The sequence below is a fragment of the Pseudorasbora parva genome, chromosome 13 (assembly GCF_024679245.1).
Source record: "Pseudorasbora parva isolate DD20220531a chromosome 13, ASM2467924v1, whole genome shotgun sequence".
Classification (NCBI taxonomy): domain Eukaryota; kingdom Metazoa; phylum Chordata; class Actinopteri; order Cypriniformes; family Gobionidae; genus Pseudorasbora; species Pseudorasbora parva.
This window is the reverse complement of record NC_090184.1, coordinates 20,913,343-21,057,521: the sequence shown is the minus strand read 5'-3', so window position 1 is coordinate 21,057,521 and position 144,179 is coordinate 20,913,343. Positions and strand designations below refer to the sequence as shown.

The following is a 144,179-nucleotide window of genomic DNA, read 5'->3' as shown; positions in this document are numbered from 1 at the left end:
TACTGTGAAAAATTAAATAAATTTAAGTGTAAGTGAAAAAGTAGCTCATGTCAAACCATTCAGCTGCTTGAGAAAATAATAATCTCTTTCATCTAAGAGTTTTAGGATTTTTGTCACTTCCAGAATACATCTTCACTGTCAATGTTTCTGCTTCTCTAAGCTTCAGAATATCTTGTCTTGTTTGGATTGAGGTGATTGTATGCACCCATCCAAAAGTTTAGGGTAGTAAGATTTAAAAAATAAAAAATACAACTTTTATACAGCAACAACATATTACCTTGATCAAAAGTGACAGTAAAGCATTTGTATTTGCCCAGTTGATGTTATTAAGTATAGCTTATACTCATGTACTAGACTAACTGTGACTAGCCACAGCATTTGCATTGTTGTCCTATTGTTGGTTTGATTCCTTCTATTGCTCTCCTCATTTGTAAGTCGCTTTAGATAAAAATGTCTGCTAAATCATGTAAACCCAAAAAATAGAAGTGAACACTGAGGCTTCTAGGATACAGTCAGAGCATACTCCAGGATTATGTCCGTAAGACTAAAACAATTGTTACCAAAGCATGCACCAATCCCTCAAAAAGAGAGAGAGGGAACATTACGTCTCGAGTTGGATGATGTGATGAGACAGTCTTCGTATGCCATTTTATCCCTGGACAGATGAAATGAGCCATTGACAGTTCAGCTCGGAGTTTCTGTATACCATGTCTTATTGGCTTCATTATACGATGATGAAATTAATTCCACATGCTGTCTCCAGCTCTCCGTTTCTGTTCATTTTTAAACTTGTGTTTTATGAACCCAGAGACCACGAGTAGATCTGGAAATAATATTACTATTATCTCTATTTCCAAACAGTCAATGGTTTTAAATTTCATTTGCTTGCTTTCTCTCTTTCCTATTGTCTCTGTGCTTTATCTAGGGCCCTTCTGGACACATGTGCTCTTCACATGGACCCAAACGGAGGGGTTAAAGGTCTACATTAACGGAACATTCAGCACCGGAGACCCCACAGGAAATGTTTCCCATAACTACGGTGATCCCTATGCCGATCTGGTCATTGGCACAGGAAACATCGGGAATTATGCCCACTATGCCACAGGTGCCTTCGATGAGTTTGTGATTTGGGAGAGGGCCCTGTCCCCGCAGGATATCTGGATGTACTACAAAGCAGCCATTGGTAGGTTATTGTGGAGCTCATTGTGATTAAAATCAGCTGTCATCATCTTTTCATGTATCTCTAAGTTTATTTTCTCTGGCAGCCTTCATTTGTCCCAACCATGTGCTTCTCTGCAGTTGTCAGCCATTGCCATTGTTGTAAGGGTTTCCCAAATTAGCTGCACTTGGTGTCTCCAGCTTGTCCCAACTTGCCTCTTAGCAGATGGTAGCTCTCCATGCTTTTCAATATCCAGAATATTCTTGGTTAATTATGTCTAACTATAATTATTCCTTTGAAGTAAAATATCAACTAAGCCGCTTTAATTGAACAATTAAGACATACTAAAAGATCATTGTAAATGATAAGAAATGTTTTTGAGCAGCAAATCAGTATATTAGAATGATTTCTGAAGGATCATGTGACACTGAGGACTGGAGTAATACTGAAGTACATTTTAAAATATTTAAACATATATAAGACAGTTATTTAAAATTAATAATGTTTCACAATATTACAGTGTTTACTGTTTGATCAAATAAATGCAGCCTTGGTGAGCATAAGAGACGTCTTAAAAAAAGAAATAAAAAAATGTCAGACCCCAAACTTTTGAACTGTATAATATAGCACCTTATATCAATGACACTTTACAATCGCCCAGATTAATACAGAGAAAAAAAGTGTAGTCATTGGTGGAGATCAAGAATGTTGGATTTCAGAAGGTTCTGTTTAACTGTTGACTGGAAACAGAAACAAGCTGCCGCTTTGCTTTTATGCCGTATCTCTGGAGTTAATACACTGCGTGCAGGTTTATTATAGAGAGGAAGAAGCATTTGAAGACAATTTCCTTCAGAGAAACCGGTCCACATTCCACCAGTCCTCAAACGAACCGCATTGAAACACACTGTTGAAATACCATTATATGTTTGTTCCCGAGTACGTGTCCTCGAAGACGTCTTGAAGAAGTTTTGTTGGCTTTGGTTATAACTGCGCATATCTTTACCTTATATGTATGTGGCGGCGGGACGAGTTTTATATCAGGGGTTTTGTTTTCTTTTAAACTGCAAGTGTTTGGAACCTCGTTTGGGCAGCTGGTTGATGTTTCTTGCAGGCAAGACGTCTTCACTGTGGCAAAGAATGGTTTCATCAGTAACAGAGACCAGACCAATAAGGTCTTTAACACCTGGAGGAAGCTATCATTTTGCATTCCTATTCATCTAAATGCAGATGGCGTTTGATTTTCAGGAAGTGCATGAACGTATAGACCTCTGTGGTATCTGACAAGAGTTAGTAAGCAGCAATAAAGCACATGAAACAGAAGTAGCGAACTTCATCCATCTTGTTTGCTCTATTCACTTCCGTTCTTGCACAATTTACGCTAGAATGCACCAGTTCAGACTTCCCGTTTCAAAATAGTAGTCAACACAATTCTACTTTTGAACACAACATATATCTTAAAGGGGTCATGAATTGAAAAATCAACTTCCTTTGTTCATCAATGGAACACAAATTAAGATCTTTTAGATTAAATCTGGGAGATTTTGATATATGAATAGGTATCTGAATGTCCTGTAAGTTTCAGAGCTGAAAACGTCCTTGTTATCCAAAGCTTTTATTGACAGCTGACTCAGAAAATGAGCGATCTGAGAATGTGCTTCCCCGTGACGTCAGCGTGCAGATGTCAAAATGCCGCCTCAAGATAAACACCTAATTCTGTAGCCCCACACACCAACTCGTGCCTGACATGTTAGATAAATAGCATAGGCCTGCTTGGAGCTAAACCCGATGGAACTTCTAAGCATGTTTCAAACATGCCATAAGCTTCTTTCGGATTTCCAATATTACCAATGCATGGTTGAACTTTATTCTTAATGAAGATCCAGCTCACGTGGCTTGGTAAGACATTGCATTTGTTCGCTTCATTTCACTGTGAATTAGTTTGTAAACAAGAGACTGGATTTGGCATGATGTGTATCTAAACATAGCTTCCAAGCTGTCACAGGCTGGAGTATCCTTTATTTGAAGTGTTGTTGGTTCATTGTGCTGAGTTTTGGGATCAGACATGCATGTACACATCTATCTTAAATAGTGAAATTCCTTTCTTGATGTGCATTGTTCACTCTTGACTGGTAATTTGAAGGAAAAATACATTTGCGGAAGTTGTGAACATGCTGATTTATCTACGGTGAAATTTTGCTAATGCACATATACTTGGCTTGTGTGTGTGTGTGTGTGTGTGTGTGTGTGTCCTTGTTTATATTACATTGTGGGGACCAAATGTTCCTATAAGGATAGTAAAACCTGAGATCACCTGCTTAAAAATCATACAGGATGATTTTTTTGAGAAAGTTAAAATGCAGAATGTCTCCTGTCATGGCTTTAGGGGCAGGGGCAGTGTAGGGGGATAGAATGTACCGTATAAAAACCATTGCGTCTATGAAGAGTTAGTGAACCAGACGTGTGTGTGTGTGTGTGTGTGTGTGTGTGTGTGTGTGTGTGTGCGTGTGCGTGTGCGTGTGTGTGTGTGTGTGTGTGTGTGTGTGTGTGTGTGTGTGTGTGTGTGTGTGTGTGTGTGTGTGTTTGTTTGTGTGCGCAAGTTATGCACGGTTTGCGATTATATCCGCCGATCGGCTGGATAAAAAAATTTCAAAAGCCAATTCATGACCCCTTTAAATACAATGTTAGTCCCTTTGAATAAAAGCACCTGCTAAATGCATAAATGTAAACTCATGTTTACCTCTTCTCTAAAACCCGGTAAAACAAAATTATAAAGCTTGTTCTTTACTGATATTTTGACTCGTGTGGATCCATGGCTCATTTAAACAGGGATGCTAGTTATTATTTAGGTCAGCTTTTGGCATATATCCTCTCTGCATGCTGATTGTTAGCTACTGTTAAGCATAAAGACCTTTTGTTAATGATAAAAAAACATGTTGTTGAAGAAGAGAAAACCTACTGTTGTTTTGCTCACGTCCAGCTATAATAGGCTCTAATGAGGTGCATAGTACATAGTCATTAAAGAGCTGCTTTGCCAGGGGCCCTATAAACCAGCCTCGCTGCAACTGACATGTGGATTCAGGGAAAAGCTTCACCTGTGCCTTTCCAGCAGGTGTGAAGTATTTGTTCCATGAGATTAAGTGTTTAACTTGTTTAGAGCTCTTTCTTCAGAATTGCCTTTCTTTGTTTAAAATGTCCTATTGAATTATAATATTCTATGTTTTGTCAAATAAATGTACATTTGAAAATGTATTTTTTATAATTACATTTAATTTATTTATTCATCTTATCACTTTTCTTTGCACTTTCATTTGTTTATTTTTTGCTACCACAGGTGAGAATGTGATGTCCATCTTCCCAACTGAAGCATCCATCAATGCCACTGCTGCGTCAGATACTCAGTTACAGGTACATTTTTCAGATCTTAGGCCAGCCGTTGCTCTTTCTGAATCTGTTTATATATATGTGTGTAGACTGTAGTCTCCCAAACTAGAGGAGAGTAGAAAGATAACAGAAGAAACAGCTTCATCACATAGAACTCTAAATTCCAGAGTTATCTAAGAGATTTCGCTGGGCAGTAGACTAATGTACGTAAATGCAAACACATCTGTAATGAGGGTAGGCATTAACCTGTCTTGCTTCTCTCTCAGCGAAAGTAATAAATAAAAAAAGTGTGGGGAATTCGCCAGTATCTCATTACCAAATATGTTTGTCTTTGGCAGTCTGATTAATTGAGTTCACTGAAAAGACCACAAGTACATGATGGAATTTCTCACTTATCAGCCTTAATCAAAGCTGTCCCAGCCTGGCTAGATTAACTGCAATCGGTAACTAAAACTAAGCCTGTTTGTGGAGTTCACATTCAGGAGTTTAAATAATAAATAAAAAAAATACAATTCATGACCAGTTAAGATTGTTATTTATTTATGCGTCAGCTAAATGCAATAATAATCATTATTTTCAAACTGTTATTTTAGTATCATTGATATACTATTATAGATTTTGTTTATATTTTGGATCATGTTTTATTTTATATTTTGTTCACACAAAAATGAAAATTCTGTTGTCATTTTACTCACCCTCATGTCGTTCCAAAAACATAAGACTTTAGTTCATCTAACACAAATTAAGTTCTTTTAGATTAAATCTGGGAACTTTCTGTCCCTCCATAGACAGCTACACAACTGACACTTCAAAAAGTTGATAAAGAGATTTTAAAACTAATCCATATGAATTGAGTGGTTTAGTCCAAATTTTCTGAATTAAACATTGATCATCAAAAATAAACAAGCTCAACGCTTGAGAATGAACCTCATTGGTTATTGCACGTCACGTGAACATACATGAGCTTATATTTGTCTCAACTGATGTGTGCGTTGATGAATGAATGTGAATAAAAGATTAAATTAAATCGGTTCATCATATAAAGCGATTGTGTCTCTTCAGAAAATTTGGACTAAACCGCTTAATTCAAATGGATTAGTCTTACGATCTCTTCATGCTTTTTCATGTTACCTTGACAACTAGCTGAAATAAAATAAAATAATAATAATAATAATAAAAAAATGTATAGATATAATTTCAGTTCATGTTTATTTTATTTAAAGATTTTTTTATGCTTTTAGTTTCAGCTAACAATAATAATGGCATTGGTCAGCCAAATAGAGATAGTCAAACAAACATTTTCATGTGGAATTAACCTACCTTAAGGGATTGTTCACCCAAGAATGAAAATGATCCCATAATTTACTCCCCCTCAAGACATCCTATATGTGTATATGACTTTATTCCTTTAAACGAATACAGTCAGAGTTAAATTAAAAAATGTCCTGGCTAAACCAAGCTAACAATTGCTGTTAACGGCAGCCCAAAATTTGAAGTCCAAAAAAGTGCAGCTATCCATTATAAAGGAACTCCACATGGCTGCTAAAAAAATCTCCATATTTAGTACTTTATAAAGTAAAATATCTAGCTTCCGGCAGACCGCCCTCTGTATTCAACATACGGAAAAAGTATAATTGGCGCGACGATGAAGCTGCGAGAGGCTATACACTTTTTTCATGAATACTGAAGGCATTATGGCGGAAGGATTTTACTTTTAAAAAATGTAAATATGGGTACCCATTGGTTTGCTTCAGAAGGCCTTTATTAACCCCACAGAGATGTTTAGATATGTGTTTTCTAAAAGCTGTGTTTTTAGAACTCTGTGTGATGCACAAGAGAGCGTAAAAGACGTGAGACTCAAGCGCAGTGGTCAATGACATTCGTCTAGTGTATGTTTACATAGAAAAACAAGTGAAAAGTAGTACAGTGGAATGCAAAAGGGCACTATAATTACACACCTTTAAGGTCTGCTGTGTAAATGTGAGCACATGGACTTAATTTGGATGATAGTAAATTAAGCCGGGCATTCAAGACACTGACATATCCTCTAAAGGCTCTCAGCGGTGTTTGATACACCTCCTTTTACAGGCCCTCAATCTGTAAATTCTTCAAGTCTGCTCGGACTTTTTCCCTATGCCGTTAATAAATGAAGTACACAGACAATCACACGCACACAACATGGCCTACCAGACAACATTTCACACACCCTTAGATGATTAGGTGTTATGAAGTCGATGCAGACGGCGCTCTGGGATTGTCCATGTGCGCACAGGCGCACACACCCTTGGCAGACGTACAAGAGCCCAGCATGAAATGACGTGGAGGCCGAAGCTGTAAACACAAACAAATTCAGCTCTTTTGGAACTATTGTGTCCCCCCAGACTCTGAGGAAATGGAAAGAAATCTGAGATTGAACACAAACACAAATGACAACACTGGCTGTTGTTGAGTAAGGAGATCAAGTAGAAGAGAAGTAGAAAAATGGGACAGATAGGAGATCCATGATTTTCCATAATGGCCTAAAAAATAAGACTTTAAACAATCAGTCTGGTGGTTCTTTCTTTAGACTTCATTGGAAAGTTTCAGTAAATGTGGCATTTAATTTAGCTGTTAACATTGACATTCTCAAATCCCATGAGAAAAAGATTTAATAAAATCATTTCAAAGGCAAGCGCCAGCTATTATGTTGAAATTATTAAATTAAATTATTGGAAACCAACGCTGTTATATTCTGAATCTCAGGTTCAAGCCACACAGAGTTGTTACATGTGATTGCGGGGAATTTTATAGAGTTTTGTTGACACATCCATCTTGTATGTGTGTGTTACAGAGAACAACAGAGATGCCCCGACCTGCCTCCACAAACCTGACAGACGAAGTTCAGAGACTTCAGGAACCCATGCAGTTACAAGCACTGGACTTCCTTCAGTCTCTATCGTTTAACCTTCCAAACAAGACTATACCTCAGGAAACAGCCAACAACCTTACACAGGTAAAGATTGGAGTAAAGAGAGTGTTTTAGGATTTTTTTTAAAGATAAAGAAAAGTTGAGGTAAAATAAATAAGAAATATTTCCGGTTCTGGACTATTTTTGGAACACTAATCAAATTAGTACATTCGTGACATTAATTGTGTGATTATTTGTACAGAAGGTCAGATGTTCTTGTTCACTGAGTACAATCTGCTCTTTGGTAAAATCTCTTCTTCAAATCTAATTTGCTTAAATCTAGTTTCTTTTTTCAATTCGCATTTCCCTCATTTGTCATACTGATACTATAATTGGTCATGAAAATATTGTATTAACCTGAAAAATACAGTTCCTACAGTTCAGAAGTTTAGGGTCAACGAGAGAATATGAAATAAATACTTTTTTTTAACAAGGATAAATTAGATTGATCAAAAGTTATGTCAATAAAAGGCATTTATATTTCTAATATAATATTTAAATAAATGGTGTTATTTTGATATTTCTATTCACCAAAGAATCTTGAAAATAATATGTTTGGGTTTCCACAAAAATATTAAGCAGCATGTTTTCAACATTGACAAGAATAAGAAAAGTTTCTTGAGCATCAAATCAGCACATTAGAATGATTTCTGAAGGATCATGTGACACTGAAGACTGGAGTAATGATGCTGAAAATTCTGCTTTGCCATCATAGAAATAAATTACATTTTAAAATATATTATTGTATTATATATATTATAGTTTTTTATTGTAATATTGTAATATAATATTTTTGTATTTTTGATTAAATATAAGCAGCCTTGGCAAGTATTAGAGACTTATTTTCAAAATCGTACCGACCCCAAACTCTTGAACAGTTGTGCACAAAGGTGTAATTTGCGGATGGGACCCAGTCTCCACCACTTTCTGCCAGGTCCAATATTGATCCCACCACTTTTTGAAACATCTCGCGGCAGGGATCTATCTGATACAGAGGAAGCAGTTGACTAGTAGAGTATTCATTTCTTTAGTTTGTTAAATACAAGGTGATCTGGTGCTGGAATGTTGTTTTTGAAATCAAGCTGAGTGTTCATTGCTGCTATTATCACTTGGTGCTTGTGTGCACTCTTTACAGAGACGAGAGCTTCAATCTATCGCATTAACGCTGTTCTGGAGGCTCTCTATTCATTCTGGTGAAATCACAAAACGAAAAGCAAACAAATGTGTCCCCACTCTTAATATGCAATCACTGATGAACATCTTTGGTTTTGATGAGAGAAAAATATACAAAGGCAGATTATAATGTCGGATCTCTGGCACACTTCTACCACTAGACCATTAGAGCAAACAAGAATTAGAGGGGATCGACATAATTATTCACTGACATAAGGATGTAAGGCTGATGCAGTCACATAAGAGCCCTGCACGGGCCTCAAATCTAGCCCCTAGCCCGGTCCTGGCCCGAGACACTCGAGGCCCTAGCCCGGCCCGACACCTTATCAAAATTCTCGGCCCGTGTTTTTAAAAAAAAAGTTTTTGCAGCCGTTTCATTTTTTCAGTTTTGTTTTTCATGTCAAATGAATAATATTTTGTTTTGTTTCATTATTAAGTTATTCTAGAAAAATGTTTTCAAAGCATTTTTTGTTTTGTTAAATTAAAGTTAAAAAAAATTTAAGTGACTACCAAGTGGCCAGGGGCCGACAGTGAGTTAACAACGTTTGATCAAGTTAGTCTCTCAAATCAACTATTGACTTGTCTTGCCTATAATAAACATTTTTTATTAGTTTAAACATTTAGCCTACTATTACTCTAGCAGCTGCGCCGAAGATACAGACTCTACTGTGCGAGACATGTCTTGACAGTCGCATAAGCTATCATGGTCTCATGTTGTTTCCACCAGTGCAGCACATATCATTGATTCTTTTAATTAATCAAATTAATTTAAAATGAAGGAGAAGCCTAAAAAAAGCCCGAAGCCCAGCCGGCATAAAAAAGTCAGGGCCCATCAGGCTCGGGCATAAATGCAGAGCTCAAGTCACATCAAACATGAGTTCTATGTCAATAAATTAAACTCAATGTATTATTGAAATTGATTTCTGGACATTGAAAATAAAAAATGTTGTATGCATTTGTTATTGTGCATTTCACACACACACACACACACACACAAACCCACCACTTTTTAAAACAAAGTTATGCCAATTCGAGTACAAAACAGAATCATCTTCAATGTTGCTTTTACAGATGTTTTAAAGTATCCTTTATTCTGCTGTGTGTGTTGTAGTCTCTACTGAAGAGTGTGGATGAGGTCATAACAACCAGCGACTGGAGAGAAAATGATGAGGTATGTTTAACGGATATAGTAATGATTTGGATAGATAGAGAGATTTCAGCACATTTTGGAATTTTTATAAAACCAAAAGGAGTTAATTTTGTAGAGATCTGCAGGTTCTTATTTTTGTAGCTCAGTGAGCTATAACATACTCTGCACTTGTCTTTTCTCGGGGTAAGCAGTGGAGTCCAGTGGTCAATGGGCTGGTGGAGACTGTGGATAAGGTGATGGTGCAAATGGCCGCCAAGCTTCGGTCCAGCCCAGACTCAGAGGCTCCTATGGCCATAGGGGGCAAGAGTTCTGTGGCAGGTCAGTACATACTCCAAAACACTTCTTCAAACTCCTGTTTCCAGAATATCTATTCTTAGAAATTCACTCTCCCTCCCTTCCTCTACATACATGGCTGGCTTGAAGTATGTGGAGTATGTCCAAGTATGCTCATAGGGGGATGCCTACCTAATATGCATGCATGAATTCTGCACAAAGGGTGAGCTTCACAATCAGTCCCTTAGTGAAGGAATTTGAGGCATGAAACATTTTTTCAATTATATTAGAGTGTTGAAATGTTACGTGTGTAAGAATTGTTCAGTTTGGGTCTGTCTCCTACCCAGACTTATTTATAATAATTTTCCTAAGAATTAAAAAAAAGAATTGTGACAAGCAGGGCGGGCGAAATCCATAAGAGAGCGGCGTGAGGCCGGTGCATGATTGAAGATGAGCGCCACACTGCGCGTCACACCAGTCTCGAATCCTCAAGGAGGAGCTCAGAAGCATAAAAGGAGGAGTGAAGACAGTGAAGGATGAGAGAGGGCCAAGCCTGTATTTTATGTTATGTAATACTCATGGAATGGAAGGGGTTGGGGTGGAGGGGAATCTTGGCCCTAAATCCAAACGGTGACAGCACTGTGCCTTCCAGAGGGTCATGTGACACGGCAGGAGCGTCACTCTCTCATGTCTCTCGCCCGGCCTGCTTGTCACAATCATTTAGTTAATTGACTGAAATGTATTCCAAGACATGATATATACACTACAGGTATATTCCAATAAATATTGGGACACACCTCCAAATAATTGAATTCAGGTGTTCCAATCTCTTCCATGGCCAAAGGTGTATAAAATCCAGCACTTAGGCATGTAGGCTTCTACAAGCATTTGTGAAAGAAGTGGTCGCTCTCAGGGAATCCAAGTGTAGAAATTTCTTTTCTACTATATATTCCATGGTCAACTGTTAGTGGTATTGTAACAAAGTGGAAGCAATTGCTGCAAAGTGGTAGGCCACATAAAATCACAGTGCACAGTGCAGGGCACACTGTATGCTGAGGCCAACAGCATGCAAAATTTGCCAACTTTATACAGAGTCAGTAGCTAGCTACAGACCTCCAACCTTTTTGGCCTTCCGATTAGCTCAAGAACAGTGCGTAGAGAGCTTCATGAAATGGGTTTCCATGGCTGAGCAACTGCATCCAAGCCATACATCACCAAGTGCAATGCAAAGTGTCAGATGCAGTAGTGCAAAGCACACAAACTCTGGACTCAAGAGCAGTGGAGACGTGTTCTCTAGAGTGACGAATTACACTTCTCTGTCTGGCAAATCGGATAGACGAGTCTGGGTTTGGTGGTTGCCAGGAAAACATTACTTGCCTGACTGCATTTTGCCAAGTGTAAAGTTTGGTGGATGGGGGATTGTGGGGTTGTTTTCAGGGGTTGGGCGTGGCCCCTTAGTTCCAGTGGAAAAAAAACTATTTGACTTTGTGGGAACAGTTTGGGGATGGCCCCTTCCTGTTCCAACATGACTGCAAACCAGTGCACAAAACAAGGTCCATAAAGACATGGATGAGTGAGTTTGGTGTGGAGGAACTTGACTGGCCTGCACAGCCTGACCTGAACCCGATAGAACACCTTTGGGATGAATTAGGGGGGAAACCGCAAGCCAGCCATGCTTTCTCGTCCAACATCAGTGCCTGACCTCACAAATGTGCTTCTAGAAGAATGGTCAAAATTCCCATAAACACACTCCTAAACGTAAGTTGAAGCTGCTATAGCTGCAAAGGGGAGGCCAACTCCATATTAAACCCTATGGATTAGGAATGGCATATCATTGAAATTCATGTGCATGGAAAGGCAAAATTTGCTAAATATTTCCTCAAAACTTTTGACAATATAGTGAATTTAACTTTTAACTTAACATAGATGAGAAACAGTTGGAAGTTTCTTTTTCAAGATTTCAAATGCAACTTGCATGTCTATAATGACTTGTGAAAATACGTAACTTGAAATGAATTAGACATGGGCCGTAACATCTCTTGATATGCTTTGTGCAGATTCAAAATTGAAGTCTCATTGAAGTCTCATTTCTGAATCGTGCCATCTTAAATTCCACGCTTCACAGTCAACTCTATTCTGTCTCTGATCCTCCCTTTGCTCTGATAAGACTGTTTGTGAGGGCCAGAAGTCACATGAGAAAACCTTCCAAGTTGCTTGAGCTATTATTGAACTTCATTGTTACATTCAGTGAATAAAGCAAAAATAAGCACAAGATCACAGATTAAACTGAGAGAAGGGTGATTCACCCAAAAACAAGAGATGTTGTTGAGAAAAGACTTCACATAGTTTCATTCGGGTAGCGCCTTACAATATTCACAATAAAGACGAAATACTCTATACTCTACCAATACTAGTGAATATGCTGTTTAACCTTTATTTTAAGTTACATTGTCATTCAGAATTTTGGAGACATCAAGATTTTGTTAATTTATTTTAATAAAGTATCTTATTGGGTTAATGTGCAGTAAAACAGTAACATTGTGAAGTATTTTATACAATTTATGTATTAAAATTAAAATGATGAAATGTTGAATTTTCATTTTAACCTTTACTCCAATCTTAAGTGTCACATAAGCCTTCAAAAATCATTCTAATACACTGTCACTTAAATGTAAACAGTTTTGATAAATAGTTTTTTTTAATAGTAACAAATTAAATTAAAACAATGCAGTGTAGCTTTTTGAGCATTTTTTCAATGAAGTAAAATCAGAAAATTATTCAAGACATGTAAACAGTCTGCAATAAAAATAAGCAACAAATGGCAAACAGCAGAACTAATATACAATTGAAGTAAACAGTGTCGACTGTGTTTACATTAATACCTCACAAAGAATTGTACCAAAAAGCGCAGCCGCTTGTCACAGATCATGCTTTCAAAATGCATGGGAAACCAGCTGCCTTTCAGATGGTGCACATGCAGGTACAGAATACACTCAGTACTTCTGTACTCTTTCACAGACTTGGTACCAAACTGTGGTTCTTTTGACCTTCTAGGAACTAATGCAGTAACAAAGCAACAGTATACTTACTATGGACAGTGACCCAACCTTTTTTCAAATGTGTCCAGATTACTCTCTGATGAAGATCCCTCAGAACTACAATCTGCCCAGCTACCGGTTCCCCACACAAGGGAAGAGTTACATCTCAGTACCAGGAGAGGCCCTTACAATGCTGTGTGAGTATGCCCACAAACGCACACACAAACTCTACAGTGTGGTGGTGATCCTTATCCTGATCATGCAGCTTTGTTAGTGAATGTATATTATTACAGAGAGTGCGCTTGATTTCAACAGAGTACAGTGCTCGTCTATGTCGCCTATGCTATGATCTGCCACTGACTAATGGGATAAATCGTGCTTAAAGAAACAAACTTTAATGATTTTCCACTTACTAAAACACACTTTAACCATAATGTGCATAATGGAACAAACAAAACCTGGACCGGAGCATTGACATATGAACTGGAATGGATTGCTAAACAAACTGCCAATCATTTTTTTCTTTTTGAATAGAAGGTTGTTGTTCTGAATCATTCCTACCCAATTTAGCCCCTGATTATGAGTAAATGTGCGCATACACATATCGTTGCATTTATACGCCTCAAGCTGCAGTGAAAGAACACATTGTTTTTACACAGGGAGGTGGAAGGACATGTATTTGTTGTCTGTCCTCTTTAGCCATAAACAACAAATAAACAATGCAATCAACTCTGATGACTTCCTGCTGCTCTCTAATGAAACCTGCCAATCACACAAACTCCTCTAGGAGAAAGCGTTATATAATTTGGAGTAGTTTATAGAAGCGTTACATGAAAAACAGGGAAAGTGTCTGCGCTTGCTTTTTTATGTATAAATGCGAGCAATAGTTGAAGTGCGAGTGTTGCAATGTTTCCCATGTGGCGGCAGTAATTATGAGGGCATTAAACGTTTTGTTTGTTTGACACTGTTTTGGGGTCAGCTCTCCTCAGCTCCTCTGGTGCGGTGCTGAACCTGAGCCCACGCTCTGTTCATTATAAACAGCTTTAATAAACTATTAAAGCTCTATTACAGAAATGGCACATAAACGCTAGCACTGGCATTAGCGTGCCATTGAACGGCTTCTCCAGTGCAGCCGGACATATGGTACACTTCATTACCAGAACCAAGCAGAGCTTTTATACGGCAATTAAAGAAAGCAAGAGAAGGAGCGCATTGAATCGCCGTGTATTCCTGTTGGGCCAAGTCTTAAATAAAACATTTGTAAAGAGATTTTGCCCCTTGGTTTGTGAGGTTATTGGCCCAGAGCTCATCTGAAGCCCAACTCAGAGGAGTTAGTTGGGACGTAGTGATATTGCTCATTTGGTCCATTAACACCTGTAAAAGCACTAATAAGTTGTAAAAGAATGTTTCACAGTAATATTAACTGTGAAACATACATAATCAACATTAATATCAAATAATACATATTAATGTATAAATATACAACATAAATATTAAATAACGTTTATTTAATGTTAAAATTAAATATTAAATATTTATGTTGTGCAGCTGCTTGCCCAATTATTATTTTAATTCATCCAGCAGCCATATCACCCTGTAGCCCAAGACTGGTTTCCCACTGAAGCTAAGCAGGGCTGAGCCAGGCCAGTACCTGGATGGGAGACCAACTGGGAAAACCAGGTAGCTGCTGGTAGAGGTGTTAGTGAGGCCAGCAGGGGGTGCTCACCCTGTGGTCTGTGTGGGTCCTAACACCCCAGTATAGTGATGGGGACACTATACTGACAAAGAGCACCTTCTTTCGGATGAGACGTTAAACCGAGGTCCTGACTCTCTGTGGTCATTAAAAATCCCAGGATGTCCTTCGATAAAGAGTAGGGGTGTAACCCCGGCATCCTGGCCAAATTTGCCCATTGTCCCCTCTCCATCATGGCCTCCTAATAATCCCCATATCCTGATTGGCTTAATCACTCTGTGTCCTCTCCACCAATCAGCTGGTGTGTGGTGAGCGTTCTGGCGCAATATGGCTGCCGTCGCATTATCCAGGTGGGTGCTGCACATTGGTGGTGGTTGAGGAGATTCCCCCCTTCAATGTAAAGCGCTTTGAGTGCCTTGAAAAACGCTATATAAATCGAACACATTATTATTATTATTATTATTTATTTATTTATTTTTTATGTAGGCTACACATCCAGTATAAGCTGAGAACTGAGCTGCTGAAACATTTCATAACTTTTTTTACATATCAGTTCTCAAGACATTTACACAAAAAAAAATAAACACTTGTGAGTGTCTGTGGGTTAGTTTGTTTCAAATATTATGTTGTAAGAATGTGGAGAAAACTTAAATGAAATACTCTAATAATGATACTTTCCATGATTAATCACAGCAACACCCATCTTAAAGAGTTAGTTCACCCAAAAATAAAATGTATGTCATTAATGACTCGACATCAAAAATAACATTCAAACCCATTTAACTGACGATTGTTGTCTTCTGTTATAAAGATGAATGAAAAAAATGCACATAATGCTGTAAAACATAAACAACTGTTCTGTCAGATGTTCTGCGTTTTGACAACTTTTTGAATTTTCTATAATTATATCTCTAGGTAATGAAGATATATATATATACCCTAATGTTGTTCCACACCCATAAGACCTCTGTTCATCTTCGGAACACAGTTTAAGATATTTTATATTTAGTCCGAGAGATTCTGCCTCTCCATTGAAAACGTGTGCACAGTATACTGTCCCTTTCCAGAAGGACCAGAAAGGTAATCATCAAAGTAGTCCATATGTGACATCTGTGGGTTAGTTAGAATCTCTTGAAGCATCGAAAATACAGACAGATATAGAGACATATCTATATGTCTCAAATATAGAGACAGATGTCACATATGGACTACTTTGGCTTTGGTGATGTTTTTATTACCTTTCTGGTCCTTCTGGCAACAGTATACTGTGCACACGTTTTCAATGGAGAGGCATAATCTCTATGACTAAATATAAAATATCTTAAACTGTGTTCCGAAGATTAACGAGGTCTTATGGGTGTGGAACGACATTAGGGTGAGTCATTAATGACATAAATAAAAATTTGGGGTGAACTAACCCTTTAATGTAAATGATTTATTTATTTAACTGTTATTTATATATAACAGTTATTTGTGTGGCCCTATTTCAGACCCTGATGAAATGATACTGCCACATCCAATGGCCCACAACAGTTATCAACAATAATTTACACGGTTATTTACACAAATTCTGCTGTCAAATTGTGATAGTAATAATTGTGTTTTCATTATAATAATGAAGTTGTTTTTAAACTCGAATGGAAATGACCCTGTCCATTTATTTTTTAATGGCCAAAACATTTTTTTAAGTGCAGTGTGACCCTCATCACACTCTTCCCGCGTGTGTGTGAACACACATCTTTCCCATTAGAGTTGCACTGAGAGGAGCGCATGCAGCGTCTGTGATAATGAGGCTATCCTCTCTGTGCATTTCAACGGCAGCCCAACACATTCTTCAAAACACCACATACATGCAGTATGTGTGATCGAATGGTAACAGTTATGTCTGTTTCCCCCTGCAGCTCAGACTACGATTGTGGGACTTTTCTACCACAAAATGCACAACTACTACAAAAAAATCAGTCCTCTGCAAACCAGGTAAAGTGTGTGCGTGTTTCCTGTTGTACATTGTGTTCTTCTGAGCATAGCTTTATCGCTGTGGTTCTCTCATCTGGGCCTCTGTGTCTGATACTCCCAGTCATTAAGTCGATTGATAACACTCTCTTCTCATCTTAACGCAGCCATGATCAGTACTTAACTTTATTTATTTATTTTAGCACAAATCTGGGTCTCAGTTGGCCTCTCTTTATGTAACTGCACTGGGCAAAGGAGCTGAGAGATGCTGCCGGCTGTATTCTCATTACCATCTGAATTTATCAGAACCCAAATATATGTAATGTGGTTGACACAAATTTGCTGTTGGTTATACAACATTCCAGACAGACAGACTGTCAGTCTGTGCATTAGTGGTGGGTTACATTATTAAGGTGCAGTCACATTTACCAATTCACTGTGAAATTTTGTGGGCAAAATCCAGTCAATTCAATCAAAATTGCCCCATGCATATTTTGCTCGTGTTCAAGTTGGTCATGGAAATTTGCTGTGCAGACCAACAGAAAGATGCTTGGTTTGAAAGTGACTGTTTAAGCTGTGCTTCATACATCGTTACACTATTGATAATAAAGTACTGCAGCCATGACGTCAAAACCTGGAAGACTTAATTCGCCAGTGGTTTCCTCAAGGTTTTCCTATGGGTTTTTATCATGTTTTTTTTTTTGAGTATTCTGTGGTTATGAGTAATGTGTTAAACATAACTTGTGCTACTTGGGACAATTTGCTCTACAACGTAAATTGAGTACACTCATGTTGTTATCTAGTTTCATTTTAGAAACATAAGTTTTTTTTACCTTCAAAATTAGCAAAGGGTATGTGTCATTTGCTTTACAAAGCAAAACTTCAAAGTGTCATCATATTATGTTTACCACAGACCATATTTCATTACATTGCAACTGTTAAAAAAAGGTAATTCTATATAGTATGAATGAAATCTGGAAGTACTACATTTGCATGTGCATATTCATATATTTATAAAAACGAAACAAACGGCAATACTGGGTTTATAAAAAACTAAATCGCAGTCGAGATCTTAATACCATTTTATTTGTTCTTATTTGTGTGATATTATGGCTTTTATTAGCGTCATTTTCTTTGCTCATTCTGGAATGTTATACCCAATGTAACTAACTGTCCATCTCTGCAGGATAAATGAGGCGGTGGATTTTAAAGATCATAAGATCCAGATGGCCAGTCACCTTATTTCTCTGAAAGTGGAGCCATCTCCTGCACTGTCACTAAACCTGTCTACTGAGCCGCTCATCCGGATCGTCCTTACACATCAGCTGGTAGGAAAACTTTAATCTAGATCTTCCTTTTGATCTTCATCGAGGAGTGTGGGTGCTTTGAGCATTTGCGTGTATAGCTAATTTTTAGTACGTTTGGAAGATTATCATATTTAAAGAATTTTATTTAGTTTGACAACTGTAACTGAAATAATTGTGTAAAATGACGACTTTAATCAAGCAGACAGTTCTATTTATCAACCATTTGATTTAGTCTCATTCGGAACGAACGCACTGCTTACGCTCATCAGCCAACATCTGGCTTTCTGCACATCAGGCTAGACTCAATACAATTAACATAAATTAATATTTATGAACCAGTCAGGTCACTGAGCCACTGGTAGAAAGTAAAGTTCCTGATGAGACGTCAATTGTGACAGCCTATTAACATTTTGTTCTGATACATAGATTTCTTCTGAAAGTTTTGTCTAACCAAAATCATTCCATTAAATGTAACAAAAATGATTCTTAATAGGTTGAAGGAAAACTTTCAAAGAACTTTTTTGCTGCTGTGTTTGTGGTTTTGTCTTTTGGTGAATCGTGTTATACAACAACTCCAGAGTTCAGACTTGTCAGGACTAACCATGGAAATCCATTTCAGTTTGCATCATCCCTCGCACTCTTTTTTTTAAAGTTTTGAAACAGCAAAAGTATTTTGCCAAAAGTAAAGTGGTTCTGAACGCTGGAACCATAAGCCTTGAGGTCTTTTGAGAAGGGAAAGATGATTTGGTTTAACAAGGAGCTTATTTGGCCTGTGTGCGCAGATGGTACGACTCAGTCGAGGATGCATCCGTCTGCCAAATTTCCATGGGAAACCCATCAAAAATGGATACAGATGGCATGTAGACAAGTTAACCAATACAGCATGTTTTGGGAGGGTATTTGCAGTTAAAAAAAACACTAAAAAAACTGTGAGGAGTTCAGCGTAGCATTAGATTTCACACACCACGTTATACACATTATCCATCAGCTAACCCACATTTGACAGCTCACTGTTCTCTTTACCATTACATAAGATCTGCTAAACTTTTTCAATAAATAACTAAACTCAAAAATAATAACATCAAAAATAACATTCAAACCCATTTAACTGAGCAGTCATTTCTTTTTTCATTGTTCTTTTTCAAGCGTTTTCAATGCGTTCCAAATCAAAGCCATGCTGGCGTGAATGTAGCTATAGAGACAAACATTTGTTTTGCTGGCTTTTTATGGTTTTGTGAGAGATGATTATTTCAGTGATGTTTGTTGGTGGAAATGTGTGTTTCTTTGTACAAAGACCATTATGTTAAATGAAAGGAACCTGCTAAAAGATTAAAGCCAGAAACACTACTCAAACACAGATGTGAATGCTTGTGCAGGTTCCCATCAAAATATATCCACGGCTTCCTAAAGACTGATCAGTTGAATAATCATTCCGAAATTACAATGACTAGTATTCATTGTAAAGATGTCATTTTTCACGTCCCTACTAGGAAAATTGATACCAGGCATTTTAATTTCATTAGGTCATAGTTTGAATGACTGTCTAATTAATCTTGGGACACTGGCTTTCTGTGTGTAGGACTGTCCAGAACAGAGGCAGTGTTTTGTGAGAAATGTGTGAGCTGAATCACTAGATCAATAATCTGTTACAGTGTCTGTGATGGATTACTGTGATAATACTGTTTTTAAGATAATGGTCAGTTTTGTGTTTTTAAAAGATAATGGTTTTTTTTGGAGGATGTCAGTGGTTCTCACGGTAAATTCTCCCTGTGATCTGAGCTGATTTATTGCGTCTAAACTACATAGAGATATGCAAAGCTTTTTGTTTTCAAAATCCAGTCAACCATTAGTCTTATGGAAATCCTTTACAATTAGGCTAATTTAGGGTCATCTTCGTTCAGGTGCATTTCTTTGCAAAAAAAAAAACACTTCCTTAAAAAAGTTTGGTATGTAAGAAATGTATTTCATAAAATGGCCCTGATATGTCACCAGACATTAAGAAATCATGTTAATTTCAAATACTTATATCACTGACAACAGTAGTCCGGCCAGGTTATTGTCATTTAAAAGTTGTTGTTGCAGCTCTCAACTGATGTTGATGTTGACATGTTGTGTTTTGGCCTGAAGCTCCTCCCTCCGCCTATCTACCAATCACGAAGTCAGTAGTGTTTCGGCATCCGGGTTGCCAGATCTGCTCTAGTTACCACAGCTGCAGCTACAAACGTTCCTGCTGAGTCATACAGCTTATCTGGCAACCTCGAGTCAGGGAGGAAGGGGAGAGGGGATACACCGCTCTACAGTAATTTGAAAGTGATTGTAGTACCAGTTTTGGCCACAATCTTACATACACTTCATTCAATAATTGTCTTTATTATTTAAGGTGGTGGATTTGCTATGAAACAGGTGCTTTGATGGCTGTAGCAAAGGGTTAAGTTACTCTTCTTATTGTTTAACAACTGACTTGTCAATTAGTTGTTTGTTGTTATTGTTTTTTAGGGTTTTTTTTGTTTTTGTTTTTTTGCTGTGGTGATTTAAGATGCAAGTTTCTGCAAAAGTTTTTCATCAATTATAAGCACCAATCCCATCATTACCTCATTTTTTACTTCTCCTTTTCTTCCTTCACCTGTCCCATCTCTCTCTGCTGGATCACGTGGCAAGAGGTGAACAAATGGAAAGAGTGATTTCATGAGGAATGCTGGCAATGCTCAGTGTCGAAATCATAAGGATTAAAAAAAGATTTCTGACAAGCTTTTGCTGCATTTACAATGTAATAAAGTTTCAGCGGAGCAGACACAAAACAGAGACGCCACGCATACTGAGCATGAGCGCACGTCTGTTGCGCTGTGTGCAATCTTGTACTTGCACTTGTATGTTTACATTAATCAAAGACATTACTAGAGGCTGTTTAGTCATTTTAATACGATGCACCTTCAAATCCAATGTGTATATAAAGCAGCCTGGATTGGATTGATATAATCATCCATTGTGCTCTGTATTTGTGTTCATGTGAATGTGGTTGTGTGCCCAGTAAAGATGTGTGTGGGTGAATTACTGAACCACAGGCAGTTTTGGTCCAGGAGTTATTTCCGCTGTGGTTCAGATTTAATAACAGATTCACACAGCCCTAATGTCATTACAACTTATAAAAAATCTCACCAAGTCTGACACGTATTTTGATGTATGACTGAGGACTTTTGTTTTCTACTTACAGTCATGGTTTTAAAAGGTACAATAATGAGTAGTGCTCACTGCCAGAAGCTTTTATAACTCACACAACCCGTTCCTTTCTGAACACACTCACTTTAAATGCCTGCTCACTCACTCAGTAGGTCACTCGTTCACACACTAATTTATTAATTACTAACTTAATCACTCTTCTCAGCCACTCATTAGCCACTGCCGGGGCAGTGTGATTCATGGCCACCAACAGGTTGTATGGGGCCAAGAGCCTTGGACCTCGAGTCGAGTTGGACCTCTGTCTGGGTTTCCACTTTCGGGCTAGTAGCCCCACAGTGCTACCCTAAACTTGCCCTAGTCATACTTCCTTGGAACACATATAACACCACCAGTCCACTAGCAAGGGGAAACTTCAGACCAGGACACACACGGCACATATTGATTTATTTGCATCTTCTTATGCATTTGTGATCACAGCGCTGCACAAAAGAACTATATTAGCGCTTTTAGTCCAGAAGTGTGCACATTTAGAAAAATAATCAGATATGTGCAAATTTGTCGCATTTTTGAAGAAGGAATGTTTATTTCCATTAATTTCACCCTGAATTATGAGATCTAAGGAGGTTTAAGCAATCTCTCTGTTGCTAAAGCCTGAGCAACAGAAAAAGCTCACTAAATGAATAGAGTTATGATGTAATTTATGACAAACACCAATGCAGTGCCAAATATGGGTATCAGGTAGTTCTCTAACAGAGACAGATGGAAGAGAAAGACGTATTAATTCTTTCCCCACCAGCGTTTCTTAAAAAAGTTGCCAGTCTGCACCAGCATTTTTGATCATTTTCACCAAGATTTCAATGCCCCCAGAATATTTTCAATATATTTCAGAATTGATATGCTGTTGAATGTTTAATGATCGCCTTACATATTTGTAAGCAATCTTCTATTTCTTGTTTCTGCTTCTGTTTTTAGATCTAATGAGTCTGTATTATTTCAGATAATGTGCAGCTGCTCCCCCTACCATATTACAGTGAAAACTTGTAGATCGTGGATTGCTGAAAAAAAACTGGTCAATAGCAGGGAAAGAGTTAACATGAAATATGAAACCAAATAAATACACAAGTATGATGTATTCGCTGGGCCAAATGCCCCTGGCCATTGGCACGAGAAAGCCCTGAACAGGCACAATCAAGCCCCGGAAGTGGCAGTGCAAATGTGACTGGCCCTGGCATGGACTATTCACTTGATTGATTCCTTTACTCGCTCAGTTACTTACACATTCACATACTCAAATTCACTTATTCATTCACCCACATACCTGCTCACCCATTCATTCATCCTCTCATTCAATCACTGCCTGATTTATTCAACGACTCATTCACTTACTGTTTGATTTTCATTCAACTACTCACTCACTCATTCACTCACTGACTGATTCCTTCAATCCCCCATTCACTCACTGACTGTTTTATTCAATCACTCATTCACTCGCTGGCTGATTCATTTAACCACTCTTTCACTCTCTGAATGGTTCACATAATCACTCATTTACTCACTGTTTGATTCATTCAACTACTCATCCACTCGCTGACTGATTCATTCACCCACTCATTCACTCGCTGGCTAATTAATTCAGCCACTCATTCACTCTTTGACTGAATCACATAATCACTTATCCACTCACTGATTGATTCATTCAAATACTCAGTCACTCTCTGACTGATTGATTCAACCACTCATTTACTCACTGACTGATTAATTCAGTCACTCATTCACTCACTCACTGACTGATTTATTCAACCACTCATTCACTCACTGACAGATTAATTTAGCCACTCATTCACTCTGACTGATTCACATAATCACTCATTCATTCACTTACTGACTGATTCATTTAGCCACTCATTCACTCTCTGACTGATTCACATAATCACTCATTCATTCACTCACCAACTGATTCATTTAGCCACTCATTCACTCACAGACTGATTTATTCAACCACTCATTCACTCACTGACAGATTAATTCAGCCACTCATTCACTCTCTGACTGATTCACATAATCACTCATTCATTCACTCACCGACTGATTCATTTAGCCACTCATTCACTCTCTGACTGATTCACATAATCACTCATTCATTCACTCACTGACTGATTCATTTAGCCACTCATTCACTCTCTGACTGATTCACATAATCACTCATTCATTCACTCACTGACTGATTCATTTAGCCACTCATTCACTCTCTGACTGATTCACATAATCACTCATTTATTCACTCACCGACTGATTCATTTAGCCACTCATTCACTCTCTGACTGATTCACATAATCACTCATTCATTCACTCACCGACTGATTCATTTTGCCACTCATTCACTCTCTGACTGATTCACTCAATCACTCATTTACTCATTGACTGATATATTCTGCCTCTCATTCATTCACATACTTATTCTATTATTTATTCTTGTTCATTCCTCCAGTATTTCTCTGAATATGTCTTTCAGTTGGTCTGACGTCCCCCTCTTTCTTTATTTCCTCTCCTTCTCTCACGCGTTCTCAGATGAATTGTTATAATCTATAGCAGATGGTCTGGCTGAAGTGATCCTGTTGTAGCTAATGGCTGCGGATTGTGTGGCCTCCTCCTTTTCTCCCTCTCCATATCTTTCTCTTTCTTTCCCTCTTCTACTCTTTTTCTCTGAACACCTGAAACATAACCTTCAAACTATAAGTTCTGCCTTGCCTTGTTACTCTTACTTTTATATTTTTAGAATTCTCTCATATTATGATTTACAACGAACAAATACTCCAAGATTGTGTTTTCATCGACATTATGATTGAAATACCATTAAGCTCTTAGAATGTCCCCACGCGATCACCTAAGCACGTTTCACTTCATTTTTAGCCTTGACTGGATCCAGGTTTTAGCGTTCCACAGAGACTTCAACCATTTCCTAGCTTTTTCCAGATCCGGAGGACGTCTGTCAACTGTCCGAACCCCTGAGACCCCTTCTCCTCACACCACGCACAGCTCCTATACAGATGTTTTACAGCCTCAGTCTCCTCTACAGACTCGTTCACTAACAAAACACGCTGTGTGTTGCTTGGAGACACAAAACACTTCTACTGTGGCTTCCGTTGGAACTCTTATTTCATTGCAAAATAGAGCAAACAATACAGTTTAAAACATACTTCACTTAATATTATCTTTGTGTTTATTTAACTGTTGCATATAATAAATGTCACATTTGCAATTGTGTGGATATTTGGAGAAAAAAATGCATTCTTTTTTAAAATAAGTTTTAAAATATATCTCTATGCACTGTCTGTGTGTATATTTGTGCTTAATGCTAGTAAGTGCAAAAACCCTAAATTTCCAAAGGTACATTTTTTTCCAAAGGTACAGAGAACGGCAGTAATGTAGCGCAGTTTATACTGCACGCATCATATCATATGCACACTGCTTGTGTGGATGCAGTCAGTTTTGATTGCAAAAGATGAGGTCATTTGATGTATTTGACCTTTTATGGCATTTTGCCTGTTAGAAATAGCCTAGATGCTCGGTTTTAATCTTATTTTAAGGTCGGGTAGAATTACAAACCCAATTCCAAAAAAGTTGGGACACTGTACAAATTGTGCATAAAAACAGAATGCAATGATGTGGAAGTTTCAAAGTTCAATTTTTTATCCAGAATTTCAACATAGATGACATATCAAATCTTTAAACCGAGAAAATGTATAATTGTGTTAAGGGAAAAATAAGTAGATTTTAAACTTCATGGCATCAATACATCTCAAAAAAGTTGGGACAAGGCCATGTTTACCACGGTGTGGCATCCCCTCTTCTTTTTATAACAGTCTGCAAACTTCTGGGGACTGAAGAGACAAGTTTGCTCAAGTTTAGGAATAGGAATGTTGTCCCATTCTTGTCTAATGCAGGCTTCTAGTTCCTCAACTGTCTTAGGTCTTCTTTGTCGCATCTTCCTCTTTACGATGCACCAAATGTTTTCTGTGGGTGAAAGATCTGGACTGCAGGCTAACCATTTTAGTACCCGGATCCTTCTTCTACACAGCCATGATGTTGTAATTGATTGTTACATGTTGAAAAATGCAAGGTCTTTCCTGAAAGAGACAACGTCTGGATGGGAGCATATGTTGTTCTAGAAATTGGATATACCTTTCAGCATTGATTTTACCTTTCCAGATGTGTAAGCTGCCCATGCCACATGCACTCATGCAACCCCATGCCATCAGAGATGCAGGCTTCTGAACTGAGCACTGATAACAACTTGGGTTGTCCTTGTCCTCTTTAGTCCGGATGACATGACATCCCAGTTTTCCAAAAAGAACTTCAAATTTTGAACTTTTTTTGTCCCAGTTTTAGCCGGCAATGGCGAAATGGTAGATTGTGTTTTTCTCTGAAAAACTCCTTTCTGATATTGCTCCACTATTTTTCACCGCAGCATTGGGGGCTAATAGGTGATCCTCTACCTATCTTGACTTCTGAGAGACACCGCCATAGTTGCAAATTGGTCCTCCAGCTGTTCCTTATATGATCATTTAAAGGTGCCCTAGAATTAAACATTTTATTATCCATGGCATATTGAATAACAAGAGTTCAGTACATGGACATTACATACAGTGAGTCTCAAACACCATTATTTCCTCCTTCATATGTAAATCTTGTTTGTGAAAAACACCACGGAAAAACAAGCGATTCTCGACATAACGGCAACTGTGACGCAATCGCTGGGGATCATTAATATGTACGCCCCCAACATTTATATACGGCAGCGCATGCGGCACCCGAGGATAGCGAAAATGGCAGATCATGGAAATAGATGTTATGTTCCAGGCTGTGCAGGGGACGTTGGGACTTTTCATACCCTTCCCACTGAACAAAACCGTCAATGTTTATCTATAACCAGATACCACAACAATTTAATTAAAAGTTGTTTGTTTGCTCGGCCCATTTCACCATGGACAGTTTTTATAACCTGGACAATATCAAGCAGGCTTCACTCAGCGTCTGATACTGGAGAAACGCCAATTCAAACTATATCTTTGCGAGCAGCAAGTACTGATTGTATCCACTTATTGACTGTCTAAACAATTTCTTATTAAATTGGAAGTTTCTTAGTGGACAACATCACCTGTGTTGTCTAGATCCAATGCAAGATGCTAGTACAATAGGAAACACCAAGTAGTACACATCAGTATGACAAATGTCAAAGTTAATATTATTTCCTGCTAGTGTTGTCATACAAATCTACAAAATACAGCCGTAGATACAAATGGCAATCCCTTTTGTTGGATATAATTATAATTTAGCCTATAGGCTGTTTTTATCAACAAAACATAACTCAGGAGCTAACTAATAGTTTAGTTGCTTACAGATCGCTCACTCGATCCTTTTAGCTCCTTTTAGTCATCTCCACCACTTAAGTTGAAACGGTAGTAATTTGATATGGCATCATCAATTTGTTTAAAAAAAAAACTGTAGGCTACTAGCCTGACAAGCCCGACCCACATCAAGATGTTTGGTCTGGAAACTCACCATTGACAGGGCTCAATCCGAGGGGCGGGATAAACGGTTGTCTTTCAAACTCCCTCTGCACGCGATAGGATAGCCCTACACCAACCAGAGCAACTAAGGTGAAACAGAGCTTGTTGATAGATTAAACATTCACAGTATCCGGTCGGCAAAACTCCCAACACATCTTCCCTTTTTAAGAATGACTTCAGTGCCGTTCTTTGTTATTTTCTCAGAGAAAAGCTTAACTCCAAGTCCTCCAGAATCGCGGTCAAAGCTGATTCGAAAGATCACCGTTCGCCAGTTTCTGTGTTTACTAGAAGCACGCAAACGCAACTCGGCCATCGTCATTACGGCCCCGCCCACTGACTCTATGCACGATGTGATTGGCCCGGCAAGAGTTTGGCGTTTACAGCTCAGAAGGGTATTGAGAGTTGCTAGACGACATTCTCGGGCAGATTAGATTTGCTGCCGCTAGAGTCCGTCTAGATTTCTAGGCTAGTAGGCTACTGTACTGTACAAACAACATATTTTTGCGGTAATGTTAACCAGTTCGCTGTTTCAAATTTTTGATTCAAAGTGAAGAAGCTATCATTGTAAAATCAAATGCATTACAGTGATTACAATTTTTTTAAATGCTAAAAACAAAGTTGTGACTGCTGACGATATGAGTTAACGCTATGCTAGTTCACATGTAGACTGAAGTTATAGTACTGACTAGGGCTGGGCGATATGGAGCAAAAAAAAATCTTGATATATTTTGCTATGATATATATCTCGATATCTTTACAGGAAAAATAACCCCCTAAAAACTACAGCAAAAACAAATATGCCAAATACCACAAAATCTTTTCTTTTTCTTTTTTTTTTAAGTGCAAAGAGGTAGTCAGTTCATGTAGAAACAAAGTGCTTTTGCGACATTTAAAAAAAAAACTCCCTGATTACATAAATAATAATAATTTAACTGTGAATTTTGATTTAACTTGTATCAAAATTCAAACAGTAGGCTAGATGTCACACTCTTTACTAAAGTGTGACTGAGCGCCTCATCACGCGGATCATGTACACATGAGCCGATATTCACTTCTTTTCCAGTTACAGAATAAAATATGAATGTCAGAAGGTAGGCTATATGATAGGCTAACTCCACATTAATATTCATGACCCTTCCAAATAAGGCAAAAAGAGAGCATTACATCCTAGGGACAATTTCTGGAGTTGTAAATGGACCTATAAAACTGTAAAAAAAAAAAAAAAAAAAAAATGTAATGCTTAAATAAGTCACATACCCTATATGTAGATAACAGAGAACAATTTAAAATATTGTTTCAAATCATTCTATGATGAAATTCAAAATGAGCCAATATTTGGCATGACATTTCAAAATCTCTAATTTTCAACATTTGATTATATTCTATTGTGAATAATTCTATTGTTTATGAGATTTGTAAATTATTGCGTTCCTTATATATTCAGGATTTGTACAGTGTCACAACTTTTTTGGGATTGGGTTTTTAAACAAACAGCAAAACTTTGTTTGCGTACCCCTCACATACCCAGTTTTGGGAACCACAGTGCTAAATGTTTATGCACGTTTACTGTTCAAGCGTTTCTCATTGGCCATTATCAAAAGTAACCAAGTATAAATCAATTACAATAGCATATATTGTTCCAAATTTAGTAATGTGGCTTGAGCCTTTTTTGTGAAGTTGTGAGAATCAGATTGATCACTCCAACTCCAACTCAGTGATGATTATTTGGTCACACTAATTCAAATCTGGCTTGTCACATTTCCTATTTCTGTCTCGTTTCCAAGTTTTCGATGGAACATGTCTTTGTGTTTTCATTGACTTTTCATGTGCAGTAGTCTTTGTATTCTCCATGTACAGAAGCAGCTGCTCTAAATTACAGCCCAGCCTGTCCATAAACGTATGTAATTACAGAGCCTGTGAATAGAACGTGAAATACCAAAAACCTACATTTACTTCTCAACATTTATCTTCTGTGTTAAGCTTGGACAACACACTTTTTTAAATTTAGCCCAGCCAGGCTTTATTTAGATTGAGCAGTTCTGTAAATATGCTCCAGTGCAGTGCCATTAACCAGCATACCTCAGGAAACCAATGGCAGCGTTTTTATATGGTGTGTAACTGGGTTTGGTCTCAATCAGAGACAGTGTGTGAGGAGATGTTTAGCAGGCAATTCTGAGCATGTGCTGTTGCATATGTGTGTGTGTGAAAGTAAGAGTGAGAGATGTGAATAATAAATAAATAAATAAATAAATAAATAAATATTTAATGGAACAGTTCATCAAAAAATAAGGTTATATCCTAAATATATTTAAACTAAAATGCAAACCTATCGTATGGCTTCAAAAAACCTAACAGAAAATATAACGCAACATGCTTTTGACATTTTTGAAAGAACAGCCAATTACTCTTTTAACACTTGGGGAACTATATAGGATTGTTCTTGTGTTGTGTAAATTAAATATAGGCTTTATTGTATTGCTAGCACTCAGTTTTTCCTTCAGTTAGTCATTGGGTTAGTCATCAAGGCAGACATCAAGGGTACTGTCCCAAAAGTATGGAAACAACACTCCCACTCTATCGTATTGACGCCACTTCAGATGCACAGAGTCCTTTTTGAGGCAAAGTTATAAATTCTGAAGATAAGGACAGATTAGGACATTACTTTTCATAATGTGAAATAATAATTTGCCAAAATGTTACCACAATGGCAGATAAAAATGTGAACTCAAAGGAATAAAATCAAATTCATACATTTGAGTGCTTGAAAATGTCAATTAGACTAAAATCAAAGTGAGCACTTAACTTATGAACACTTAAAAACTATTTAAATATTTACACTATATAATATTACAATATATATATATATATATATATATATATATATATATATATATATATATATATATATATATATACATATATATATATATATATATATATATATATATATATATATATATATATATATATATATATATATATATATATATATATATATATATATATATACACACACACACACACACACAGTGGGTACGGAAAGTATTCAGACCCCCTTACATTTTCCACTCTTTGTTATATTGCAGCCATTTGCTAAAATCATTTAAGTTAATTTTTTCTCATTAATGTACATACAGCACCCTATATTGACAGAAAAACACAGAATTGTTGACATTTTCGCAGACGTATTAAAAAAGAAAAACTGAAATATCACATGGTCCTAAGTATTCAGACCCTTTGCTTGTGACACTGATATATTTAGCTCAGGTGCTGTCCATTTCTTCTGATCATCCTTCAAATGGGTTTACACCTTCATTTGCGTCCAGCTGTGTTTGATTATACTGATTGGACTTGATTAGGAAAGACACACACCTGTCTATATAAGATATTAAGGTTCCTAAGAGCACAGTGGCCTCCATAATTCTTAAATGGAAGACGTTTGGGACAACCAGAATCTTTCCTAGAGCTGGCCATCCAGCCAAACTGAGCTATCGGGGGAGAAGAGCATTGGTGAGAGAGGTAAAGAAGAACCCAAAGATCACTGTGGCTGTGGAGTCATGCAGTCGGGAGATGGGAGAAAGTTGAAAGTCAACCATCACTGTAACCCTCCACCAGTCGGGCTATATGGCAGTGCAAGACACATGAAAAGCCTGCATGGAGTTTGCTAAAAACTTGAAGGACTCCAAGATGGTGAGAAATAAGATGGTCTGACAAGACCAAGATAAAACTTTTTGGCCTTAGTTCTAAGCGGTATGTGTGGAGAAAACAAGGCACTGCTCATCACTTGTCCAATACAGTCCTAACAGTGAATCATGGAGGTGGCAGCATCATGCTGTGGGGGTGTTTTTCAGCTGCAGGGACAGGACGACTGGTTGCAATCGAGGGAAAGATGAATAAGGCCACGTAAAGGGATATCCTGAACCAAAACCTTCTCCAGAGTGTTAAAGACCTCAGACTGGGCCGAAGGTTCACCTTCCAACAAGACAATGACCCTAAGCACACAGCTAATATGAGGCCGGAGACACACTGCAAGCGTGGCATTTCTGTTGCGTGTCAGCTGCGGGGCGGCTGTGTGCCGTTTTCTGTCTTTGCACACCAGAAGCGTGTCTGGCGTGGTGCTGCTGCTACTATTGATGTACAGGGAAGGCCTTTACTTCTATACTTCAAGGCCTATACTTCACTTCAAGAAAACATCGGCAGTATTGACAGCAAAATAGGCTACAGAATATTTATTTCTGTATTGACAGGTGTAATATTTCAAAATCGATAATTATGTTGTTTTTTATTATTACAATTAGGCCTATATCTGCATTTATGTTAACCTAGAGACTTTCAAACATGAAAATGTAATTAATATGTATTCATGTCAAAATTACATTTTTGTAATTGACATTTTACTTGAAAACGCTCATCTGTCGCGTGAAAAATAGGCGTCTCTTCTATTTCTTCGCTGTAAAAAATTATTTAGAAAAAAAGTTACCTGGTTGCCTTAAAATTTTGACATTAAAATTTTGAGTTAATACAATGAACATTTTTTGAGATTCGACAACCTTTATTAAAATATTATTAAAAGATTTTGTAAGCATATTGGGTAATTGTGTGTGTTTTATTTCTGATGACGCAGTGAAACATGCCAAATTGTGATATTTTCATGATTTATCAAATTTTTTATGTGGTTCAGATACAATAATATTTTGAGTTTCTATTTATTTAAAAAATTCCTTTATTTTATATCAACTAAATATTTTAATTAAGGCAACCAGGTTACTTACTTTTTTAAGTTAAACCAACAAAAACCAACACATTTTTTTTACAGTGTAGTATGCACGTGTTAGCTCGAGCCGCGCATCACGCAGGCAGTGTGCAACCTCCAATCTGTTAACATCTGAGCATCTCTGGAGAGACCTGAAAATGGCTGTCCATCAACGTTTACAATCCAACCTGACAGAACTCGATAGGATCTGCAAAGAGGAATGGCACAATATCCCCAAATCCAGGTGTGATAAACGTGTTGCATCTTTCTCAAAAAGACTAATGGTTTTATTAGATCAAAAGGGTGCTTCTACTAAATACTAAGCAAAGGGTCTGAATACGTAGGACCATGTGATAATTAAGTGTTTCTTTTTTAATAATTCTGCAAAAATGTGTTTTCCTGTAAATATTGGGTGCTGTGTGTACATTAATGAGACTTATGAGATACTGAGAAAATATTTTCTATTCATTAAATAATAATAAATGTTTCTTGAACATCAAATCAACATATTAGAATGATTTCTGAAGGATCATGTGACACTGAAGACTGGATGCTGAAAATGTATTTTAGCCATCACAGGAATAAATTTTATTCAGTTACTAGTTTCTAAAATGTCATAGTATTTTGTTATTGTCTTTACTGTATTTTTGATCAAATAAATGCAGCCTTGGAGGAAATGCAGCATGAGGCAAGGCAAGGCAAGGCAAGTTTATTTGTATAGCACATTTCAGCCTACATACATGTACCATCTTAATTAGAACACCTCTCATTCATTTCTTTCTCAAACACGTTCATAACATCCATTTTGATCACTATTCCTTGATTTTTACTCAGGAACCTTCTTGTTAAACCCATACTCACTCATCATACCCTCCACAGATTTATACATACTCAAACCTTATTGTCAAACTTACTATTTCCATCAAACCCAGTTTTCACTTATCATATTTAACTCAAAAGAACATATAAAATAACAATAACCAAAGATAAGAACAAAGGTAAACTAAAACAATTATAAAAAGAATTAAAGCTGCAAGCAGCATTTAGCGGGGTTCAAGCATTTAAGGCCTTTAAACAGTTAAGGTCTTTTGTATTTAAGGCCTTTAAGCATTAAATTAATTAAAACTGAGATGAAATGAAGATCTGAGCATTCATTGAGGATTTATTAAAGGGTTTCGGGGACACTTGGTCAAGGCCACATATTGAAATGACCCAATTAAGCCATCCAAATGCAAATGCCAGTCATTTTGGATAATTATTGACCTGTCAGAATGAGCAGATCTAACAAATCATTTGAACATTATACGATAATAGATAAAAAAGACAATTTACAACAATTACAGGAAATTTACCATAGCAAACGCATCAAAGCTTTTATAGTTATAGCGCCACCTATAGACCAATCTCCATAAAAGTTTGAATGCTTGTTTAGAGTCACATGTCACATTTACATTCTCAAACTATTTTTGAGAAGATCTAAACATTTATTGAGGAGTTAAAGGTTTAGGTACACTTGGTCAAAGTCACATTTTGATATGACCCTATTATAGCTATCCAAATGCAAAAGTAATTTTTTTGGATAATTATTGAGAATGAGGACATATGTCATGGTAGCTTGCTGTCACGTGACGAATTGGGCGGTGTTTGAGCCCGTCCACCATTTTGGGATCCTACGCTATCGGTTGCCAGGGGCAACATTGTAAGAGCGATACAGAGATCGGAGCAGGAACGACGGCTTGAGGAATTATCATCACCGCGTTTAAACGGAGAAATGGAGGCCTCTTACAGGGAGAAACTTACTACCAGCGCCAGGCAGAGGTATTTAAGCTGGCTGAGATCAAAAACGTCGACCCATACGAGCTGCCTGCAGCACAATGGAACAGAGGCCTAATGTTAGATGCTTTACTACCTTCCTGAAATGTTTCTATACATATATTTTCTGTGCATTCTGAATAATATATAAATAAATCTCCCCACTATCCTGCAGCAGTCCAGTGCTCGTCCTCTCAGTAAGAGTTTTTCTTGTACTGATCATATTTAATACCTGTTGAGTTTTGATTTCTAAATGAATTTGACTAATAAAAAGGATCGCTTGTGTGTGCTGGTGCTTTTAGTTCAGCCTTCTTAAGTAGAATAAATGCTCAATACGTGCCTTAAATTAATGTAACGTTAGAGGAAAATTTGTCAACTATAGGCCTACTTTGAATATTAATTAAGCGTTTTGGGCATAAACATGTAAATTACATACAGTAAAATGATTGATAGTGAAAATGACAGAATAGTGATCAAAATGTTTAATACAAATAAATAAAGGATTGTATTCATCAGGTGTTACACACTTCAGCTTCGCGGTCACGAGTTTAGACGATGACTGACACCCTGAGGAGAATTATAGCGTATGTTTATCAGCAGCTGCTTTCTCAGCTCGGCTTGGGTGGATTAAAACTTCATGTTACATTGAGTTTAGAAAATGATGTACTTAGTCATCATCAGAATATCTCTTCTCCAGTCTCTGTCCGAATCCACTAAGGCGAGTACTATCCTCCCAAAATGGCAGAAGGGGGAGGATTCCGTGATCTCTATGGGCGGGGCACGACATCTCATTCTCAATTGATCTAGAGAGTCAGAATGAGCAGATCTAACAAATGATTTGAACATTATATGATAACAGATGGAAAAGGCCATTTACAGCCAATAAAGGGAATTTACCATAGGAAATGCATGGTTTTAAAGCTTTTTAACAGTATAGCGCCACCTATGGTATGATCTCCATAAAACTTTGCATGCTTCTTCAGCATGTTATGCCACATATACCCAACAATTGTCGTGAAGTTTTGAGTTTTCCCTTAGTATTTATAGGCTTTTGAATGTATTTTGCCACACCTCTTTTCTAAATGTCCCTGTTATGGCCATCCAAATGCAAAAGTTCAACTTTTTTTTCAAAGATGATTGCTCTAGAGAGTCCAGAGAATTGTCCTAGACTGGTTTGGTTCCAATCGGGTAAAAAACCAGGGACTAGTTTGCAAAAGTAGGTTTTTAACATAATTGCAAATATTTAATGAACGATTTGATTGACAGCAATGGCTCTAGAGGCAAAGTTATTTAACATGAGGAGATCTATCAATTGATATGCATATGGTGTGGATATGTCAAACACCACGTGATTACAGAGCCATAAAACTAGTTAGCGCCAACTAGTGGTTGATTTCTTTCAAAATTCTTACAGACCTCTAGGGCCATGAGTCAAACATGCCCATCAAGTTTCGTTCTGATTGGCCTCCGTTAACCTTGTCTTATAGGTATCAACTTCATTGGCCGATGGCGGCCATGTTGATTGAGATATGCTGATGTCCTCATATACATACATGGGGCCTTGGACCAAGATACTGCATACCAATTTTCAAGTCAATCAGACTAACAGTCAGGTGGTAATAGCCGTTTTTAAGTTTTTTTAACATTATAGCGCCACCTAGAGCCCAATCATCACGATTTTTTTATCGTGACCAAAGATTGAGCCCATACATAAGTGCACCAAGTTTGGTGATGATATCTCATTTCTTTCTTGAGTTATAGCCTTATTAATAAAATAGGCTCCGCCTTGAACGTCCATTTTGACGCCCCTTAGCAAAATTGAATCAAAGTTTCAACTTTTTTTCAATGATTATTGATAATCTGACTCCAGAGAATATTTCTGCACTGGTTTGGTTCCGATAGGTCAAAAAACCAGGCACCAGTTTGCAAAAGTAGGTTTTTCAAAAAACCCAAAATATCTCAAAATTGGCGCCTGAAGAGCGAGCCAATCCGAGGCATGCGTCTGGTCCGTCTCGAGCCAAGGATTCCAACGATATAAGGCACTTGAGGCTACGGCCAACGGTCTAGGAGTTATGAGCAGTTTTGCGCAATTGATCGCTATAGCGCCACCTATGGGCCAATCTGGCTCATAATTTGATAACCTCTCCTCGATTTTTGTACTACCTATTGGGCAAGTTTCAAGTCTCTAGCCCTTACGGTTTGGTCTGCACGATGCGTTTTACGGCAGAATAATAAACCGGCACAAATACAATAGGTTTTCAAGCACTTCGTGCTTGAACCCCTAATAAAGAGATAAGATAGGGTGCAATCAGTCGGACATACAGTGGCTCAGAGCTCATTCAGTAAATGCACAGCTAAACAGATGTGTTTTGAGTCTGGATTTGAATGTGGCTACTGTTGGAGCACATCTGATCTGTTCAGGAAGCTGGTTCCAACTGCGGCTGGCATATTGCGACAAAATCTAATTTTGTCGCAATATTATCCTGTTTGACACTGTGAAGCTGCTTTGACACAATCGTGATTGTAAAAGCGCTATATAAATAAAGTTGATTGATTGATTGATAATGGCTAAAAGCAGACTCTCCTTGCTTTGAGTGAACTCTTGGTATTTCTAACTGACTTGATCCTGCTGATCTGAGTGATCTGTTGGGTTTGTATTTAATCAGCATATCTGTGATGTATTAAGGTCCTAGCTCATTAAGTGATTTATAAACAAGTAATAGTACTTTAAAATCGATCCTAAATATAACTGGATGCCAATTTAAAGACCTGAGGACTGGTGTGATATGGTCATATTTTCTGGTTCTGCTCACAATCCTGGCAGCAGCGCTCTGTATGAGCTGCAGCTGTCTAATGGTCTTTTTGGGAAGGCCAGTGAGAAGGCCGTTACAATAGTCCACCCTACTGGTGATGAAAGCATGAACCAGTTTCTCTAAGTCTTGCCTGGAGACAAAACATCTAATCCTTGCAATATTTTTCAGATGATAGTATGCTGATTTAGTTATTGCTTTGACATGACTACTGAAACTCAGGTGTAGACTACTGAAACTCAGGTGTAGCATGAGAGACTTCTTTATAAAAATACTCTATATTAATTTGACATTTTCCAGTTTATATTCATAAGCTAAGCCTATGTTGTGATGTTACAGCTAGCATATCTGTGCCCTCTCCGCCTTCAAATGATCCCCAACAAATGGTGATGCGGAAGGAGATCACTCACCCGGGTGTGAAGGAAGTTTGGCATCCACATGAAGCTTTCTGGGGAACTTTGAAAAAGACCCAAATAGAGCAAAGCTGTGAGGTTGTTTTATATTAACCTCTGGCACAGTCTGGTGCAAGATGTTTCATATTTTGACAGAAGAGATGAGAGGCAGGCTAAATAAGAAACTATTCTACTGAATTGTTGTGACTTTTGATGATTTAGTAAAATTCTAACCATATTAAATCATAATCTACAGGGCTCAACCTAACTTACCTTATAAAACGGCACGTATTATCCTTTATCGTTGTCCAGGCCCGTCAATTTGATCCAGAATGTTGATCAATATTCATGACACATTATTGTCATTCAACACATTCCTCTGAATGACAATACAGAGGCTTGCATATGCTTGGAATTACACATCGTCCAATCAGGAGAGAGACTGAAGCTGCAGTTGGCGGAGTCGACTGTGTAAACCATTCCATCAGCATGACAGGGATGTGTGTTTTCTGCTTAATTATGAACACATGCCACTCAGGCTCTCTGAATAGACCTGATGTGTGATTACACAACCTGCTGTCATCTGATAGGCTGGTGAGAATGATGTCATAGCAGCTGCCAAATACCCCAGGCACCCCCCAGAAATTGTAGGTTACGTAACATCTAGCCAACATTTAACCTCTACAATGATTTTTACCACTACAATTCTTTGTGGCTATAAATGTTATAACTCAAGAACTTATTCCAAACCTGTACAAGCCAACAAGCTTAATCACCAACCTGTGTTTTTGTGTGCATTTTAAGTGTAATTTCATTCTCTCTGTGTCTTTGGATACGTTAGAAAGGGAGCTCCTCCAATACTGAGTGCTCTTTTGCAAGTCCTTTGTTGTTAATAAAGTGTTGGAGTGCTTTCACGCTTCTCTGGCAAGTGCCGAGCGCTGCGGGGCAGGGGGGAGCCGCAAACACCAAGCCAACCCCATCTGTGTTCATTTGACGAGAGAGAGAGAGAGAGAGAGAGAGAGAGAGAGAGAGAGAGAGAGAGAGAGAGAGAGAGAGAGAGAGACTTACTGATGGAGCTGTAAAAATGACTTGCTTTTTTTAGTAGTGAGATTTTGACCTAGAGTGAGAGTAGGACTACAATAGAAACTGAAGCGAATGAAAGTGAAAACTTATGGAAGCGCAGATGAGAACCACACCCATACATGCTCAGCCTACTTTAACTTATCTACACTTTTGAATTGCGGCATATTGTATTCTGACCCACAACTGGAAAAGGTAGTCTCGTAAACTGCCCCTTAAAAAAAGAAAAACGAAGCACCAGGTTTGTGTCTCCAACACCAATGCATTTACGGAGTCATTCTGGTCTTTCATTAAGATGTTAATGATCTGTACTGTTCCCCTTCAGGTAACAGCACAACAAAAAGTTTTCCACTTTCATTTAAACCACCATTTTATTAGTTAAACCATCTTAAACCTGTTGTTTAAACCAACAGGCACAATTAACATTGCTTCAAAGCAATGTGTGGGCAAGGGAGATTTGAAAAATGCCACAAACTGTTTACTCTGACCAAATCATTTGTTGTTACTATTAAGAGTCCTATCAGTAATGGAAAGCATCAGCTATCGTTTAAGTTTTCACTTGAGTGTTCCTCAACTCTTACCCACACTATAATGATATCGTTCTTTCTATGTGCTGTCAAACGTAGCCACGGCTGGATAACATTTGGAATGTTCTAATTCTCTCAATTATATCCTCTTTTAAATTATCACCACTTTGACTGGTTGATATACTAGAGGTAGTTTCCGAGTCATTTCCAAACATCCTTCATCCTCTCTACCAGTTTTTTTCCATTCCTGTCTAAAATATGGGTCTGTTTTCTTAACCTCCATACTGATTCTTTATAGTGTCCTTTATGCAGTCATGGATATTCTGTGAGACTGACTATTGAGAGGATATTCAAAGCATTCTTGTGTCTGAGCGTATGCATTTATTTAAAAAAGGAATGTCCGTGTACACTATATTGCCAAAAGTGTTGGGGCACCCCTCCAAATCATTGAATTCAGGTGTTCCAATCACTTCCATGGCCACAGGTGTATAAAATTAAGCACCTAGGCATGCAGACTGACACAAACATTTGTGAAAGAATGGGTCGCTCTCAGGAGCTCAGTGATTTCAAGTGTGGGTTCATGATAGGTTGCTACCTGTTCAATAAGTCAATTTCTGAAACTTCCTCAGCACTAAATGTCCCACGTCAACTGTGGTGTAAAGTGGTGTAAAGCACGCTGCCACTGGACACTAGAGCAGTAGAGACATGTTCTCTGGAGTGACCAATAACGCTTCTCTGTCTGGCAATCCGATGGACAAGTCTGGGTTTGGAGGTTGCCAGGAGAATGGTACTTGCCTGACTGCATTGTGCCAAGAGTAAAGTTTGGTGAAGGGGGGATTGTGGTGTGGGGTGACCAAAACATTTTGGACTATTTCTTGCTTCCAACTTTGTGGGAACAGTTTGGGGATGGCCCCTTCCTGTTCCAACATGACTGCACACCAGTGCACAAAGCAAGGTCCATAAAGACATGGAGGAGCGAGTTTGGTGTGGTAGAACTTGACTGGTCTGCACCTCAACCCGATAAAACTATTTTGGGATGAATTAGAGCAGAGGGTCATCAGTGCCTGACTTCACAAATGCACTTCTAGAAGAATGGTCAAAAATTCCCATAAACACACTTCTAAACCAAGCTGTTAGAGCTGCAAAGGGTAGGCCAACTCCATATTAAACCCTACGGATTGGGAATAGGATGTCATTAAAGTTCATGTGCATGTACAAGCATACGTCTCAAAACTTTTGGCAATATAGTGTATGTGTGCACGTTTTGAAATGTTGACTATTGATATATTTGGTGATATTGGCTTCTAATCTCTTGATGTGAGAGACTGTGGTTGTCACCACTGATACTAAAACACTTGTCTCAAGCCTCTGGTATGATAGAGGACTGAATGCCACTAAAGTTGTGTTCAAATTTTGTGGTCGAAATTTTGCCTTTGCAGCAATTTGCACGATCAGTATTATTACGTACATTTGGTCATTTGAATTTGCTGTGCTTACCAACAGAAAGCTGCTTGGAAAAGCTTAAAAAGTGACATCTGTGTGAGGAGTGCTTCATACATCTCTACACTATTGACAATGGACTTTTATATGCATGCTAATGTAACTTATGAAGGACATAACAGCTGTGATGTTTCATTCTTAATTGTACTGTTTTCCTGTCTTTCAGAGTAAAGAACAGCAGCTCCTGGCCTTAAACCAAAGTAATAAAGTGTTCCTGTACTGCGCTTTCCTGGACTACAAGTGGGTCTCACAGCTTCATGTGCTTCTTTATGCATACAAATGTTTCGTATTTCACAGTTATTTATTTGTAATTATTGGGGGGGGGGGGGGAGTATAGTGACAGGAATTTTGAAATTCCATTTTAGTACTTGTGTTCATAGCCATGTTGTTGTTTTTTATCTGATATAGTATTAATATACTAACTTACTTGAACTTAAATGTTAAATTAGATATTTAAATATGCTGTGTACTTTAAAATATATAGTGATAACCACCATAATAACCAATAAACAATTTGTTATTTAAATAATTTTTTGGAAATAGAAAAATCACATTTTATGGTGTCAGAGAATGCCCACTTCCTGTTTGTTTGTTTGTTTGTGTTTTAACTGTAAATAAGCTTTATTTATTTATTTTATTTTTATTTTTGCTAACAAAAATCTCATGAAATGTGCTTAAGGCATAAATTGAACAGTACCTAATTTTAAAATAAAATAAAAAACAAGCATATTTTTTTACATTCACGCAGTTAACAGTTTTACTGTAGCATTTTTACATACTTATTTTCTGTTAAAATTACAATCAAAATGTTGGACTGTTTACATTTTTAGACCATTTAAGGATGTCCCAACTTTCATCCTCATTCTCACTGTCCAGAGATATTTATGTAGTCTCTCTCTCCCATTTATCTCTCTCTATCTGTTATTTTAATGTGTCTAATTTCATGTTTCCTGTTAAAGCTTTTCAGGAAGTGCTTCAATATATCAGTATGTGTGTCTTGTATTTATATCCCTCTGTTATCCTTTATAAGAGCCAGGAATACAGTAGGTATTTATATGATATTTAGCACAGCCTCATAATTTTCATTTGGACTAGTTTATGCATACAATTGTCAGTATTCTAATTGATCTTTGAGTCTTTCTTCCAATTTGTCATTCAATCTAGTCTTTTAGAAATCATGAAAATCTCTTGTTGATTAAAAAAAGCAATCTTATACCAAAATAGCTATACCCAAAAAATCACTTAAGGCCAAGTAATGAAGCCAATTTCGGGATCATGTGAACAATGTGAATCATTTGAATTAGAGCATGTTTGATTTGGAGTGTGATCCCTCCCTCCATTGTCTCTCTCTCTCTCTCTCTCTCTCTCTCTCTCTCTCTCTCTCTCTCTCTCTCTCTCTCTCTCTCTCTCTCTCTCTCTCTCTCTCTCTCTCTCTCTCTCTCTCTCTCTCTCGCTCTCTCATTCTTTATTTAGCTTGTTCGCTCTTTCTCCCATGTGGATATTTAATAAATGACTGCATCATTAATGGAGTGATGAAACTGGAATATTTTCTCTAACTGAGATTAATGGGTTCTTACGTTAGTTTTGATTTCGTTTAGATCAGATTTGATTAATTACTCTCTGGTAATTCCATTAACGCTGGGCGAGGGTGTGAATGCGTATGGTTTCAATATAAACAATGAACAACTCCAGCAACTGTAATGCTCAATTAAACCTGTGTGTGTGTGTGTGTGTGTGTGTGTGTGTGTGTGTGTGTGTGTGTGTGTGTGTGTGTGTGTGTGTGTGTGTGTGTGTGTGTGTGTGTGTGTGTGTGTGTGTGTGTGTGTGTGTGTGTGTGTGTGTGTGTGTGTGTGTGTGTGTTTCAGCTTCAAAGAGGGTGTGTGGTCCAACGAAGGGTGTGTGAGAGCTGATGGAAACCTGTCCTTCTCCATTTGCTTGTGTAACCATCTGACAAACTTTGCCATCCTTATGCAAGTGGTTCCTTTGGAGGTGAGGCACTCAATGTCACTCAATGTCTGCTGCCTGTTTTCTTTTGTGCTAGATAAATTACCATCCATCTTGCTTACTTTTGATCCAAGACCTTTACGGCACTTTTCGTGTCTTTAAGTTTAACATAATTCTGTTTACTTTCTCCATGGAGTAATATATATGTTGTTTGTTTTTAATACAATTTATTATACTAAAATTCTTTTGAGAATGTGTATCTCACATTGCCATATATAGTAAGATTTTATGTATTTGGTAGAAACAGGTTAGACATACTGCTTTTTCAATAATTAATCTGCTATGAAGAAAGACTAGGAATACAGATATAAATAAATAACAAATATCGATATTTCTCTATTCCATCAGGCTTCATCTTTCTGTTTTGTCTGTCTGAACAGCCCCTTTTAAATGAAAGCTTGCATTTCATCTCCGCTGTTATTTCTATTTTGATTGCTACTTGGTTTTAATGCAAACAAGAGAACTGAAACCTGCTTTATATATATATATATATATATATATATATATATAAGCACCAGCAATTTTAGGGCGCTCAGTCCATGACGTCTATATCTGACTACCTAAGTCTTATCCAAGCTGATTTCCAGAAATATGCGCATATAGTACAAAACTGGCTGCGAACCCTGATGTTAGTGGAATTTCTCAAGATACCTTGATTGAGCATTGAGGTCATATCCCATCAGGGATCTTTGAAAACTCCAAGGCACTGCGATGAATGCGATGCTAACTGTGTTTCTCGTCCGCAGCGAGCCAGCAGCATGCAGGGCTTGAGGTTTTGATTGGCCGAGACTCTCTGTAAATCAGCAGCAGAGCTTTAATACAGAAGACAGTTTGGACGCAGTTGAGACACTTCTCCAGGGGTGACGTGCAGGATTTTGTTTCTAGTTCATTCGAAACTCATCGTTGTGTGTGAAAGTGTCTCGGGGGAGGCCGCTAGTCAGAGGCCTGTGGGCCGGGTTTGGGCGGACAAATGGATTGTCATCTGTCAGAGCAAGCTTGTAAATAACATCTGCCTTTGAAATACAGAACGACAGGCACAGCTTGATATTTTGGTAACCCTTGACATGTTGATTTATTTAAATAGAACTAAAGAGTGAATTTAAGTCAAGCTAAAAATGCTGTCAGCAAGATGTTCCCACTAAGTAGGGACATGTTTGTGAAGATAAGAGACGTATTGCTTCACGCTAATGCAGATTGCTGTTTTCGAGGTTCTTCTCCGATGGTGCGCGAGCCAAACCGTGGCACCCAGGTGCAGCTTGGCTCTTCTGCATCTATCATCTGCATGTGTTTGTTGAGAAAATCTGTCCTCGCTCAGTCATGTAATCATCTCCTCTGGAGCTTTGATGCTAATTCCCGCCTCTGCCGGGGCCTCAATTAGCGGCTCACCTCAGTACTTCAAGCCTAGAGGAAATCGTGCTTTCTCCACCGCTCTGCAGATCCTCGATATTCTGGGCCCACGATAATCACAAGGCAGGAAGCGGAGTTAATGTACGATCGAACCCACGCACGGAAATAGAATTATGGGGGAAAACAACTGCCAATGGGCTCGACGTGCAGACGCAACACTGAGTACCAATTACTGGCACTGTGTCAGAGGAGCCGTAACAATGCAGCTCTATATCCTGACTGATGTTCAGGAATAAAACCTGTTCGCTCTTTACCAACAGATGGTTAGAAGGGGTTGTGTCATGAAAATCTGTTAGTTAAGTGGTTTTGCGGGGGGTGAAACTGTGGTAAAATTGTTTTTATAACCATTTTACACTATTTAAATTGTGATGGGCAAAATCGAGTTCTGGTTTCCTGTTTTAGTTTTTAAACATTTATGAAACTTCTGTTTCTAATCAGTGCTTTAAAGTGCATACCAAGACCAAGTCATGTGATGCCAGGCTAGCAAACAAGGCTCAATAATGTCAGAGTTTTGAAATGTATATTTTAGATGGTTTGATGCAGTTAATATGCACACCTTCATTTGTGGAAGTACAGAATAAGCCATTAGTTTTGAAATATGCAATAAATTAGTTACATTTTCTGTTTAATCTCACTTTTTTTGGTAATATTTTTATAGTATCAAACTTTGATATGACAAAGTTTGGGTCAGTAATGTTGTTTTTATGTTTTTTTTTATATTATACTGTGTTTTTGATCAAGTAAACGCACCAACACTGCATTCATTTGATCAAAAATACAGTATAAACAGTAATATTGTGAAATATTGTTACAATTAAAAACTTAATTTATTTTCCTGTCACGTGGTCTTTCATAAATCAAAATACTGATTTTGGTGCTCAAGAACATTTATTGAAAAAGAACCTATGTTGAAACAGTTGCTGATAAATATTTTTGTGGAAAACATTTATTTATTTATTTTTCAGGATTATTTGATAAATTTAAAGTTATAAATATAAAGAAGAGCATTTAATTTAAATAGATATATTTTTAAATAAGCATTATAAATATCTTTACTGTCACTTTTGATCAATTTAATGCATCCTCATAGCCTGACAAGCCAGACCCACATCAAGATGTTTGGTCTGGAAACTCACCATAGACAGGGCTCAATCCGAGGGGCGGGATAAACGGTTGTCTTTCAAACTCCCTCTGCACGCGATAGGATAGCTCTACAACCAACCGGAGCAACGACGGTGAAGGGGAGCTCGCTGACTGATTAAACTTTCGCCGTTCCGGTCGGCTAAACTCCGAACACATCTTCCCTTTTTAAGAATGACTTCAGTGCCGCTCTTTGTTCTTTTCTCAGAGAAAAGCTTAACTCCAAGTCTTCCAGAGGCGCGGGCAGAGCTGATTCGAAAGACCGCCGCCGTTCGCCAGTTTCTGTGTTTACTAGAAGACTGTGTTACTAGAAGCACGCAAACGCAACTCGGCCGTCGTCATTATGGCCCCGCCCGCTGACTATACACGATGTGATTGGGCAGTCCAGATTCTGAGGAATACAGCTCAGATAGGAATTGAGAGTGGCTAGACCACACTTGCGGGCAAATTAAATTTGCTGCCGCTAGGGTGCGTCTAGATTTCTAGGCTAGCGTCCTCACTGATTAAAAGTATTAATTTTAAGGAAATTACTTACTGACCCAAAACTTTTAAACGCCAGTGTATTAAGAGTAGTTGTAGGAGAAATAATCAGGGTTAATGTGCTGACTTTGAATATATAGATACTTATGTATGTAAATTTGATATAAAAAAGCAAGACTTTTAAAAGTTACTGTCATCTTTTCTCAGTCATTGGTCTACGTTGTCTGTAAATAGTTAGTGCTCTCTAAGAAAAACATTTTGTTCCAAGAAATGATTTGATTGATTGGATTTATGTTAGACTCATGCAGGTTTGTTCTGATGAAATGCTGTTGTAACTTTCAAGTCATTTACGATTATGCGAACGTCAATCCAAATACAGATGGTCATTGGCAACCTTTGACTTTACAATCAGTGGATTGTTGCTGTGGTATTCAGTGTTTCTTATTTGCAATAACATCTGGGGTTTTCAACTCATTTAACCCCCTTCAGTGCTGTGATTTACTCTCATCCAAATTCAGTTATTGTCCTCATCTAATTGTCTATGCTGTCACATTTGTCTCCACCACAGCTCTCAAAGGCCCACCAGGTGGCGCTGTCTGCTATTAGTTACATTGGCTGCTCTATCTCTATTTTCTGCCTGGCAATAACCTTGGTGACCTTTGCCGTGTTGTCGTAAGTAGGCCATATTGCTTTGTGAACATGCATGATTATAATCTTCTATTTAAATATAATCAAAAAATGTTTTATCTACATGATAAAACTTGTCAGCTTCTTTTTGATTTTTTTAAAATATGATAACTTAGTGTAAGCCTTTAGTGTTTCTCCACCATTACTATTTCAAATTCATACTTTTTTTCTGTGCATGCAGGTCTGTTAGTACCATCCGTAACCAACGTTACCATATTCATGCCAACTTGGCATTTGCCATCTTAGTTGCTCAGATCCTTCTGCTCATCAGTTTCCGCTTCAGTCCCAGCACGGTGAGTCCATTTAGCACAATTCACAGTTTCATCTTAAAGCAGTGGTTTTCAGCCTTTTTTACCCGATAACCCCTATTATATTGCTGCTGTAATTATTAAAAAGTAGCTTGTTTCCAAACAGTTATACGATACAGATATTACACTGTAAAAAAAATGGTTTAACTTAAAAGTTACCTGGTTGCCTTAAAATTTTGAGTTTATTGGAATTAAAATTTGAGTTCATACAATGAAGAAATTGGTTTAATGAATAGAAACTCAAAATATGATTGTATAATGAACCACATAAAAAAATTGATAAATTATAAAAATAGTGAAAATAGCATGTTTCACTGTGTCGCACACAATTACCCAATATACTTACAAAATATTTGAATAAGGGTTGTCAATTCTCAAAAATTTTCATTATATAACTCAAAATGTTAAGGCAACCAGGTAACTTGATTTTTTAATATTTTTTTACAGTGTGGTAATATTGATATAATAAAATAATTAACCTTTATTTATTTAGTGATTCCAGAAGTTTCAAGAACTTGTATGTTCTTTAATTAAAAACAATAGTTATTAGACAATAACTGAAACAAAAATGGAAAGTTTGCAAAGAAATCCTCCATAGTATTTTTTGTTGGAAGATGCTTATGAAATGTTCAAATGACTCATCTTATTTACAAGATATTGTGTTTTATTGTGTTTGTTGTCTATGGTGATTATCATATCATTATCGGTATCTAAAACATGTTGTTATTACTTCCAATAAGAAATCCAATAAGGTGGAAAGAGCCGATGACTGCTCTAAACTCCTTACATACCTCTGGCATTATAGACAGATTCATTTGATACTCAGTTAATTTGATTGTGCTTCCTCTGTCTGAAGATTTGGCTGAACACCCGCTTAACTCAATAGAGCTGTCGCCCATGTGTTTATTTTAACATCATCTATTACATTAGCAATGATGTACAAAATAGATCAGTTTTCTGTGCAGTGTATGTTGTCTAGACACTTGCCCTGATCCCAAAGGCCACAGTGAATGATACTATTCTCCACCTTCCAGCTTCCATGTAAGATCATGGCCGTGTTGCTGCATTTCTTCTTCCTCTGTGCGTTTGCCTGGATGCTGGTGGAAGGGCTGCATCTCTACAGCATGGTGATCAAAGTCTTCAGCTCGGAGAGCAGCAAACACTTTTATTACTATGCCATCGGATGGGGTGAGTACAACACCTTGCAGGTGGAGAATGCAGCAGATCACAAAAAAATTGTCACACATTATTCCACTGTAATGCAGACACCAGAATCACCTCTCAAAAGTGCTAAAAATGAACGCAGCAAGGTTTCTCTGTATAAAAACACTCATAATCATATGTATAGCTGGGTAATGAGAGGTCTGTCATCTGTATTCTAGTGTGTTTGAACTGGTTTCAGAGAGCATCATATTTCTGCTGCTGAAAGTAATGAAAGACTGCAAATGAAAGGTTGTGTGAAAAGCCCTTATATGGAGATGATTTAGGCTTGTTTTATGCAAATGCTTTCTCCAAATTTATTAACATTACAATAAGGTAAGAACAAATTCATGTGCATATGCATGAATGAAAGTTCTGCTGTGCGTACAAATATGAAATAATTGACACAATTACTAGTAAATGAGACCCATACATCATTTGTCAATGTGTCATGCTTTATTTACACAGATCAGGTAAACATTATTGACCACCTTCCTAATATTGTGTTGATCCCCCTTTTGCTGCCAAAACAGCCCAGACCCGTCGAGGCATGGACTCCACTAGACCCCTGAAGGTGTGCTGTGGTATCTGGCACCAGAGCCAGACAGTATTGAAGTATTTTTACTTTCAAAGTCATTTTGTTTTTCAAGTATATGTACTTTATCAGTGTACTTCTTTGGAAAACTTTTACTTCACAACATTCCAAAACATAATATTGTACTTTTTACTGCAATATATTTCATACTGAATATCATTTAATACTTAATTATAGAAAGAATTAGTACTGTATACTTTTATTCAAGTAAAAGTAATTAAGAGTACAAGTAAGAAAGTACAAAACATTGTATGTAATTAAATATTAAAGCTAAGAAAACAACAACTTTTATTTATGAAATGTAGTGCAGTAAAAAGTATGACATTTTATAGTATGCTTTGGAATTTGGTGAAGTAAAAGTTTTCCACCAAAAAAAAAAAAACACTGATCAAGTATACTTAAAAATGTACTTGAGTAGAAAGTAGAAATACTTCACTTCTGTCCGCCTGTGTCTGGCACCAAGATGATAGCAGCAGATCCTGTAAATTGCGAGGTATGGCCTCCATGGATTGGACTTTATTCGGAACATCCCACAGATGCTCGATTGGAATGAGATCTGGGGAATTTGGAGGCCAAGTCAATACCTCAAACTCGTTGTGCTCCTCAGACCATTTCTGAACCATTTTTGCTTTGTGGCAGGCCGCATTATCCTGCTGAAAGAGGCTGCAGACACAAGGGAATACCGTTTCCCTGAAAGGGTGTACCTTGTCTGCAACAATGCTTAGATAGGTGGTACGTGGCAAAGTATCATCCACATGGATGGTAAGACCCATCCCAGCTGAACATTGTCCAAAGCATCACACTGCCTCTGCCGGCTTGCCTTCTTCCAATAGTGCATCCTGGTGCGATGTGTTCCCTGAGAAAGTGGCGCACCGGCCATCCAAGTGATGTGAAAGAAAACATGATTCATCAGACCAGGCCACCTTCTTCAATATATCTTCTTTCTCCATGGCCCAGTTCTGATGCTCACGTGCCCACTGTTTGCGCTTTTGGCATGCATGGACACCCTATCTGGTCAGCATATGCAGCCCCATATACAACAAACTGTGATGCACTATATATTCTGACACCTTTCTATCAGAACCAGCATTAACTTCTGGAGCATTGAGCTACAGTAGCTCATCTGTTTAATCGGACCACACAGGCCAGCCTTCGCTCCCCATGTGCATCAATGAGCCTTGGCCACCCATGAAAAGAATAAGATCCTAACATAACACAGCAATAAATCACAAACAGTCACTGCTAAAAGCTATAAAAAAGTTACGTTTTAAAGTGTGATTTTTAAATGTGATTTAGCAAATAAATTAACTGTATTATTGGTTATTTGTGAGTAAGACAAAAAATCCACTGATACAGTTGTGACATTTAGTGAATTAATCTCTGTGTACACACATTCATATAAACTACACACTTCATTACACACAGACATGCTTGATCTAACTAACTGAATCACACACGCTGAGAAGAAAAACATCAGATCTATTTCATTTGTCTTAAACGACCTGAATCATTTTAATACTCAAACCCAAATGTCAAATGAGGTTGTCCCACAGCAGGCATTAGCGCTGAGAGAGATCAGCCTCCTCCTTCAGCCATGACTGATGTGGCACTGTTGTTGAAAAAGGGAGGAAAATAAGACATTTGTGTGTTGTTGTCCATCTGAGCTGTCAGGACATTAAATCTTAGCCGAGTCTTCAGTGGGTCATCGCTAATGATGCCGTCACTGTTATTAAGCTGCTCTCAAATGTGCAGATGTGCTAATAGACAACATGTGCTTTACCTTATTTTCTCACTCGCTCTTTTGAGAAAAGTTTATAATCTGCTTTTTTCACATAAAATGACATTGCCAGAGCTACAAGGGGCCTTGAAGTAAATCGATATACACTTTTATTAGTACAGGCAAAGTTGGCATCATGATAATTTAAGGTGTTTTTCATTATTACGTATGAAAAAAGTGTTGAATAAATAGCCATGTTTATTTGTATCCCTAGTGACATATGTGATTGGCTCACTGTGGATGATGAAAACAGGCTTTGTTAGATTTAAGTCATTACTTTAAACTGAAGTCTACTCCCTTTCTAAAAGCCTTTGGCACAGCTACACTGCTTTTTATTTATGGTGGCACGAAACAACAGCTACAGTCCAACAGTTCTTATTTTAGTTCCTACGACATAATCTGAAAACGTCTATGCTGAGTTTTACAAGAAGGTATTTTTAGCTCCAATAATGTTCCAGGTTTTTTTCCCTCAAACATTTGTCTTTTAGCACGTCATTCATATATAACAAAAACACATGGTGAGAGAGCAGGATTTGGCAACACTTCTAAGAAGCTATATACTCTTTATAATATATATTTATAATATATATATATATACTACCATCCAAAAGTTTTGGAGCAAGATTTTGATATCTATTTGAAAAAAAAACCTCTTATGCTCACCAAGGATGCATTTATTAGGTCAAAAATACAGTAAAAACATTGTGAAAATATAATTACCGGTATAGTTTAAAATAAGATGTAATTTATTACTGTGATGCAAAGCTGAATTTTCAGCATTACTCTAGTCTTCAGTGTCACATGACTTCAGAATTTCTATAGAAACAGTCCTTATTAATATCAATTTTGAGAATTTTTTACATTTTTAATATATTTTTGTAACAGTGTAACATTCTGTCACTTTTGATTAGTTTAATGCACCCTTGTTGAATGGATTTATACTAAAAGTATACATTTATTTCATAAACAAAATATATATATTTTTTTATGGATATAGATAGATAGATAGATAGATAGATAGATAGATAGATAGATAGATAGATAGATAGATAGATAGATAGATAGATAGATAGATAGATAGATAGATAGATAGATAGATAGATAGATAGATAGATAGATAGATAGATAGATAGATAGATAGATAGATAGATAGATAGATAGATGAAAATTGGTAATGCATTTTCATTGTTTCAAGATGTATAATTTAACGTTGGCAAAATAGCATACTTAAAAATGTGCAGTAATATGAATTAGAAAATGTTGTTTAAAGTACTTGTTACTACAAAAATTTTCATCAAAAACTGTTCCCGTTTTTACTCAGGAAGCCCTCTGGTCATATGTGTGGTGTCTATGACTTTGTCACTTAACAGCTATGGAGAGGTTGGCAAGTAAGTTACCATAACAACACTGTGGGTCATGAAATGGTCAAAAGAAAAGGTGATTTGTTTGATATAACTTGGCCCTTTGGTTTTGTCTTTCTCCAAACTAGTTGCTGGCTATCTCTGAATAATGGAGCGATTTGGGCTTTTGTAGCTCCTGCTCTGTTTGTTATAATGGTAAGTAGCTGTTAATGAGGTGTATGAAATGCACTACTCTAGGTTAGCATGAAAGGAACATTTGTAATGTTGTACTCTCTGCCATCCAGGTGAACATTGGCATTTTGGTTGCTGTGACGCGAATCATATCCAGAATCAGCGCTGAGAATTATAAGGTTCACGGAGACGCCAACTCTGTGAAGTGAGTTTCTCTATCATGAATGTGATATCTGCCATTTTGCATTTGCTTTGCTTGTGTGTGTGTGTCTGTGTGTGTGTGTGGGGGGGGGGGGGGGGGAGAGACTTATGAGGACATTTCCCCATGTCCCCACTTTTCTAAGTGCTTAAAAATCATACACAAAGCAGAATGTTTCCTGTGATGGGTAGGGGTAGGGGCAGTGTAGGGAGATAGAAAATAAAGTTTGTACAGTATTAAAACCATTACGCCTATGGGATGTCCCCACATTTCACAAAAACAAACATCTGTGTGTGTGATCACCAACATTGTGGGTAGAACAATTTGTACGGTGTAAAATCATTTACGCCTAAGGAATGTCCTCACAATTCACAAAAACCTAACGTGTGTGTGTGTCTTTTTAGGCTGACAACTAAAGCAGTGGCGGTACTCTTGCCCATCCTGGGCATATCATGGATCTTCGGGGTTCTGGCAGTGAATGACCACTCCCTGCTTTTCCAGTATATGTTTGCAGTGTTTAACTCACTACAGGTCAGACATCACTACTGTGTAACACAACAGCGCTGCACTAATGACCACAGGTCTTACTCAAACTGATTGATTTTCACTTATATAACAGCCTCCAAAGTCAACGGCATGTTCGCCAAACATTGTCAGCTTTGAAAAAATATAGGACATAACAATGTTTGAAATGACTTCGGACCTGGACTGACTTGTAAGAACTTTTGCAGATGTGAGTTGGAGCGCTTTCACAATATTTAGTGTTATCTGTTGTTTTCCTTCTTTTTTTTCTCAAAGGGGTTCTTCATATTCCTGTTTCACTGCCTGTTAAACTCTGAGGTAAGAGCATGTTTGTGCAGCTGTGTCTGAAGACTGTGCTGTATGTCAGGGGAAATGTCTGACGTTCCCGCAGCAAACCGGTGTAAATGATGGAGATTGTTTTATGGAGTTGAAGTGTGATCGCCATCTAGTGGTGCATTATGTTGCCGTCTGTCTGCGCAGTGTGAATTGGACTTTAGAAGCACTTTCAAACTCAATCACGATATCTTTTTGATATATAAACCAGGTGTTGGCTAACAGATTTCATGGTCTATTACTGCTCCGCAGGTCAGGGCTGCTTTCAAACACAAAACCAAAGTGTGGACTTTAACCAGCAGCTCAATCCGCAACATCAACGTCAAACCTTTCAACTCAGACATTGTGAGTAATTCCAGTTCTTTTCAGTTTTACATTTGTATTGTTCATGACCAGTGGTTTTAGATTTACCATTGTGATAGTGCTTTCAAAAAGAGCACGTATCACGGAAATAATATACTTTAAAAGACTATACTTAAGTGCACACTAAATTAATTATTTTCAGACACTTATTTCCATGTTAACAATTAAATGAAGATGAATTATAGTATAGAACTTAACAATGCTTTTTGACCCACTTCAGTAGGACTTAAGTACATTTTTATAATTTTATAATTAGTTCTATTGTCTTTGAAATATGGTTAAAAGGTTAGTTCACCCAGAAATGAAAATGACCCCATGATTTACTCACCCTCAAGCCATCCTAGGTGTATTTGACATTCTTCTTTCAAAGCAATACATTTAGAGTTATATTAAAAAATGTCCTGGCTCTTCCGAGCTTTATAATGGCAGTGACTGTTGGGTCATTTTTGAAGTCCATAGAACTGCATCTGACCCATAAAACGGGGGGTTAATAAAGGCCTTCTGAAGCGAAGTGATGCGTTTATTTATACAATGTGTCACGCGAGAATAGATAGGAGATGTTGTTGTTGTTAATCAGGATGTATACATCAGACAATCCCAAGATTGGGGTAGTGTTGACTTCAGGGGAGTCCTAGAAAGACGCCAAGAGGTCTAGGGTGTGAGAAAAGCGGTCCAATCCAGTCCATAGACCTGCACAGAACATGTAACACACACACACACACAAGACTCTAGGGCACATCTCTCCTCCAAGGTTAGCGCAGCAGTGAGCTTATCAACAGAACAAGATATCAACACCACATGACAAACACATCTCCAGAAAGAAAAGTATGGCTAATGTCATCTACCTCATTCTATAAAGAAATATAAAGACAAAAATGTACTTCTATCAATGGGAAAAATCACACTATATAAATGGGAAGAAATCACAATTGGGAGACTCAAATCCTCCCACCCCTGGGGTTACTAGCAACAGGCAGGTTTCACCTCTTGGAAGTTCTAACTTTCTCTCCAAGGCTCTGTTGGTCAGGACCCAGAGATATAGGTCAGGCTATCTATGTCAGGGCACAGACTGTCTTTGTCAGACCGTCTCTGGAAAGCAACTTAGAAACCATACAGCAGACATAGAGTCAAAATCATATTAAATAATAGTTAAATGTATTAATGATCAAATAAAATTGATTTTCAATATAATTCATTATTGTGAAAGGATAATAACTGATTATTTAATTCATGAGGTTATTAAAAATCATTCAAAAGGATAAGATGCATATGATGAAGATGCATATGATGAAGAGGCAAGGGTGTCGGCCCACTCCCCCCTTCACTGATTTATTAAGACCTTTATTAAAGCCATGTGGAACAATTTCATAATGGACAGATGCACTTTTATGGACTTCAAAAATGACCCAACAGTCTCCCTTATAATGCTTGGAAGAGCCATGACATTTAAGCACAATTAAGAGCACAATTTATTTTATTAATATTATAATATCTGCATATATATATATATATATATATATATATATATATATATATATATATATATATATATATATATATATATATATATATATATATATATATATATAAAAACAATTTCACTACAGCTGCACATTCAGTACAATTAAGCACTGTTATTTTTCACAAGGGTATTAGAATCTAAACATGCATTAATCTGGTTTTCTTTCGCAGATGAACGGCAACAAGGGAGGTGTGACTCCCACAAAGATGAACACATGGGACAAAAGCACCAACTCGGCCAACCGCATAGATTTGTCAGCAGTATAATGGCTTCTGATGAGGACAACAGCATAGCAGTTCCTGTAAAAGATGTGCCGTTCTATATCGCATTTTAAAAGGACTTCAAATGGTGAACTGGCAACAAACACTTGCAGCTAATTGTAGAATAGATAACTCACAACACAAAGTTCTCTGATGTCATTTGCTCCTGCTGATGATCTCTCTATTACAAACATTGGATGAAGACACAAGGCCCGTTGTTGGGATGAAGGAGTGTATGACTTTTCATCATTTGCTAATAATGTGGCCTGCTGAGGACTCTGAATTGAAGTAAATATACTAACTGCTTGTTTGGATAACACACTAGATTTGTGCTGTATTTGGACCACTGTCTGGCCGTCCTTCAAAGAGAGGTATCAAGTACAAGTCTTAAGTGTCTCAACTTTAGCAAGAACAGGCCTGAGTGAAGTAGCAGAGTTCTTCCTCATCATTGTGACGTTTTTCTCATTTTAATCTAGTATGGAAAATGGTACTTTAAAAAAAATCAAATAGGGTTCAAATGGGGGCTGAAAAAAGTGGCTTTTTTTAACAGGAGGTCAGTGAAAAGTGATAAATCACAAAATGTAGATGGTCAACCTCAAGAGGTCAATCTAAATATTATATGAGCTGTAGTTTGCAACCCTGTTACCAAGACTAGCAATGATCAACATCAGATCAGACATAACATTATGACCGTCCTATTATTGTGTTGTGTCCGTTTTGCTGCCTAAACAGCCGTGACCCGCCAAGGCATGGGCTCCACTAGACCCCTGAAGGTGTGCTGTGGTATCTGGCACCAATATGTTGCCTGACCGGTCTGCGGCCATGCAGCCCCATACACAACAATCTGCAATGCACTGTGTATTCTGACACCTTTCTATCTGAACCAGCATTCACTTCTTGAACAATTTAAGCAACAGTAGCTCGCCTGTTTGATCAGACCATATCGGCCAGCCTTCACTACCCACGTGAATCAATGAGCCTTAGCCGCGCAATACTGTCACCGGTTCACCACTGTTCCTTCCTTGGACCACTTTTGATAGATACTGACCACTGCAGACCAGGAACACCTCACAAGGGCTGCAGTTTTGGAGATGCTCTGACCCAGTCATCAAGCCATCACAATTTGGCCCTTGTCAAACTCGCTCAAATCCCCACGCTTGCCCATTTTTTAAATAAAATATCCCAAAAATATTAAAAAAAAGTATTTATTTTACAATAACTTTGTTAATAGGAAATCTACTCCTCAAAAACTTTGTAGGCTTTGGAAAGGAATGTTACCTTTTATAATAGTAAAGAAAATCCTGTGATAACAGGGTTGCATGCAAACTATGGGATACAGATAAATGTTTTTGTGATTAACATAAATGTTCAAATTCTATTAATAATTACTAATTATTAATATAAAAATATTCAACTAATACATTTAGTTTTTTACTAAAATGAACATTGTTAAATGATTTAGTTTGATATTGTTGAGAAGGTCAAGACCTCTGAGGTTGGACAGGCCATACAGACATTTTATCTGTTTAAATCCTGCTATTTGTCATGCTAGCCTAATTTCATTTTATAATATATTTCATAATATTTCATATTTTTTAGAACAAAACAACAACAACAACCGGAGCTGTGGCTCTTATTCTTCAAAACAGTAACTGATTACCTAATTGTACCCTCTTCATGGAAAGTGCCACACAGTTCTGCTATTTCGTGATTATGTACCAGTATGCATCATTTCATAAAGGTGGACACTTCTGTGATGTAAATAACACAGAACTTGTGTTAAATGCCCTAAAGCCAGTGTGTGACACACATAGCCATACAGTGTCTGTAATTGTATTTATTGGTACCAAGACAGGTCAGAGTATTTTTAATGTGTGACCATATATCTTTTAAATTATTGTCGTCATCGTGTTCCAAAAAGACTTTGATACTGCTTGAAAGATGATCTTGTTCAGTATCATACCTGTTATTTTTCTCAGCGTTATAGCTAAATCAGCTATTGTTTGCAGTTTATGAGTGTTCATGATCTCCACCAAGAACAAATTGCCGAAGGTACTTTATTATAGCAAGACAGTTTCTCCCAAATGAACATTTAAACGCCAAGTGCACTTATCTGATTGTTATTTAATATTTGAAAATAATTATGTTTATGCAGTGTCTCTCAATTAGGAGACATTCACTATTTTTGTGTCTATAACCCATTTGTGTAATGTTTTTCTCGTTTGAAAATGCTGGAACCATAGAGTGAAAGTGCACCATATATGATTGGACTTATACATCTTCACATTACACATGCTTCTGAAGTATTAAATAGCACCGGTATGATAATAACTGCACACACACACACACACACACACATGGCCATAGCAGTGTTTTAAGATGATGTTTTAAAATGTAATGCACCTTTTACAGAGGAAGTGCCTTCAAATTCCAGTAAAAAAAAAAAAAAAAAAAAAACATAAAATGTTTATAATGTGACAAATCTTTCTGTGAAGTTTTTATTGTTTCCTGATTTATTCTGTTATTGCAAATGAATTTTCACTGTTTTCTTTTGAAAAATAAAGCTTTTATTTAAGTCTAAAAACTGTACTGTGATATGCCATAAGTGAGTTGTACATATTTGTAAGTCCTATATTCCTACATATCTCTTTTATAAGAGTGTCATAGGTTCTGAATATAAATCGTTAAATATAGACAGAATCTACTGACTTTTTATGCATTTTCATTGAGGGATAAATCTGCGGAATAAATTCAATATAACCCAAATATTTACAAACATGCGGTTCTAATCCTGCAGAAATCTCTGGGTACAGATTCCATGTACAATAATGCTGGCTGCTTATTCACCATGAGGACGGTGATATGTGATAGATATTCATGCGCTTAATTCTTGTTTCCTGTGTTTCTTTTATATGGTACCCTCACTGTGGAGAAGGATTATCTGTGGACAGTAAGATGCATTGAAACCTTACCCAAGTTGATTGTATTCACAAGTAAAATCTGAATGACGTTTTGATTGTCATTACATTGTTAATGAATGGTCATTATGTTTGTAATATGCCTTGTGTATCTCTGTTTTGAATAAAATTGAGTCTTTAGTATTGACATTATGTATATTTGAATTTTAATGTACCATTCATGTCTTAAAGCAAGTGTGTCCAAACCTCTACCGGGAGGGTCACTGTCCTGCAGACACACCTAACAGTTAATCAAGGTCTTATAAGGCATACTAGAAACTTCCAGACAGGTCTGTTGAGGCAAGTTACACCTAAACTCTGCAGGACAGTGACCCTCCAGGGCTGACTTTGGACACCCCGTCTTAAAGGTTTAGTTCAGAAATGAACCCAGAAATGAAAATGATGGCCTTAATTACTCACCCTCATGTCATTCCAAACCCATAAGCCATCTTCTTCAGAACACAAATGGAGATCTCTGACCTCTCCATAGACAGCAATTTAATTGACACTTTCGAGGTCCAGAAAGGTAGTTAAGACATTGTTAAAATAGTCCATGTGACTACAGTGACTACTATAATAAAAAATAACGACTTTATTCGTGCAAAAAAAAAAAGGAAAAAAAGGAATTCTTAACTTTTCATAAAATGAAGGCGGAACATGGCATGTGTGGCATGGACTATTTTAACAATGTCTTAACTATACCTTTCTGAACCTTGAAAGTGCTGTCTATTAAACTGCTGTCTATGGAGAGGTCAGAGAACTCGGATTTCATCAAAAATATCTTCATTTGTGTTCCGAAGATGGAACGACATGGGAGTGAGTAATTCATGACAGCATTTTCATTTTTGGGTGAACTAACATTTTCCCCTTCTGATTAAGCTATGTGAGGATTCAGCAATACAGCTTTTTAGCTACAAGAGATTTGTATTACATTATAATAGTGTTTTTGTCCCTATAGTTCTGTTTTAGGTCTAACAACCACTATACCTCAGGAGGAATTTTGGGGAGAAATATCTCTCTCTCTCTCTCTCTCTCTCTCTCTCTCTCTCTCTCTCTCTCTCTCTCTCTCTCTCTCTCTCTCTCTCTCTCTCTCTCTCTCTCTCTCTCTTTCTCTCTCTCTCTCTCTCTCTCTCTCTCTCTCGCTCTCTCTTATACAACCTTCTAAGTAATAGGGCTGGAGCTTATCCCAGTTTCTTAGGCCAGAGGCAGGGAAAGCACCCTGGACAGATGGCCAGTCCATCACAGGAAAGGTAATATTATTACAATTTAAATGAGCTATTTTTATGTTAATATATTTTAAAATGTAATTAATTCTTGAAATGTCAAAGCTGAATTTTCAGCAGCCATTAGTCCAGTCTTCAGTGTTACGTGATCCTCTCGTTATCATTCTCTTTCCCTGTTAGTGATTTTTTTAAGAAGTTGCCATCCACCGCTTTTAATCATTTTCAAAAAACTTGAATGACCCCATGCAATATATCAAAAGTGAGAACAGAGCCTCGCTTAAAAAAAATGTTTTGTTCCAGCTTCATGCATTCTTTTATGTGTGTGTGTACTTTTTTGTTCAAAATTTGAATGCGGGTAAGTTTCATTAAAAAAAAAGCAACATTTTGAACAAAATGCTGAGAAAATCCCTTTTTGTCAAGGACTACAACACACACACGTAATACTTTTATCGCTTGTTTCTGCTTCTTTTTCCCCAGTGTTTGTGATCTGGAGATTCTAATTTGTACTCTTTTAAAAGATGCAAACTATCGCCCCTTATAACCTATAACAGTGAATGGCAGGAGAAGCATTCTCATAAATGACTGAAAATTAAGTCAATGGCGAGGAAAGAGCTAATATGTTGATTGCTGCTCAAGAAACATGTTTTATTGTCAATGTTGAAAAAATCTGTGCTGCTTAATATTTTTGTGGAAACTGTGATACTTTTTTCAGGATTTAAAGTATACTTTAAAATTTCTAAATAACTTTAATTATTTATTAATTTTTGTAAATGTATAAATGTCTTTACTGTCATTTTTGATCAATTTTAATCCTTGCTGGGGAAAAAAGTATAAACTTGACGTGGTAAACAAACGAGTGAAAAAAGAAACAGACCACAGACACATGGTAGAATGGAAAAACAAACAGAGACAGGCTGGAATGAATTACATTATGGTTTAAAGTTTTTTGCCAAGACAGGATTGGAGAGAATGACGTTTGTCCTGCAGGAAGTGTCATCACTATGGCTCCTGAGTGATACCCCTCCTCACACATTTAAAACCTCTTACACACTCAATGGCTCATAGATTTGGCAGATTACAGCGTGACTGGGTGGAGTACGTTTCAGTTGAGATACAAAAGCAGATTATGTAGATTCATTGACTACGTTCATTGCAAATGACTGATGAAGGTCCCAGGTGGCTTTTACAAATGTAAGTTTAAAGGAGTGCTGCTTATCAGCTACACATGTTTTATGGGCAAAAAGGGAGCAGAATATGAATAATAACCTGCCAATATCATATATCATTAGTTTTGGGGTGGAGGTGGTTATATGCCAAATGTCCAATTTAATATTATGAATGATATAATAACCCAGCAGAGTGCTCAGATAATGCTCTTATTCATTCAGGACAATGAATAGAGTGATGCAAACTAGTGTGCGACATCCAAAAGAGCAGACAATGACCAGCAGCTATAACCAATACCAAAAAACAGCCGCCTGGGGCTGGAAACAGTTCCTCTTCGAGTGGATCTTTGGGAATTCTGCCTTTTTAATTCACACCTTATGGGCGAAATGTACGGTTAAAGGAAAAAGTCCCCCTTCCAGTCAAAGCCTATCAGAGCAAATTATAAAAAATAACATAGTGAAGTTTTTAATACACTATACTGCAAAAAGTAGTGAATTCAGGTGTTCAATCACTTCCATGGCCACAGGTGTATAAAATCAAGCACATAGGAATGCAGACTGCTTCTATAAACACTTGAGAAAGAATGGGTCTCTCTCAGGAGATCAGTGACTTTGAGTGTGGTACTGTGATAGGTTTCCACCTGTGCAATAAGTCCATTCATGAAATTTCCTCACTACTAAATATCCCACGGTCAACTGTTAGTGGTATTATAACAAAGTGGAAGCATCTGGGAACAACAGCAACAAAGTGGTAGGCCATGCAAAATGCAGAAGTCACCAACTTTCTCAATAGCTATAGTCAATAGCTACAGACCTCCCCAAAGCGTCAGATACAGTGGTGTAAAGCATGCCGCCATGGACTCAAGACTAGTGGAGACGTGTTCTCTGGAGTAACCAATCACAGTTCTCTGTCTGGTAATCTGATGGACAAGTCTGGGTTTTCTGATTGCCAGGAGAACGGTACTTGCCTGACTGCATTGTGCCAAGTTTAAAGTTTGGTAGAGGGGGGATTATGGTGTATGGGGTGTTATTGTGTTTTTCAGGGGTTGGGCTTGGCCCTTTAGTTCCAGTGAAAGGAATTCTTAATGCTTCAGCATGCCAAGACATTATGGACAATTTCATGCTCCCAGGCCCCGACTGGCCATCATATAATTCTTATTTTATATAATTATCTTTACTAAATTGATAATTTTCTAATTCGCAGTTCAATAAAATTATTAATATAAATAAAAAAAGAAATCACGAATCTGTTAGTCTTGACCGACTTTTTGCCTCAGCCAAACGCGGGCAGCACCCGATGAGGGAGAAATGTCAGCTCGAGCAGAGAGGGAAATGGCAAAGAAAAAGAAAGCACTCAAATAAGAAATAGCAAAACTTTGCGAACTTACTGACCTGTTCAGGGCTTCAATAGCCTAGGCTACAGGTCCGTTTTATCTGTAAAAAAAAAAAATATATATGTATTTTTTTCTTTGTTAAATTAGTATTGAACTGTTAACAAACGTTAGCGGTAGCAGCATGCTATCGCTAAAGGAGATTAATATTATTTAGTGTAAAGTTACATTAGTAATTTAGCAGACAAAGGGCGCGTCTCAATCATCTTACTAGTCCACTAGTCAGGGCACTGATTAGGATATAAGTCAATGGCCTGGTTCCCTGATCAGTGCCCTGACTACTGAACTGAGATGATTGAGTCGCGGCCAAATATTCACATACTGCTGGAAACAGGGGGGAGCAATAGTCCAGACAACAAAAACAGAATGCTTTTCCCATCACATATCACATCGGAAAGGCATTGAATAAAAATGAAGAAAATGTTCTAAAAGCATTTAGTGTTCGCATATTGCATAACGTTTCCAGGCAACTCGCTCCTTCCTCCATGTCCAATAAAAACAACCCACATAATCTGTCTTCTTCATGAAAAATCTTCAATTAATCTTGATTTCTTATTAAATTAAGCAAATACAACAAATAAATAAATATTAGCTTAAATCCTAAATATCACGGATGCAGTAACGAAAAAGTACGACTCCACTCCAAGCCCATGCTCCAAGCTGGCTCCAAGCCTGCAGTCTCCCTCTCATTTACTGAAGCTTTCGCGCCTCGATCGCCCCCCGGTGACCGGTCCCAGTATAGCCGCCCCTCTGTGTTTTCTAATGGACGCGAGGCAAACTACATAATAAAATTACACTTTAAAAAAATTTTTTACGGTCTATGCTCCACTCTCGCATGATTTACAGTCGCAATTCTTAAAGGGCCAGTGTACAATTTTACCATGCAAAATATTTCAATGTAAAATCAGAGAATAATTATCTAAATAGTACACACAAATAAATAAAGTGTAGAACCTAAACACAAATACTTAAAGACTAAAATGCACCACATAATTTGCAATATTTGTCAGTGAAAATAATTAGGGATAGGTGTTAAGTTTTCATCCATTTAATAATTTGAATATAAATAATACAAGAATACAGAGGTGCAAATATTATGTATCTGTCAAAAAGTATAAATTGCATATTATTACTATTTACACATATTGCAAAGAACTGCTACTTTTATATGGTGTAAATATTTTCACTTAAGCTATTTCACTTTCAATCTACATCTTTTTTATTTTGGGAACATCAGGACTGCCAGTACATAGGGCCAGGATCTTGTGCATAGGTCCAGGAGCTTGGGCTTGGGCTTGGGCTTGGGCCTGGATCTTGTGCTATGCCCCTGTAGACACTGTCAAAATGTTTCAATCTCAATCGTTTCAATCAGCTAATTATTTGGTAGACAGGGCACTGATCAAGGATTTAGTCCGTACAAACAGAAAAATAGGGTGTCAAAATTGTACCTTTAGGGGTACAACAGCGTGTCGCTGGGGCAGTTCCCCTAAAAGAACAACGTTGTACCATTTTTACCACAAAAAGGTTCATAGTAGTACCTTAAGGTACGCATTTGTACTCAAAGGTACTAATATGCACCTTTAGGAGTAAAAAAGGTACAAAGATGCCCTTTTAAGGGTACTGCCCCAGCGACAAGCTAAAGGTACAATTTTGACACCCTCTTTTTCTGTGTGTAGGATGACTACTGAACTAGGGAGCTGATTGAGACGCACCCTATGTCTGCCCATTTGTGAGGCTTAAAACTCTCTTTTATCAAAAGAAGGTGCGGAGATAATGATCCTAGCACCCGCTGTGGTGCAGTGATCACACATCAGATTCAGCCAGGCAGAGTAGAAGCAAAATAAGAAACTTTTCCTTTTTTACATATTGTATGCATATAGTGTTGCTAAATTTCGGATATTTAATAAAATAATTTTTAACTTAAAACCATAAAAACAACATTTTGTCTTAAATAAAATACTTTAATTTGTACTAAAATAGATGGAGGCAAAGAGATATTAGGGAAAATTAATAAAAGGAAAAGGGAAGTGAGGGTACTGTTCAATATAAAGTCTTTAATTATAGGTAAAAAATAGGGTTGTCTGTGTTTCTACATTTTATTTTGGGTGCATATTGGCCTGGAAGGGTGTAGGATTTCCCAGCCTGAAATTGTCCCAGTCCAGCCCTGCATGCTCCCAACTTTGTGGGAACAGTTTGAGGATGGTTCTTGTTCCAACATGACTGCAAACCAGTGCACAAAGCAAGGTCCATAAAACCATGGATGAGTGAGTTTGATGTGTAGGAACTTGACTGGCCTGCACAGCCTGACCTCAACCCAACGAAACACCACTGGGATTAATTCGTGCAGAGATTGCATGTCAGGCCTTCTCGTCCAACATAAGTGCAACAAATGCATTTCTAGAACAATTATCAAAAATTGCCATAAACACATTCCTTGTGGAAACCTTCTCAGTAGAGTTGAAGTTGTTAGCCTACTGCTGCCAAGGTTGGGCCAACTCCATATTAAACCCTACTGATTAAGAATGGGATGTCATTAAAGTTCATGTGCATGTAAAGGCAGACATCCCAAAACTTTTCACAATATAGTCCCTTACAAACCTATAGATTGTCTGACTCTGGCCTGTCATTTTGTCATGAGTATGAGACTTGATATTACATAATATGTTTTCATAAATCATATTTTATTGGCAAGTCTATAGTAGGCTACATGTCCATCTATCAAAACTTTATTTAAAATCTGACTTTATGAGAGTTTGAGCGTTGCAACAATATAATTTTACCACACGGTGGCAATGTTGTCATGTCTATATATAAAAAAGGAAAACGGCATTTTTGTCTTGACTCGTGCTTTAGTGTTAGCCTACATCCTCTGTACTATTAATGTAACTTTCTTACAGTTTTTTTTTCTCAGTTGCTTTGTTACATTTTTTGAAACATCCTTAAGATTTGCAAACCATTAAGTGCATTACTCAGAACAATTCATACGAACAGTAGCCTACCACACAATGGATTATCTGCAAAAGCCTGTAACTTGCTCAAAAGTTAATGTCTCAAAAGTATGTCAATGAACACTTCATGTTGTCAGTAGGTATAACCCAGGTAGCAAACAGACGTTGGGCCAACGTCAATATTGGTTGGTTACGTTGGCCCAACCTATCTGACAGAAATACAACGTTGGGCCAACGTTGGTATGGTCAGCTGCAATGGCCCACCACTTCCCTCAAATATATGCATGCAGCATTTCATGTTTTACTATTTTTCCCAGTAAACATGGGGAAAAGAGTGTAAATTTGAAATTTTATTTGACATGTTTTATTTAAGTCAAATAAAAATAAAGAAAATAATAAGAACAACTAATTTAAATACAAGCAGCAGCACAAATAACTACTATTGAGCAAAGATACAAAAAAAAAAAAAAATGCTTCCAGATTTTTCAGGTAGGTCTAACTAGTTTTCAGGTACAGAAATTGATCAAATGTAAAATAACATTGCATATTTGACTGTAAAAATTAAAGATTGATATAATATAATATAATATAATATAATATAATATAATATAATATAATATAATATAATATAATATAATGTAATAATATAATATAATATAATGTAATAATATAATAGAATCCTATTATACTTACAAAAGCTATTCAATCAAGAGCAGTGAGTCCTTGTCTTTTGTTGACATTAAACAGACAGCAGTGAAGGCTGCCCCTTTAAGACCTTAATGTACGGATATGCGTTGTTTCTCAATGCATACATTTCTCGAATGTATACCGTTCAGTGACTATGCAATAGGCTACTCATCAAGATGGACATGTTGAGTTGACATACTTTTTGTGTGAGTTTTTTCGGTTCAAGAGCTGTGATTTGAAAGATAACTCAATATTTGCGTGCTGTGAGACGCGTGCGCACTATCGGATGAGTGCACAGAGACAGATCTCACAGTGCGCGAGTTTTCATTCGCGTCTTCTCACTGCACCTGCTTGGTGATGACCGCAAAAAACGTTTTGCCCACCTTTTTCTTTTAATATCACTGTTGTAATGTATCACCAAGGATCCAGCACGAGTATCCTTCGACAGAAACATACATAAAGCGTTATTTTCAAGTTACAACCCATATTATATAAATGTGTCATCAGATGTGAGATGAACCGCGTTGCAAGTGCGTGCCGAACCATGCGAATCGAGAACTGTTTTACCCTAATACAGACGTTGATGTCAGACATTAGATGTGTTATTTCAGACATTAGATTCATTCAAAATATATTAATTGTTTTATTCACATTTTATCATAATATATATATATATATATATACACGCATGACTTTTCCTGAAGTAAATATATACATATATTTTTGAAGGACCGCGGCACCCTTGGGAAACACTGGAATAGATGACTGCTGCGCTAGTGCGCGTGACGTCAGAAGAGCTGAGGCGCGAGCTCATTCAAAAAAACAGTGAGTGCGTGATTTCGAATTACCGTTATATTGTAACCGTCTTTTACTTCTCTTCAGCCGTTAACCCAGCCAGTCCAAGGTAATCTGCTCGATACAATATATTGTTTTAATATATAATCAATCTGTTATCTAGTAAGTCATTGTTATAGCTTCACGTTAGCAATCTAATGTAAATGTAGTCTTATAATCTAAATACTAACATTTAACATCAACTACCTAGCATTGTAGCTTTCGTAGTCCGAAATCAGCTGTAGTAATTAACGTTAGTTATTTGTTTGGCAGCAAACTAACTATGTCTGCAGACAACATTTATTCAGACAGAACACTTAAACGTCAGGCAAAGCGAAGGGCTTACAATATCCTTGGTGAGGTTCACGTCAATGCTGAATCAGACGCAGCCAATGTTAACTTATGCCTGGAAAAAAACGCCCCTGCTGAATATGTGTGGTCAGATGCTGCATCTGATTGGCCCATGTCCTATGAATCAGACGAGTCAGAGACTGAGTTTAATGTTGACGATAATGTGATGGATGGATTTTGGTCAAATGCTCTGACAGAAACTGACTCAAGTGATGACGAATTTGTTGAGTCTGCTGAGTGTCTTGGGGAGGAGCTCAGAGGTTGGGCAATAGACAGCCAAATGCCACAATGCCATCTAAATGGGCTGTTGGGCATCCTGAGAAAATATCATCCATATCTCCCAAAGGATGCCCGCACTCTTTTAAGCACTCCAACTAATTATGAGGTCCAGCAGATTGCTGGTGGCACCATGCATTATTTTGGAGTTGAGAAAGGCATTAGGCATGTGTTAAACCAGATAGAACCTCTCCCTAAGGCTATTAATTTACAAGTGAATATTGATGGACTACCTTTATTCAAAAGCAGCAATAAGCAGTTCTGGCCCATTCTAGGCTTGGTAGAGGAAGACAAAACAAAGCAACCATTTGTCATCGCTTTATATCTTGGATCTAAAAAACCAGAGAATGTCAATCTGTTCCTAGAATCATTTGTAAATGAATATGAAAAGCTTAAATTAGAGGGTGTGGATGTAACTGGCAAACATGTAGATATTAAAATTTCAAATTTTGTTTGCGATGCAAGTGCGAGGGCTTTCGTAAAAAACATTAAAGCCCACAATGCATACCACGGCTGTGAAAAATGCACACAGGAGGGAACATGGGCGGAAAATCGCATGACTTTTCCTGAAGTCGATTCACCTTTACGGACAGATACGTCTTTTATTAATAAAGACGATGAGTTTCACCATAAAGGGACCAGTGTGTTGACAAGGGTTGGAATTGGTATGGTCTCCCAATTTCCATTAGATGTTATGCACCTGGTTTTTCTTGGGGTTGTGAGAAAGTTGATAGGGTTTTGGATGAGGGGACCGCTTCCAACTCGTTTAGGTGCTCATCAGATAGGCCTAATTTCTGCAGTGCTTATGTCCTTTGCCATGAGACTCCCCAGAGAGTTTGCACGGAAAGGGAGATCCCTTGTTGAGGTAGATAGGTGGAAAGCAACCGAGTTCAGAACTTTTCTCTTGTACACTGGTCCAGTAGCACTGAAAGACCATCTGCCGAATGTTCTATACCACAATTTTATGCTTCTGCATGTAGCCATTCGAATACTATGCTGCCCATCACTGTGTCTCCAGTACTGTGATTTTGCTGAAAAGTTACTGATCACATTTGTCGAGCATTTTCAATCTGTTTATGGTAATTACGTTGTGTATAACATACACGGGCTGACACATCTTGCCAATGATGCAAGGCAGTTTGGTGTGCTGCATAATCTTGCAGCTTTCCCATTTGAGAACTTCCTCTACACATTAAAAAAATTGATAAGGACCCCTACCCAGCCCCTTCAACAGATCATCAGGAGATTGTCAGAAAAAGCAAGTGTCAGAACTAAAATAAGGATGTGCAAGGATGGGTTTTACCAGGAACATAAGAATGGGCCTTTTCCATACAATGTGACATCTCAGCAGTTTACACAGTATAAGAAATATGTAAATGGTGGGACTTTAATTTGTTTATCAGAGGGAGATAACTATATTCTGTTCAATGGAGATATTTATATAGTGAAAAACATTTTAAAAGACAAGGAAGCATCACATCTAGTCTGTCTTAAATTCCAAAATAAGTCATCTTTTTTCACCTATCCCATTGATTCATCAAGTCTTGATATATCCTTTGTGAAACAACCCGGGCAGTCATTGACTATTGTTCCTACACAGACTGTTTCAAAAGTCCTTCTTTTACAGTATAAGGATGGGTTTGTGGCATATCCTTTGCTGCATACTGCTTGATTCCCCCAATCCCCCAATCCCCCCACTCCCCAGAATAATAAGACTAGGACATATTTTAGTTTAGATAGATTTCCACTGGGTAATTAATACAGTTTCAATAAATGTATATAGTTTGTAACACTAGATATATTTTTTTGTTTGTTTTTGTTTTTTTATAGATGTATTCTATAGTTGTTTTTACTGAAAAGAATGAGACAGAGGTGATACCTAGTGACTGGCTGAGCATCGATAAAAAAATTTCCTTTTGGCCCCCATATAATGGTACAAAATGTAGAAAAGCGGTTGAAAAAAATGAAACTCCTGATGAAGAATGGGGCGAATATATAACCGAATGGGTGGCTGAGTATGGTAAGTCTTTGAGGAATTAATTATTAATTAGAAATAACTATTAAAAAATATTAAAAGATGTTCCTTGTGAGTTATGCCAAACCGTTCTTTTCAAATGTTCAGATAATATGCTTAGTGATGTTGTTTGTTTCTTTGTTTAGATTCCTATGAAAAAGCCAGAAGAAAGCTGGTGAAGTTTTGTAAAGGCAACAGTTTGGAGTCTACAGATGAGGACAGTGTACGGAAAAGATTGTATGTTTCCTCTGTTCTCCTTTTATAGCCTACTGCTTATTTGCACTGCACTTTTAAAAAATGTATTACACTTAATGTGTCCAACAGACCATCATCGAAATATGTAAATGGATTTACATCTGATACAGCTTCAGGAAGACCTCCAGTGCAGGCCTCAACAAGCTGGCTCCACACAGGTACAGACACTCGATTTGTATACTCTTTTTGCCAGAGTTCTTACATTTTAATTATGTATTGGTATATAAAGATTTGGGAAAAAGTTTGTTAGACCAAAGCTATGGAGTGATTTTTGTGCCATAATTAAACAAACAAATCCAGCATTTTGCAAACAAACACGATCTGCTTTGCAAAGGAAAAATCAACTCGCAAACAAACAGAAAGCGATGTGCAAATACAAAGAACAGTTTGAGCGAAAACGCAGAGGAGTAACAAATATATGTATTGTGTTTTGCAAATAAATGAGTGAGCATGCATATTTCACAAATAAATACAAACCATCCTACAAATTGCATGTAACCTTTGAACAAATACCAAATCCACATAAATGCATACATGTTTGTTACTATCTCTCAGCTTAATTTTCTCAAAATGCAGTTCGAGCAGATTTTCTCACAAATGTAGTTGAGCAACCTGATGGAGTTTTGGTTCCTTGCCACTGTCGCCTTTGGCTTGGCTTGCTCAGTTGGGGACACTAAAAATATGATTAAAGTTATTCAACTTATTATACAAATAAAATGTATGAATTAGGTCTTATTTAATTCTATAAACTTAAATACTGATCTGCCAACATTGTTGCTATATGATAAATTAAAATAAGCTGATAACATCACTGTTTTCTCCAGTACGACTGTACAGCCAAATCTAATTTTGTCGCAATATTATCCTGTTTGACACTGAAGCTGCTTTGACACAATCGTGATTGTAAAAGCGCTATATAAATAAAGTTGATTGATTGAACTTCCTCTACCAGAACAGCAGATGGCGCTTTGGGTCAATTTACGATTTTCAAACACGTTTTCAGATGAAAATGAGCGAGGAACCGGATGCAGTATTTCTGTCTTACTGTATCTATTATTAATCATTTTGAGATTTTCACTTTGTCAACCCTATTTCATAAAAACAAAACAAAACAAAAAAACCTAAAAATATATAGATATTATTGTGACCAACAAGTGCAAAATCAGTAGTGACATTATGGCTGAAAACATTTTAGCTAGGGCTAGTTTTTTCTCATTAAATGCATGCATCCATCCTCCATATCATTTATCCACTGTAGTGTAACGGGATATAAAAAAGAATTTACTTTTATGTAATTTGCACATTTGATGATACAATTCAAATGAGAACATTCAAAATAGTGTAAGGGTGTATCGTGTCACAATATATTGTAATACAAAAATGCAAAAATATGTATTGTGGATTAAAGTTTAGACAGATTTAGTTTTGTATATGTTACTGTCACATTAAATATGGTAAATCCTGATAAAATAAAATATATTTTAAGCAGAGTAGGCTATATATTATAAGCAGAATGATGAATATTAGTTTTTCTGCTGTCACCATTTCCCTGTGTATGGGGGAGAAGGACCAAGCCCAGCTAACTATAGTTCACCTCTGATGCAATATCAAATTTAGCACTTTAATGAACACTGTTAAAACTATACCATGTTAACTATTTTTGTTCAAAGTATTGTGGGTGTATTGCACTGCAGGGTCGTAACCACCATAGACATTGAAGGGGAAAAATCCGCCCCCCAATAATTAGAAAGGGCCAAATTGACCCCCCCAGAGGCTCTGGATGTTGTTGTTGGGATGACAAAAAAGTTTAAAAGTAACATTTTAGTCTGTTTTGCCTGAGGTCTAACTGCGCTTGTCAATGTCAAAATGATTGAGATGGCCAATCAAATCAAAGTAGGCGGGGTTTGCGTTCTCTTTTGGCTAGTGCATACAGCCTTCACACACAGACGAGCCAATCTATCGCTTAATGCCGTTGCGGAGAGAGACTCTATTCCCTGTGTCCCTGCTCTTAATATACAATCATTGAATATCTTTGATTTTAATGAAGAAGAAAAGAAAAAAAAATACATAAGAGCGGATTAGAACCAGAAACCTTTGACACGGTTAACATAAATTCTACCACCAGACCAGCAAGGTATACAGATGTATATAAGTCGCTCAATGTATTTATACACTAAGGCGAAGAATCTCGGGACTAATAATATATTTAACACAAATTAATGCAAATACTGTTTGTGAATAGTCCCAAAAGGCTTATCCCCTCCCCCCCAAAAATGGATGAATTATTACATGCCTGAAATCTGCTGTTTTGGAAGAGAAATGCATTTGTGAGAAAATCAGCGCGAACTGCATTTGCACATCGCTCTGTTTGTTTGCAAGTCGTGTTATCATTTGCAAAGCAGATCGCGTTTGTTTGCAAAATGATGGATTTATTTGTTTAATTATGGCACAAAATTCATTCCATACAAAACTGCCTACCCTACCTTTAAGTTCTGCTCTCGTGTATTTACCTGAAAAAATTTAGCAAAATAAATGTATAAACTGTGGCTAATAGTTGGGAAATTACAGTACAATGTTATATATGACATCTCTGTCAAAATTGAGTTGTAGTAAACTATATTTCATTCCAAGAGGACGATATGTTGAAAGGAACTTTTGAACATTGGTCACATTCCTGTTGTATAAGATCGCAACGAAACTCTGGATGAAGTAAATGTTGTGATGTTTGGCAATGTATTGTACATTGTAGCCTACTGATTCTGTTTCTAACTGTTCCATATCCAGAGACAATGGAAAGACCAAAAAAAAAAAAATTCTGCAGTAATGGAGCCAAAAGCCTGAACTTGCCAGCCATACCACCATTTGCACCATCAGCACCTGCTGTGACAGTCCCTGAACCAAGACAAGATGGTACGTAGAATTACTCCAAAACCTTCTACAATAGTTTTTTTTTTTTTTTTACAAGAGGTATTTAACCACATTTATTTTTGCACCGCGGAATGTTTTTCAATGAATGAGTTTCGACGGACCGATTATACTGAAACACCAACTAGCGCTCGCTCTGGAGTCATGACAACAACAAACCATGGGTGCGCCTCAATCAGCTCCCTAGTTCAGTAGTCAGGGCACTGATCAGGGAGTCAGCCCATTGACTTATGTCCTGATCAGTGCCCTGACTAGTGGACTAGGGAGCTGATTGAGACGCAGGGCATGAGTGAACATGAACGAAGAAGCTGATGAGACGGCTTTGCTCGGCCCTGTGGATGGGAAATTTTGTTTTAAAAAACAAAAGGATGGAAGCGTCGTCAAGAGCAGGGTTTTGTGCAAGCTATACAACAAGGAATTTGCGTATCACCGCAGCACATCGAGCCGCAAATATCACAAATATGCTTTTGCTACACTTAATGGCAAACATTGCGCTGGTCTGCTGGACTGAAATAAATAAACAATATTTTGTTGATTAAGCTTATGTATTCAGTCATTATTCAATGGTATACTAAAAATACATGTGAAAAATTACTTCTCATTGTTCTCAGGTCAAATATTTATATGCAATTAAAATGCGACTCATTTCGATTAATTAATTACAAAGCCTCTAATTAATTTGATTAATTTTTTTAATCGAGTCTCGGCCCTAGTAATAATGTTGCATCGTATGTTTGTCTGATTCAGAAAGAGAACTCCGGCTCTACCAGATGCTGGAAGAGATAAAGGGTCAAGTCAGGCAGAATACGCTTCTCCTTCAGGCCATTATGCGAAGAGAGAATGCAGCTGAAGTTGTAAATGAGGAGTTTCAGTTTCCATTAAGGAACATGACAGGCATAAAAGATCTGGAGGATAGGCTGTCAAACAGAGACACACAACGTTCTCTGGTAAATTCTAATGTTCTGCTTCTGTTACTTCACTTAAAAGAATACTAACATGTATCTAGACCTGATTTACTGCTGCTTAACACAATTTTATGTTTAATTTTTTTCATAGACAAGATATCTTACCAGCTTGGGTGGAACATCTGCCAAAGACATTGTCCACAGAATCATGAGGGAAATAATAACCAATGAGTTGGCCAACAATTTTAATTGGCAAGGGAGAGGACAGAAGAGCCCATTTTCTACACTCGTGCTAGCAAAAGTTGTCATAGGTGATATGTTTTAAAAAACATTCAAAACTTAGACATAACTTTGAAATAGCAAAAGAGGAAACAACCCCTTAGAGTCTCACATAATATGTCATTGAATGAAATACAATGCAAGTCAATGAAAGAATGCCAATTAATCTAATCATATAGAGCTCTACAAAATACACCTCAGATAAGATCTGTTTGCTAACCCTTTCTCTGTTTTATTTTCTTTAATTTGATTCTGACAGATGCAGCCAAAAAACAAGGAGCAAAAGTGGTGGAAGCAGAGGAAAAAATAAAAACCTGGCTGAAGTATAGTGGAGACCGAAATGGAGGAAGAAAAAAAAGAGCAACAGAAAAAGGTACAGAAACCCTTTTTAAGGCTGATCAAATATGTTATTAATTATTATACATATTAATATATAAGTTGTAAGTAATTTACATTTTGATAATTACTATATTTTTTCTTTAACATAGAAAAGCAGATGCCTCAAGCAGATTCCAGCAGCTGTGAAAGTGAATGTAAGTGTCTACCAATGATTGGTTTTATCTTCCTCTGTCTAACCCCACCATTAAACAGAGGTGTATTTCATCTTTAATAGGCATACACTGCATTAAGATATATACAAAATTTGCTACCCCAGCATGATGAAAATCAGAATTTTTGTTTGTTTGTTTTGGATTGTTATTAAAATAGAACAACAAGTCAAGTCAAGTCAACTTTATTTATAAAGCGCTTTTAACAATGCAGATTGTTTCAAAGCAGCTTCACAGTGTTAAACAGAAAAATAATGCAACAGAATATATTTCGATTATCATACAGTAACAATGTGGGCTTTAGATCAGTAATTAGATCAGTAATTTGGTCTATATGGTTAATTTAGTTTAATAATTAGATTTATTTTTAAATATATTTGAAAAATAGTTTTTCCCCAACTGAGCAAGCCAAGCCAGAGGCGACAGTGGCAAGGAAATCAAAACCCCATCAGGAGACCTAATGGAGAAAAATAAACCTTGGGAGAAACCAGGCTCAGTCAGGGTGCCAGTTCTCCTCTGGCCAATTAACAAACAGCGTATTATTATTATTATTCTGGCAATTTTAAAGGTCAGAGGTCATAATAGATCTGAATATTCGAAAGATCCGAGGCAACACGCCAGAGACGGGTTTATTGAAGATGATGTATCGATTAAATAATTATTAAATATTAATAATTATAAATATTTAATTAATTAAATAACACATCTTAAATGTTCTAAAAAGTTGTTTGTTTGTTGTTTTTTACAGGAGTATATGCTGCTACTTCTCCTCTGCGCTGTCTTCATCATCAGAGCCGCACACAATCTCTAATTCACTTAAAATCTGTAAAAAAACATAATCTGCACATTTTCTGTTTTCTTCCGGATTTTCTTTGCCGCCTTTTTTGTCACTTTTTGGTTCCTTGTTGATTCCTTTGACTTTATGTTTTACTTTTCTTTGCATTTTTTCTGCTGTCTTTGTGTAGTTTTTTTCTACTTTTTTGTACATCGACTCATCGTTGCAAATCCAGAATGAAAATCTGCAGAATGTATTTGTATATAATGGACTGTGGAGATGTTTTAACATTCTGAGTTTTATTTATCTATTTTCTGCTGTAGTTTTTCAACAACAGCACCACATATATGTTGTTAACTGCATTGAAATTGCAGCAAGTAAGTTATTGTGTTACCAATAAATAGGTTCATTTTTATTACCTATTCAGTTTGTCTGTTGTGCTTTCTCTTAATGCAATTTAACAATGAATAGGCCGTGTCACAATCTTAAAATTTGAGTGAAAGGTGTAGGTAAAGCCTATTTATTTATAAGTTTGTAGATTTTCTTTTTATAAAGTTGGCAGATGGTTAAAATAGGCTATTTCTTCTGCTGGCTGTCCAATGACATGGTTGCCCAACGTTGGCCCAATGTTGTTTTAGTGGTTTTTAAGTTGGCAGAAGGTTGGTAAGGTGTTTTTAGGTTGGCAGAAGGTCTGCTGGCTGTCCAACAACATGGTTGGCCCAACGTTGGCCCAACGGACAAAATTACGTTGGGCCAACGTCAGCACCCAACGTTGGCCCAACACAACAACAGTCGTTGGGCCAACGTTGGGCCAACGTCTGTTTGCTACCTGGGAACTCACTTTACCAATTGGGTGCGTTTACATGCACACCAGTAAGCTGATAACTCCAAAAAAAATCAGCTTACTGAAATGTCCGTTTACTGGTTTGCATGTAAACGGGGAAAACTGGTTAACACAAGTATACCGCGTTTACATGACTATTTATATACCGGATTATTCCTTGTAGTGCCGTCAAAAATAATAATGCCCGTATATCTGACTATGAGTTTTTCAAATGTTACGTCAGTTGTGATGTTAAATAAAGCGTGCGCCGTGTCAGCGGGAGATTTACGGCTCATATGATCCCTTATGCAGTTATGAAGCGTTTTGACTAAACCTCTTCTAGGCTACTTCTGCTGCATGAGAAAAGAGAACACCTCTTTACAATTTTCTGGGTCTTAAACGAGTCTGCGTTTGTGATATATGTCCTTATTTCATGCAAAGCGCAGTTTAAATCTGCTGTAAGTTTGCGTTTTTGTCACCTATCACACATGCGCACTTCAATAAGCCGACAGAAAGCAGGTTAATGCGTTTACATGTAGCGCGAAATCGAGGTAAGAGGCAAAAAACTACCTGTTCCAACCGGTTTATTCTTACGCCGTTTATGACATCACTCCGATAAAACACACACTCACCTAAAGGATTATTAGGAACACCTGTTCAGTTTCTCATTAATGCAATTATCTAATCAACCAATCACATGGCAGTTGCTTCAATGCATTTAGGGGTGTGGTCCTGGTCAAGACAATTTCCTGAACTCCAAACTGAATGTCAGAATGGGAAAGAAAGGGGATTTAAGCAATTTTGAGCGTGACATGATTGTTGGTGCCAGATGGGCTGGTCTGAGTATTTCACAATCTGATCAGTTATTGGGATTTTCATGCACAACCATTTCTAGGGTTTACAAAGAATGGTGTGAAAAGGGAAAAACATTCAGTATGTGGCAGTCATGTGGGTGAAAATGCCTTGTTGATGCTAAAGGCCAGAGGAGAATGGGCCGACTGATTCAAGCTGATAAAAGAGCAACTTTGACTGAAATAACCACTCGTTACAACTGAGGTGTGCAGCAAAGCATTTGTGAAGCCACAACACGCACTAACTTGAGGCGGATGGGCTACAACAGCAGAAGACCCCATGGGGTACCACTCATCTTCACTACAAATAGGAAAAAGAGGCAACAATTTTCACGAGCTCACCAAAATTGAGTTGAAGACTTGAAAAATGTTCCCTGGTCTGATGAGTCTTGATTTCTGTTGAGACATTCAGATGATAGAGTCGTAAGAAATTGGAATTTGGAATTTGGCGCAAACAGAATGAGAACATGGATCCATCATGCCTTCTTACCACTGTGCAGGCTACTGGTGGTGGTGTAAAAAATGGCACACTTAGTTCCAATTGGGCATCGTTTAAATGCTACGGCCTACCTGAGCACTGTTTCTGACCATGTCCATCCCTTTATGATCACCATGTACCCATCCTCTGATGGCTACTTCCAGCAAGATAATACACCATGTAGCTCAAATAATTTCAAATTGGTTTCTTGAACATGACAATGAGTTCACTGTACTAAAATGGCCCCCACAGTCACCAGATCTCAACCTCCATCAACTGAAAGATGCTATCCTATCAATATGGGCCAACATTTCTAAAGAATAGTGAACATTTGTCTGATTACATTCTTGATCTGTCAACAAACTTTTGAATGATTAAGGACATGGTTGTTCTCCCAACATCCGGCTGTACCTTTCAACCCATCTTGGCCATGAGGTCATGACTGAGAACATGATTGTGGCCCTTATTTAATCAGAAACATGTCTACAATCTTGGCCTCTTCTACCTCTTTCTGTTTTGCCTTCCTACACTTCCACCACACATCCTTACTCTTTTTCTCCCTGGATGTTGACCCTGTTTGTTTTCTTGTGGCTCTTCCATTGTCAGAATTTGTAACTGTGTTGTGCTCTGTCTATATATGCCTGACAAATTAAGCTTCATGAGATGCAACTCTGAGCTACTGTATTTTTAGATAACTGGCTGATCATTGAGTAAGATTGTGTCAGATGCCTGTCCTGTCTTGTGTGCACAAGTTGGGTTTTTTATTGAGCATGTGCTCCTGTCATTGTCTGATGATGATCCCTCCCCCTTGTTATCTGATTATTGGTTTAATTTGCTCCACCTGTGTTTCCTGATAGCACCCCTTTCCCTTTAATAGCACCTTGTGTTTGTCAGTCTTTGTCGGATCGTTGTACGGTCTACGTTTCCCGGTTCCCTGTGTTGGTATGTCTTCAGTTTCATGTATTTCTAGGTTATGTTTTCCCCCATGTGGGTTTTGTTTTGTGTTTATGTTTTATTTTATTAAAGGTGCACTATGTAGTATTTTTGCAGTAAAATATCCAAAAATCACTAGGCCAGTATTATATATTTTGTTCAGTTGAGTACTTACAATATCACAAATGTTTCCAACTATTTGTAAATTGTGAGAAAATTGCAATTTTAACTAATGAACCGGGACGTGTCAGCATAGCGTTTAAGGGAGTCGCCTGTCAATTATGTCATATCTGCGTTACCCTCAGTTTTATATGGCAGAAGCGCTTTTCTCTTAGCAGTGTCTCTTAACATGTCATAGCAGCGCCAAGCGAACACACAGAGTAACGTCATAACATTATTTTAAACGCACTTAAATGTATCTAATATGATAAACAGAGCTGCTTTACCTTATAATCAGAAACGCGGAAGTGTGGGAGCTCGGCGACTGTGTCCTGTCCCGTCATAATAAAAGTCCCGGTGTTCGTGAGCCGTGTGCTTGTTTAACAATCGCTCCAGCAGCCGTGCTCAGCTCCACAACACTCAATCCTGTTTTGCTTCACACTACAGTAACGTTAATAACCGTATGTATGAACGTGATTTCTGCCCGTGTCCTATTTTCCACCGGCTGTGAGGTGAAGACCACATGTCCCAAGATACTGCGCTCAAACTTGGCGTCATTAAACTACACCTTTGTTTAGAATAGGCGCCCTCTAGTGGACGGAAATTTGCATAGTGCACCTTTAATAAATTATCATTTCTGCACTTGAGTCCTCGCACCACTTTTCTTTGTGTTCCCGACCATGACATAACGATCTGACCTTCAGAGGACTCAGCAGAATGGGCATCTTCTTATTCCCATCTCCCTGCCCTTTTGCTGCATACTCCTTTCCCTCCGGTAGGAGGGAGCTAGCATAAAGGAGTTTGGTTCTTGTTTGCAGCAGGCTCAACATCAGTCAGACAGAGCTCAATGACATTTTTAACACCCGCCTTAATGAGCCTAACATCGCCTGGGAGATGGGAATGCTGGGGATGCTATCAATTTGGCAGTTTGTGGGGTATGTGTACGATCGTGATGGTGGAGGAGTGCCCCGGAGGGGTGGTCTTCCACTTTTTGGCCTCCCCCATTTTTCCCTACAAACTGCCAAGTCCCCAGTCCTCCGATGACCCCTTTGGGGAGAGGGAGGAGGAAGAATGGCACCACATCCACCATCTACCCTGAGTTCCCGAGTCCGGTGCTCCATGTTCCGGTGGACCCAGTTCTGGTGGTCTCTAAGCGGAGGAAGAGAAGGAAGGCTACTTCTGTCTTAGTCCCGGTGGATTATGTTCTGATGGGCCCAATTCCGGTGGACCGTGTCCCAGGTGAACTCAGACATTTGTTTCGGTGGATCTAGTTCCGGTGGTCTCCGTTCCGGTGGATCGTGTTCTGGTGGTCCCGAGTTCGACAGTCCAGAAATGGAGGAGGAGGAGGAGGAGGAGAAGGAGGAGGAGAAAGGCTCCCTCTGTCCCTGCTCCGGTGGTCCCAGTTTCGATGGACCCTGTTCCGGTGGATTATGTTCCAGTGATCCCAGTTTCGGTGGTCCCGAGTCCAGACACGGCCTGGAGGGCAGTGATGGGATGCTTTTTGGTGGCAGTCCTGCATGCTTTGGAAAGGCACAGGGCCTTACTCAAAACTCCGGAGCTAGTTCTGGTGGTCCCAGTTCCGGTGGATCATGTGCCAGTAGTCCCTGTGCCGGTGGTCCCAGTTCCGGTGGATCCTGTTCCGGTGGTCCCAGTTCCGGTGGATTGTGTGCCAGTGGTCCCAGTTCTGGTGGATCGTGTGTCGGTGGTCCCATTTCCGGTGGATCGTGTGCCGGTGGTCCCAGTGTCGGTGGATCATATGCTGGTAGTCCCAGTTCCGGTGGATCCTGTGCCGGTGGTCCCAGTGCTGGTGGTCCCAGTGCCGGTGGACTCTGTGCCAGTGGACTCTGTGCCAGTCCCAGTTCCGCTGGACTCTATGCCGGTGGACTCTATGCCGGTCCCAGTGCCGATGGTCCCAGTGACGGTGGACTCTGTGCCGGTCCCAGTGCCGGTGGTTCCAGTTCCGGTGGACTCTATGCCGGTCCCAGTGCCGGTGGTCCCAGTGCCGGTGGACTCTGTGCCGGTCCCAGTGCCGGTGGTCCCAGTTCCGGTGGACTCTATGCCGGTCCCAGTTCCAATGGACTCTGTGCCAGTGAACTCTGTGCCGGACGTGCTACTCAGGCGTCATTCTTTGCCTGCACCTGCTCTGCCTACACCTTGGCGCCTGAACTCCGCGGGCCATTCCTCCCTTGTTTGTCCCTCCCGTCCCGCCTTGGTCTGTCCCTCCCATGCCTCCCTGGTCTGTCCCTCTCGTGCCTCCCTGGTCTGTCCCTCCCGTGCCTCCCTGGTCTGTCCCTCCCATGCCTCCCTGGACTGTCCCTTTGTCCCGCCCTGGTCTGTCCCTCCCGTGCCTCCCTGGTCCATTACTCCCATCCTGGTCCGTCCCTCCCGTCCCACCCTGGTCCGTCCCTCCCATTCTGCCTTGGTTTGTTTCTCCCTGGTCTGTCCCTCCCGTGCCTCCCTGGTCTGTCCCTCCTGTCCCTAGTGGAGCGTCTGGTAGTGTCAAATGCCTGTCCTGTCTTGTTCCTGTCATTGTCTTATGATGATCCCTCCCCCTTGTTATCTGATTATTGGTTTAATTTGCTCCACCTGTGTTCCCATATTCCCTGCTTGATTTGTTCCCTTTAATAGCTCCTTGTGTTGTAAGTCTTTGTCGGATCATTGTATTGTCTATGTCTCTCGGTTCCCTGTGTTGGTATGTCTTCAGTTTCATGTATTTCTAGAGTATGTTTTCCCCCTTGTGGGTTTTGTTTTGTGTTATTATGTTTTATTTAAATAATTATTAATTATTAAGTAATAAGTAATTATTTAATCAATTATAATTTCTGCACTTGAGTCCTCGCACCAGTTTTCTTTGTGTTCCCGACCGTGACAGACTGTGTAAGAAAAATATCCATATCTAAAACTTTATAAAGTAAAATATCTAGCTTCCACCAGACCGCCTTCTGCATTCAACTTCTGGAAAAAGCGCAACTTTTCAAATGTAGTGTAAGCGTTTTGAACTGCGAGGCGTTACACATAAGTTGAATACAGGATGCTCAGATATCTGCAGGAAGCTAAATAATTTACCCCATAAACATGCATTATACGAGCAACTGGATGCCTTGGGGGTAAGCAGATACACATTATTTTTAGGTGAACTACCCCTTTAATATATTATAACTCTGATTGTGTTTATCAGAAAAAAGAAAGTCATATACACTATAGGATCGCTTGAGGGAGAGTAAATCATGGGGTAATTTTCATTTTTAAATGAACAGGGCTACTCCATCAATGTAGGCGGTAGTGTAGGCCTATATTATTATTATTATTATTATTATTATTTATTATTATTATTATTATTATTATATTGACTAGTAATATATAAATATTTTCACATACAGAACTGAAAATAATAACGTATGTAATGTAAATGCAATAACGAATAAGCTAAGTCACCCTCAGCAGTTCACAAAATCAACGTTTGTGGCCCGGCTCCTTGACAAGCGCATGCGCAGATCCAGCCACTAGTGTGCAGCAGACTGGTAGTGCGCATGCGTGTAATGGACACGCACAGTTCAAGCTTTGTTTGGAAAGTGCGCAGAACACTGTCCAAACAAAAACAGCCCAGCTGAGGCGTCACAACCGACTCCTGACAGTTTCCGAATATAATTTAGCACACTTGTGGTGACGTACTTTTGATAAACAATGTTTTAACGTAGGATCAAGATGACGCTGACTTTGTGTGTAACAAGAAGGTAGCGAATACCGATCATGACCGAATTCGTGTCAGATAATTTGGGTGCGAAGCAGCTGGTGGGAAGCGATAGACGGGTCCAGTTCTCCTGTGCTGTAAAGATCCGCGGCGCACAAACGGATCCCTGACACCCTGATATCACCCGTGGATTTACTGAGCTCCTCTAAACTTTACACGCGATGGAAAGCGTTGGAAAATACGAGTTCAACAGGAAAGATTTGATAGGACACGGCGCGTTTGCTGTGGTGTTCAGAGGAAGACATAAACAGGTAAGTTGTAAATTTCCTAATTCCGAAATTGAAATAATCATCCTACACGACTGTCGTAAAGTAAAACCGATCTCTTTATCCATAGAAACATAATTTTGAGGTTGCGGTGAAATGCATTAACAAGAAAAATCTGGCCAAATCACAATCTCTTCTGGGAAAAGAAATCAAGATACTAAAGGTGAGTTTTTAGGTACACCAGTGTACGCGCATAACGTTACTTGCTTACTTTTAACATGTGCTAGTTTATATATAATTTTCAGTGTTAAACTCACAAAAAAAGTGAAAAAACCCGACTTGCGAGGACATGTGAACTTTTCTCGCTATTTAAGGCTAATGTCGTTTAGCTATTGATAAAAACAATGTAAAGGCTTTATCAAATATCATCACCTCTTTATGGGAGCAATTACATGAGCTGCTGACTAATAGTGAAACCCATTTGTGTTTTCGCCAGGAGCTGAAACATGAGAATATTGTCAGTTTACTGGACTTTCAGGTATGTATCTACTTTGTGTTTGTTATTCGGGGTATATGTCTAAGCCTACGGTGTTATTTTAAGTGGTTTCTAATCTATTAAAACAGAGGTTTTTCCATGTTGCTAAAGATATTTATAACTCGAATATCGCATGGCTTAATGTTGACATTACGGGTGCAGTTCTCTTCATCTGATTGGTTAAACCTTAAACCCCGCCCACTGATGTCACGCACTGTTTATTAGCAGCTTTAGCAACCATGGCGAATACTTGTAGCTTTTACATGACTCACAATGAGTAATGTTTTCATGTTGCAGTATCTTGCATCAGAAAGAGTGAAACCATTATCTGATTTCTGTGATGTCAAGGTGGGCTCTGTGAAAGGAAGAGCAAATTGATAAACCCTCCAAATAAATCTCAAATACCTCTTGTGGCAAAAGTACTAAAAATAAACAGGCAGACAGCTCAGGAAACAGTGGCAGACATGACAGATGTCTATATGTCTGTTGAACACCTAGCACCTGTGCATGCATTCGCCAACACCTGCCAGCCCAGCTCACCCTTTTAACCAACTGTCTCTATCATTTGCATACAGAACAGACGTTGTCTGATGTAGGATTCCCTTATCAATGTATCTTAATGAATAGAGGAATAGACTCCAGGCGTTCAAGCTTATCTGATGACAGATGGTTGTCTCAGGTGTTGAGAGCTTAAGAAACTTAACACAGTTGGTTACAGCATTACAACTTCAATCTTGAGGTATTGCGCCCTTCAGCAAGTATAACAGGTTTACTTCAAATAGTTTGTAGTGTTCAAAGACCATAAGATAAAAGGAAATGTATTACACATTTGAATCTAATCCAAATGAATTATCGTATTTTTTTTATTATAACCACATAGATAATAATAACAATAATTATAATTATTATTATCATTGCATAATTAATTAGTGTGTACATGGGTGTCACAATATATCGGAATACAAAAATACAATGTATCATGGATAGTGTAAATCTGTATTGTGTGTAGTTTACTGAAAATGAAAATTTCTGTGTGCGAATACCTTCTGAGCTGTAAAAACCAAACTCTGGTCAGGCCAATCACATCGATTATAGAGTCGGTGGGCGGGGCTTAACATAATGACGGCCGAGTTGCGCTTGCGTGCTTCTAGTAAACACAGAAGCTGGCGAACAGAGGTCTTTCGAATCAGCTTTGTCCGCGACTCTGGAAGACTTGGAGTTAAGCTTTTCTCTGAGTAAAGAACAAAGAACGGCACTGAAGTCATTCTTAAAAAGGTATGATGTGTTCAGAGTTTTGCTGACCGGATACAGCGAATGTTTCTATCAACGAGCTCCGCTTCATGTTGCTTACATCAGGTTCCACAGAGCCCGATAGAAAGCTTGCCTGTGACAAGATGGCCGCCGGTGATGCCGATGGTGACTCCGCCGTAAGACATCTAGCCTTTATTATGGATATCTATGGTTTGAAAGCCAACTGTTTATCCCGCCTCTCAGATTGAGCCCTGTCTATGGTGAGTTTCCAGACCAAACATCTTGATGTGGGTCTGGCTTGTCAGGCTAACATTAAACTACTATATATTATGTTGAATATAATGTATAATAATGCAATAGGAGAATATTTATTGGTCCTGATAATGCCAAACGTCTTATGTTACCAGTAAAAAGTGGCCAACTTTATTTTAAATATATCTAGTCAGTTACAAGACTTCAGAGTGCAAGTAGCCTAGAAATCTAGACGCACCCTAGCGGCAGCAAATTTAATCTGCCCGCAAGTGTCGTCTAGGAACTCTCCATACCCTTCTGAGCTGTGTTCCCCTATCTCTTGCCGGACCAATCACATCGTGTATAGAGTCGGTGGGTGGGGCCATAATGACAACGGCTGAGTTGCGTTTGTGTGCTTCCAGTAAACACAGAAACTGGCGAACGGCGGCGGTCTTTCGAATCAGCTTTGACCGCAATTCTGGAAGACTTGGAGTTAAGCTTTTCTCTGAGAAAAGAACAAAGAACGGCACTGAAGTCATTCTTAAAAAGGGAAGATGTGTTCAGGGTTTTGCTGACCGGATACGGCGAATGCTTCGTTGCTCTGGTTGGTTGTAGCGCTATCCTATCGCGTGCAGAGGGAGTTTGAAAGACAACCGTTTATCCTGCCCCTCGGATTGAGCCCTGTCTATGGTGCGTTTCCAGACCAAACATCTTGATGTGGGTCAGGCTTTGTTCAGGTGTCGCCATTGGGTTACCAGCACAAAGTCGAAAACTATTCATTTCAACCCCCAATGTAATTCCAAATTTAGCATTTTAATCAACTGTAAAAAAAAATGTGTTAACCTTTTACCATACACCTTTTACCAGTTGTATCGCAATAATATCGTATTGTGATATGTATTGAATTGTGACTTGAGGGTATTTAAATAATTATGTATAATAATAATAATAATAATAATAATAATAATAATAATAATAAATGTTTATTGTTTAGCATGTGACATGTCCATTAATCAACATCAGAGAACTGTGAATGTGCTGTTAAATTATTGAAATATTAAATTCAAATCTTGGAGTAAATAGGAGGACTTAGAGTAAATAATTTATATTCAAAGGGGCTGACACAAAAACGTAAAGTACAATTAAAGTACAAATGAAAGTTGCTTAATGAAATGAATGTATTTTATGTACATTTAGTGTACTCCACTACACAAGGCACCTAGTACTTGACTGCTCTTTTAAATGATAACTTTTAAACGAATTGCAGCTGATTGAACTGTCAGTCGAGCCTCTCACCACATTATCCTTAGAGAATGACCTGACAGTGAATGCACACTAATAATTCATGCTCACTCCATTACATCTCATGCACTGCTAGGACTGACACGGGAGAATTTGACACTAAACAAACCTGCAAATATAGGACCACCACCTTTGACTGGCTCCAATATCAGTCTAATCTCCATCTGGGCAGCACTTATAGTATTTTTTCATAGGTTTGTCCATCTGGGTTGTTCAGCTGCTCAAAAGACAGCCGCCAAGCTTTGTATTTACCTGACAACGCAATGTGCACCAGGTGGCTGGCTGCTGCCCTCCACGAATGCTGAACAATAGCAGAGAAAATGACACTTATGCCTAGTCAGTGAAATCCAACTCTTGACCCAATCCCGCACTCATGGAAACATTCTGTGGAACAGCTTTGAGTTCAACCATGTTTGTTTAAGCTTTATGTTGTTTAGGTCTTTTGTTGTTGCGAAACACCTTTGTATTGTATGTTCTAACAGTTTTCTCTAGGGCCTTGTAAATGCATCTAGAGAAGATAATTTAACTGTATTTTGCCCTGTGTGTGGTCTATAGCCTTGGGCTGGGCTTTGACTAGTTTACTTTGCATTACCGCTGATGTCCTGGTTTTATTTCTCACTTATTCTGCACACACACACACACACACAGGAAGCTTAACGCTAAGCCTTTATCCACAACAATTGTGTCACTCTTATAAAATTAGCTATTACACAACTTTGAAGTCAAAAGGGTTTGTTGTCTTTCATAAAACAAGGGCTTTTTGTCGTGTAATATGTTATTAAAAACACTCTTCAGTCACGCTGACCGGCTGCTGATCTTTATGTCAGTCAGCTGTGGGTAATGACACCTCCTGCTTCTGTCCCGACTGCTGGGCAAGCAGTGCCTGCATGGAAATGGGCCAAATGGGACTTTTGTTGCATAAGTTGGCCACGTAAATACCTTATTTAAACTGGTTAAAACTGGCCACCATAGCTATTGGCCTGTGTAGACATTGATCAGCTACATTAAGCCTTTCATGAGCAGAATTTTTTTATATTGAATTTCATTGGCATTAATGGGTAACAAACCAATCCATACTTACTCATGCTAGGGGTCAAAGGGCATTTTTAAGGGGGTTTCGCCTAGTGGTTGACTGCTGCACATTAAGAGGCTCTCAAATTTCATGATTTGGCCACTGAAGAGCATTATGCTGCAATGTTCATTTATTTTGTGCACTGATTAGCAATAAAATAATATCTTCTGTAGTATGAGACTGAAATGTCTTTCAAACTTGCCTGGTGTACAGATCAGAATGGTATGAAAGGTACTCAAACATTTCAAATAATTTCAAATCACAAATAAGCGTTATTTTAATTATATTATTATTGTTTAATAATAGTAATAGTAATTACAACATTAATAATTATGAATCAATAAATACTTATTTTATATTATTTAATTTAATTGAAAAGTATTGTATTGATACTTATAAAATATATTAATTAATAATTCATTTAATTAATTATTATCAATTCATTATTTGTATTTAATAAATGAAATATAGCTGATAAGTGTTTTTTAGCTTCAATAGTGCACTCAGTTTTGGAGATAAACTAAATATCAATTTAGTTATATTTGTGCTGCCTTAAGCAACAATTGAGGTTTTCACAAAATAAAATATTACTATTTTAAACTCAAATGCAAAAGGAAACATTTTTCTCAGTCCACGGTACCTAAAATAATTGACCATATAACCTGTTATGCAAACACATTTGATTGTATTTTATTTGTATTGCTTGCAAGCACATGCTATAATAACACACTATTGATAGAAGGCTTAGGTAAGCGTAGGCTTTGTACGATGAGTCAGTGTGTCCGGCCAGACGCCCGTCCTGATCTAGACAATGAAGAGCCCGTTCCATGGCTGTCATATGGCATGTTGCGAGGTGTTTCTTGCATATAATGAATAGTAAATATTTAACTGTGTGCCACATGTCTCTGTCTGCAGGAGATATCGGGATGTGTCTATCTTGTCATGGAGGTGAGTCCAGATGGCATGCTGCACCTCTCGCATACCCACTGTAAACCTCAAAATAGACTATGTGAAGTAGAGGAAAAAATCTGGTGTCAAATTTCGTCATCTCATGCAGGACGTCCTTAATGCTAAGCTTAATTCACACTTCTATGTTATTATTGTCAGCATAAAGCTTCAGTTCAGGTGAGAGTTTGTTTTTTGTTGACTGTACACTTAGTGTTTTACTGTCTCCTCTTACAGTACTGCAATGGAGGAGACCTAGCGGAATATTTACACTGTAAGTACACTAACCTCATTTTAATTTGTCATCTTTTTTACTCTTATGCGTGCCTTTTAAAGGTCCTTGTTGTGTGAACACATAAATTAGACACTAAATATAACTAATCACGTTTTTTTAAAGCACTCATGAACTGGCTTTTTGATACTGTTATCTGAGACATTTGTGTGTGTGTGTTTTTATGTAAAATAACATAATGAATAAGTAATTTTCTATTTTCTACCCTGGTTTTGAACCACAGCTATGATTGGATAACAGTTTTGCATATTATTTTTTAATTTTCATTTTGTTTTGAAAACTTCCAATGTGGAGAAACGGCAATCGGAATGATTCACCCACAGGGCTGCAAAATGTCTTTATCAAACAAACAGTGATTTTTCTCTCATCCACCCACAATTAATTGGAATTTTATTTTTTATTACTTGGCTGGCCCGATCTGTGGATACAACCACGAACTGTGCAAAACACACACAGACACATCCGCGCGATACTACGAGCCCTGGCCCTTACAAAACATTGCCATATTTGCTGTATTGTTCGGAAGTTCCAACCGGTTTAGCTCCACATAGGCCTGTTTTTTTTTTAAAAAAAAAAAACAATTTACTATAATTTATTTAACATACCAGGAGATTTTCAGCACTGAAATATTCAGTTCAGATATTCTTGTATTACAATTACCTTTTATATATATATATCAAAAGCTCAAGGGAAAGTTGTTTTCTCAATTCATGGCTCCTTTAAACTATTATTAGTGATGTCCAATTTTTTTCCATTTTGTTTTACCTACTTGGTTTATTTCTGTTGGCCAGTCAGAGCAGACATACTTTAGTGCAGTTTTTATACAGAATCTTTGCACAGACTTTGGAGCAGCACCAAGTCTCCATAACAATTTTTTTTTAAAACCTATATGCCGTGGTAGATGAAAATTCAGAAAAATTTAAATACTGCCCAAGACTAATAATTGTTTTATTTCATGGTTGATATTTAAATTGTGTGCTATTTTATCTAAATAAATCAGAATTTAAATGCTAAAAACAAAATGTAAATTCTACAGGTAATTTTAGATATCTCAACATTATAATAAAAATGGATATTCAGTTGGAGATTGGCTGAAGATTACATTTAACATTGTTACTAAATTATAAGTGTTTTTACAGTTTATAACTTGAAGTAAGAGTTAGTTGATGGCAAAGGTAATGTAAATGTAAAATATCAATGTCTACTTTATTTATATAGCACTAATAAAAAAACAATTGTTGAACAAGGTGTTTGTACAATATGCCCAAAGACAATAACAAATATTACAAACACGAATCAAAAAGAAAAAAAAAAGTAAACAGAAAAGCAGCTATTAAAAACCAGAGAAAATTTACATGTAAATGTAAAAATATTGGAAATGAGCATTCCTATCTCTATCCCCTTTTTGCAAATCTAAACGTTCTATATCTCTAAAATGCAGCTATTGCGGTGATCTATTAGAATTGTTTCTTCATCATCATCTTATTCACAAAAGGATGATGTATCTTCATTTATCTAATTCTTTCTAAGTAAGAGTTTGTATATTAAAGATTATTGCCGAGACTTAGACATAGTTCATCCAAAATAATTTTCATCCTTTACTCACCCGTAAGTTGTTGTAAACCTATATGAATTTCTTTCTTCAACTGAACATAAGGGAAGCTATTTTGAAGAATGCCAGTAACCAAACAGTTAACTGAAGCCATTGACTTCCATAGTATTTTTTTTCCCCTATGGAAGTCAATGGCTTCAGTTAACTGCTTGGTTACTGACATTCTTCAAAATATCTTCCCATGTGTTGAGTTGAAGAAAGAAATTCATACAGGTTTTAAAAAACTTGAGGGTGTGTAAAGGGTGACAGAATTTTTATTTTAAAGTGAACTATCCCTTTAAAGAATGTTTAACCAGACAGCTGACTGTGGCCATAGACTTCCATGGTATTTTATCAGTGGCTACCATCAACCTTTTGATTACCAACACCCTTAAATTATCTTTTTTGTGTTCGGCTGAAGAAAGAAATTCATAAGTGTTTCTTACAAATTGAGGGTAAGGGACATTTTCAGACCAAGGCCAGTTTCTTAAAGATTGAATCATTGAACTTGCTATCGACTTGCTCTTGAAACTGCAGATATATTCACCAAACAAACAACTCTCCTGATCATTCCCCAGAAAGATAATTCAGGAGCTCTGAGAACAGCTAGTTTCACACATGTGCTGCCACAAATAGAGCCTCTTTGGAAGTGGTATCATCCGCACGCGCACACACACACACACGCAGACTTTGGAGTTTGAATACATCTTCATCTAACCATAACATTTTTCCAGCGTGGCTATATTTATCATGTTTGCGTTGGCCACTCTATTTTAAGCCATCAGACATGTAGCGTTGTTCTGCTTTAGATCCATGCCAGCCTCATCAGGGGCTGTGTTTGCCTTCACCTGCTGACCTCTTACCACTGACTCACTGGCACAACACCAAAATCTCCCGCTGAAACTCAAACCCGAGCCTGACCTCATTCACCTGTCAGTCTGTTATCTGCCCCTTTCCTGCAGTGGAAAAACATGGGGGCTAAAAATAAGACTTTAGGAAAGAGGTGAACTGGGAGAAATGGGGAGGGGGGTGGATGGCAGCTGGACTTTTCGGTTTTGATGGACTCCTTGTAAACAATGATAACCCACAATTCAAAGTGTTTTCACCAGAATAATCCTTTAAGTAGTAAACCATAATAAAATCAGTTATTTGTCACTTTCTTCATAGCTAAAGGTTCTCTGAGCGAGGACACGATCCGCGTGTTACTGCAGCAGTTGGCCGGAGCCATGAGTGTTTTAAGGAGTAAAGGCATCATTCACCGTGACCTAAAGCCCCAAAACATTCTCCTTTCGTACAACACAGGTCGCAGAGCCAACCCCAACAACATCTGCATCAAACTGGGTAAGTGCTCCAGGTCACAGTAAACAGTTTCGAACCCTCTATTAAAAGAAACACAAAGACTGTTCATGGATCACTACGGATTATGAGACTGTGAGATTGTGAGTTATTAGGTTTGACAGTGGTTGGTTGCGGTGTTTTTGTTCTTGTGTTATGACTGCGGTTTGTTTTAGGTGTTTACGACGTTGTTCTGTTTGCTCTTGAGTGTTATGTAGACACTGTGTGTCACTACACAGCTGTGTAAAGTCAAACAACTAAAAGACACTTGCTGTAAACATTTGTGCACCAGCTTTCACTACCAAATGTAGTCCTTGGCGCCATACACTGATTTTTCTTTCTATCTCTCTCTTTAGCTGATTTTGGCTTTGCACGTTATCTGCAGGGAAACACAATGGCTGCCACACTCTGTGGCTCTCCAATGTACATGGTGAGTGCTTGATTTCAAAACGTTCATGTTTTGCGTTATCCAAATGTTCAGGAAAATAGAGCTGCATGACTTGGGGGGAGAAAATCAAATTGGAATTTTGATTTAAGCAAATAGCATGCATAAGTTGAAGATACGTTTTGTTCTACAACATATATTAAACACTCACATCAAAAAGGTGAATTTAAAGTTTAAGAAATGTATATGTAACGTCTGTGGTGTGAGTGATATTTGTGTGATATTTACGTAGAACAAAACGTCCAAGTATCTTCACGTTATGTTTACCACAAACTTTATTTTACTCACAAATAAAAAATTACAAAATAAAAACATTATAAAACCCATAGGAAAATCTTGAGGGAACCACTGGCGAATTAGTCTTCCGGGTTTTGACGTCATCCCTGCAGCACTTTATGGTTGTGGTTTGCTATTGCTGTGATGTCAAGTGAGTGACCGATTGTCCCACCCTCGCTCGCGCCAGTAAACACTTCATCAGAGATGAGATGTCACTGCAAGTGGGAAGGGAAGATATTTTGATTAAAGATGGCAAGAGCACATGAATAAAAAAAATAAATAATGATGTGCACATATAATTAATTTATAATAAACACTGTAAAGTTCCATAATAAACAATATGTCCATTTTGATTTCATGGTGACTTTTAAAGCTTCTCTTTTGTTGGCAACAGTTGGTTTATAAGCGTTTCTCATTACAGGTATGGAAAGATCACTGGATCATTAGCTGCTTGCTTGTAAAAGAACACAGAGCCACGCTTCATTCTGAAACACACATTGCATGCATATTTAATGAAATTACAGACTTTACTGATTTGATAACCCCACTAAATCATACCACTTTTTGGATTAATTATGCAGCCCTATAGGAAACTATGCCATAATAAAATACAGTTTTTACTTGACGTGTTAAAAATACAGTACCCACATATTAGATATTCTAAATTATTCTTTACAGGCTCCCGAGGTCATCATGTCACAGAATTATGATGCCAAAGCTGACCTGTGGAGTGTAGGGACCATCATATATCAGTGCTTGACTGGCAAAGCCCCATTTCAGGTCAGTGACACACACACAAGCACAAAAATGACACAAAACACAGTGTGTATGACGCAAAGAGAGAAACTATGTTTTAACCTGACACATGCACACTCATCTCTTTCTTTCTTTCTCTCTCACTCTGTCTCTCTGTTCATTTGTGTATGTTACTATGGTCATGGTTTCTTCTTTAATTCTTTAAATAGCCATTTACCAAGGTTAGGATATTTTAGGTCTAAAGAGTTTGCTAATGCAAGCACACAAAGAAATGCAGTACCATTCAAAAGTTTGGGGATGGCAAGATGTTTTTTTTGTAATATTGTTGAAAGATTATTATAATTAATAAAAAGAGTCAGGCACCATTGTCACATAATCTGAAATCCAATTTGCTGATTTGGTGTGCAATAAATATTTTTTATTATGAAAGTTAAGAACACCCCCCGAAAAAAGAAGCATTTTTTTAAAAAATATACTTTTGTAACAAGTATTTGCTGTCATTTAGATAAATTAAAAACAAATGCTGAATAAACAGAGTTTTGACCAGATTTTTGAATATTCATTTTAATAAAATCTTACTGACCCCAAACTATTTAAAGGTAATGTATAATCAAGAAGGAAATGCAAGCAATGCACAGAATGAGTTTCTACTACGTCAGTTCTGATGGTTCTAGAACTTCTTCATTGCGAAAGCTCAAATGGTTGGCACCCTCGGTTATTTATGCCCCGTAGAGTGTGAAACATGATTGTACCATCTCACTGATAAACATAACCATATGCCTCTGCGACTAAACACACCCTCCGAATTACTTACTAACACTCACACGTCACACCCAAACATACACACATGCCCACACATCTCTCTGGTTGCACTACTAGAACAGGGAGTTCTTCTTTTTGTTGTTGTTATTGCATTACTGCATTACTTCCTCTGACTATATCCCCAGGCTGCTCATTATTAGTTTATTACAATTCATAACAGTCAATGATAGTACTTAATCCTGAAAAGGTGATGTGCCATCATGAATTATTAATATGACCTCTGTTCGTTCAGCTTCTACACAGCCTCATCTGAGCACGGTCAAAAATGTGTCTATTTATGGGTTCATATTTTAGCTTTCTGAAAGAGTTGGTTATGTATTAGGAATTCCTGACAGTCTTGGATTATGATATCATCAGATGGGTCAAAATGGGCCGCTGAGTTCATTCAGAACAGCACACTCGTCTCTGTCCTGTGTTTACCTCGTCCTGCATGGAAATATTACTTTTAGTGCTTGTTCCTGCAGCCATTAGAAAGCCTTTATGATTTGTAGAAACTAGGTCTAGAACAAATGTTTACATTCCAAACAGCCAGTGTATACCACGAAGAATGTAGTTAAGCCATGCAATGCTGCTCACAACAAACTAGTTCAGTATCAAGTTGAAAAATGTGTATGATAATTGGCTGCCAGGCAGTGCACAGTTTTAAGTGAATCACCAATATCTAAATCTAACTAGATCTGAGTGGTTAGAACTGGAGAGTAGTATTATTGCTCAAGTATTAAGGACGTTTTTTTACTAGCCCAAGTGAAAAGATAATACGTTTCAGGGCCCTCCTTATTTGTAAATTCTTGGGGGGATTTTTTTTTTTGGCCATTCAGGAAAAAAAATAATCAGATGATTGGTTAATTATAGTGAGTTCAATGCAATTTCTCAAATTCTTTCTCTTTCGAAATCTTTTCCAGGCAAATACTCCTCAGGAATTGCGGCAGTTCTATGAAAGAAACCGGAGCTTGAATCCCAGGTAAGTGACCCTGAGGACTGCATGTTAGTCATCAATCAACATGATCCGGCTTAGTGTGTGCTATATAGGCGCAAAGGTCTCTGGTGTGAATTTAAAATCATTTTTTTGAAAGAAAATACTACTTTTATTTAGCAAGGATGCATTTGTAATGGATGCAAGTGACAGAATCATTTTGTATAATGTTACAAAATATTTCTATTTAAAAAAAAGCTGTTCTTTTGAACTTTCTATTCATCAATAAAAAAAAGTATCGGTTTCCTCAAAAATATTAAGCAGTATGACTTCAAACACAACTGCATATTTATTTGTGTTGTGAATGTGGTAGAACCGGTTTCTTTCCTCTCGTTGTTTTTCTCTCTTCCATCTTTCACTCCTTTCCCTCTTTAAAAGTAGTTTTATTTATTTACCTAGACTGTTGAAATGTTTGCATTCAGTTTTACTTTTCTACTTGGTCAATTCCAGAGTTACTCTGGCAACTCAGAGAGCCCTTGCACAAGCATATAAACATGCACACAGGACTGTGTAGGTTGTCATTCCTGTCAGTGTCTAACACAGCACCAAAATGCTTTTCCCAGTATTCCACGTGAAACCTCTAGTCACCTAAGGCACCTTCTACTTGGGTTGCTGCAGAGGAACCACAGGGAACGCATGAACTTTGGTCAGTGGACACATGCAATCAAACGTTTGACTTTAAAAGACTTTAGAAATCATAAATGGACACAGGAAGTGATTATAAATAAGTGATTATTGTCTATTTCAGATGAATTTTTCCACCATCCTTTCATGGAGGCCAGTACATCCATGAAGAAATGTACGATTGTGGTGTACATTACTTTTTTCAAGCTAATCTGCTATACCTTTGGTTACAGTAACATTTACATCTATTCATTGTTATCTTAGCCTCACCGGTGCCCATGCCCGCCTATCCCAGCTCTGGCTCTGGGAGCTCCAGCAGCAGTTCCTCAACCTCTCGCCTCACTCCTACTCAGGTAACACAGTGCCAGCACATAATGCATGAAATGCACCTTTTTGAGATGTATTGTGATTTTCTTACTTTGTATGTATAATGTATAGCTAGCATATGCTGTAACAATACCATTCAAAAGTTTGAGGTCAGTAAGACCTTTTTTTAATTAATACTTTTATTAAGCGAAGATGCATTAAATTGATCAAAAGTAATAGTGAAGACATGTATAATGTTATAAAAAAATGTATAACATTATACATGTATACAACTTTTTTTACTTTCTATTCATCAAATCAAAAAATTAAAAACATAATTAATTGCCTTTTTTACGGCTCACAATTCTGACTTCTTTTCTCACAATTGCAAGGTAATATCCAGCAATTCTGACTTCTTTTCTCACAATTGCAAGGTAATATCCAGCAATTCTGACTTCTTTTCTCAATTCTGAAGGGGAAAGAGTCAGCTCACGTCTAATATTTTCTTAAGTTTATATCTGACAATTCTGATTCTATAACTTGCAATTACAAGTTTATATCACTTTATGTTCTACTGTATTGTGAGATAAAAAAACAACCTTTTTATTTTTATTCTGTGGCCGAAGAAAGCTTCCATAGGCTTCTTCCAAAAACATAATACATTTTAGCAACCCCAAACCTTTGAACAGCAGTGTATATATGAAGTTTTTTTCTTGACAGTCTGACACTGAAGCTCCGAGGCCCCTCCCTCAAATGAACCCCACACCGTCCCCAGGTCCAGGTTCCCTGCTGAAAGACTGTTCCTCTGAGTCTGATGACTTCGTAATGGTGCCGGCTCAGTTCACCAGTAAGATGAGCCCTTACACTCGTTGAACTACTTTGGATTATGTAAAAAACAAAACTGCTCTATTTGCACGAACATAACATCTCAATCTGATCACTCTTGTAGGTGAAATAGTCTCAGGAGAAGAGCAGGACAGTTTGATACACAGCGGGTAAGTGAGTTTACATCTTTCCATTGCTTGAAGGGTTAAAGTGACACTGGCCACACACATACAGTAGTGTATATAGTTACATGTGACATGCTTCTCAAGTCTAACCTACACAACAGACGTGCTTGCATTGTTTCTGCACTTAACGTTTTGCATGCTTGCCAATATATCATGTGTCGTGACTATTCATTTCAAAAGTGTCAGCTGAGCTTTTGACCTGCTGACCATTTTTATGGTTCTTTGAAAAAGTCTGTTTATGTGCTGACGCGTTTGTGCAATGAAGGAAGACCTTACGGTCATGATGGCAAAAATTGCTTTGGTATAACGTTTCATTTTCAATACAAATTTTTAAATACATTTCTGCTGTTTTTTAAACATCTGTGTCTGTCATCTAATGCACTCATGAGTTAAAAGACTTTATACAGTTTCGTTTAAACAGAGTTTATACACCACTTTTTTTTTAAATTGTTTTTTGAAAGTAGATTGATCACCAAGGCTGCATATATTTAACGATTAAAAACAAGAATATTTTCTATTTTGCTTTATTTTAAGATGTAAGTTATTATATATATATTATAACTTGCATCTTAAAGTTATTATACTATATACTACACACACACACATACACAGGGTCCATTGCATGAGGATGATAATCATATTTGGGGGTCTCTGGCATCTAAAAGACTGAAAACCAGATCCCCTGGTCTATATTATATAGCTGGATGGTTTAATAACATACTAATAATGGCATAATTGTGTATGTGTATTATTTCTAGAAGCTCGCTGCTGAGTGTTACTGCTTGTATAGGTCAAACGGCATCATCCTACCCGTCTGTCCAAGCTTCCCCAAGCCCCTCAAGGTACTGTGTGTGCATAAGTATGGATATTAGCATTTAATACGGCAAAGACTTTGTTTGGATGTGTGAAGTGAGAGACAGCTGTCTGATCTAATGTGACCAGAGAAAGTGGGAATTTTAGCGATGAGAGTAATTCACAGAGCACCAGGAAACAAATGTATGTTTGTGCACATGACGTGCCAATCATTCACTCCTCTCTCTTTCTCTCTTTAGGCCTCTAGAGTCATGTGGCAGTAGTTACGCTCAGTCTGTGCCTGTTCCAGTGCCGACACAAAAGCATAACTACCAGAGGATGGAGGAGAACCTACAAGTGTCTGACAGGTTGGGTTTATCTCTATATTTTTTTCTCTATCATGATGCGGATACATAAATGCATAAATGTGCTCCTGAATGCCCAATGCATTAACACATGAGCTCTCTTTATGTTGTTCAGGGCAGCAACACCTGTACATCACCGCTGCTCAAATGGATTTCCAACATGTGGGAGAATCAGGGCTTCTTCAGAATCAGGAGGATCTCGGCCGTTTCTACCTTCCCCACAGGGTAAAGAAACCAGTTTCCTTGATCTGTGGTTTGATTTGCATACTTCACTGGTAGAGAAAGAGACTCTAGTGGGGGGTTTTGGTAGGAAGCTGAAAATAACGATAAAGTTAGTCCTTTCGGTTGGGTTGAGTTGAGTTTTGATGTTCATAATTTGCACATTCATGGAAAAACTTGAAAAAATAAATATATATTGATATATTTAAATATATATTTTTGAAATATCTATTTTAAAATGTGTTTTTTTATATGTGTTGTATGTGTTTTGAAGCCTGGTAATGTCATGAAAATAGTAATATAATAAATAATAAGAAAGATTAATAGTTTATATACGTGTTTTTATAGTTGTGTTCTGTTAAAATATGAATTAGCTTGAAATTGGTTGTGCATAGAGTAATGCACTTGCTTGAGTGCCAAAGTAATGTCTTATTTGTGAATTCATTTTTCTTTTTTCAAGTCTTTTCAAGTCTTAATGATTCTTTTGCAAATCCATCTTAAACAATATTTTTTAATTTTTAAAAATCCTTATCACCTTATTTACAAACAACTGGAAAGGCCATGGAAATCAGTCATTGTTAACTAAAACTATTATTGAAAAGTTTTCAATAATTACAATTAATCTAGAAAGAAATATAAGTATTAGATGAAAAAATTAAATAAACGAAGTTGAAGTTTTAAAACTAAAATAAAAATGAATTAAAGCCATATAGAAATATGAAATAAAACTATTAAAAATGACCAAATTACTTAAACTAAAATTAACTGAAAATGTATATATATATTTTAAATAATATAATAGTATATAAATAATACTAAAATAACACTGATGGAAATTCATTGGTAAAAAAAATTAGGAAACCATGTGTGATCTACAAAAGCACATGGTTTCCTAAATTATGGAGAAATGCTGACATGTTGGTTTTTTTTGCTTTTTTTCAGTGGGAAGTGTTCCTGAAACACCCAGTCAGCCCCAGCCTGTTGGCAGTAAGACAGGGTTTCATGCTGCAGGTAGAATACCTGTTTCACTGCATATCAATTAGATTTTTGTAAGACTTCTTGTTCCAACTTCTCAGCTTTTCTTTGTCTCTCTTTGTCTCTCAGATCAACGGCCTGGCCAGGTCTCTCCGCTCTTCACTGACCTGACGACCATGGACACGACCCTGACCCACAGACTCGGAGGTCATCAGCACAGCCCAGAATCTGTAGTGCACAGAGTGAGTAACTGTTGCTGGCTAATCAGAGAGCGACAGAACATGTAATACTGTTGTATTACATAAAAATACTGATACTAAAAATTTTAACTAGTAATTTTATTACTTGTGAAAATTGATGCGCAAAATAAACATTGAGCTGATATTGACAGACCTCATTACTATACGCTAGAAAATAAAGCACTATATTAAAGGTACAGCTAAATGTGATATTCAGTATAATGGGTTTATGTGAAAATTGTTTTTTAGTTCACTTTTTTACCCTATTAAATACAAAAAAATTATGGCTTTTCAATTATATTGTCAGGTATAAAGAAAGATATAAAGATATACAGATACAGATATATATATATATATATGCTACTACTTTTCATTTCAGTGGGATTTGTATCGGCGGCCCATCTCTGGTCAAACTCCAAGTACAGCGCTGGTTCAGCGAGGGCTGCCTGCCCGAACCAAGACCATGACTGACCTAAAAGATCTGGCACAGTACCCGGCTACAGGGCCCCGTGTGCCGCTTCTCAGGCCAGCAGAAAGAAGGGACTCAGTCAAAAGGTATTAGTCAATTAGGCATTAGTTCAGGTGGAAGAAAGCTTGTGACGCATTAGTCATGATAAGATATATTTCATAATTGGCACTGGAATCTCTGCAGTGATGTGATTTGCTGGAATATGAGTTTGCTCCCTAGAGCTGTGTTTATGGGTCATTTGTGTTGTAGGTCATTAAGTACTGGCCGTCTCTCAGATAAGCTGCTGAAGGCTGTGTTCGGACATCAACTTGACAGGGGCAGCTGTGAGAGCTTAAATTCAGAAAAACCCATGGACACAACAGGTATGAACTCAGTGATGCTAACCACTCAACACAAGACAAGCTTTAAAGTTGGCATGAAACAGAAGTTGTTAAAGTCTTTTTATCCTTATTATCACTAGTTAAACAGTTCAAACAAGAAATAAACATGGGGCAGGACTCGGGAATTGATTGGATAGTTGAGTAGTTGCAGCTTGCTACTTAAAAGCACCGTAACCATGTGTAGTCTTGTATTTGTAAAATTTATAACTAGCGGCAATAATCTTTTTTTTCTTTTCTTTTTTTTAAAGATGTTTTCTTTATATCTGTAGTCAAAGATAATATTTTAAAAACATCCCATCAGGCACTTGTCAGCGTATCTGCTGTTTAAAATGGCATTTTGTGCTGATCTCTGTAGCACCCTCTTGTGGCAATGATGGCATAGAGCAGGGCTCAGGCAGTCCTGCTGGAGTTGTGTTCATGCTGGGCTCTCCTGAATTTGGACACACACCTCCTCACACTGCTCGACCTAGACGCATCTCAGGTGACACTTCCATTATTTTACTTAATGAGACTGAAACACAAGTATTGTTTTTGCATGTTATTGTATCTGTTAGACTCACAATGCATTTTCAATTCATCTGCTGTTGAAGTGTGCACTCCCAGCCCAACAAGCCCTGGCTGGACCTACGGTCATTTGCAAGAGGCCTACGGATCACCTGACAGCCTACGCTATGGTTACATGGATGCCATGGCAACAAACCTCAGTGAGGGTGTGGCATTTGTGCCACCTGAACTACCAGAGGAAACGCTTATGGAGGTAAAATAATTGAGCTATACCTTATGTATGAAACATAATGTACAGTCAGCTGGTAATTTTAAACAGTGAACCCGTGTGTACCAGTATATTGGATCCGTGCAACTCTTAAAGTGACACAGCTGTCTGTTTTAATGTTTATTATCAGACAACAAAAGACAAGAAAATCGCTCACTACTTGACTAAACTTCATTAAGGATTAATATACAGCTCTGGAAAAAATGAGTCGCTTAATTTTTTCCAAAACTGTATATTTAATTTATACAATGAAGAATATATATTTCTGTAGCTGAAAACTATTTTTGGACCTACCTGAAAAGCACTGTTTATTTCACATGTAATTATTCCTGATGATAAAGCTGGGTTTTCAGCATCATTACTCCAGTGTCACATGATCCTTCAGATATCATTCTGATACATTTTTCAGGATATTTTGATTAATAGAAATTCTGTAATATATATCCTCACAAAAAAAATAAAAAATTAAATATTCAAAAACAAAAATATTCTCCATCAAAAAAATGTTGTTGATTGAAAATGCCATGCTCTTCTTCTCTACAGGAGGGGCATACAGACTTGCTGAGCCGACTGCGCTTCATTCTAGCCTTTTCCCACTGCATTACAGAGGTCGCGCGAGCAAAGGACTGTGGGGCTGAGAGGAACATGCCACTTGATGCTTCATTCTTAGAGCAGAGCATGGTGGCTGACCAGATCAGTCTTCTGAGCCATGAGTGGAGGTGAGATAATACTTAATCATGCATAAAGATACACGTATTTTATGTATCTTGTGTATGATATTACGACACGTACACTGTAAGTGATGTGCACATTTGTATGTAGCTCTGCAGAGCAGCTGGTCCTCTATATGAAGTGTGCTGAGCTGCTGTCCTCAGCGCTACACACAGCGATGGCCGGGATCAAAGAAGGCAAACTTTACCCATCAGGATCTGTTAAACAAAGTAAGGCACATACTTCAAGTGTAATCACCAACTATTTTAATGCAAAATTAAAAATAAAAATAAAAAACTGTCCCACTTTGTATTGTGTTCTTAACTACTAGTATGGTTAAGTTTAAGTGTGGGTTTAGGAGTAAAGGATGAGTCAACAGTGTAATTATAGATGTAATTATGGAATTGAATTACAGCTGTTTAATTACATTTTTTATAAAAGTACATAAGTGCACTGTAACAAATGATTCATTTTGGTACATAGTATTTAATATAAAGTGGGACCAAAATATTTCTAAATTATGCAACCATATATCACGGGGAAAATTCGGCATCTGTTTTATACATTTAATTTATTCCATTTATTAATTATGATTTCTGTTTGATAAAATAATGGTTTGATAATTGTGTATGTTACCTTTTACATTGGAACGGTTACATGAATTGTTTTGTGATTTGAAAAAGATGGTTTATAGATGTTTTAAATTGACTACTGAAATAAAATTTTATTTGTGACAACTTACTCCACGATATAGGCATATCATCACAGACATAATCAATTGTGAAAACAAGATTAATAATTATTTAATTAAAATTAGTGCTGGGGAAAATTGAATCATGATTAATCGCATCAAAAATAAAAGTTTGTGTTTACATAATATATGTGTGTGTCCTGTGTATAATTATTATGTATATATAAATACACACACATGCGTGTAAATATTTAAAGTCCCTGTAAAGTCAAAATTAAATATGAAATAAGTGTTCTGAGTTTCTGAAGTGTGTGTGTGTGTGTGTGTGTGTGTGTGTGTGTGTGTGTGTGTGTGTGTGTGTGTGTGTGTGTGTGTGTGTGTGTGTGTGTGTGTGTGTGTGTGTATTTTATATATGTATTGTGTGTGTATTTATATATATACATAATAATTATACATGGTACACACACATATGTTATGTAAACACATTTTACATAATATGTGTGTGTTTATTTTGGATGCAATAAATCACAATTTTTTCCCAACACAAATTAAAATGTATCTTTTAAATGTATTTTGTTTATTAAACAAAGACATTTTATATGGATTTATATACACCGTTACACACAAAAGTGAATTCTAATATGCTGATTTGGTGTTCAAGAAAAACATTGCGGTAATAATTTATTTTTAATGTCCCTGTTAAACATTTTACATATACTTACCATATTTATAATAGTAAATTATACATAGGTATAAGCAACTAATTCTAATTATATAGTAAGTACATGTTAATTAATATTACTCTGTATGTATTTGTATAATTGAATTAAAGTGTAACCTGCATTTTTTTTTATATCATTATCAACACTTTGTGGAAATTGATTCATTTTTAAGATTTGTACCATTCTAAATGTTTTTACTGTTTGTATGTTGGTCTTTACTGTTGCGTTTGTGTGTGTGTTGCTCTTGCAGTAATACGTAAGCTTAATGAGATGTATAAGGGGTGTGTGAACTCCTGCCGTTCTCTCACTGAGAAACTCCAGCTGTTCTTCAGCAGCAAGCAAAGACTGATGGACCGCATGAGCAACATTACTGCTGAGAGACTCATCTACACACACACTGTTCAGATGGTATGAACACTCTCAATGTCTGGTGTCTTACAATAAGAGGAGAAACATCTCTGTATCTAATCTGTAATACAGAGTATGAATTGCGCTGCTCTCTTATGATCAGGTGCAGACGGCAGCGCTGGACGAGATGTTTCATCATGGAGAAACCTCTGTAGAGCGATACCATAAGGCTTTACTGCTGATGGAGGGCCTGTCTTTAATTATTACAGAGACTGCAGACATAAACAATATCAACAAATGTGAGTATGACACACCTACTAAACACCTAAGGTATAAACAATATCAACAAATGTGAGTATGACACACCTACTAAACACCTAAGGTACAGACATTCATAATGTTACAAAGGTTTCTATTTCAAATATGAAAATAATATAATGGTTTCCACAAAAATATGAAATATTCAACAAATTAGCATATTTTAATGATTTCGGAAGGATCGTGTGACACTGAAGACTGGAGGAATGATGTTGAAAATTCACGTTTTCCATCACATATAAATTACATTTTATAGCATGGCAAAATAAAAAACAGTTCTGTAATAATATTTATTTTTCATTAAATAAATGGAGCCTTTTTTTTTAACTAACTCAAACTTTTAACAATAGTACAAACATACTAGTTATATATATAGATTGCTCAGTATTCATCTCATCCAAAGACTTTATATACAAAGACTGCGCAATGCGCAAAATGGCAGAATAAGTCCCGCCTTCTAAATGCAAAGGGATTTTGCCAAAAGTGGCTCAGTGGTTCATGTAGGTTGTCTACAAACCAGAAGGTTGGTGGTTCAATCCCCGGTTCCACCTGGCCAAGTGTCGAAGTGTCCATGAGCAAGACACCTAACCCCAGCTGCTCCCGCCGAGCTGGATGGCGCCTTACATGGCTGACATCGCCGTCGGTGTATGAATGGGTGAATGTGAGGCAAAATGTAAAGCGCTTTGGATAAAAGCGCTATATAAATGCAGTCCATTTACCTTTTTTTTTGGTCCATGATTTGAGAGTTTAGAAACAAACTTTCAGACAGTTGTCAGATTTCATTGTGCTTTCAAATATGAAATTTAATCATAAGCTTGGTGAACAGTTTTGGAGAATTTAATGTTTCCCCATTCAAAGAGATAGGAGCTGCACTTGCATGACTGAAATAGCTACACAAGAGGCGTTTCAAAGATGGCCGCCAAGTGAATTGTCTTGCCTTAAAGAGACTTTTTGTCATCTCTGATGTCCATTTGTTTGCCATTTCTGTAGGTAAACAGTGTATTGAGCGGCGACTCTCCTCCCTCCAGCCTAAAGGATGTGTGTGATCAGCATCTTCATCTTATTTTATCTCAGTTGCCATTTTAAATTTTGTGAAAGGGAAAAACTCACCTGCTCATTTTAAATGTGATACTTGGTTTCCAAAGCCAAAAAAAAAAGGTGAGAAATACTTTTTCATAATCGACAGAGATTAAATCTCTATTGATATATGTATATATGTATCTATTTTGTTCACTTTAAAGAATACTTAGTGAAAAAAAGAGTCAATGGGTGTAATAGATGTCATGTGTAAACCTTTCGACTTCTAAATCAACACCAATGCATGATGGCACTTCAAGTGATGACTTTGATCTTAGCACTATGACATTAAAGACGATGTTGAGAACTGAATGAGCAACAGCTTGGATGCTTCTCATTCAGCACCAAAACATGCCTTTAATTTTAGTCTTGTAAAGTTACATGGAATAATCCTGTGTTGATGGAATTATCCTGCATGTTTTTGCATGATTCTGAGGAAATGATAGTTATCTGCTGAAGGGAATTTGTAATCATTTGAAACCTCTGTGACCACCGAACATTTGTTGAAATAGCAGTCGGTGGTTGGGTGTGTAGTAGTCGGCTACAGATGAACAGCTCTAATGTGGCAATTGACCAAAATTAGTGGCAAACCTTTGCAGACCTACTGATAAAGACGGTCAGTTTCATATGTTGTCATATGAAGGTGGGAGAAATACTTGAGAATTGTATTAGATTAACTATCAAACTGTTATTCATGTATATGTAAAATAGCAAAGCACTTTACAAACCATTTTGCCTTCTGGATTCCTGATAAGAACCACTGCAGAGGAGGCAAGCCTTCAATGTAAGGGCTCATTTCAGTTTAATTAACTCCTGAAAATCAAAGAAAATGCAGTAAGACAATAGTCAATAGCTTGTGTGTAGCATTTTATATGTATCTGTTTTAATTGTCAGTCTGAAAGTGACATTTTAAGATATCAGTTTGCTTAGAGTTTGTTGCAAGTAAATGACTTTTGCACATTTAGCTGTAATGACTTTGTCTGTGATTTGGTAGTGCCTTAAAAAACCTAACTGGTTTAATTTCACTGGACACTCGAAACAAATCTGTGACTTACAATCGGTTATTTCTAGCATATTGAGATCATGTTTGTTTGTTACTTGCACTATTTTTGCATTTTCCAATGGCAATAACTCTAATGGTGTTTTAAGGCATTTAGTCCAAACTGTGTGGTAGAATGATTGTGATGAATGCACATGAAACAATAGTTATGTTGAATTGTGGACAATTAACTATTTTGTATATGTTCAGTATTTATGATGTGTTTTGTCTTTGTATGTCCATTTGCAGAAGCCAAAAATAAGTGCAGAATGCATTTGGTATGGGTGTGTAATCGAATAAATTTCACTTTTATATTATTCTCTGCGTGTTGATTCATTTCAAAATATAAAAGTCTTTACACATTTATTAAAACTTTTTTTCGTAGTCAGTGTTTCAGGTATATACATTATGCGGAAAAACGCTTTCTTACACACTATATTGCCCTGACTGAGTATATATATATGATTCTTCTACATAATAAATACTCATTTTATCTCATCCATGCAAGTGAGTAACGAAGGGAAGCAAAACCTTAGGTAGTCCCGCCCTCACGGGTACGTAGCTCTTTCTTTGTGATTTGATTTGACAACGACCCGTCAGTCAACGAAACGTCACGCTCTCAGTCGAGTGTTTCCGGGTATTCAGAGAAGAAAGAAAAAAAATATCAGAGTCTGTCGCCATGTTTCCCTCAGAAGCATCTGTCATACGCGTATAACAGTTTTATTGAGCGTTGTATTCGTGAGAGTGGAAACCCACGGGGGTTTTTGTCTCTTAGACTCTGAGGGCACAGTTTACAGTGGATGGTTGGAGCGCGGGGCGGTGATTTTACAGTAAGTGACGCGTGTTGATGTTTGTGTTTAGCAGGCGAGCTAATGCTCCGCGAGCGGAAACTCAAACATGTTCTGCTCTGAATACTCACATAAACCACACCACTACACACACCAAACGAATACACAAGGGTATGTTGCACGCGCTCTCACAGGATAAGAATAGCTATTTGTTGATATACGAGGGCAGTGTGGGTTTGTTAGCTGTAGCAGGTTGTGGATGACTTTGTCAGTCAGCCTAAGAGCAGCAGAGAGGGCTTTACTAGTAAACACAGTGTTGTCAACCCCATAGTGGGTCTTATTCCTGGCTAAAATGCATCGTGGCAATTCTGTCTCCCCGTAAATACCATAGTTATTATTGAAAAAATACATAAAACGTTAATACAGAATATGATTCATACATATTAAGAAACTGTCAGTTTTCTCTCTCTCATTTTGTTTCATTTCTCTTTTTATTTAGTGGATTTTGACTAGCTTTAATACTGTAAATATATTGTAAAACAATGGACTCTTTTATAGCGGAAACTGTGGTTACCATGGTGATTTTTTGTGGTATGTATGTAGTGGTGTGGATGTGCTGATTCTAGCTGATCGATACAGTATACAGGATAGTCAATTTTATTGGTATAAGGATTTTCACAATACACAATTTTAAAACCATAATGTTATAGAATTGTTCTACTGGATGCTGGATCCAGCCTTTACAACACTGTCCACACCTTGCTCTTTATCAACCCTTTTTATCCTTGTCCTCCACCTCTTACACAAACTCTTCCTCCTATCCCTCTCAAATTGTTTCTATTCCTTGTTTGTGTCAACATTCAGTGTACTCGTGCATTCTGAACTGGCTTATGTTGTTCAGTTGGTTTGATCACAATGAGAGTGAACACTTTAAGTCAACTGGGTTTTTTTTCTGTTTTTTTTACCATTTTCCAACAGTGTGAAATGTGTTTCAAGTAAGTGTTTAGAGTTTTGCAAAAAATAAATCATGAGAATTGCAAATGGTTACATGTTACCGTCTAACTCTCTGAACTTGTTTAAGGTTTTGCCAAAAGTGATATATTTGACAAAATATGTTTAGGCCACTGAGCATTTGATTCAGTCTCATTTGTGTCATAGCCAGATTTAGCAGGTTTTAACTGGGCGATAATTTGTATTGTTTTACAGAAGTATACTGTATATGAATAGATTGGGTGCATATGATATTTTTTGTAGTTAGATACATAATGCATCCAACTTTGTAATGAATTATTCATAATGCAGTTGAGATCTGTATTGTATATATTGCTTTACCTAATTGTACTGTATGATAGTTGCTTAAAGGGTAAAAAACGATGTACCATAAACATTTATAAATTTAAATTTTTTTTGCATTTTGTAATGATGGATCTTTAGGTATATTGTGGTTTCTGATGAAAACTTTAGTAGATTAGTAGTTGACTAATATGGGTTTTCCAAAGCTGATACTTGTAAAGTATACACACACTATTACAGAGAATTGAACAAAATGTTTACTCAAAGCAGAAATAGTTTGTTTTACCATTGACAAAGTGGTTGGTAGATATGGAGGAACAACCCTGCATAAATTAAAAATAAATAAATGAATGGATGAATAAATAAATAAATATACACGTGTAAATTAATAAATAGACAAATAAATGTGATATTAGGAAAATAAATAACAGAATAAATGACATGATAAAATAAATATTTTCATTTTTAATCAAATAAAAAAAGATATTATCTTAATTTATTATTTTCTGCTTTTATTAAAAAAAATAAAAAATGTCACTTTTATTTATTTGTTAATTAATTTTAACATTTATTTACTCGCACAGATTTTGAATGTGCTGGGATTTGTCACATATCTGGGATGTCATATCTGAGTGTCTATCAATTATTGCGGTAACATTTCAGTCTGTACATTTTCGCATTCATATCGGAATATAACCCTCCTAAAACATTGATAAGCACATCTAATTTTAACAACAGCAATTTGATGCATTGTTTTCAACTTCATTCGTTAAGTAGGGCAACTCTCTAACGTTAGCTGTTTGTGAAGGTCCGCCATAGTATACACATGCAAGAGCTGTGTCAGATAGCACTAGTTATGAGTATCACTGAAACTTATCTCTCAATGGGTCAAACTGCTGGAAACATTTTTCAAGTTGTTGGGTGTCTGTGAAAGAACTATCCGGATCATATTTACTGATCTCCTCAGCTGGTCTGGCGATTCTGTGTGTGTGAGCTCCATAGACAGTGGTGTAAAAAATTATTTAAAAATAAATACATATGTGAATAAATGTAAAAAATAAATGAACGCATAAATAAATTCAAAAATAATTGTAAACATAAATATAAAAATGAATATTAAAATGAATTAACAAATAAATACAATTTTAAAGTATTTTTTTTATAAAAGCAGAAAATAATAAATTAAGATAATACAACATTTTATTTGATTAAAAATGTATCATATATATTTTATCAAGTAATTTATTCTGTTATTTATTTTCCTATTATCACATTTATTTATATATTTATCTGTTTATTAATTTACATATGCGTATATTTATTCACTTATTAATTAATTAATTAATTATTTTTAATTTCTGCAAGGTTTGTCATCCATAGGTAGATGCAGTAATTCACATAAGGAGGTGGTAACATTTTGATTTATAACACTTTATCATATTATATAATGATGAATATATTTGAATGACTAATTGTTATACAGAGGGATAGTTCACCTAAAATAAAAAATTGTCATTACTCACCATATCATTCTAAAACCTGCTTTTGTTCGTTTTTGAAATGGATATTTTTAATGAAATCTGTGATATTTCTGTCCCTCCATTGAAAATCCGTTCCACTTAAAGTTTCATGCATTAAATTAAGACATCATAAAAGTAATCCATATAATTCAAGCGGTTTAATTTAAGTCTACTGATAAGACATCATGATGGCTTTATACAATGCAGATTTAATGTAGGCTTTTATTCATGTTTAAATAAACATTGATCATTGCACATCACATAGAGCACATTGGTTCTTGTGTGTCAAGTAAAAACATTGAAGCATATGTTTCCCATAACTGATAACTTTTGGTTTCATTAAAAATATCTTATAATGGTATTCATGTTTAAAATAGAAGTTTGAAATGATATAAAGGCAAGTAAATGTTGACAGAATTAAATTTTTGAACGAATTGTCACTTTATTTGGACTGGTCTGTTTGTCACTACAAATTATTAATGACAGTTTCCTTTGAGGTTCAGTATTAATTAATTTCTATTTCTTTGCCCAAACATATGCATGATAGAAACATTGCACTGTTGTCTCCCAACAGAGTGTCTTTTAATACAGTAAAGGTGGCACGAAATGCACCATGGAGGAGGCCCACCAAATGTGCAGAGGAACCTTCAGAGATCAAAGTCCTTCACTGGATCTGAGGCAGAAGAACAACAGCAGCAGCAGCAGTCCATGCCGGTTACCCAGCAACAGTCAGCAAATGCCAATCACCCCCAGTCTCCGGTGACATCTTTTGCACCATCTGCGAGTCCGTCTGCACCACAGTCTCCCAATTACCAAATCATCATGAGCCGTAGTCCGGTCACAGGCCAGAACATGAACATCACTTTACAGAATGTGGGACCAATGGTTCCAGGGAATCAGCAGATCACACTCGCCTCCCTTCCTCTCCAGAGCCCATCGTCCCCTGGCTTTCAGCATCAGCCCCAGCAGTGGAGGTTTGAGCCTGGGTCTTCGTCTTACATCCAGGTGACGTCACCCTTGCCCCAGACCATACAGCCTCAAAGTCCCACCCAGCACAGTCCGGTCCCCATACAGACTGTGCCCAGGCCGAACGCTCCTGGGTCAGCTCTGGGAGTGTGTGGTCAAAGCCCAACGCGGTTTGTGGAGGCAGGTATTATGGTTAGGCAGATCAGCTTGGGCAGCCCACCCGGAAGTGGTCATTTTGTGTACCAAGATGGAGCAGGATTGGCTCAGCTGGCTCCGACCGCAACAGGTGCTGTTCAGCTGACCTCACCTGGGACGCCGGGGGCCGTCAGAGAAAGACGACTGTCCCAGCCACACTCTCAAACCGGAGGCACCATACACCATTTGGGCCCACAGAGCCCAGTTGCGACAGGGTCTGCTCTCCCGACGTTGGGCAGCCCTGGGCATATCACCACGTCCAATCTGCCTCCTCAGATCAGTAGCATCATCCAAGGCCAGTTAGCACGACCCATGATTTTTGAGAAGACTGCACAAGGCGTTGTGGCAGCTCCTGCGGGGGCCTCTTTTGGGGTCCCGTCTGCCATCCCTCCCTCCAGCCCATCCAGGAGCAACCCTCCCCAGGGCCTCGCCAACCAGTCCATGACCCCCACCAGCATGAAGAAGATGCAGCTGAAGAAGCTGGAAGAGATTGCGCCCTCAAACCCCGAAGTGGCACAGTTGAGGAAGCAGTGTCTGGAGCATCATGGGAAGAAAATGGACAGTCTGAAGGAGGTGTTTAAAGAGTACCTGATTGAGCTATTTTTCCTGCAGCATCTGCAAGGGAACATGATGGACTACCTTGCCTTCAAGAAAAAGCCTTGTGTGCCTCTCTTCACCTACCTGAGGCAAAACGATCTTGACCTTGAAGATGAAGAGGATGAGGAAGAGCAGTCTGAGGTCATTAATGATGAGGTAAAAGAATGCATTGGGCTCTTACCTAAATTCTGTTTTCAAATGCATTTTTCTTTGTGTAAGGCTCAGTGATAACTGCTCACAATAAGCCATTGATATTGTTTGATAACATATTTTATAGCCTTTTCACCATCACAACAAGATCAAATTTCTGATATTTTAAAGCAGCACTGGGTAACTTTTGCTCTCGGGGTCCCCCTACAGTTGGGAAAAAAATAATGTCCTCAACTACTGTCTTAAGCTGCCATCCTAAAACAGGGGATGCCATCGCGCGTGCATTTGTTGACATGACAACCCTGATAGCCCTGAACTAGTGATGCGCGGGTCGTCTCATAACCCGCGGAGACCGTATGTCTATTTAATGGTCGTGGGTGCGGGGCAGGTTGTAAAAATATATACAGTGGTACGGGGCTGGCCAAATAACTTAATAAAAGCGGCCCCGCGGGTTGGTGCAGCACTAACAGTTACCCTGAGCACTGCAGGAGGAGTTCACATGCAGGTGTTCTTCTGGCGGCGCGTGTGAAATGTCTTCATCCCAGGTAACGTTACAGTCAGTGGCATGTTTCAGCATGTCATATGAATATAATTTCATGGGTTTTATTTTTTTCAAACGGCAAATAATCACGATGCTCACATTTACAAGCCAGCGTCATTATAGTAGTCTATTGGTTAGCGTTTTACAGAATCTATATGATACTTCAGTTCAATGTTTGAGTGGTAGGTAATCACCATAACAAGCATGACAGCATCGGTCGGGCACGCCTCCTTCAGCTCACGCCAACGAGCAAATGCTGGTCCAATGTTGATCCTCGTCCTGTCTTTAATCCGATCACTTTTTTCGTTTCCTCTTATTGCTTTCCTCCAACAAAACCTTTTCTTTCTTATTTGTCTCTGCTGCTTCGGACATGACTATATTATCCGACGAACAAAGTTGGGCTCGCACGTCCAAATTTAAGGAAATGTGGGTGTTGGTGGAAGTGACGTATATGACGTAAAGCAGTCGAATTTTGTAGTTCTTTTTGTTCTCGGGTTACTACCTGAAACCCGAAGTTTAAAAGTATGGTTAAAAACAATACAGACCCCATCAGGCTATGGCAGACGTTTCATTCAACCTATTGTAAGTCGATGTATCATCAAAAGAGTCTTGAAAATATATTATGAAGGTTGAAAAGTTACCTAGTGCTGTTTAAGAGGCTTATTGTGGCTTAAATTACTTTTTTTTTCCTGCATGTTGATTACACTAAATGATTTTGTTGGTCACACCACTTTACATGATTTGGTAGACCTTTTTTCCCTCAAATATTAATATACAGTGATGCAGAGTTTTAAATATTCTCCTTTTTTCCCTATGAAAAACAGAATATTTGTATAAATTGTATTTCTTAAAGGGTGAGTTCTCTTTTAATTTATCATATCAAGACAGCTTCTCTGTCCCCTAATAATATCAAAATAAATACATTGATGTATTTTTAATAAATTAATAGATCCAGATGATAAAAAATATTATCATCATGTCTTTGACCCATGAAACAACTTTTCTTTGTAGAGAACTGGGTCTCTATTTCTTTGGCAGACATCAAGATGTATTTTCTGTGGCTTTGTAACTTCCATCTGTTTCTATGACAACCTTTCAGGTGAAAGTAGTGACTGGAAAGGATGGACAGACGGTGACTCCTGTTGCTATAGCTACACAACTCCCACCCAACGTGTCTGCAGCGTTCTCTGCTCAGCAGCAGTTCCAGGTGATGGAGGCTTCCTTACTGGGAATGTGAAGGGAGGATTCATTCAGAACATTTAAAATATTTTTAACCCTCAGTATGACAGGGCTTTTATTATGGGGTTTGAGAGAATTGTGACATTAGACACAACCAGGCAAGATTTATTTAAGGTCAACAGAACTGTTTCTGCTCCATGTGAATGAGACTCACTTTGGTCTGTTTTTCCATCTCACAGACCCATGTCGGGGTGGCAGGTGGCAGCATCTCTAACCCTGTGGACATGGAGGCTTTCAAACGCCAGCAGGCACAAGCAGGTAGGGCGACGTTGACGCAGGGCAAAGGTGGAGGCCAGTTTTCTTTTGTTTTCTTTTGGTTCTTTATAACCCTTTTTGTTTTCTACCTTTTTCGTTTGCTGTTCTTAGTTTCTTTTTCTCCCCTTCCAATTCGCTTCTGCTTACTCAGTATTCCAGCATCTTTTCCCAGCTCTGTGTTTAAAGCCTGTAATCCAGAAAACAGGGAGCGGAGCTTCCCAACAGCTACCTGCTGGTGTGCAGACATCATTGCCATGTGCCAAGTGTTGTTTTTTTTGTTTTTGTTTTAACACTTCTTTTAGTTTTCCTGTTTCCTGTTCTTGGGAGGGAGGTTTTTGCGTTTTGAGGGTATTGTGTGTTTTGCATCCCAGATCAAGCTAAGAGGTCCCGGATGGAAGTGGGTCGTCATGGGATGATATTCCAACACCCCGCTGTAACTGCTTTAGGATCTCCCGGCGTTCCCCTCCAGCAGCTTATGCCGACAGCGCAAGGTAGGAGCGCCGCTGCATCTCGGGCCAGGTCCGCTCTTGTGTCCGTTATTCAATGCTGCTGGAGGTCAGGGTTCATTCCAGAGTTCCCAAAGTTGATCCCACATTTTTTCCAAGCATCATCTACCAGTTGAAATCCACTTGTTGGGACTCAGTTCAGTCTCAGTCCTCATCTCAAAATCTTTCTCTAACCATCAAAGGGACAGCTGAACAGAAGATGCAGCTGAAGATCAATTTGGAAGACATCACTTTTTTTCATTTATGATTTGCTCATTAGTTCCTTGAGCCATTCACCTCATCTGTTTACGTTCTTCTTCGCCATAATGGCATCTCTGATTCCATCCATGGTTCATCAGTTGATGAGCCCCAAACTGTCTTCTCTACTGGGATGTCCTTTTTCACACCGTGTTTGTTTTCCAATTAGTTCTGCGGTTTTTATAGTTGACATCTCCTCTCCTGATCCTCCCAAAGGTCCTCCTTCACTTCCCTAAACTCACTGCATTGTCAAATTGGAATCTCAATGCATTTTCAATCTTGGTTCCCTTCATCTAGCAAGTTATTTTCATTTTTCCTTGTTTTATTGTCATTATATTTTCAGTTCCCACCCTCATCTTCGGTTTTCATAACATTCCTTCATGACCTGATGATGAGGAACCTGCTCAGGATATCTCTTATAAACAAGCAAATTAACCTCAGAAAGCTTCGGAATTGAACATTTGCCGTAGTTTTGCTCATGATGAAATGCTAAAAGAGGGAGATACTTTGTGTTTACAGCTGGGCTTTACCTTCTTCTGTGCTAAACTTCCCTTGTCATTCCTCTGCTATACCCTCTGCTTTGCTGTTGTTTAGCACGTGTATTAATGCAGATGTTTCAGACATTACCTGCTTCATGCATGTTCATGAAATGTGCCAGTGCTTCTGTCGTGTCCTTTCTGTCCTTTTTGTTCTTTTGAGTTTCTATCCTATTTTTTTTTTCTTTTTATTTCTGTTTTCTTTTGTTTCCTTGACTTTTGTTGTGGTTTCTTTTTATATCTAGACTTTTCCACTTTTAAATAGTTCAGTGGTAATGCATGGTTAGTTTTGTTCTTCATAGAAGTTTTCTTAAGTACTGAATTATATATTTTAATTTTCACATTTACGAGTTCTAATTTTCCATTATTAGAACATGTAAATCTTCCTTAATTTTTGTTATGTAGTCATTGTGACATGAACTGTATTTTCAATAATGATCCCTTTTCTTCAGCATTGTGTAACACATTGCTGGTAACTCATAACATCATACCCATAAAATCAAAAGTTTGGTTGAAACATAAACAGAAAAAATGTTTGAGTTCTATATCACTCCACATTTAAAATAGATTTTTGGAACCATAAAGCTTTTAAGAATTGTCATTATTTTCATGACAACTAGGCATCTTATTGTACTTTTGTACTTTGAGTGATTGATTTAGACATCTATAATGGTTTTTGTTTTATTTTAGTTTTATTTTTATTTTTTTAAATCAATATAATAATTTTTTTAATGTTATGAGACAGCACTTTTTACCAGGACAAACTTTTAAATATTTTTTATGGATCCAGAAAAACATTTAAAGAATCTTTTATAAAATGTTCATAATTTTGTACGTTAACTTAATCCTATCTTTTTTGTCTAAGTAAAATTTGATAAAATAATTTATGCATTTATGATATTATGTTGATAAATGTTTAATTTGTGTCTACCATGTAATAGCTGGTGGTGCTGATATGGCAATAAACTTAAATATAACAACAACAAAATATACATATTACAGGCTGTTTAACATTTTTACGTCAAAAAGTCATTAGATAAATAATAATTAAATGTCACATAAATATAATATAATTTAAATATGTAATTTTAAGGTAATGAGAAATGGAGTTGTAATATTCTTAATTTTCAATAATAATGTAAATACAAATACTATTCTTTGTATATTTAAGCAAAGTAGTATTTCTTATGGGGGAGTGAAATATGACTCAGACATGTTCTTTCACTTTATCTAAAATTCAAAATGTGTGCATTTCAGGTAAACATTAAAGACAATATATTGTTTCCAATTCTTAATTTTCTCCTTTCTTTGGAATTCTTCCTTGCTCCCCATATCCCTCTATCTTTCTATCCTCTCTACTCTGTTTCCTTCATATTGCCCCCTGCAACAGGAGGCATGCCCCCAACCCCACAAACAGTCCAGATTGGTGGGCAGAAGCAGAACCAGCAGCAGTATGACCCATCCAAAGGTCCCCCGGTCCAGAACGCCGCCAGCCTTCACACGCCACCCCCACAGCTTCCAGGCCGCCTACCCCAGGGTGGAATCCCCATGGCGGGTCTGCCTCTCTCCCTGTCCCAGGGTCAGGCCATGTTGGTAGACCAGCAGGCTCCGATGACTGGAGGTCAGCTCCAGGTCAAGGTGCAGGGTGTGCAGGGTACTGGGGCCTTGCTGGCTCCAGTTAACCCACATGCTCAGCTGCAGGCACAGCTTCAGCAGATGCAGTCAGGGCTCCACCTCCAGATGCAACAGCAGATGCAGCAGTCCGTCATGCAGCCTGGACAGGCAGTGAGTATGCAAAAAAATGGTGAAACAAAAACCTCACTAACCACACTGAAAAGCATGTCTTCTGTGTTGTTCTTGTTCTGCTCGCTGTAATAGTAATAAAGGTTTGTTAAGATGTGCACGTTTGTGATTTGGCTCTAGCTTTTTCCACACACACACAAAAAATCTTAATTGCACTAAATACACTTTTGGAAACTTTAAAATCTTCACAGTATTTGCATTTTTTTTTTTTTATTGTCAGCAAAACCATTAACAATAAATCGCACAGCTCTAATACAACAGTAGATTTTGTTTCACTTCATCTTTTCTCTTTTTTCAGACTGTGACACTTGTTCGTCCTGGATCAGATTCCTCCCAGCCTTCCCAACGTTTGATGTCCAACTCCCTGTCCAACCCGGTTATGTCTCCTGCTCCTCTCACATCCCCGTCCTCTCTACCCTCCCCACACCTGTCTGCCCCGGTTCGCACCCCAAGTACTGGCCCCAGCCTCTCCTCTGCTGCCCAGTCCAAACTCGCTACCACAAATGGCACCGCCGGGCTCAAAATGTCTGGGCTGGGTCAGAATCCGGTCGGGCAGAACTCACAGGAAAGCTTTCAAGACAAACAAGCAGAACAAGCCAAGCTGGTGAGATCTCTCAGATTACATTACAATATTTAATATGTGCAGTATATTCTAATATCCACTAAAATAGATTATTGTTAGAATTTGTAGTGTATGCTTCCTATAATATTTCAGACATAATTGTCACATTATATTGTAGGAGAGTCATGTGCACCAGCGCATTGCAGAGCTCCGTAAAGAGGGCCAGTGGTCAGCTAGCCGTTTACCCAAGCTGCAGGAGGCCTGCAGGCCCAAATCCCAATGGGACTACTTGCTGGAGGAGATGCAGTGGATGGCTGCTGACTTTGCCCAGGAAAGACGCTGGAAGATGGCTGCTGCCAAGAAGGTGAGAAGACTCCCACTCAGTCCCACGCACTGATATTAGAAATGTCTCAGACAGTATTAATTGAGCCAATTGCTCTGTACCTTCTAGCATAGATAACACCTACATGCATTCAGCTACATGTAATGGTGACAGTGACAATTCATTATAGAGCAGGCTAAAATTCTGCTTTGATTTTGACTTCACTTTCGTCTCTCTGTAGCTTGTGCGTACATGTGCACGTTACCACGACGAACAGAAGAAGATGGAGGAACGTGAGAAGAGAGAGGAGGAAATGAGACTCCGGCAAATAGCCAGCACCATCGCTCGTGGGGTTGACTACTTCTGGTCCAATATTGAACAGGTACATTTACTTATTAATTATACCCATCTTATTTGATTATTATTTATATAATATTGTAGTATTTTATTATTTCAAATGAGCTTTTATTTCTATGATTTCAGTTTGTTTTAGTCAGTCTGTTGTGCTTTTGTCACTTTTATATTTTGTGAATGTGAATAAGTAACAAAAACATGAATAAGTCATTTCTTTTTGTCTTACCGCAGGTTGTGGAAATCAAGCTGCGTTTTGAGATCTATGACAAACAACAAAAAGTTCTCGGCCTGCAGAAGGCTGTGAGTAAAGGTGAGATTGATAAATAATTATATATATATATATATCTTGTTTTAGCTGTTTGTCAGCATTTATTAATTCAGAAGAGATGTTGTATTGCTACAGGTCAGTGTGCTAAACCAACCCAGTCATCTGGAGAGAAGCCAGATAAAGAGAGTAAAGGGGTAAGATCTTCTCCATGGGTTCTCCAAGATCCTTCCTCATTGCTGCTAACTCTTTGAACGTCTTTTTTTCCCTTTAAGCAGGAGACTGGCCAATCCCGCAAGAGAAAGTCGAGCACTTCGCTGTCAGATGTAGAGGGTACATATTGCATTTCTACATAGTTAGCTTACTGTTCTCTTCTGTGTCAGGTGTTGAACGGCTTCAGGTTTTTTAAAGGGTTAGTTCACCCAAAAATGAAATTTATGTCAATAATGACTCGCCCTAATGTTGTTCCACACCTGTAAGACCTCCGTTCATCTTCAGAACAAAGTTTAAGATATTTTATATTTAGTCCGAGAGCGTATATCCAAGTGTATGCACACTATACTGTCCATGCCCAGAATAAGAATAAAAACATCATCAAAGTAGTCCATATGTGACATCAGTTAGTTAATTAGAATCTCTTGAAGGATCGAAAATATGTTTTGGTCCAAAAATAGCAAAAACTACGACTTTATTCAGCATTCTCTTCTCTTCCGCGTTTGATTTCAAACCTCAAATAAGGATTAAAACGGTCATGAATCAGCGTATTGATTCATGATTGGGATTGCCAAACTGCTGAAATCACGTGACATTGGCGATCCGAATCATGAATCAATAAGCTGATTCAGCGTATTGAGTGATTGCGTGTGAATTAATTAGTTATATCTGGCAGCGTCTCTTAAATAGTGAAGCTGTGAGTTTTAGTTACTAAGCAATATATACTAGAATTTTCCGTTTCTAAGCCATTTTTATTAATAAATCACAGCAGTGTTGAAAATACATTTCTATGCACATGCATAGATGTGCAAGCTATGTGTGTTTGTTTCAACATAGCATTGCATTAGTTTAGAACGGTGATTAACTTTAAAACATGCCGATTAAAATCGCATTCTCAGAATAAATTTTTAGCATCCAGATGGTATAATCAAACACGTCTTGTGGAGAGCTCTCAGAGTATGAATCTATTTGTCATTTTAACTTTGAAAATGTCAAATAGCTTCTCCTGTTTCACCCTATATAGGCCAGCGACTAGTCTTACAGCATCATGACAGAGCATTAAAGTCGACTAGTCTATGCAACCCCTAGTTTGTGCATGCTGCTGAATGCTCTGTTGTTCTTTTGCAGTTGAGGATGAGGAAAGTACAATAGAAGAACAGGAGGCTACGGAGATTGCAGCTGATCAGAAAGCAGAGCTTGTCGAACTGACAAAAGAAGGTACGTTTTATATCTCAGACTTTTTGTCATGTCTTTAAATGGTTATACATTTTGATATTAATATTTTAGAAATCTATCAGACTATGTATGAACATATTTCATATTTAGCTTTTTTTTAAGGTCAATAATCATGCCTTCTTGCTTAGTTATATAAATATTTTATTTATACACTTGGCAATGTTTTTTTTAATGTATTTAATGCAAAAAAAGTAACTTTTAAATGATTTTCAGGAATGTTGTGTGCCACTTCTTATGAGAATATTCTTAAGTGAATTTTGAGATTAAATTAATTTCTTTTGTTTATTCGTTTTGGGTACATGTGTATGCGTAAAATGCAAAAACTATGTGTCTGTGTCTTGTAGCTGAAGTGCCATTGGATGATCTGGTAAAGCAGTACGCTGGTGCTTACGCTGAGGGCTTTGAGTGGCCGCAGCCTACCAGCCAGAGTGAGGATGAAGACCGAGAGGAAGCTGATGGTTTGTCTACATCTGCTGCTTAAGAACTAAAGCAGTTGTTCATAAATTAATAAATAAAAAAATATTAAAATAAACAGTACTTTTAACAGTATATTGATTTGATGTTGCAGTGACAGTTTTTTTTTTTTTTTTGCTTTTCTCTGTTCAGACATGAATTCTCCATTGGACTGTCCACATTATGCAGTGCTGATAGACTCTTTGCTGAGTATGGATCAATACCGTGGGGCTGAGCGGATGACTTCTGGCCCTGATGGGAAGCCCACAAAGGATATCGCTGAGGTGGCCGCAGCAACGGACCTGATTCTGCCCAAAGGCAGTGCCAGGACCACTCTTACTGTGAGTTCCTTACGCTGTTACTCACAGGGACTGTTTTATTTGATTTTGAGCAGGTTTTTAATTCATAGAGGGCTTGCTGTGTTTGCATGTCTGATGACTCAATTATCTCTTTCTTCTCAGAGTCGTTCCTCTCCTCCTGCTTTGTTGCACGGCTCTCTGAGAGAGTACCAGCAGGTCGGGGTAGAGTGGCTGGCAAACCTGTACCGCAAAAACCTCAATGGCATCCTGGCAGATGAAACTGGCCTTGGCAAAACTGTACAGACTGTGGCTTACTTCGCTCACTTGGCCTGCAACCAGGGTACCACCATCAGCCACTTTTATTTAAAAAAATTATAAAAAAATTATAAAGGTGACAGAAGTCACTTTTTGTTAATTTAAGAATAAAATGCAACCCATACTGGTGTAATGTCGGTGTTGCAGGTATATGGGGACCGCATTTGGTGGTGGTAAGGACCTGTAAGCTGTTGAACTGGGAAATGGAGTTCAAACGCTGGTGTCCTGGCCTGAAGATACTCCTGTACCTCGGCAGCCGAAAGCAGCGCAGAAACAAAAGATTGGTATGAACCAGAGCAAGCCAGCCAGCTATGTGCTTTTGCATACCACATTGCTGTAAATCCAGCCAGAGCATTTTTCGCATTAGAACATTCTCCAAAATAGTTTTCAAAGGAGCTGATAGGTCATTTATATTCTTGATTATTAAGTGGGCACCTTTTTTCCCCTGTTGTCTGTTCTCACTTTCCCATTGTTGCCTAATGTGTGCAGAGGTGGTGTGAGCCCAACAGCTTCCACGTGTGTGTGACTTCATATAAGCTTCTGCTAAAAGATCAGTCTCACTTTATAAGGAGGCGATGGAGGCACCTGGTGCTGGACGAGGTGCAGCTCATTAAGAACATGACTGAGAAACACTGGGAAACCATCTTCAACATAAAGAGGTTAGGAAACACTTATCTATTCGGGTCTTGCTTTTTGAGATTTAAGCATTTGAGAAAATATTCACAGTCGATTTTTAAGTGCTGTTTACCATGGATGCACAATAAATGCACAATGGTTAATCTTCACTTAGATCATTCAGTGTGTGACCTATAACCAATACCATCAAAATGAATTTTCATTTATTGAAATAAAAGTTGAAACATAATATAAATAATACAAATTTTAACTTATTAAAATAGACTGAAATAAAATGTTTGACATACTAAAATGATTAAAACGGAAATAATATAAATTCAAGCAAAATGTAAACATAAAAAAGGGGAAAAGCACATCATAATTATTAAAGCTTAAACTAAAATTAAAATAAAAAAACTAATATTTTTTATTTATTTAGATTTTAGTTTTATAGAAATATAATAAGATCAGTAATAAGATCATCTATGTATCAGTTGTCAATCATATAAAAAATAGCTGCTTATCGGCTTCTGAATATTGGTGCATCCCAATACTATTAACTATATACATGCTATACATTTACTATAAAAATGCTTTGTATAATTAAAATATATTGTAAAAGTTAGAATTTTGATATGATTTTTCTTTATCTTCTCAACAGTCAACAGAGGATCCTCTTAATCAACACACCCCTGCAGAACACTCTAAAAGAATTATGGACAATGATCCACTTTCTCCTGCCTGGAATCACTCACCCATACCTCAACTTCCCCATCAAACCCGGCACCGATCAAAACCAGGACTACTGTCACAAACTGGTCATCAGACTGCACAGGGTGAGTCCTGATTGGAGTTGTTTCTGATGACGGTTTACCACAGAATGTTGTGCCTTTGGTTAACTACCTTGCTCCAGCACCATGGTTCATAATTCAGTTTCTGTTATAGATGATTCAGCCCTTTATCCTGCGTCGTTCCAAGAGGGATGTAGAGAAGCAAATGCCCAAGAAGTATGAACACATTCTCAAGTGCCGTCTGTCCAAGAGGCAAAAGAGCATGTACGAAGACATCCTCATCCAGCCCAGGTCAGTACAGGTCACACTCATGCCAAACACATTGGCTGCATCTGAAAACCTAGGCAGCTGACTCATTGCCTCATAAGACAATGGCTTGTAAGGCATCGTTTTGTGCATGAAGGCACTTTACGAAACTGATTTCAGACAGACTTCTAAGGCGGTATAACAGTTCAGTGATCTACAGCAAAATAGAGGGAGCTTTGGTGAGAACTTAACAAATATTTAATTACTACATTAGTAATTTCTCACTAGAAATTACATTAGAAGGGGAAAATATTGGTAAAAAAACACACATTTACACACAAGCTGACCAGCAAACGCAACTTTCGGGTGCCATATTATTTTTCCAGCTAAGTTGTCACTGAATGGAAAGCACAGGATTTTGGGATATCAAAGGCAGCGAAGGATACTTGTTTGCTGCCTTGAAAAATCGATTAGATGAAGGTATCTCAGGAGACCGAAAGTGAAACAAACATTAGATTTGGATGTGGCTCGATGCCTTCCTGCCTTGAAATGGGTCCCCCGAAGGCAGCTTTTTCCTGGTTTTGGATGCAGCCATTGTAACCAGCTCATCTCCAGTTCATCCATTTTGAATTGTTCTCTGTTTTTCTACTGCCTAGTGCACAGGAGGCTCTAAAGACAGGACATTTTGTCAGAGTCCTGGAGGTTCTTATGCAGCTGCAGAAGATCTGCAACCATCCAGATCTGATCCAACCCAGAGATGTGCACAACTCTTACATATGTCAGCCACTTCAGTACAATACCCCATCATTACTGCTCACCGCACTGCAGCAGGACCAGTGGAAGGTAAGCAAAAGAAATAAACACATGGACTGTCCATGATAGATGTTCGTTGACTGATAGGCCATTTTCTTTTCCAGACTGTAGATATGTCACTGTTTGACCTGATCAGTAACGAGGGCAAATTGACCCGTTATGAGGCAGAGGAGACTCTGCCAAAACTCAGAATGACCAAACAGCTGATCGAAGAGATCTACAGTGCACGTGACCCACCTGCACGACCCAGACCATGCAAGATCAAACCTATGAGGTGTCCATTCATAAAGACCCATTACTCTCATATCATACTGAATTTTATAATAATTTCACCTATTTCTATGATAGGTTTTTAAATTAGACGAAACTTTTAATATACAGTACATTGCTAATACTGATGTTAGTGCTGTTGATTTCACTGTGGGATGTTTTTAAATTCAGGTTGTTCCTGCCGGTGCAGTATGGGACTAAACCAGAGGGACGTCTTGTCCCCATGACTAGCAGCACCACTCAAGCCCCTCGTGCCACAGCTGTGACTACTGCCCCCACCACAACCACCAACCCTGTTACTGCTGCTCTCAGCACACAGCCCAGGGGCAAATCACCTCTTACCACAACCACTTCCACACAGGGTAAGACCCCAACTTCTTACACAAGCATTTTTCCACACTTAGAGAAGGGACACATCAAACCGACGCCACGGAACTAGTGCTGATGAAAAAGGACTGTGTTGTTGCCCCACATTGATGACGTTGGGGCAAAAAAGCTGCATTTGAACATACTGAGAGAATTACAGCTGACTGTCAACTAACATGCGCCTTCTGCGCCTGCATGTAAATGAGACAACTGTCTATTTCTGCAGATATATTTGTCATATGTTCATCATTCAAAGGAAAAAAAGGAAACCACCGCTGCTGGCTGCAGATACACAAACCGTAAACAAAGCAGGGTTTGCTTACTGTTTTGAATCTCTATCCGGCTGATAATTTTGTTTATTCTACTCCGCTCATGTTCATATTAAAACTTTTGCCAATCAGACTTCTCTCTCACATTGACGGTGCCGATTATACATGTTGAATCGGCCCAAAAAAAACTGACAGCGTCTGACAGTGAGAAACATACCCTGACGGCCGATCATCGACTTGGTGTATTCTGGGCTTTAGAACCGTAACTCACAATCTGCAAGTTTTTGTCAAGTGTTATTATATTTTTGCTTTTTTTATGCAGAAATCATGCTCATGTTAGTTATTTGTTTCTATGAAGCTCTGTTAACATGTTTTTTTTATGTGATATTTGTTACATACATCACTAATATTGTTGTTAATTAATCACTTTAACTAACATATACTATAAGAGATAACGTTAATGATTAAAGATTACAAGGACAAAGGAATTTAACAAATAATGCTCGCAGATTAATCATTTATAATAAATGTAGCATCTTTCCAAATTTGTATTTAAATTTAGATTTTCATGGTGACTTGTGCACAACTTTATTTAGGACTGTTGCTGTGAATTATTATTATTATTATTTTTTTATTATTATTTAAATCTGTATAATATAATAAATAATATACCATTGATTTGTTTGTTCTAAATAACATTTTTTTTTATCTTCTACCCCATTACACTTGCTTTAACTGGTCCGTTGAGATTAACTCCACGTTTTCCTCCTTAGCCTCCACAATCAAAAGTTCATCAGGACAACTCTTAACAGGAGCCACCCCTAACCCCCCCTCTACCCCTCTGGCTATGGGTGTGACAGGGGTCACCACTATGTCTGCTGTGACCCCTCACGTCCCTGCCGCCCACCCCCTCCAGCCCAGTTTGGTATCCCAGAGGCTGGTGCTCAGCTCCCAGGCCCAGGCACGCTTGCCTAGTAAGTGGCCTTCCCATCACCGACAGCAGATCGGCCCTCTCCTCCTCACTCTCTCCCTTGTGCACCTGTACTTTAATGTTTCCTTATTATCATGCCCTCAAGCACAGCAGTAAACAACCTAACTGAAGATCAGAGACTACGGTACGGCACTGCTGAAGTGAACTAGTACATACAGACCTCCACCAGAGAAACTAATGGTGAAAATTCAAACAAATCGACACCGCTGGCATATTTTCAGTCTGATTTGAAGTGTAAAAATCTTTGGCTTCAGCAGATGACCTACGGTGGTTTCTCTCCTCACCCTTCGTAAACAAGCATGAGCCCTTCAGATCTCCAGAAGTTTTTTACTTCTTTTTTTTGACATATTTATTCCCTTTCCTTTATTCTGGTTTCCCTTCTGCATTTTAATGACTAATCTCTTTGTTTTTCATACAGTTCAGCTGAAGGATGATCGAGAAGCTTTCTAATATTGTTTTGCCTCCCTATCTTTTCAGTGCAGCTTTTCTTCAGAGCCATTTATTTCATTAGGCACTTTTCCACTGTCAGGCTAGTACGAGCCAGGGCTAAAAACATGCCAGGCAGGGCCAATAGCCTCGGACCTTGAGCCATGAGGCAAAAATCAAGCTGCAATTCTGCTGTTGTGACAGTAGCCCCTCAGCGCTACCCTAAACCTGCCTTAACACACTTCCATAGAACAATGTCACACGACCCCACCATTTCACCAGCTGACTAAAAACTAGCTAGGTCGCAAAATGAGCATATTTATTATTATCTCACAGAAAAAGAGAACACACACACTTATTCAGTCATGCCTGCTTCCATTTATTTGTGCTTTTCTGTTTACGTGTGGCCTGACAGTGAAAGCACAGCTATTGTCCTTCTGTGGGTATAAAGAGTATCAGGCTTGTGAGCACTGCTCCCCATGTCACATGTAACTATTGTTACATGAAAACAAACAGATTTGCGCCCACTTTGATTTGCTCTACTAAAGAGGTCAGAGTGTTTTCAGTTTGTTTGTTTCAGGTTTTTATATTTAAGATTTTGTTTGTGAAAGTGTCTTTCATTTAACACACCCTGGCGCATGTCTCTTTCTGTGCTCACCCAAAACAAACTAAAAAAATGTATTTTTCTCAGATGCATTTTTAGCTGCTTTGCGCTGTAATTTAACAGTAGTAATTTTTCTCTACTGAAGGTGGAGATGTTATGAAGGTTGCTCAGTTGGTTGGACAGGGCCGGATCACCCAGCCAGAGACCCCTGTGACCCTGCAGTTCCAGGGAAACAAGTTCACCTTGTCCCCAAGTCAGCTGCGGCAGCTCACCACCGGCCAGCCCCTGCAGCTCCAAGGTACACTCGGTAATGTCCAGCCCATATTCATCCTCTCTGTCTCATTTCATTGCCATGTTCAGTCACTTGTGCCAGTTGTTTTTATTTGTTTTCAGTGGCTTAATGTGTCACCATGTATATGTATGTTTTTGCATTAGGCAACATCCTGCAGATTGTGTCAGCCCCCGGACAGCCTCTTCTCAGGCCACAAGGACCACCTATGGTGATGCCTACCGTGTCCCAGACTGTGCCTGTCCAGAACTCCTCAGGCACCCCACCCCCTGCCACCTCCACACCACAAGGTGAGGCACTGCTCCATCCTGAAGCTGCTTGTTATTCTCATTAGTGCTCGACCTTCACCTATATCAGTGGTTCTCAACCTTTTTGGCAACACAGTCCAATACATCTATGAAGGCTAAGATATTTCTGCTATTTGTTATTCCATTGCCTATTTTTAGTTAAATTTTTTTTTCAATGTTTGTTTGTTTTTATTTATAGAAACTATGACTGGTAATATATTAAAATAATAGAATATTATTATTTATAATTTAAAATAATTTAAAAAATAATTTATAGGGCTGTCAATCGATTAAAAAATTAATCTAATTAATTAAGTAAAATGATTTTCTAATTCCATTCCCTTCTCTCCTCTCCTGTTCTCTTCAAATTGTGCTAAATACAGGTCCTTCTCAAAAAATTAGCATATGATAAAGTTCATTATTTTCCATAATGTAATGATAAAAATTAAACTTTCATATATTTTAGATTCATTGCACTCCAACTGAAATATTTCAGGTCTTTTATTGTTTTAATAATGATGATTTTGGCATACAGCTCATGAAAACCCAAAATTCTAAAATCTAAAAATTTTTGCATATTTCATCCGACCAATAAAAGAGAAGTGTTTTTAATACAAAAAAGTCAACCTTCAAAAAATTATGTTCAGTTATGCACTCAATACTTGGTCGGAAATCCTTTTGCAGAAATGACTGCTTCAATGCGGCGTGGCATGGAGGCGATCAGCCTGTGGCACTGCTGAGGTGTTATGGAGGCTTCGATAGCGGCCTTAAGCTCATCCAGAATGTCTTGCGTCTCAACTTTCTCTTCACAATATCCCACAGATTCTCTATGGGGTTCAGGTCCAGAGAGTTGGCAGGCCAATTGAGCACAGTAATACCATGGTCAGTAAACCATTTACCAGTGGTTTTGGCACTGTGGCAGGTGCCAGGTCGTGCTGAAAAACAAAATATGCATCTCCATAAAGCTTTTCAGCAGATGGAAGCATGAAGTGCTCCAAAATCTCCTGATAGCTAGCTGCATTGACCCTACGCTTTATAAAACACAGTGGACCAACACCAGCAGCTGACATGGCACCCCAGACCATCACTGACTGTGGGTACTTTACACTGGACTTCAGGCATTTTGGCATTTCCTTCTCCCCAGTCTTCCTCCAGACTCTGGCACCTTGATTTCCGAATGACATGCAAAATGTGCTTTCATTCGAAAAAAGTACTTTGGACCACTGAGTAACAGTCCAGTGCTGCTTCTCTGTAGCCCAAAGTGGCTTGACCTGGGGAATGCGGCACCTGTAGCCCATTTCCTGCACAAGCCTGTGCACGGTGGCTCTGGATGTTTCTACTCCAGACTCAGTCCACTGCTTCCGCAGGTCCCACAAGGTCTGGAATCGGTCCTTCTCCACAATCTTCCTCAGGGTCCGGTCACCTCTTCTCGTTGTGCAGCGTTTTTTGCCACACTTTTTCCTTCCCACAGACTTCCCACTGAGGTGCCTTGATACGGCACTCTGGGAACAGCCTATTCGTTCAGAAATTTCTTTCTGTGTCTTACCCTCTCGCTTGAGGGTGGCAACGATGGCCTTCTGGACAGCAGTCAAGTCGGCAGTCTTACCCATGATTGCGGTTTTGAGTAATGAACCAGGCTGGAAGTTTTTAAAAGCCTCAGGAATCTTTTGCAGGTGTTTAGGGTTAATTACATGATTCAGATGATTAAGTTAATAGCTCGTTTAGAGAACCTTTTCATGAAATGCTAATTTTGTAAGGGTTTTCATGAGCTGTATGTCGAAATCATCAGTATTAAAACAATAAAAGACCTGAAATATTTCAGTTGGTGTGCAATGAATCTAAAATATATGAAAGTTTAATTTTTATCATTACATTATGGAAAATAATGAACTTTATCACAATATGCTAAATAAAGGCAGAAATGGCAAATAGACAAACAAAAATAAAACAATTATGTAAATCCAATTTATTAAAGAGCTCTACTTTCCAAATTAATGTGTGACCTTTCTAGTTATTTGTGATTTATGAGATAAGCTTTTATATTTAAAAAAAATCTGCAATTTCAACCTGATTAAATGCGCATAGAAAACATTTTCATGTAGTAAGCTCTAGTAAGATTTTACCAGAAAAACGTTTTAGACTTTATCAAATGTAAATGTATCCTGTATAATCTAAACTTCTGTATTTTCCTTTTCTTCTTTTTTTTTGCAACTGCAATTTATGCAATTACTTGATTCCCAATTAAATATGTTCTTGATGTAGCTAGGCAAAAATTATATTTGTTATAGAAAATTTCTATGATTTTATTGTATTTATTTTTCTAGATCTTAGGAACACTGGTTCTTAAAAATGCCAGCTGTTGATGGAACAGTACAATAATTAATATGATTTGATATGAATATTAATTTTTAAGCTTATTTTGTCCATTTGAAATAATTTTAAGCCATCTTGTGCCCCCTTGAACGTGTGCTGAGGCCACCTAGTTGTTCCCAGCCCTCTGGTTGAGAAACACTGACCTAAATATGTGATATTCCACTGCTGTCTTAGATCATTTAAACTCAAGCTCTCTTTCTGCCTGTTTCCATAAAGCAACCACAGTCACTCCAGCTATCACAGACACGGAAACAAACGCTAAACACTCAGCTAATGCCACAACACAGGTGAGTTTGGAAGATGTGTTGAAGGAAATAATATGGTCCATTAAATAGTTGTGAACACTGAACCCTTTCTTTCTGTCTGTTTAGGAGTCAAGTGAGGAACGAAACAGGCAGCTGAAAGAGCGTCTTGCTAGTTTATTTCACGTGAACGAACGACGGTCCTCACGCTCTGTGTTTTATGGCTCAGACCTGATCAAGACCTGCTCAATTTATGATGGACGCCCTCCACCGGCCTTCCCCGCTCCTCAGCACTCCCGCTGGTCCTGGGTTGGCAAAGACAGTTGCATCAGGGCTCAGCAGACATGCGTGTCCACAGTGGCTCCACTCCGCTCAGCGATTCTCTCTAACACGGAGCAGGAGGCAGCAGCAGGCAACTTGTTGAAGAGGTCTGGATTTGACGATTAAATTCTTACCTTGGAAGCTGTTTTGTGAGCTTTTGTGAGCGTTTTGTGATCTAATTCTGCTTCTTGTTATATTTTAGGTTCTCCTGCATAATTCCTGCTGCTGTGGCCCCTCCCCCTCAGCTGTATGCGTCCAATCCTCCACCATTTTACAGTATAGCACAAAAATCATTCAGGCGACGACTACAGGAAGTGTCTGCTCCACACAATGCAGAGATCCGTAACTTAGCCTGTCCACCTGTTACCAGCTTCCCTGATATGCACATGCTGGAGATGGATTCAGGTGTGCACCTCAGCTCTACCTTCAAAATATCATTGTATATACTTCTATCCATCTTATAGCTACCATTTTTTCTTAAAATTGGGGTCAGTAAGATTGTTTTCTTCGTAATTTTATTCAGCAAGGACACATTCAGTGATTTAAAAGTGACTGTAAAGACATTTGTAATGTCAAAAGATTTCTATTTTAATTATAATAACTAGAGAAGAAAAATTATCACAAAATTTAATCAAAGTATTCAACATTTATAATTAAAAAAATTATTGAGAACCAAATCAGTATATTATAATGATTTTTGAAGGATCATGTGACATTTAAGATTGGAGTAATGATGCTGAAAATTCTGCTTTGCCATCATAGGAACAAATTACAATTAAGGAAATATTAAAATAGAAAAGTTATTTTAAACTGTAATATTTCCCAATAATGTTATACTTACTGTGGTTTTGCCTAAATAAATGCAGTCCTGTTGAGCATAACTGATTCCTTTCAAAAACAATCTTACAAACCACAAACCTTTGAATGGTAGTGTGTGTTATACTTGTCACCTTTATAATCTATAAATATCAGCATAATGTTTGACCCACATTTGCAGTGTATTCTACTGATCTGCAACCAGTTAAAACTGGTAAAATGGTATACATTTTGATGTGATATAATGTCCCTGGATCTGTTTGCAGGAAAACTAGAGGCGCTGTCAATCCTGCTGCAGAAGCTGAGCGTCGAGAACAGGCGTGTTCTGATCTTCACTCAGATGGCTAGCATGCTAGACATACTGGAGGCCTTCTTAGACCACCATCACCTCACCTACGTACGGCTGGATGAGAGTCTGTCACTGGAGGAGAGACAGGTAAGAGACCTGGAGTAATATATTCTCTTTTGCTCTCTGGTCCCACTGAGGCTGTGTGGGTTTCTGGGCTATAGTTAACCTCTTAACCTTCGCCCTGCGCCGAGAAATAAATTAAAAAATGACATACCCCAAATAAAAATGTCTGCAGCTCTTAAACCCTATGGTCTATATCCATAAATGTGGTCTTATTTTAAACTAGACACTTCAAATTATGTTACCCAAAAGTCATAATAACTCAAAGTAGTATAGGGACAGATTAAAACAAGGGGAAATATGCATGTAAGTGACTCACGTTTTTATTTTTTTATTATTCCCTTATGGAAAAAATATGAGATTTTAATTTTAATGCCCTGAAAATAACCTAAATATAAAACTGAATGTCTGATCATGCTTTGATTAAAATTTGAGGACGATTCTCTCAAAAATGTAGCTTCTGTAAGCTTTTATGTCAAAAAAGACTGGGCGTCCTTTCAATAAAGTCCAATTATATTAGAACATTTGTGTAATAGTAAAGAGTAGTTTTTATTCAAATAAATCTGCAATAAACTGCTAATTATAATGCATTTGCAGGCCCTGATAACTAAAACAACTATTTACAGAATTTACAAGTGTTAAAAAACTCATTTAGTTGATAAAAACAGTCTCTAATTTAGTCTGCGCGTTTTGTATGGTAACTGTGTGCGGCAGGCAGGCTCTTACACTGGCAGGCGCTGGATACTAATGAATACCTTGAAGACGACGCTAAGTAAGCATGAGGTATTCACCAATGCTTCTTACGACATCTCTTACAGAAACTACGCAAAATATTGTCTTTTGATTCGTTACTACATCCATCAATCAAATCTATGCTGGCTATGCATTGGCCAGGCATTGACTGGCTTATCCAACAAAGGACCGGCGAGTTTGACTGACAGATGTATCACCCAGTGACGAGCTCCCTTTCTATTTATGTGTCCTAGTCAGCTTTTGATTGAAGGAGAGAGACCTGGGAGGGTTTATTTTGACCGGAACAGTCCACAGTACAGGGGAGATTGTCAAAATAATGATTATAATCGCTATTTCATTGAAAATGGACATGATTGATTACTCTTAACGCAAAGCGCTTATGCAAACAACGGAGGATTTTTAGTTTTTTCCCCTTATTTTTCGTTGTTTTGGATAAAAAGTGGGATGCATTTTGAAGAGTGGACTCTTACACAGACATGTATGCTGTTGTTTCGTGGATTCGTCCGATCTGATCTGAACGTCAGGAGATGAAAGATGAGTACCGCGTTCATTATGCTAATGTTTAAATAGCCACTGCTTTAGCATTTAATTTAACCCTTTCCTCTCTGGTGTATTTATTGCAAAAACGAGTTCAGAACATGAATCTTGAGTGTTTTAGCTTTCAAATGATGCATAGTTTGTGATAGTTGATTGAACAGCTTGTATAAAACAAAAGTAATTATAAGTAGAGACACGCCCACTTGCGTCAGACGCCCCGCCCACGAACCGGTGCGGATTAAGAAGTTAAAAGAACTTATCATTGAGTGCTCTTCCTTGCCTTTTTGATTTAGTTCCACACAGAGCGTCAAAAGATGCTTACATAGCTATTAAATGCCTATCAACACCACTACTATCTACGGTCATCTTGTATTGAAAACGCAATGCTTAACCCATCATTGTTTCAACTTGTCCCGTTTGCTTTCAGGTGCAGGTCAAGAGGTTTAACCGCAACCGACAGATCTTCTGCACCATCCTGACCAATCGCTGCTGCTCAGCCATGGGCCACGTGTTTGACGCAGATACAATTGTGTTTTACGACACAGACCTAAATCCAAGCATGGACATGCGCACGCAGGAGTGGTGTGACAAGATCGGCCGCTCCAAAGACATCCACATCTACAGGTCAGACTGATGGACAAATTGAATTTAAGTTGTTTGTCAGGTTTATATTTGTGAGCTTTTATACTGACGCTGTACTCTGTCAGGTTGGAGAGCGGGAACTCCATTGAGGAGAAGCTCTTGAAGAATGGCACTAAAGACCTTATTCGAGAGGTAGCTGCACAGGGCATGGACTACACTCTGGCTTTTTTAACACAGGTAAACACACTCATGCACTTTTACGGTCATGCGATTACTGTTATCTTTTAGAGAAAGGGACTCTTTCAAAACCTAGTCAGTTATGAGATTACATTTCAGTCAGGATTGTGACCTATATAGAAAGTACACAATGAGGCAGCTTACTAGGTTTGGGAACACAGCCTGATGCTTACAAGCCACATAATGCTCTCATTATAAATATGTTGCTGGCCTTTCACAGCGCACCATTCAGGATCTGTTTGAGGTAGAAGCCGGCTCTGGAGAGAAAGTGGAGGAGTTTGTGGTCCTTCACCAGGAGCCCTCCCCATCTGAATCCATCCCCCCTCATGTGGCCAGACCTTACATCCAGGCCCTGAATACCATCCGGCTGGGGACCCAATATGAAGATGAGGAGGAGAAGACGGAGGATGGCAAAAGTGATAAAGAGGAAGTGGGTGGACAAAAAGCGATTGATGTGGAGGAAGGGATGAGAGAGGAGACATCACAGTTAGAGGAGCTGGCGGCAGTAATGGAGCAGGTGAGGTTATAGAAAATTAGTGTTACTCGAACATTTCATTGGTCTTGTGTATGTTTTTATGCCTTTCATACAAAAACATTTGGTTTTGTGTTCATTCAAAATATTTGTATGTTGTTGAAAGAAGTATCTTATGCTGCATTTGTTTGATTATATTGAGGAGTATTATTACAATTTAAAATGTTATATTCCTGTGAAGTTAGCTTTAATTTCAGTAGCCATTACTCCAGTCCTCAGCATCACATGATTCTTTAGAAATCATTCTAATATACTGATTTGGTGCTCAAGATGTTGAAAACAACAAATGTTGAAAATGTGTGCAAACCATGATACTTTTTTTCCAATATTATTTGATAAAATTTGTATTAGAAATCTTCTATACAATTATAAATCCTTACTTTTACTTGCTGAAAGAAGTATTAATGAAAAAGAAATACAAAAACTTACTGACCCCAAACTTTTGAACAGTATATTTTTGACACATAAAATACATTGTGAAAAATTGTATGTGATGTATTTATTGAAGTTTGTGGTGTGTTGTCTAGCTGACACCTATTGAGAGATACGCACTACACTATCTGGAGTATCTGCACATCAGCGAGGATGAACAGGTTATAAGGGTATGTATCTGATTTAAGATGTGTGTAGATTAACTACATGCGTTATGCCCACCCTGTAAATACTTTCTGTCAATACAGATTGTTTAAGTGTCAATTGTTTGTGTGGGTTGCAGGAACGCATAGAGACTGCTAAGAAAGGCTGGGAGCTGCAGCAGCAACAGAAAGTGAAGGTGGAGAAAGAGGAACAAATTAACTTAGAAGATGAGGAGGATCTCTTCACCTACACCAGAGAGGATGCATACAACATGGTACAAATATATCCTAATGTGATTTTCTGTAGTAAGTTGTCATGTAGTGTAGATTTGATACCCTTTCCCTATCCTCTTTACAGGAGTATGTGTTTGACAATGAAGATGGACAGACGGAAATAATGCCGGTAAGTTGAAGACCACACACTCTTTAAGTGAGGGGGGGTAATACTTAATTACTAATTACCAAAATTTTAATACATATATGTAATATATTGGGGCTGTCACCATTAACGCGTTAAAGCATGCAATTAATTTAAATTTTCATGCGTTAAAATAATTGAGCAAAAATAAATTACAGAAGTACATAACGTAATTTTCGTCACACGATTATATGATCTTAGAAGTTAGGTGTTTATCACAATCACACTGAGCATCCACAGCACCTGTAATTCAGGAAGGAGGACATTTACAATCTAACTGTTTCATCTGATTCTGCTTCTGTTTGTGATCAGGCCATTTTAAGCTGTTAAAGGGTGACTTCCGTGATTAGCATATAGCTTTCTATCAGTAAAAACCCTTAGAGTATATTCAAATGATCGTGCTCCCCATCTCATATCCCCCTGAGACGAGAGATTTATGCATTTTATTTCTGGAAAAATTCCTCCGGTGACGCAAATATCGTCGATTTGCGTCATCGGTAAAATGTTTGGCCAGACGCTAAAGTTTACAGCCAGCAGAGGGAGCTATTTCCGCATGTTTTCAACTCACACATGGGGGATGGGGTCACACTCACAGCTCAGCTCGGCTCAGGCATTCATGGAAACGGTGCAGCCGGCGGAGCAAAGTGAGTATTTTATCCTCTCAAGTTAATTCCTATGAAAGTTAATCTTCCAAAGGCATGAACTGAAAATGTGCCAGACTGAACATGCGCTGAGAACTACTGCCGCGAGTGTGGACACGTTTACCTCAGCTCTCATCACAAGAGCTCATTCAGCTCATCACGATGTGTGTAATTTGACTGCTGCGTTTGTGCTGACACTTCCTCAGCGGCTAAATCACAATAAATTGAAAAGGCATGTTTGGTTTTTAATTGTAGTGTTTGTTCACTAACTGAACTTATTTTATGAAGATGAACGCAGTGGTGTGAAAGTGAATAAGTAGCGGTGACTTTGAGAGTGGACTCACAGTGTCAGGAATTGTAGTCTTTCATCCTCATGAGACAAATTCATTTTCTGTCTTTTCTCAAAGCACCAAATTCAAAAATAATTTCACATTTCTACTATATTAATGACCCAGTTTAAATACAGATTCATATTCCCAGCGTTGAAGTACCCCCTTAAACTTTAAACTTAATTTTACGATAAGTGTGTGATTAAAAATTTGACAGCCCTAATAAATTGGGAGGAAATGTGCTGCTTATTGTAAAAATAATGTTGCAATGCCAAAAAGGAAATATATTTCACTTGTTTTTGGTTTGAAATTCTTAAAGAGTGTTTCAATATTTTATCAGAAAGCATTAAAATAGTTTCTAACTCTCTCTTTTCTGTAGCTGTGGACTCCCCCAACTCCTCCGCAGGATGATAACGATATCTACATTGACTCTGTAATCTGTCTCATGTATGACACTGCGCCCATGCCCGATTCCAAACTGCCTCCAGTCTACGTCCGCAAAGAGCGCAAGAGGCACATGGACCAATCAGGTTTGACTGCTCAAGAGAGTCTGCCAATGTCTGAACTTACTGTGCTCAAACAGATGCTAAATTCTCTCTTTGTCTCTCTTCCCCCTCTCCTTTCAGCTCTGGGACGTAAGAAAAAGAAGGGCCACGGAGAATCAGTGATTCCTCCGAGATCTCTCTTTGATAAGGCTAGTCTGCTCAAAGTAAGGCGGGAAGGAAAAGATCAGAAGAAGAACTTTTCTCTAAAGCAGCAGGCTCCCTTTGCTAAACCGCTGCCCTCACTGCTCAAACCAGCCATGGAGGCCGGACAGGACAACCCTGAGTGGCTCATCAGTGAAGACTGGGCCTTGCTACAGGTACTAGATCCATCACGTTATCACATTATCACTGCATATGTATTATTACCACACAGTTGTATATTGGATGGATATGGTTAGGTTGTAATTCTTTCTTTCCACCTTTGTTCAAAGGCTGTAAAGCAGTTACTGGAACTTCCTCTGAACCTGACCATTGTGTCTCCTGCTCACACTCCTAACTGGGACCTGGTGAGCGATGTGGTCAACTCCTGCAGCAGGATTTACCGCTCGCCTAAGCAATGCCGGAACCGCTACGAGAACGTCATCATTCCAAGAGAGGAGGGCAAGGTGAGCGATTGTACCAGTGTCATCTGATTGTGGATTTCCTTATTTATTTTCTTTAACATTTTACTTTTGACATATTTGTCCTACAGCTAATATATGAAGCTAACCCAAAGAAGAACAAGACGAAGAGCATTTATAAGGTATGTGTAAAAATAAATACATAAAAAATAGTATGTATTATTGGCAGGTATTGGTTTGATAACGCTTCTTTTCTTGTTCAGTCCAAGAACAGTCGTCCTCTGCGCACGTGTCAGATCTACACACAGGACGACAACGCCACACAGATTCAGTTGTACAACAGCCGTTTTGAGCTAATGAAAATCATCGCTAGCAAGAGGAGCCCTCCCATAAAACCACTGTATGTGCAGGCAGTGTCCAACACAAACAGCATTAAAAGCAACTTGAATAATGCATTTAGATTGTCAGGATAAAAAAAAACAACTTTTAATTATAATATTTGAAGGTAATTTTGTTAAAGCAGAAATAGAAATTGCTTCATACTTTTGGTTGTTTTTGTTTCTAGACTGGGCATGAATCCGTTCCAGAAGAACCCCAAGCATGCCTCTGTGCTGGCAGAGAGGTATTGTCTCTTACATGTTACTGTGCTTGTACAAAATACATCCTTAAGTTATCAACTTCTAATATTGGCCATTTTGGACTGATACTGATCATTTATTGTGTACAGTGGGATAAGCTACGACAAGCCTCTGCCTCCTATCCAGGTTGCCTCTCAGAGAGCTGAGAGAATCGCAAAAGAGAAAAAGGTGAGATTTTGTTCAAGAACTGCTTAAAAACATAAAAAAATCTTACCGACCCCATTTTTCTTAACTGATGCTTGTTTTAAACCCTCCTCTCTTTTCCTCCGTAGGCACTAGCCGAACAGCAGCGGGCTCAGCAGTTAGCCCAGCAACAACAGCAGCAGACTACAGGAGCCGCCCAGCCTCAGGGATCTGCCACCCAGCCTCAAGCCCAGCCACAGGCAACTGCAGCAGGCGCACAGGCCGCCGGAGTGCCTCAGCCCAACCAGCCCGGAGCAGCAGCAGTCCCCAACACCGCTGTACTGGTTAGACACATATAACACTGCATGTTAAATGTCACACGGGATCTTGCATACAACTGTATTAAGCTGTTCATTAACATTACAAATACACGGTGAATGCATTGTATTCAGGATTCTTTGATGAATAGAAAGAACAGCATTAATATGATATACACAAATCCGCTGCAAACTTTATGGGCGCCGCCATCTTGCCTGCCGCCATTACTGCGTGCCTGCGAAGTGCGTGACGGTGTGACACTTGCCGGTGTCCTCTAATGACATTTCAATGAAAGCGGATCCTGCACATTAAATTAAATGTCTGGTGAAAGGGAACATTGGGTAGATGATGTCAGGCAGTGGCAAAAACTTACAGATAAAGGTAATTTATTGACAACAGGATGTATTAATGTATAAATGCGTCTGCCAAATGTAATGTAATTAAGACAGCAATAAAACTGAACACTGTCATTTTGAGCTGTGTTGCTAATAATAGGGCCCTGCTTTCCGTGATCACACAAACATGTTTTAAGAATGCTGCACTTAGAGCAGCGCGCAGTAATGCACGACGTGCTGTAAATGATAAAGGATCAAATAAACGTAAAGAAAACCACTTAAAGACAGAAAATAATTAAAACACGTGCCTGTTACAAAGGGACTTTGTCACAATTACACAAATTTAACTTTGTAGTTTTCTCTATTGTTACTGGCATTATGGTATGAGTCCACTGCCGGAAAACCTCACGACACCTGTGATTCATACCCAGCGGCTTTGATGGTAGGATGCAGTATCTGGCCAATCCATCCGGAACTCATGCCCTGTAGTTTAGGTTCTGACGCTCATCGCATGCCAGATGATTAATAAAATAATCTTATGCCTGTAGGAACATGTATTCTATTGCTACAACTGGTCGTGGCTATTTATTGCAGCTTGTGAACATATGCATGAGCACATCGGTAGGTCACGCTAGTTTACGTGCTGATTTAATAAAGCCATATTTTTTGTAACTGATCGTTTCATATTTGTCTAATTGAGATTAAGTCCCTTTGTAATGGACACGTATGTTTTAATTATTCTCTGTCTTTAAGTGGTTTTCTTTACGATCATCACAGCGCGCGTGCCGTGCATTACTGCTGCGCGCTGCTGTTTATTTATTTATTTATTTATTTTATTATTATTGAAAGTATCAAGTTTTACAAACAAATATCGTTGCATAAAATCAACTTCTTCGAAATAGGATACAGAAAAGTTATAGCCTGAGGGAGCAGCTCTTAATACAAACAGGGGAAAAAATAATAATAGTATGCATTCGTAACAAAAATTAAAATAATTTATAAGGGGGAAAAAAGGTAGGCTATTATAACATGACATCAGGGGAGAATCAGTCATTGTTAAGCTATTAACCTCATTTGAGAAGTCTTTTAGTGTACGCACTGCTCTAAGTCCTTAGCAGCAAGGCACGCAGCAATGGCGGTGATGCTTTACTTCTGTTTCTCGCCGGATTTGTGTATAGAAATATAACTGTAATATTATATATTAATTTCTTCAAGAAAAAAGGACTGGTCCCAAACTTTTTATATGTACGTTTACTGAGGTGTAATACGTTGATTCTTGTTTTGGTTTTGTTGACTCTCAAGACTGGAGCTATCAAGACCGCTGCAGTGGGCTCAAGCATCCAGCCAGGTATTATTACATTACACAACTTTTAGCTTGTTGCTACAGTTGTGAGTGCTGTTGACATGAGGGCCCATTCATGTATATTTCTGTTTAAACTTCAGCCACGGCTACAGTGAGTGGGAATGTGATTGTAAACACTGTGGCTGGAGTTCCTCCCGGTCAGTTCCAGGCGAACAAACGTCTGGCATCTCCGGTCATACCTGGAGCCCTGCCTGTGAGTTCTGACTACCCTCATACAGCACACATTTGGTTTATTTTTAATCTCAATTAATTCTTATTTTGTTGTGTAGGTTTTTCTAATTTGTACCACTTTTCCCTGTTTATTTGTTAAAAATGTGTTTACTCCCGTAGACTGCAGCAACGGCCACAGCTCAGGTGGTTCACACTCAGCAGAGAGCAGTGCCTGCTGCAGCTTCCCCAGCAGAGGTCGTTGCCATAGCGACGGGTCAGAGCGTTAGAGCCGTTACCCCAGTGACCGCTTCCGCTGTGGTGTCCACTAATCTGACTCCGGGTCAGTCCCAAACACGCACGCTGGTGGCTCCAGGTAGACCAAATGCCATCCTTAGAGAAGCCATGCGTGTTTTGGGTTCTCTGGTGGCGAATTGATTCAGAGAGTCACACTACCGCATTGTTTGTTTTTTAATATAACCATAATTAGCTGGACTGTCTACCATCATTGTGTTTTAAAACCATTTTTTCTGCTTCTCTAGCTCCAGGTATGCAGTTGTCTCAGGGTAAGCAACTCACACAAGCTCAATTCCAGCTCCTCCGACAGCAGCAGTTACAGCAGCAGCAGCAGCAACAGCAACCACAAGCTACATCTCCACAGATCAAAGCAGTAGGAAAGCCACAGCAGGTATACACATTCTTAGTATGGAAGGTGCTGTAACTCACTTGGTTTTGAGGTTTTACCATAGGAAGGGAAGTCTAGATGCAATTACAGAATTGCTTGGTATAACTAATCCCTTCATCCATGTTGTTTGTCAAGAATCAACCTTTGTGTTTTCAATTGTCCTTGATCATAATTACATTTAACAGATGCCTTCAACCGATATATTGGTAAATATTTTGTGTGAACTAGTCTTTATTTGAGAAAATATAGTTTCCAATGCATTCAGATTTACCAGATTACTGATTTCACCTTTTGGTTGTAGTGTTTACTTCCTTTTTAGTCATGTTTTTAACAATTTATTTGCTCCAGGAGTTGCTGAAGAAGCAGAAGCTGCAGATGTCCCAGCAACAGGTTGCGGCGGCGGTAGCTGCAGCTCAAGGTCAGCAGGCTGCATCTACTCAGCAAACGCAGCAGGTTCACGCCACACCCGCGGCTACGGCCAACCCTCAGATAGCTGCAGTCGCTGCACCCAGAGCGGGAGCTGTACTCACTGGAACCACTGTTACCAACTTACAAGTGGCCAGACTGGTAAGTATCACACACAGACAAACCCTTTAGCATAGGGTTTGCACAATCATTTTTTATATAATATAATGTATACAAATGTGTGTTTGTGTGTCTTTTCTTTCAGACACGTGTCCCTGCCCCAGGAACCATTCAAGCTCAGCCGGGTCAAACCGCCCAGGTGACTCTGACCAAACCACCTCCGGTAGTCTCAGTTCCTGCTGTGGTCTCCTCTGCCGGAGTCACGACACTTCCTGTCACTGTGGCTGGCATTAGCGTCGCAATCGGACAGACTCAGAAAACAGGTACAGGCTTGCTCTGAAACAAGTGGAGAATGACATTATTTACTAAAGGTTGCGCTTTGGCGTGTAGCACTGTTTTTATTGTTAACCAAAACTATTAAAAGTTTTCTGTAATTGAAATAGAAAACATACAATAAAATATAAATATTAGATAGGTAAATTTGGAGAGAAAAAAACATAGGTGTTATACCTGGTCACACCTGTTTTTACTGATCGGATAGCTATCTGATTTGTTAAAACGTATATTTATAATTACATTTGGCCGCTTAAAGGTGTCTGCAAAACGAATATAAATCCGATCTTCCCGCGCTGTATGTAAATTTAAGAATTTATGTCAATGAAAACAACAGAGCTGCATTTTATTTATCATCAGCTAATCTCAAGATCAAAGACCGCAATAGGAGAGAGAGCAGCATCAGCACTGGTAAGATAATTTAGTCTTACTACTTGAAATGAAGAATGTTTAGCATATATGGCGCCTTTCAGTTTCATTTGCGGCAGTTTGTGCGTCGACTTGCTGAGAAGATACTCAGCTAATCATCTGCGGCGATGCGTGTTGTAGTTGCGCTGTCATATCTGGCTTTAATATTTAAAATAGCCTATAACACGCTATTACACATACATTTTTTTTTAACATTATGGGAGTAAAATTTGGGAGTACTATTTACATATGTGGCTTTAACAACCAGATGCATTTACACTTGCCATGTTTTATCTGGAATGCGTCTCAGACCACCTCTTGAAGTGGTTTAAGTGGTCATTTAAATCCATTTCAAAAGATTTATGGAGCATTTGCACCTGGTCTTTTCACAGTCGGATAATTGTCATATCAGAGAAAACACATGAAGTGACCAGGTGTAAACAGGCCCTTAGAAAATTAGAAATGTTACCTTGGCTGCTAACTGAAAGTGAAAGTGCAAGTACTAAAATGACTAAAACTCAAATCCATATAATTTGAAGCTAAATATTTCATTATTTAAAAAATTGCAATAGATAAAACAAAATGACTAAAACTTGAAAAATGAAAATATAAAAAAGCTCAATCAAAATAATAAATGCCATAAAAGTATACTGTTGACTAGATCAGACATGGCTTCAAAAAAAAAATATTCTATACCAAATAGTCCATATATTTGGTCCCAAAAGTGAACCCTAGAATTATTTGGTACATTAGATGCATTGCATGTGCAGCGAACATCTGATAATCTGAGTTTATTTGAAGCCAAAATTATTGTGAACTACCCTAAACGAATCATGTATCGCCCAGAGGCTTACTGAAACTATAGTGAGCGGCACAGCTTGCATCTTTTTGACCATGCAAGCTCGACTCTTCCAGTGAATTTCCATGCATGCTTTCTTTTCTCTCCTGTCAATAACAACCTTTTAGTCTCTTGTAGACTAACACGTGTGTTTGTGCAGGCGGTCAGGTGGTGACCCACCCGTTCCAGATGCAGCAAGTTCAGCATCTGTTGCAAAGGCAAAAGCAGCAGGCCAATGCGCAAGCTGCTGTCCAGAAGGCAGCACAGCCACAGCAAACACAGGCTGCTGTGCAGCAAAAGGTACCAATCAGCCAATGTGATTTTTTTTTTTTGTATTATTAGGCTTTGTCTTTATAAACGTTCCTTCAACCCCCCTCCCTCTTTACTCCTCTGTTTAGCTTGGCACTCAGCAGGCTGCTCAAACCACAGCCCAACAGCAGCAGAAAGTGACATACGCCACCACCACTCAACTGCAGCCTGGCATTAAGACTCAGTTTTTCACCACCTCAATCGCACAGCAGAAACCTGCTACAGCACAGCAGATACAGGTAAGAAGTTACGCTTTTACAACAACCACCTTTACAGCACCCGCACAAGAGCAAAGCCTGACGTGTGATGACTTGTGATGTAAATGTTAGGCCCTGTTTACACCTAGTATTAAGATGCATTTTGGTTGTTAGGATCACAATTAGATGAGGGAGACACATTCCCGTTTACACCTGGTATTTGAATAGATCTCCTTTGTCCACTTTAAACTAGGGGTGTCCCCGACTAAAGGATTTACACATTTGAATCAGAATTTCATCTATGTGTGTGTAAACCATAGACCGGAAAAAAATAAACATTATAAACGGGTTGGGAAGGGCAGGACACTAGTCAGCAGGAGGCTAAGACTATTTTTATTTTATTTTACACACGGCACACAGCCACCACTTTTAATAAAGTGATCTAAAACTAGGCTAGGCTACACTACACATTCGTAAATTAACCGTTCTCTCATAACATTTAAAAGCCGCGATCGAAACACAGAACATCACACAAATATATAAAAGAACATTTTGATAGATAAACCTTAAAAAAATACCTGCCTAGAGAGGAAAAGAACACTTTAAGTGCGTTTATATGTACGTTCTTAAGCCGACTGTGCCTAAAGGGGGTCGCACACCGGACTGAAGCTCAGCACCGTGTCTCAGGTAGCTCACACCAGGCAGACATTATGTACGCGCAAGCTCAATTTTGAATCGACTTCTGACAGAAGAGCTGCACGATGAGTGTATCTTGTAGCACAGGGTGAAATCAGTATGTACATTCACGATTTGAGGGAAATATACATTTAATCGCAGCAGACAGGCATTGAATACCACCGTCGGTGTATATGTGTTCGAATTTTAAAGGCTTAAACACAGTCTTTTGTGGCTGTTTGAATGCGTTTTCAGCTACCTCTGGAAATGGCTTAAAGTGGACAAGATTAAAAAACTTTTGCGCCTATATTCAGCATCATCCACTTGATTTGATCGACAAAAATGCATCTTATTACCATGTGTAGACAGGGTCTTACATTGTGATGTAGTGCTTTGTGAATGTGGTATTAGTGCCCAGCTTTGCAGTGATTTTTCCATTCTGCTTGTAGGTTGCTAAGCTTCCTCAAATAGTTCAGCAGCAGATAGTATCGTCACCACAACAGGTAAGTGTTTCAGTGTTTGGTGCGCTTTCTGTTTGATGGAGCGCAAATTCATTTGATGTGGTTTTAATGTGAAGTCAAGTGACCTTGTCTTTACATGGTATTTGTTCCTGATTTTCATTCTGAACTGTTTCTCTCATGTTATTCTATACAAAAATGCTTGTCTTTGTATTAATTAATCTTGTTCCACCTCTGAAATTACTTTCTTTTTTGACTGATTGATACTGTTTTTGTCTATTATATATGTAATATATACTACTGTTCAAAAGTTTGTTTTAAAGAAATGAATACATTTATTAACTAGTATTATTAACTGTTCAAAAGTGACAGTAAAGACATTTCAAATAAACTATTATGACACCTGAATCGATTTTGTGTCTGTGCGTGTATAGATTCAGGCTCAGCCTCAGACGGTGGCCCTTGCACAGGCGGCACCCACTGCGGGTTCGGCACAGGCCCAGGTGCAGGTCATCCCCGCAGGCAATGCCACAGCCACGCAGGTGGTGCAACAGAAGCTGCTCCAGCAGCAGGCTGTTACGGCAGCAGCAGCCACCTCCCCTCAAATCCAGACCCCACCACCACACAGCCCCGCCCAGCAGCAGAGTGGCACGGCAGCCCCCGCTTCTGACACTCCAGCTCAGCTGGCCGCTTCCACCCCCCAGCCCCAGCAGGGCAAAGGAAACACCCGTACTGGGGCCGCCATGCGCTCCAAAACCCCTGCCAAACCCAGCGGTGGCAGCTAGAGAGTCAAAGGGAAAAAAAAGCACCTGGGCACAACATAGGTCTCTGAATTCTTCTTCCGTTTGTTTTGGGAAAACTGACCTTTGTAATACAGGAACTGACCATTGACTGTCTGGATGGAGCAATTTACAATTTGAAGTAACACTCATAAGGTAACCACGTCTTCATTGGTTAACATAACTCTGCCAACAGCCCTCACTTTACGGCCAATCTGGGTTTTTTTGCTGTTTGTTTTTAATGGCTTATTAACTGAGGCTCCTCCCTCAGGAGTAAAGCTTGACTTTACGACAGTACGACGGCTTGTTTTCATACTGAAACTCTTTACCGAGCCGTCAAATACTCTTGTTCTTTTTCTACCATGTTACATGCTCTGTTTATACAGTGTTTAACATGTCATCACATCATTAAGGTCATGGATCAAGTGCGTTTGGATCGACTTCACGTCAACACTTCATTAGGCGCGCCAAGAACTCTTTTGGCAGATCGTCTCAACATTATTCATAATGTTCAATCAGTCGAATTATATGCGTGTCTCCCCCGATATTTTTTTCAATAGGTGTGGTTTTGTCCCTTTGTGTCCGTAAATATCCCTTTGAAGCATTTAATGATGATGATAATCAAGATTAGCGAGGCTCTGCAAACCAAACTCTTCCTTTTGGGATGTAGAAATGGCCAACTACCATTAGTTTGATGTATGTGACCCATTCCAATGCACCCTCCCTATAGAAGAATTGAATATATTAGCTTGCATCATGAAAAGTCCCCAAAAACAAATTCTTGTCACTATAGAAACAAGTTCAGCTGCATGGATGGATACCACCTGAAAATTGTCTAGTGTCGTGTACATGACGTGTGTGAAATGTTTGTGAGAATGTAATTTAACAACAAATTGGTAGAAAAAAATATCCTGCACTGTAGCCGTTTCATGGTAGGGGCAGCTGTGGAAAGTATCGCCCTCCCAACTTCGATTTGGAAAAAATGTCATTACTGAAAACACATCTGTGAAATATTTCCGTTTTTCTTGTGCATAGTTATGAACAATGTCACCATTAGTCAGTTGAGTCAGAGCTCAGCTTGGCTGTTAGTGTGTTTACCTTGGCCTGCTATCAGTAATGAAAATACTTAAATCAAGACTTTCCCTCTATGTATCAAAATCATATAATGACAGGTCATAAATGCATCTTTTTGTATTGATGTTGGGTCTGGAACACATGTAAATAACTAAGAAATGGAGGGAGGGGGACAACGGCATTTGTATTTGTAAAGTAGTTGTGTTTTCATTGAATTTTTTTTTTTTCAGCCTACTTGTATAAAATGTTATGTTTTTACACATGTCTGGCTTATGATGTGTCTATTTGTCTGGATGTGTGTTTGTTACCTAGATTCAGTAAGCTGTCCTGGGTGGGTTTCAGATTACATTCAGTCAGCAGTTCCTCTTGGAGTCCGTAGATATGCATTCCTCTACATCTCTGTGTGGACTTGCTGAGTGCAGTATATGTGTCAGCACACTGACCAACAGGGATTTCAGCAAGATAATGCATTGCATCTTGCCTACACAATACAAAGAGATTTTATTCCAGCAGCAGTGGTTCTACAGGTGTTTACCCTCATCTTTAGCTGTATATATCGATTGTAGCCACAGTAGGCATTTACAAAAGAACCACAACTTCTCCTGTTCAAAAAGCTTACGAAAGCTGTTCAAATGAATTAATGAAGGAATGTTTTGTACTAGCAGGTCAAGTTTACACAAGCCTCGATTTGACCAGTGTTTATTTCTTATATGGCGCATAGGGGGCGCTCTTTCGTTTTCTTTCTTTTTTTTTGTGATCAAGAAGCCATGGCTGGTCTATTGCAGGTTGAAGCCAAGTTGTGATGTTTGTAAAAGCATTATTATTACTTTTGCTTATAATTGGTCAATTT

General features: G+C 38.2%; 4 protein-coding genes and 1 pseudogene across 13 annotated transcripts in view; all 5 read left to right on the top strand.

Moving 5' to 3' along the window:
* Positions 1-57,134, top strand: part of adgrd1 (adhesion G protein-coupled receptor D1) — a 62,710-nt gene extending 5,576 nt beyond the window's left edge. For 2 of the 3 annotated variants that reach the window (XM_067413424.1, XM_067413426.1), the window contains 20 exons: positions 926-1,183; positions 4,491-4,564; positions 7,371-7,532; positions 9,772-9,831; positions 9,999-10,128; positions 13,211-13,318; positions 16,716-16,791; positions 17,954-18,095; positions 39,862-39,935; positions 41,561-41,684; positions 45,295-45,398; positions 45,595-45,706; positions 46,756-46,909; positions 50,615-50,681; positions 50,783-50,849; positions 50,939-51,030; positions 51,429-51,555; positions 51,823-51,864; positions 52,132-52,224; positions 53,935-57,134. In XM_067413424.1, coding sequence (XP_067269525.1) covers positions 926-1,183; positions 4,491-4,564; positions 7,371-7,532; positions 9,772-9,831; positions 9,999-10,128; positions 13,211-13,318; positions 16,716-16,791; positions 17,954-18,095; positions 39,862-39,935; positions 41,561-41,684; positions 45,295-45,398; positions 45,595-45,706; positions 46,756-46,909; positions 50,615-50,681; positions 50,783-50,849; positions 50,939-51,030; positions 51,429-51,555; positions 51,823-51,864; positions 52,132-52,224; positions 53,935-54,030 — 2,162 coding nt within the window. In that variant the 3' untranslated portion in view covers positions 54,031-57,134. The remainder of the gene's footprint in view (positions 1-925; positions 1,184-4,490; positions 4,565-7,370; positions 7,533-9,771; positions 9,832-9,998; positions 10,129-13,210; positions 13,319-16,715; positions 16,792-17,953; positions 18,096-39,861; positions 39,936-41,560; positions 41,685-45,294; positions 45,399-45,594; positions 45,707-46,755; positions 46,910-50,614; positions 50,682-50,782; positions 50,850-50,938; positions 51,031-51,428; positions 51,556-51,822; positions 51,865-52,131; positions 52,225-53,934) is intronic. The other variant, XM_067413425.1, reaches the window with a different exon arrangement.
* Positions 14,698-14,814, top strand: LOC137039354 (5S ribosomal RNA; annotated as a pseudogene).
* Positions 57,135-65,124: 7,990 nt separating the features above from the next.
* Positions 65,125-73,976, top strand: LOC137038140 (uncharacterized). Of its 2 annotated transcripts, XM_067412584.1 has the most exons (10): positions 65,132-65,300; positions 67,804-67,877; positions 68,018-68,108; positions 68,196-68,284; positions 70,911-71,036; positions 71,799-71,998; positions 72,108-72,267; positions 72,495-72,608; positions 72,724-72,768; positions 73,532-73,976. In XM_067412584.1, coding segments are annotated over exons 1-10 (1,044 nt in total). In that variant the 5' UTR covers positions 65,132-65,157; the 3' UTR covers positions 73,534-73,976. The 2 variants fall into 2 exon arrangements, with proteins under 2 accessions (XP_067268686.1, XP_067268685.1); XM_067412585.1 differs by lacking the exon at positions 67,804-67,877 and having other exon boundaries at positions 65,125-65,221.
* Positions 73,977-80,349: 6,373 nt separating this feature from the next.
* On the top strand, positions 80,350-103,959 carry ulk1a (unc-51 like autophagy activating kinase 1a). 2 transcript variants are annotated; one of them, XM_067413422.1, is made up of 28 exons: positions 80,350-80,804; positions 80,890-80,982; positions 81,256-81,297; positions 86,066-86,098; positions 86,333-86,369; positions 89,146-89,319; positions 89,670-89,743; positions 90,713-90,814; positions 92,515-92,573; positions 93,149-93,231; positions 93,334-93,384; positions 93,474-93,562; positions 94,236-94,362; positions 94,465-94,510; positions 95,284-95,367; positions 95,578-95,685; positions 95,798-95,907; positions 96,844-96,912; positions 97,006-97,118; positions 97,495-97,670; positions 97,834-97,946; positions 98,320-98,445; positions 98,555-98,721; positions 99,280-99,455; positions 99,559-99,677; positions 101,111-101,268; positions 101,372-101,507; positions 102,517-103,959. In XM_067413422.1, the coding sequence occupies exons 1-28, from the start codon at positions 80,715-80,717 to the stop codon at positions 102,570-102,572; spliced, it is 2,811 nt and encodes a 936-aa protein (XP_067269523.1). In that variant the 5' UTR covers positions 80,350-80,714; the 3' UTR covers positions 102,573-103,959. The 2 variants fall into 2 exon arrangements, with proteins under 2 accessions (XP_067269523.1, XP_067269524.1); XM_067413423.1 differs by lacking the exon at positions 102,517-103,959 and adding an exon at positions 101,591-101,621 and having other exon boundaries at positions 101,372-101,538.
* Positions 103,960-104,302: 343 nt separating this feature from the next.
* On the top strand, positions 104,303-143,591 carry ep400 (E1A binding protein p400). Of its 6 annotated transcripts, none has more exons than XM_067413417.1 (55): positions 104,303-104,472; positions 107,818-109,157; positions 110,792-110,899; positions 111,111-111,189; positions 111,558-111,677; positions 113,856-114,250; positions 114,567-114,872; positions 115,009-115,194; positions 115,394-115,534; positions 115,738-115,816; positions 115,910-115,968; positions 116,047-116,104; positions 117,113-117,202; positions 117,565-117,678; positions 117,827-118,014; positions 118,135-118,312; positions 118,435-118,571; positions 118,777-118,946; positions 119,564-119,738; positions 119,848-119,984; positions 120,596-120,782; positions 120,857-121,026; positions 121,194-121,384; positions 122,431-122,631; positions 123,824-123,985; positions 124,114-124,257; positions 126,844-126,914; positions 126,999-127,297; positions 127,393-127,595; positions 128,273-128,442; positions 130,133-130,329; positions 130,413-130,524; positions 130,745-131,041; positions 131,584-131,658; positions 131,772-131,906; positions 131,990-132,034; positions 133,399-133,549; positions 133,646-133,881; positions 133,996-134,169; positions 134,256-134,306; positions 134,388-134,524; positions 134,690-134,746; positions 134,852-134,930; positions 135,035-135,223; positions 136,841-136,886; positions 136,982-137,094; positions 137,232-137,424; positions 137,591-137,736; positions 138,082-138,300; positions 138,404-138,581; positions 138,952-139,002; positions 139,998-140,137; positions 140,236-140,385; positions 141,468-141,521; positions 141,911-143,591. In XM_067413417.1, exons 2-55 carry the CDS (start codon positions 107,850-107,852, stop codon positions 142,259-142,261), a joined length of 9,402 nt encoding a protein of 3,133 aa, XP_067269518.1. In that variant the 5' UTR covers positions 104,303-104,472; positions 107,818-107,849; the 3' UTR covers positions 142,262-143,591. The 6 variants fall into 6 exon arrangements, with proteins under 6 accessions (XP_067269518.1, XP_067269517.1, XP_067269516.1 ...); XM_067413416.1 differs by having other exon boundaries at positions 135,035-135,229; XM_067413415.1 differs by having other exon boundaries at positions 135,035-135,229; positions 136,832-136,886.
* The last annotated feature ends 588 nt before the right edge of the window (positions 143,592-144,179 follow it).

Bases quoted from the DNA above. Each gene is read 5' to 3' on its own strand.
- LOC137038140 (XM_067412584.1), top strand. From the start codon at position 65,158: ATGACTGCTGCGCTAGTGCGCGTGACGTCAGAAGAGCTGAGGCGCGAG. The intron at 67,878-68,017 runs GTAAGTCTTTGA...TTCTTTGTTTAG, and splicing joins CGAATGGGTGGCTGAGTATG to ATTCCTATGAAAAAGCCAGA. The intron at 68,285-70,910 runs GTACAGACACTC...TTCCATATCCAG, and splicing joins AACAAGCTGGCTCCACACAG to AGACAATGGAAAGACCAAAA.
- ulk1a (XM_067413422.1), top strand. From the start codon at position 80,715: ATGGAAAGCGTTGGAAAATACGAGTTCAACAGGAAAGATTTGATAGGA. The intron at 86,099-86,332 runs GTGAGTCCAGAT...CTCCTCTTACAG, and splicing joins GTGTCTATCTTGTCATGGAG to TACTGCAATGGAGGAGACCT. The intron at 95,908-96,843 runs GTAAAGAAACCA...GCTTTTTTTCAG, and splicing joins GTTTCTACCTTCCCCACAGG to TGGGAAGTGTTCCTGAAACA.
- ep400 (XM_067413415.1), top strand. From the start codon at position 107,850: ATGCACCATGGAGGAGGCCCACCAAATGTGCAGAGGAACCTTCAGAGA. The intron at 111,678-113,855 runs GTAGGAGCGCCG...CCCCTGCAACAG, and splicing joins GCTTATGCCGACAGCGCAAG to GAGGCATGCCCCCAACCCCA. The intron at 132,035-133,398 runs GTAAGTTGAAGA...TCTTTTCTGTAG, and splicing joins GACAGACGGAAATAATGCCG to CTGTGGACTCCCCCAACTCC.